Genomic DNA, 144,179 nt, shown 5'->3' on the forward strand with positions numbered 1-144,179 from the left:
TATTCAATGGAAAAAAAAAGATGTTCAAATGAAATTAACAAGAGTTTTCAACTACCAGATTAGCGAAGATTTAATTTTGTGTTAAACTAAAACTCAAAAACACTGCTGATGGGAATGTAAATCAGTATAACCATTTAGCAGACATCTGACTATGTGGATTACAATTTAACATATGCATACCTTTTGACTCAATGGTTTCTAGACCTTATCCAAAAGAAATACTTTCACAGGTTTGCAAACATATATGCACAAGACACTCATTGTAGCATTGCCTTCATTAGCAAAAAAGCAGAGAAAAAAGATACAACTCTCAGTCCTATGGGATCTGGGGGTGAAAAAAGAGAGAGACAAGCCAAGCGTGCGTCATTAAAGGAGTGGCTACATCCACCAGTCAGTGAGTAAAAGTTCTTATCAAGGACACGAATGGCCCGTATTTTGCCAAAACCACCAGTTGGTTTTCTGTCCTCATCTTATTCACAGTCTCAGCAGCCAAGTCAGATATTTGACCACTTCTTCACCTTGGAAACCTTCCTCCTGGGGCTTGGGGAACACTGCAGGTTCTGGTGCAATCTCTTCGTTTGCTCTTCCTCCCTCCAGACCCAGGTCTCTGTAATGAATTTTTTATTTTTTTATTTTTTTGAGACAGAGTTTCACTCTTGTCGCCCAGGCTAGAGTGCAATGGTGTGATCTTGGCTCACTGCAACCTCCACCTCCCAGGTTCAAGTAGCTGGGATTACAAGTAGCTGGGATTATAGGTGCCCACCACCACGCCCGACTAATTTTTGTATTTTTAGTAGAATCAGGGTTTCACCATGTTGGTTAGGCTGGTCTCAAACTCCTGACCTCAGGTGATCTGCCCACCTCTGCCTCTCAAAGTGCTGGGATTACAGGCATGAACCACTGCATCCAGCCTGTCCTGGACTGTCTCCTCTCCTCTGCCTGGTGATGTCACCCAGTCCATGGTTTTAAAATTTCATTCATATGCAGTGCTCTCAAACCTGTATATCCTGGAGCTCCAGGTACGCATGTTCCACTGTCTCCTTGATTTCTCTACTCAGAAATCTCACAGGCATCTCAAACTGAATGTGGCTAAAAGAGAAGTATTGATTTCCCCAACTTTATGTTTTCCAAATCAGTAGACAGTGTCATTGGCTTCCCAGTCCCTGGGGCCCAGAGCCCAGATATCATTCTTGTTTCTCTCTTCCCCCAACATCTTACAACAGTTAGTCAGTGAGACACTGGGCAGATGCTACTCGTTGTATACTATTATCCCTTCTATCATTTTTTCTTTAAAAAACTCCAGTATTGTTTGGGGTGAGCAATGTACCCAGATAAAGACATTCATTTTTCCCAATCTCCCTTACAGCTAGATCTTGGCCAGTGAAATATAAGTGGAAATTACCAAGGCTTCCAGGAACTCATTTCAGCAGCTTTTTAACAAAGCCTAAAACACACAGGTGATGCTGGAGGTAAGCAGCCACATTGTGACCATGAGGCAACAGACATGAAGTAGTTTATGTTTACGTTTAAATCTTTCAACTATCTGGTATTCACATACATACACACACACACACACACACACACACACAGTGGGGTGCCATTTTTAAGCCACAACTTAAAGTTTACTCGATCAATTATTATTTGTCCAGGAGACCAATATTAGCTGTCTTCACATTACTGCATTCTAGGTCTAGCTTCTGGCTCCTTCTAATGTTTTTTTTTTTTTTTTTTTTTTGGTGACAGAGTCTCGTTCTGTTGCCTAGGCTGGAGGGCAGTGGGGTGATCTCGGCTCACTGCAGTCTCCACCTCCCTGGTTGTGCCACCATATCCGGCTAATTATTTTTGTATTTTTAGTAGAACAGGGTTTCATTGTGTTGGCCAGGCTGGTCTTGAACTCCTGACCTCAGGTGATCTGCTGGCCTTGACTTCCCAAAGTGCCGGGAAAATTAGCAGCAAACAGATTTATAGATGTCCCCAAAGCTCAGCAAGCTGTGAGATCCTCTCCTGTTCCTGTAACCTGCCTAAATTGCTGGTCTGGCAAAGAATGATTTTTTTTTTTTTTTTTTTTTTGAGACGGAGTCTTGTTCTGTTGCCCAGGCTGGAGTACAGTGGTGCCGTCTTGGATCTCGGCTCGTTGCAACCTCCATCTCCTGGGTTCAGGCGATTCTTATGCCTCAGCCTCTCAAGTAGCTAGGACTACAGGTGTGCACCATCATGCCCAGAAAATTTTTGTATTTTAGTAGAGATGGGGTTTCACCATGTTGGCCAGGCTGGTCTTGAACTCCTGACCTCTCATGTGATCCACCTGCCTTGGCCTCCCAAAGTGTTGGGATAACAGGCGTGAGCCACCACGCCTGCCAAGAATGACTTTTAAAAGAAAAATCTTTTTTTTTTTTTTTTGAGATGGATTCTTGCTCTGTCACACAGGCTGGGGTGCAGTGGCACAATCTCGGCTCACTGCAACCTCTGTCTCCCAGGTTCAAGCGATTCTCATGTCTCAGCCTCCCGAGTAGCTGGGAATGCAGGCACCTGCCACCTCGCCTGGCTAATTTTTGTATTTTTAGTAGAGACAGGGTTTCACCATGTTGGCCAGGCTGGTCTGGAACTCCTGACCTCAGGTGATCCACCCGCCTTGGCCTCCCAAAGTGCTGGGATTACAGGTACGAGCCACAGTGCCCGGCTGAAAATTCGTAATTCTGAGTTGCCCCAACCCTCCAACAGTTGATACCACCTCTGATCCCCAGGCTAGAAAACGGGGGGCCAGCAGCAGATGCGTGCAGAAGCCTCAGCTGCAGCTGGCCGGGAAACACAGACACACACCCCCAGGCCGGGGCGTCTGCCTTCGGAAAATATTGCAGATGGGGCTGCTTGAAAAGACACTTCTCCCTTTGAGCATTAGCACTGCGGAGAGGGGAGTCTCAGTCAATCCATTACGAGAGAACCAAAGAAGAACCCTTTCAAATAGGCATTTTATTGGCTTTTTTTTTTTTTCTTCCTTGAGACAGTCTCACTCTGTTGCCCAGGCTGGAGTGCAATGGTGTGATTTCGGCTCACTGTAACCTCTGCCTTCCAGGTTCAAGCAATTCTCCCACCTGTCTCCAGAGTAACTGGGATTACAGGCGCCCCCCCACCACGCCTGGCTGATTTTTGTATTTTTAGTGGAGACCGGGTTTCACCATGTTGGCCAGGCTGGTCTTGAACTCCTGACCTCAAGTGTTCCGCCTGCCTCAGCCTCCCAAAGTGCTGGGATTGCAGGCATGAGTCACCGCGCCTGGCTGCATTTTATTGACTTTTAACACATGCCGGACACTGCCTTTTGTTTTTTTCTGTATTCCCACTGTTATTTCCTCTCTTTACCCCACCTTTTGTCTCCAAAGGTACAGTTTTTCTAAATGGACTAAATAAATAAATAAGTCCGTGAAAAGCCGAATCCATAGCAGAATATGGGGGACTTGGCAGGGTGGTGGGGGCGGAAAATGTACTTGCAGGGCTTTGATAGAGTCATCTCTCTTTGGAGGTGTGCTTTTGAATTTGGGAAAGTCTGGATTTGTCAGGCGGGAGAAATAACATTCAGAGGCCCCAGCGCTCTGCAGGATGCTTTGGTGCAGGCACAAGTCTCAACAGGACAGCCTAGAAGGTGTGAGTGATACGCGGAGAGGCTGCAGGGAGAACCCAGGGTTATACATCACGCTCAATTACTGAGGCTGGCCGGGCCCTTAAACCACCTGGCTGATTCTCAGCAACCTCCCTCCCTTGAACTAGGGCTCTGGCTTCCGTCTGACTGCAGACTTTTCCAGAAGGGGCTCTCCAGGGATAAGATAAGCAGTGCAGATTATGACCCCAGACAGTACTGGCGTGACTTCTTCAATAGATGTTAGCGCCCTTGTGTTTAAGACACAAAGAATTCCCTAGTCTGTAGCAAGCGTTTAAAATTTTAAAAGACACAAAGACAGTAACCCTGTTTACTACAGCTAAATGGCATGCAGGCATGGTGATCTCCCAAAGACTATGGAGTCAGAGAAGGGGACATCCCATAAAACAGAATCGCATCCTGAGGCTGTGCTTGGCCTGGCAGGTCCCCCAGAGACTCTGGCTGGACACTGGTAACAGTAGCCCCTGGCCCAGGCTTCCTCCTCTGCAAAGGAGGGATTGGCTGGAGCTGAAGGCCCTGGCAACACTCAACATTCTATGACTCCAAACACATTCTCTTTCATCTTCTGGTGGCAAGAAAGCAGCAAGGGCTGGCCGGGCATGGTAGCTCATGCCTGTAATCCCGGCACTTTGGGAGGCCAAGGCAGGCAGATCACGAGGTCAGGAGTTTGAGACCAGCCTGACCAACATGACAAAACCCCTACTAAAAATAAAAAAATTAGCCGGGCATGGTGTCGCATGCCTGTAATACCAGCTACTCAGGAGGCTGAGGCGGGAGAATCGCTTGAACACCGGAGGCGGAGGTTACAGTGAGCCAAGATCACGCCGCGGCACTCCAGCCTGGGTGACTCTGTCTCAAAAAAAAAAAAAAAAAAAAAAGCAGCAGCAAGGGCTGCGTGTGAGAGCAGCGGCAGCCTCGCAGCCCTTTCTGACACCCTACGACTCTCCCCTTGGGTGGGAGATTGTCAAGCATGAACCACTGGGTCCAGGCAGACACATGCACAGGCTGATCTTTGCAATAACCAAGCCTGCCTCTGTGGCTGGGCCTTCCTGTGTCCCCAAATCACCAGGTCTGGACGGAAATCTCAGGTATCTCTCCTCATTGCTTTATTCACATATAACCCTCATCTTTGGACACTTTGAAAGGGAGCTCCCCTAAGTCAACCATTCCCCCCACTGGTAATACTGAGTCTCCCGTGGGGCCACGCAACCATGGCCAAGTGCCAGGGATGCCAGGGATGGGTGGGTGTGTGCTGGCTTCGTGGGTGCTGGAGGGGATGCGAGGTTAGATGGTAGGCAGATGGTGCATGGACGTTGGTTGGAATGGTGGCTGGGTGGGTGGATGCGTAGGTGTTAGGTGGATTGTGGGGGTGGTAGTGAATGGTGGGGGGGAGTTGGGGAGATGAGTAACTACAAGAAAGAAAGCAGGAGCTGTAAAAACCCATTCTCACAACAGCTTAAGGGAGAAACACCATTGACAATGATTCCAACCCATCCTCTGGTTGAAGTACAATTTGAGAGCCAAACATTCCTCATTGGTTTAATATTTTCCAGCTTGCAAGTTTGCTCTTCGCAGAATGTGGATCTTCAGACAAGTTTTATCAGTTCCCAGCTGTCATCTGTATAGCCACACAACAGTGCCTTTCTTACCATTATGAATAGCTCATTCCTTCAACAGCTATTGATTTGTCATCTAACTTTTGTCAGGCACTGGGCAACATGCTGGTTCCAATCCGTTTCAAACAAAAAACAAATACAGTCTAGAGTAAGCAGACAGAAAGCAGGTAAGCAATGAATTGATCATCTTGAACTCTGATCCATGCAATGAAAAAAATAGGCAAGGAGTGGTGAGAGGGTGACAGGGTAGGTCTCCCCTAGACAGGTATGTTGGCAGAGGCAGCCTGAGAAGGAGACACTGGAGGTGAAACCCGCAGGCCAGGAAAGAGCCAGCAGGGAGAAAAGCAAGAGAACAGCCATCCGGGCTCCGGGGCAGCCTGTGCAAAGGCCGCACACGGGGAAGAGCTGAGACGCTCAAGGACACACTAGGGCCAGTGTGGCTGAGAGCAATGGCCAGGCTGACCTCCCCTCCTGGTGTGCTGAAGACAGTCCCAGTGGATGTCTGTTGTCCTCGTTTATCTTTCAAAAACATCCCGTGTGCACGCTGTATCTCATGATCTCCCTTGGTCATGAGAGGGAAGAAGTGAAGTGGGTGGGGAGTCGGGGAGCCACCGTGAGGACTGTGTGAGGAATTCAGGTTTATTCTAAGCCCTCTGAGAAGCGACAGGATGGGGCTGCTGTAACGTTCCTACTGAACTGGCTACACTGAATGAAAGCAGTGGGGAAGCCCAAGGCCAGGGCTTCCCACCCACTCATACATCCAAACAGAGTGACTAAGCAAACCAGACAGGGCACTGTGCAATGGGGAGTTAAATACAAATGAGAAGGAGAGAGGCCGGACGCGGGGGCTCATGCCTGTAATCCCAGCACTCTGAGAGGCAGAGGCGGGCGGATCAAGACATCGGGAGATCGAGACCATCCTGGCTAACACAGTGAACCCCCATCCCTACTAAAAATACAAAAAATTAGCCGGGTGTGGTGGCAGGTTCCTGTAGTCCCAGCTACTCGGGAGGCTGAGGCAGGAGAATCACTTGAACCCAGGAGGCGGAGGTTGCATTGAGCTGAGATCACACCACTGCACTCCAGCCTGGGTGACTGAGTGAGACTGTCTCAAAAAATAATAATAAAAATAAAAAACAAGAGAAGATGTACAGATGGCCAGTGAAGATGCTGAGCACCCCACTCACGAGGGAAATGCAAGACAAGACACAGTGAGCTCCTACTCCATGCCTACTAGGATAGCGATAATTTTTTTTTTTTAAGGAAGGCTGGGCACAGTGGCTTACATCTGTAATCCCAGCACTTGGGAGGCTGAGGCAGGTGGATCACTTCAGGTCAGGAGTTTGAGATCAGCCTGGCCAACACGGCAAAATCCCAATTCTACTAAATATACAAAAATTAGCCGGGCGTGGTGGCACGTGCCTATAATCCCAGCTACTCAGGAGGATGAAGCAGGAGAATCACTTGAACCTGGGAGGCGGAGGATGCAATGAGCCAAGATCGCACCACTGCATTCCAGGCTGGGTGACAGAGCAAGACTCCAACTCAAACTATAAATGAATGAATGAATGAATGGAAAATAGCAGGTTTTGACGAGGATGTGGAGAAATTGGCGGCCTCTTACATTGTTGGTGGGAATGAAAGTGGTGTAGCTGTGGAGGGAAGTGATTTGGCAGTTCTTCAAAAACCTAAACAGAATTACAATATGTATTAGTTTCTTAGGACCGCCATAACAAAGCACCACAAACTTAGTGGCTTAGACAAAGAAATATGTTGTCTCCCAGTTCTGCAGGTGGGAAGTCCAAAATCAAGGTCTTGGCAGGCACAATGGATCATGCCTGTAATCCCATCACTTTGGGAGGCCGAGGCAGGTGGATTATTTGAGGTCAGGAGTTGGAGACCAGCCTGGGCCAACATAGTGAAACTCTGTCTCTTCTAAAATTACAAAAAACTACCCAGGTGTGCTAGCAGGTGCCTGTAATCCCAGCTACTCAGAAGACTGAGGCAGGAGAATCGCTTGAACCTGGGAGGTGGAGGTTGCAGTGAGCCGAGATCACGCCACTGCACTCCAGCCTGGGCAACAGAGCCAGACTCTGTCTTGAGAAACAAAACAAAACAAAACTTAAATCAAGGTGTTGGCCGAGTTGGCTCCTTCCACAAGGGAAGGATCTGTTCCAGGCTATCCCAGCTTTTGGTGTCCCTAGCTTGTTGGTGCCACTTTCTCTCTGTGTGTCCACAACGTCCTCCCTCCATACACGTCTACGTGTGTCCAAATCTCCCTGGTTTAGAAGGACACCAGTCAGACTGCTTTAGGGTGTGCCATTTTCAGTTGATTACATCTGTAAAGACCCTCCTTATTTCCAAATAACATTACATGCTGAGGTACTGGTGGTTAGGACTTCAACATATCTTTCTGGGAGTACATAATTCAACCCTTTACATCATTTGATCCAGTAACATAACGAAACCCCGTCTCTACAAAACATACAAAAATTAGCCGGGTGTAGTGGCACATGCCTGTAGTCCCAGCTATTTTTGGGGCTGACGTGGGAGGATTGCTTGAGCCCGGGCTGTCGAGGCTGCAGTGAGCTGAGATCGCGCCACTGCACTCCAGCCTGGGTGACAGAGTGAGACTGTCTCAAAAAAAAAAAAAAAAAAAAAAAAAAAGTACACACCCAGAGAAACCGACTCCCCCGCAGGCTTGTGTTACATATTGTGGGCATCTCGACGCAGGCTCCATTTCCCGTTCTCTCATTTAGCCCAGTGTAAAAATCCCACGTTACCTTGGAAAATGAAACTCCGGCTGCACAATTCCCTGCCTCTGAGCAGGGAAGCCCGAGGGTCAGCCTGAAGGCGGAGGCGAAGGCTCCTGAGCCTGTGACTTAGGAGTGCCCAGAGGTGGTTTCTGGTCCCATCCAGCTGCGCTCGCTCGGGTAGTCACTCCGCAGGGTCATGAGCTTCACGCAGCCTCCGGGCGGCCAGATTGTGTTTCTTCCACCTGCTTCATCAGCCAGGAAACAGGAGCCCCTGACTAATCTGAAGCCCTGGCCTCAGAAGAAAAAAACGCTAATAACTGAGAGGCCACAGCTGAGACCAGACAGACCCCGTGCAGCCTCTCGGGCCAGGCTGCTCTGTGAAGCTGTTGTTTCCTCTGCTGCCGAAGCGATATCTTCCACCCAGGGCAGTGCGGTGATCTGGCGACTTAGAGGTTTGGAGGTCCCCCTCTTCCTGAGAGTTAACTGTTCTGAAAAAGAAAGCTGAAAACAAGAGCGGTATGATCTTAAATCCTGGGGGAGAGGACGCAGGCTGCCCAGAGGGGCCGAGGGCACACCTAGAGCTGGGGTTTTGTTTGTTGGAACCAAGGTCTCGCTCTATTGCCCAGGTTTCAGCACAGTGGTGCCATCTTGGCTCACTGCAGCCTCGACCTCCCTGGGCTCACATGATCCTCCCACCTCAGCCTCCTGAGAAGCTAGGATTACAGGCACACGCCACCACCCCCAGCTAATTTTTTGTAATTTGTAGAGACAGGGTTTTGCCATGTTGTCCAGGCTGGTCTTGAACTCCTGGGCTCAAGCAGTCTGCCTGCCTTGGCCTCCCAAAGTGCTGGGATTACAGGCGTGAGCCACCGTGCCTGACCACAGAGCTGAGTTTTGATTCCATATGTGGAGAAGCTGCCTGCCTGGGGCTGAGTGGGAAAAGTGTCTAGGGCTGAGCTCACAAAGTGATGAGCTCCCCATTGCCAGAGGGCTTCCAGCTGAGGCTGAGTGAGACGAAGCACGATGGAGTGAACGCTATCCCTGTGTTGGAAGGAGGGTGGATTATGTGGATACTGTCCTTTGTGGAAAACAGCCCAGCCCTGGGCTCCACTTTCTTGAAAGCGAATTTGGCGTGTGCTCCTTGGACAGACCAACACAAGCACCTACCCTTCCCGGGTCTCAGTCCCTTCTTCACCCAGAAGGGAAGTTCAGGAAAATTGGGCAGACATAGGCAATGCCACTGGGTTGGCTGCTTCTGGCTGTAAAATTCCAATCTCTAAGACCTCCCCAATAACAGAGTCCTAAAATTTCACATCATCAGCAAAGTCATGATTGCCAAAACACCCCTCCAGTGCACCTATTGTTCCACCCCGCAAGCCAGCATCTGGCCCAGGCCCGTCCCCGCTGCCTGGACTATTGTAGTAACTGCCTGGCTAGGATTCTGTCCACAGTTCATTGCCCGCCCAGCATCCAGACAGCTCTGTGTAAACTGCAGATGGGGAGTCCCCTGTGTACTGTGAATATACTCAGACTCCCCTCTGTCCTCGGCACACATCCTCTGCCTGCTGCTGCACAAAGCCCCAGCCACACGCGTGTCTGTCTGTCTGTTCCTCAAATAGGCCAGGCCTTCCCATTTCAGGGCCTGCTGGCTATTTCCTGTGCCTGAAATGCCCACCACCACTTCTCTTTGTATTTCAAGCCTCTACTGGCTCAGATGTCATCCCTCAAGTCAGCCTTACATAAACGTGCTTTTAAAAATAGGTACGGCCGGGCACGGTGGCTCACACCTGTAACCCGAACACTTTGGAAGGCCAAGGTGGGCAGATCACCTGAAGTCAGGAGTTTAAGACCAGCCTGGCCAACAGGTGATCTCTACTAAAAATACAAAAATTAGCTGGGTGTGGTGGCACGTGCCTGTAATCCCAGGTATTTGGGGGGCTGAGGTATGAGAATCGCTTGAACCCAGGAGGCGGAGGTTGCAGTGAGCTGAGATTCTGCCATTGCACTCCAGCCTGGGCAACAGAGCAAGACTCCATCTCAAAACATTAAAAAATAAAAATAGGTCCACTCTCCTGTGATCCCCTACCCCTATTGTCCATTGTAGCCTTCTGGGACCACCTGCTGCATGGGGTGGGGACCACAGTCAAGCCCAGAAATCCTTTTCTCTTTCACTGAAGCCTCCACCTCAAAATCCCTCATCTTCCCTTTTACACTAGGGCTCTCTCACGAGCTGTCTCCATGGTCGGAGTGACCCAGTCCGACCTGTCATGGTAGAGCTGAGCTCAGAAAAGCTAAGCCAGATGCCTGCCACCTTCACTGGACCACCAGGGGGCAAGTCTTTTCATTCTTTTTTCTTTTTCTTTTTGAGATGATATCTTTCTGTGTTGCCCAGGCTGATCTCGAACACCTGGGCCCAAGCAATCCTCCCACCTCACCCCATCAAAGTGCATCTTTTTCACTCTTTTACTAGTGAAAGGAAAATCCGTCCTCGAGGAGGGATGGAGTGAGTTTGGTCCAGCTTCACTTGAGCTCTTGGAGCTTCTCCTACACCCAGGGAAACCCAGGTTCTGGCTCATTACATGCCCACATTCCCCAGGTAAAGATAGGATTCCAGTCAGGTATCAGAGTGGGTGGGAGCACAGGCTTTGGAGCCAGCTAGCTCCCAGCCAGTTACTAACTGCAAGTTTCAGACTATGAGCAAGTTTCTTATGCTCTCTGTGCCTCGGTTTCCTCATACCTCCAAGAACTGTGTGAGGATCTGGGAGCTAACACTGGTGCCATGAGGCTAACTTCAGCAGCCCCTCTGGCTGCCCACATACCATCGCCTCCTCTCCTCCAGCCAGCACCAGCCAAGGCAAAGGAACCTTCAGAAGGGCCATGCCTAGCCAGCTGAGGACAGTTCCAAGGACATGTTGCATTTCTGCAATTATGGTGGTTTCTTCCTGGCTTGGGTTTACCCGCCACGTGTTGTGAAACTGCTGTTCATCTTCCAGCCAGCCCTCCTCACAGGCCCATCTCATGGTATAGTGTAGATCCTGTCCCTCCAAATTTTGTGTCCACCCGAAACCTAAGAACGTGACCTAATTTGGAAATCACGTCTTTGCAAATATAATTAGTGTATTCATCCATTTTCATACTGCTATGAAGAAATACCTAAGACTGGGTAATTTATAAAGAAAAAGAGGTTTAATGAACTCACAGTTCCACATGGCTGGGGAGGCCTCATAATCATGGCAGAAGGCAAAGGAGAAGCAAAGTCATGTCTTACATTGCAGCGGGTAAGAGGTCATGTGCAGGGGAACTGCCCTTTATAAAACCATCAGATCTCATGAGATGTATTCACTATCATGAGAACAGTGGGGAAAAACCTGCCCCCATGATTCAATTACCTCCCACCAGGCCCCTCCCATGAATTATCTTGAGGCCGGGTGCGGTGGCTCACGCCTGTAATCCCAGCAATTTGGGAGGCCAGGCAGGCGGATCACCTGAGGTCAGAAGTTTGAGACCAGCCTGGCCAAGATGGTGTAACCCCATCTCTACCAAAAATATAAAAAATTAGCCAGGTGTGGTGGCGAACGCCTATAATCCCAGCTACTCGGGAGGCTGAGGCAGGAGAAACACTTGAACCCAGGAGGCGGAGGTTGCAGTGAGCCGAGATCGTGCCCTGCACTCCAGGCTGGGCGACAGAGTGAGGCTCCATCTCAAAATAAAATAGAAAAGAATCTTGAGATATCATCCTGAATTAGGGTGGACTCTAAAGCCAATGGCAGGTGTCCTTAGAAGAGAAGGGAAGGGCCGGGCGCGGTGGCTCAAGCCTGTAATCCCAGCACTTTGGGAGGCCGAGGTGGGCGGATCACGAGGTCAGGAGATCGAGACCATCCTGGCTAACACGGTGAAACCCCGTCTCTATTAAGAAATACAAAAAACTAGCCGGGCGAGGTGGCGGGCGCCTGTAGTCCCAGCTACTCGGGAGGCTGAGGCCGGAGAATGGCGTGAACCCGGGAGGCGGAGCTTGCAGTGAGCTGAGATCCGGCCACTGCAGTCCAGCCTGGGTGACAGAGCGAGACTCCGTCTCAAAAAAAAAAAAAAAAAAAGAAGAGAAGGGAAGGAAGAAGACGGGAACACAGGAGAAGGCCATGTGAAGACGGAGGCAGAGGTTGGAGTGATGTGGCTGCAAGCCAGGGAAGACCAGAAGCCGGCAGGAGCTGGCGGAGGCAAGGGAGGATTCTCCCCTGCAGCCTTTGGGAGGTGTGGGGCCCTGCCGACCCCCCGACTTAGGACTTCTGGCCTCCAGAACGGACAGAATACATTTCTGTTGTTTCAAGCCACTCTTGACGAAGTATTATGGTGGCCCCAGAAATGAATACACAGGAACTCCAGTATTCTGTTTCACACTGGCTTGGTGGATAGAATCTTCTTCTGTTTTTTGTTTGTTTTTGAGACACAGTCTCACTCTGTTGCCCAGGCTGGATTGCAGTGGCACGATCTCGGCTCACTGCAACCTCTGCCTCCCGGGTTCAAGTGATTCTCCTGCCTCAGCCTCCCAAGTAGCTGGGATTACAGGCGGGCGTCACCACGCCTGGCTAACTTTTTTGTATTTTTAGTAGAGATGGGGTTTCACCAGGCTGGTCTCGAACTCCTGACCTCGAATGACCCACCCACCCGCCTCGGCCTCCCAAAGTGCTGGGATTATAGGCATGAGCCACCATGCCCAGCCTTGCTCTGTTTTTTAAATGCTTCTTTCTCACATTGGCTGTTTTAAATGCCTTTTTGCAAACATGTGCGTGAAAGCCTCACTCAGGACTGTCAGCTGTAAAAGCCTTGCCACACATAGGAGCCTCGTCTGCCTCACATCACCGGACGTTTCTGCAGCTGCCTCTAGTTCACGGCTCCCACCCTGCCTGAGTCAGCTCCCCTGGAGGCTGCTCTGGTCTGGGCTTCTCTGGTGGGTGTCAAAGCCAGCCGTGGAGGGCGAGAGGATGGTGTTATGACTGCAGCTTGAGAATGTGCATCTCACTCATCCCTCAGGATGGTCCAAGGCCACCAGCCTGCCATGGGTAGCTGCTCCTTTGTTGGTGAACAGTACGAATCCCACCGTCCCCCAAAGGGAACTTTCTGCCCAACATCTGCTTCTCAATAGCAAGAAACCCAGCGGTAAAGGATTTTTGGTTTTTTTTAGAAATGGAGTCTTGCTGTGTTGCCCAAGTTTGAGTACAGTGGCATGACCATAGCTCACTGCAGCCTTGAACTCCTGGGCTCAGCCTCCTGAGTAGCTGGGACTACAGGCTCTAGCCACTGCCTCCATGTAGGGCTTTTGAGATGTTAATTTGATAGCTTTCAACAGGGCAAGGGTCCACTAGGAAGAGCAATATGAGCTGGGGCCCAAAAGCATTGGTTTGGACCGAAACCCCTGTAGCACATGTGCCCATGAGGCGGTCAGTGGCGACGGTGATGGGGTCCAGAGAGGAGCAACCCTGGCTGACGGGTTCTGAGACTCACCACAGGGGACACCAACACCAGACACTCCACACAGGGTCTCTCATTTAATCTGCACTGCAAGACCCTGAGCCCAGGGCTCTCTGTCATGTCACTTTACAGATGAAAAAAGCAAGGCTCAGAGAGGGTTAGCAACACAGCCTTGGGCACACAGCAATTGGCAGAGCCAGGATCCAAGCACGGGCACACTGGCTGGGAGTCTGCAGCCTTTAAACCATGTGATGGCCGAGAACCTGTGTCGTGCTGGGTTCAGCTACGTATTAACTCACAAATGCTTTGGGTTGTTCCTGCTCACAGGGAAGGAACCAGCTTAACCCTGTTTGAGTAGTTCCTGAATTGTCATGAGAGGTTCTGAGAGTATGGTATTTTATTGCTATCCTCAGAGTATTCTCATTTTGTCGATGAGAAAATTCGGAGGGAGAGAGGGTATTGTAATAAATATCTGGGAGCCATGGATTAAGGATCCAGACCCACGGCTGTTTGGAGTCTAGACTGTTGGTCAGCCCACCAGGCCACACACATTCTCAATTCCCAATTCCTAGTGCTGGCCTGGGTGCGGGCTGATTTTGTGTGTCAACTTGGAGGGTGTTTTGGAGAAATTAACACTTAGATTCATGAACTCTGAGGAATCGGATTGCCCTTTATCATGTGGGTGGGCCTCACTCAGTCTGTTGAAGGCCTGACTAGAACAAAAGTTGACCTTCCCTGAGCAAGAGGGGACTCTCCAGCAGACGGCCTTGGCCCTCCTCTGCATTGCTGGCTCTCGGGGGTCTCCAGGCTGCCAGTCCACACTGTTGATTTGGACTTGCCAGCCCCAACAATCACATGGGCCCGTTCCTTATAGTGAATCTCTCTACACACATCCTGCAGAACCGTGACTGACAGTGGCTGAGTATCCCTCCAGAAGTCTACATTTCTCCTGTGAGAAAAATGGAACTCTCAACTTAAGAGGAAGCTACACGGGGCGCGGTGGCTCACGCCTGTAATCCCAGCACTTTGGGAGGCCGAGGTGGGCGGATCATGAGGTCAGGAGTTCTAGACTAGCCTGGCCAATGTGGTGAAACCCTGTCTCTACTAAAAACACAAAAATTAGCCAGGAGTGGTGACATGCGTCTGTAGTCCCAGCTGCTCGGGAGGCTGAGGCAGGAGAATCGCTTGAACCTGGTAGGTGGAGGTTACAGTGAGCTACGATCGAGCTACTGCACTCCAGCCTGGGCAACAGAGTGAGACTCTGTCTCAAAAAAAAAGAGGAAGCTACCTGTCTCAGGTAATCCCTTCAAACACCGTCAGGCATATGTTGCATCCCCATTTTACAGAGAGGAAAATGGAGGCCGAGGTCGGTGAAGTGCAAAGACCCACAGCAATGTATTGCTTAAGACAGAATTAAGCCCCTCTTCTAGCTCGAAAGTGCATGGCTTTCCACTCTCACCTCCCACACCCCCTTTCGCAGCATCCCACACACTCCAGCAGCCCACCTTGGGGGAGAAGCCAACAGTCACTTGGCTCGCTGGCCTAAGGTCCCCTGCCACCATCAAGGACAACTCCCTTGTCAGCCTTCCACCCACCCGCTTGGTTTAAGGTCTAACGCTAATATTAGGTGCTGCCTGGCCTCTAAAACTGGAAGGGCCTTGAACGACTTAACTGCAAGCTCCCCTCCCCACTCTCCTCCCACGGATAAGGTCCCCACAGCCAGGCCTTATCATGGCCCCAGACACATCTCCTGTTTATCCCCGAGCAGCCGGCTTCACTCCCTGACCAGCCCAGGAGTTAGTCACATGAGCCATCGCATCTCCTGTGGGAACCAGGGGAACCCCGTCCTCTTGTTACTGCAAAGCCCGCTGCCCACCACCCCTGCTGTTCACCCTGCCCTCGAGTGCTGCCCCGTGTGGCCCTGCCTGGCCTGCAGTGCTCCTCCTCCCAAGCTGTGAGTGACGCAACTAGCACACAGCTGTGCACCTCAGGTGTCCTGTGTTGGGTGCTAGGTTTGACCATCCTGAAACCCCAGTGTGGGAATCCCTCCCTCACCAACAGGGTGGAAAGGAGGCGATCAAAATGCACCTCTGGTGCAGGGGCCGTGGAGAGAGGGCCGCTGCTAGAGGGCGGGCAGGCCACCTGGCCAGCCAGGCAACGTGGCAGAGCAGTGGCCCAGCGACATCAAGGATTAGGAGACAGGCCATGTCTAAGGCGGCCTTGAATGTCGAGGATTCTGTAGAAATCAAAAGGACAAACACTCAAATGCCTCTGGTGTCAACGACAACCCGCAGACACGTCAGTCCTGGAGGAATGGTCGGGCTCTGGATGGGACAGTCACGGGTACAGCTGCCTGTCTGATGAGGGGCCACCAGGGAACTCACAGCAGTTTCCAACAGCAGAGCCCCACGGAGCAGGGACAAGAGACCTGGGCCCGGGAAGGAGACCCGGACAGGGCTCTTCGGGGCAAGCAGGAGAGAAGGATTAACAATACCGCCCCCTAGTGGCGTCCGCAAGTGCCCGGCCTGTTAGGAACCCGAGTTCTTTGCTTTGGGGGTGGCTGCAGTCACAAGGCATTTACTCCTTCCTGTAACTGTCACGTGAAAGCAGAATGACGCCAGCGTGGGGGGTGACTTTTCGCCAACACTCAGCCCCTTGGGTTGTGGAATATGGATGCTCGTCGTGAAATGGCTGAGCTCAAAGTATTCCATTCCCCTTCAAATTTTCCAGACTTCGCAATTCCCCCGTGGGGGGTTCCCTACGCTGAGGGCCTGGAGTCTCCTGAGCTTTGGAAATTGCATGTGCCCGGCTCACCTGCAGAGGCTGACTCGGGATCTGCACAAAGGCCAGGCTTGAGGTGATGTTCTTTTGTTTTGCTTTTGAGCTTAGCCAGCTCCACAGACTCGGGGCGGGGGGCGGGGGCCGGAAGAGAGCAGGAGGAAGTCGCGGGAAGAGAAGAGCTGGAGCAGGAGGGGCTGACGCCAGCCCTCACTTCATCCCAAACTCGCATTTCTCCACAGACCCGCCAAGGGCTCCGACCAGGAACAGAGAAACTAGTGATTTCAAAGAAATAACCTGTGATGACACTTGAAATGGCTTTTATAGATAATATTCTATGACAGAAGGAGACATCAGGTTGTTCTGGGTATTAAGAAAACAGGGGCTGGCTGGGCGCAGTGGCTCACGCCTGTAATCCCAGCACTTTGGGAGGCCAAGGCGGGTGGATCACAAGGTCAGGAGTTCAAGACCAGTTTGGCCAACATGGTGAAACCCCGTCTCTACTAAAAATACAAAAATTAGCTGGGCGCGGTGGCAGGCAACTGTAATCCCAGCTACTTGGGAGGCTGAGGCAGAAGAATCGCCTGAACTCGGAGGGCGGAGGTTGCAGTAAGCCGAGATCAAGCCACTGCACTCCAGCCTGGGTGACAGAGCAAGACTAAAAAAAAAAAAAAAAAAAGAAAAGAAAAATCCCAGCACTTGGGAGGCTGAGGTAGGTGATCACTTGAAGCCAGGAGTTCAAAACCAGGCTGGGTAACATAGTGAGACCCCAGGAGTGAGATCTACAAAAGAAAAAATTTTAAAATGAGCATGGTGGCACATGGCTATAGTCCCAGATACTCGGGAGGCTGAGGCAGGAGGATTGTTTGACCCTGGAGGCTGCAGTGAGCCGAGATGGTACCACTGCACGTCAGCCTGGGCAACAGTGAACCCCTATCTCAAAAAAAAAAAAAGAAAAAAAGAAAAAAAGAAAAAAGGACCAGTCTATTACCCAGTCCATATAATCATTGCTACAAATTTGTTAGACTCTTTTAAAGGGGCAACACCTGTTGCTTCACGCCATCTCTCAGAGCTGAAACTTGAGGGAAAACAGCCCTCTACAGGGGGCCCACATCAGTGGAAATATTTTCCTCTCCATGCTGACCTTGTCTGCACTAAGGCAGGACATAAGGTACAGGGCCAGTGAAAGAAAGCGCCCTCCACAACCACCACCTCTCGCAACTGAGAGGTTAAAACCACCACAGAATTTGCTAAAAGCAGAACATGGAAGGTAACAGCTAGATGACACGTAGCTCTGCCTTCGATCTGGGACAAAAGACCAGAGACGGAGGGCCACCCAACCGCATCCCCAGAGGCTGCACACAAGCAGGCATGGGGTCGACTCCCGAGGCGAGGATAACAGGGAGGCCGGGTGATGGACAGGGCAACTCCAGCCAATCTGGGGATTCATGCCAAGTGGGGAAGCAATAGGGGACCCCAAAACACCCAGGCTGCCCAGAGAACACACCGGTTACCCTAGATGACAAGGATATCCTGCTCCTAGAAAAATCTATAACACCCCATCCAATCACTTTGCCTTCTCTCTTGTATTGCCTCTTGACCTTCTCAATTTGGCCCTCCTCACTCCAGGCTGCAACCCAGTCTCCAACCCAGCTCTCCCAGGGCACCTCACCGTTCTGTTTTCCCTGTATTTACTTATGTTGGTCTCCCCGAGCCAGGATGTAGGCCCCATGACGGTGGTGGCTTTTGTCTGGTTTGTTCCTGAGGTGTGTACCAAAGGATATTTGATAGACATTTCTCGAATGAATGAATGAATGAACGAACGAACAAAGGCATGGCCGTGCACATACTGCTTTCACCATCCTCTCCCACCCGTGTCTGCTCAACAATGCTCCACTCCGGGTCTGGCCACCAGGGGTGGAAGCTGGCATCTAAGGCCACTCTGTTCCCAAGACCGGACAGGGACACGGATCACTTAAAGGAGGTAGGGCGGAGAGATGGGGCCTTCAGGCCTAGGAGGCACAACTGCTGAGTGGATTCAGTGGGGACAGTGACCCCCAGTGGCCACTGAGAATTTGTGCATGAAAACAAGTGTCTATTACTTCCGCATGCCAGGGAAGGGAAGTGCGATCTGGCTCAACCAGTTTCTCGTTTCTGCTTGGGTGACTCCTCTACATTTTCTCTTACCCCTCTCCCGGACCAAAGCAAGCAAATCCAAGGTTTTCTTTTTTTTTTTTTTTTTTTTTTTTTTTTTTTTTTTTTTTTTTTTGAGACGGAGTCTCGCGCTGTGTCACCCAGGCTGGAGTGCAGTGGCGCGATCTCGGCTCACTGCAAGCTCCGCCTCCCAGGTTCACACCATTCTCCTGCCTCAGCCTCCGAGTAGCTGGGACTACAGGCGCCCGCCACCACGCCCGGCTAGTTTTTTGTATTTTTAGTAGAGACAGGGTTTCACCATGTTAGCCAGGATGGTCTCGATCTCCTGACCTCGTGATCCACCCGCCTCGGCCTCCCAAAGTGCTGGGATTACAGGCTTGAGCCACCGCGCCCGGCAAATCCAAGGTTTTCTAGCTGTAGAGATTTTTCTGGTGAAGAAACAGGCACAGACTCATGAAGTAATTTGTTCAAGGTCTGTCTGTCCTACACATACACTCAAGGTTGAACTGTAGCCAAATAACCAGGGAAGCTGCAGGAGTCCTGGGAGACCCCAGGCCAGGGAAGAAGGGGCTGGAGCAGCTCATCCTCCACCTCCTCCCTCTCCCTACTTGATGTTTCCAGAGCCAAGGACTCAGACCTATGTTGTTTAAGTGAACGCTGACAACTATTTAGGTAACGAGGGCCAAGGGCATCGTTACACAGATGTGCTTTCAGCAAAGACGACGGAAGTGGATGTAAGGGAGGAAACTGGAGTAAACGAGGACCCCAGGAGACTTTCTCCCCTGCCCCATGGCACATCCTCCTGCCTCTCCCTGCTGGAGGACCCTGGCCCTGCGGGCACCTGCCAAGGATGGCTGGGCCCGTTATCCACGATAACCCGAGGCCACCGTACGTGCCTCTGCATGAAATGGAGGCTTCACCCTCTGCTGCCCACACTGCGCCTCCAGCTTTCTTCCTTCAAACGCCCGACCTATCGTCACAATCCCAGATTCCAGGGAACACAGGTCAAATTCTCCCAAGCAGTCTCCCCAAGCCTGAGCCTGATTTTCTTCTAGGCACCCCCAGCAGCAGGAACTAATATTCAACAGTAGTGTTACTGGAGACATCTGGAAACACTGCTCAAAACAGAAACAAAGACCCCTCCGAGTACAGATCCAGAACGGTGGGAAGCATCTTCAACACAGCACCCACTGTCAGGCGGAACCTTGCCCAGCCTTCAGGCTGGGCTCCCTTTGCAAAGGCTTTCCCAGTGCACTGCCCAGATGGTGGCAGGCAGTTTTACACTATGACACTGAGGTGACTTCACTTGGTCTTTTATTGCCAATTTTGATTTATATTTAAGGATGATGGCTGAGAACAGGCGGGCCATCATTCCAATAAATGCGCACTTCAGGCTGAAGGCGCACCCTGCCCCCAACCCGAACCCCCACTATCAATGCATAAGAAACAGATTTGTAAAACCTAATATTGTTCTTTTTTTTTTCAGACAGAGTCTCAAAAAAGGCTGGAGTGCACTGGTGCCATCTCAGCTCACTGCAACCTGTGCCTCCCGGGTTCAAGCGATTCTCGTGCCTCAGTCTCCCCAGTAGCTGGGATTACAAGTGCATGCCACCGCGTCTGGCTAAGTTTTGTATTTTTAGTAGAGACGGGGTTCCACCATGTTGGCCAGGCTGGTCTCGAACTCCTGACCTCAAGTGATCCGTGCACCTTGGCCTCCCAAAGTGCAAGGATTACAGGCGTGAGCCACCGCGCCCAGCAAAACCTAACACTGTTCCTCCCCAGGTGTGGCCAGGAAGCGGGCTGCTCACTAAGGACAGGGGACCCATGGTCGCTCATCTGTCGGCACAAGATCAACAACTGCACATCCCACCTCACAGCAGCTGCATGACACTGAAAGCCGTCTCTTTTCAGAAGAGCTGACGGCACCTCCTACATACTCTCCTTCAGTCCAGCGGCCCCAGTAAAGGAGGATGTCAATCAGTGACTGGGCAGAGAAAATCAAGAAAATGCTTTCAGCAGGGCACGGTGGCTCACGCCTGTAATCCCAGCACTTTGGGAGGCCGGGGCGGGCGGATCACGAGGTCAGGTGTGGGAGACCAGCCTGACTTAACATGATGAAACCCCGTCTCTACTAAAAATACAAAATTTAGCCGGGCGTGGTGGCGTGCGCCTGTAATCCCAGCTACTCGAGAGGCTGAGGCAGGAGAATCACTTGAACCCGGGAGGTGGAGGTTGCAGTGAGCCAAGATGGCACCACTGCACTCCAGTCTGGGTATCTCAAAAAAATAAAATAAAATGCTTTCAGTGGAAATGCATTTAACCAGAACAGACCGTATCCAGAAAAAGTTTTTTCCCTTAGATTTCTCAACCTTGGCTGTGCATCAGAATTACTCCCGGAGCTTTAAGAAATCCTAATGTTCAGACCATGCCCCAGACCGATCAGGCCAGATCCTCCGGAGCGGGAACCCAGGCACTGGTATGTTAACTCTTGGGTGATTTCAATATGCAGCTACAGTTGAGAACCACCCGTCAAAACAGATACCATTTGACCAGGCGTGGTGTCTCACGCCTGTAATCCCAACACTTTGGGAGGCTGGGGAGGGAGGATTACTTGAGCCCCAGGAGTTTGAGACCAGCCTGGGCAACATGACAAGAGCCCCATCCCTAGAAAAACGGTTTGAAAAATTAGCCATGTGCAGTTGTGTGCACCTGTGGTCTCAGGAGGCTGAGGCAGGAGAATCTCTTAAGCCCAGGAGATCAAGGCCACAGTGAGCCATGTTCAGGCCACTGCATGCCAGCCTGGGCGACAGAGCAAGACGGCATCTCCAAAAACAAACAGACAGATATCATTTGACATTTTAATACCTTTTCATCTTGAATGTGAGCCACACCTGCATTACAAGTATACATGTGTTCCCCTTTCCATTCTCTACAGTGTAAATCATCTCTAGGTTACCACCTTCCATCTAAAACGGAGGCAGACTCTCTGGTTTACTAGGCTGTGGATTAAGCAATAAAGTGATGCTTCTTTCCAACTAATTTCTTTGTTGCTGGTGACCTACGTTAAAAAGGTGCCTCCTCGCCAGGCGCTGTGGCTCATGCCTGTAATCCCAGCACTTTGGGAGGCCAAGGCGGGCGGATCACCTGAGGTCAGGAGTTCGAGACCAGCCTGACCAATATGATGAAACCCCGTCTCTACTAAAAATACAAAGGTTAGCCAGGTGTGGTGGCAGGCACCTGTAGTCTCAGCTACTCGGGAGGCTGAGACAGAAGAATTGCTTAAACCCGGGAGGCAGAGGTTGCAGTGAGCCAAGATCGCACCACTGCACTCCAGCCTGGGCAACAAGAGCAAAACTCTGTCTCAAAAAAAAAAAACCAAAAGTTCCTCCTCAAGTCCTCAGCGCAATTTCCATCAGATTGAACTGCAGGTACTGAACTCTCTGGCCAGCTTCAGACTGTGAAGATGGCCCTGAGGTTAGTGCCTTCCTATGTCACAGCGACAGCATCGCACATTAGGAAATTCAACTGTGACAACGTCTCTCAAGGGGAGGCAGCAGCACTAGCTTCTAAACGAGGCCTCAACCCTCTCATCCACGCAGCCAGGGGTCTCCTGAGCTAAGACAAGGCTCCAATGTATGTGACTGCCACCTTCGGTCGACAGCATCACTTTGTACATTGAGCCCACAACTCTCATGCTTACTTCTAATAAAGAGAACACATGATCATCCCGGCCTAGAGAAAGCAAAGGCAGACGTAAATTGCTAAGTAAAGATACTTTGTTTGGTCCGGGTACAGTGGCTCATACCTGTAATCCCAGCACTTTGTGAGGCTAAGGTGAGAGGATCGCTTGAGCCCAGGAGTTCGAGACCAGCCTGGTCAACATGACAAAACCCTGTCTCCCCTAAAAATATAATAACTAGGCCAGGTGCAGTAGCTCACACTTGTAATCCCAGCACTTTGGGAGACCAAGGCAGGCAGATCACCGGAGGTCAGGAGTTAAGATACCAGCCTGGCCAACATGGCAAAACCGCATCTCTACTAAAAATACAAAAATTAGCTGGATATGGTGGCAGACGCCTGTAATCCTAGCTACTTGAGAGGCAGAGGCAGGAGAATCGTTTGAACCCAGGAGGCGGAGGTTATAGTGAGCCGAGATCATGCCACTGCATTCCAGCCTGGAAGACAGAGCGAGACTCCATCTCAAAAAATAAAAAAAAAAGAAAAGAAAAAAATATACATATATAATATATGTGTGTGTGTGTACATATATATATATGATATATATATAACATGCGTGTGTGTGTGTGTGAAATTAGCACGGCATGGTGGCACATGCCTGTGGTCCCAGCTACTCGGGAAACTGAGGTGGAAGGATCGCTTGAGCCCAGGAGGTCGAGGCTACAGTGAGCCGAGATAGCACCACTGCAGTCCAGCATGGGCAACAGAGCAAGATTCTGTCTCAAAAAACAAAAAAGATACTTTTTTTGCTTTGAAAAACCAATCTAAAACAGTAACCTATTTAGATACCAAATTGTATATGAAATAAAATCTCAACTCTCTCTTTAGAATAAATAGATCCACAAAAATGCTAAGGAAATATACTACAACATTAACGAGGGTTACTTCTGGTGGGAAGATGATGGGTGATTCCCATCTTTTTCACTTCACTTAGTTACTAATAGAATAAGCACCGTTACCTTTAAAATCAGAAAACAAACACAACTACCTTCCAAAGTTTAATCAATAAACTCCTTAGAAGTGAAATCTAACAATCACTTCAAATACTCTAAAATTCAACAGAGTAAAATCTCAAATTACTTTCTCCTCTTCCTAATTCTTATTTAAAAGGAGTCCCTCCATGAAGTGTGTGCACTTTCACGAGGATGCCAGGGAGGACTCACCAATTTTCACACGGGATAACGGTGAACCGCTCCAGTTTCAGAAACTCATCAAAAAGAGGATTTACAACGTTAAGATGTTCATGTCCCCAAGTTAAAAATGGATACTGAATACAACGGCATCCATATTTCTGGAGAAAAATCAGTACACGTGTCACTTCTGTTACAGAAATCCATTTACAGTGTCTGTCCCACTCCACGGAAGCCCTGGTCTCAGGCACCTCCAGCTTCACCGTCTCCCTGCACACACCGGGGGCCTGGTAAGTGTCAGGCAGAAGCCGAGGTCCCATCAAGGGTCCAGACTCTCCGTGCCTCCTTTGTTTTCATCGAGTCTGGGCCGCTTTAGCTCTGGGGGACTGCCCTGAGCGTCTCCAGGCGTCTCTGCAACATTAACAAACATAAGGTTGGCAAGTAAATGAAGAATTCTGGAAGTCAAGGGCTGACATTTACAGAATACAGAGCCAAGACATGGAACTGAGCTGCCTGGCAAGATCCTATACTGATATAAGAGAAGGGTCTATAGAGTGGTTCTCAACCAGGGCCGATTTTGCCCCTCAAGGGACAGTGGGCAATGCCTAGTGGCATTTTAGAATGTCATGGGCAAGCCGGGCACAGTGGCTCACGCCTGTAATCCCAGCACTTTGGGAGGCTGAGGCGGGTGGATCATTTGAGGTCAGGAGTTGAAGACCAGCCTGGCCAATATGGTGAAACCCTGTCTCTACTAAAAATACAAAAATTACCCGGGTGTGGTGGTGCATGCCTGTAGTCTCAGCTACTCGGGAGGCCAAGGCAGGAGAATTGCTTGAACCCAGGAGGTGGAGGTTGCAGTGAGCCGAAATCGTGTCACTGCATTCCAGCCTGGGCGACAGAGCGAGACTCCATCTCAAAAAAAAAAAAAAAAAAAGAATGTCATGGGCAAGAAGTAGCACCCAGGGATGCTGCTAAATATCCTGTAATACACAGGACAGTCCCCCACAACTAAGAATTACCTGGCCCAAAAGGTCAATAGCCATCAGGTGGAGACACTTGAGCTAAACGATCTCCTACTGAACCCACTCCATGGCTCACCAGGATGCTCTCACTGGCCAGGTGCCTCCCTGCTGAGGGGTCAACACGCAGCCAGTGGGTTTAAACAATGGTTCCAATAAGGTGCATCCTTGCTGTCTCAGAACTGACTTAAAATTAGATGGCATTAATTTCCAAAAGAACAAAAGAAAAGATATTGCACCTTTAATTATATTAAACCAGTAACAATATTACGTACCTGACTGAATTTCTTCTGTAGAAGGGGTGGAAATCACACTGGTTGGTACAGAATTTGGTGGAATGTCTGTCTTTAAGGGTGTTAAGTTTATTCTCCTTCATTTAAAAAAAAAAAAAAAGTAGAGGGGTGCATGGTTCATTAGTATCACAGGAATTATTTATGTATCATACCAACCTTCAAAACTACCAAAGGAAATACTTAGATTTTCAGCTGAACATATGGTTCAAGGCATTAAATAGTAAGATGTGACCACTTGTTTAACAACTGAGGGTTACATTCATGTATTAAGTTAAACCATCACATTTATAATAGTCAACTTAAACCATAACCAGTCATCTAAAAGTTTCAAAACCTGTGTTCTGTTCATTATCCATGGTTTTGTGAACACTCTGCTGGCTGCTGTAAAAGGCAGTCAGATATGGCTTCTACACATGGAAAGTGCCAAAACACAGATAATACTTTTTACAAATCCAGAGTGTTGGGCTGGGCGAGGTGGCTCATGCTTGTAATCCCAGCAGTTTGGGAGGCCGAGGCGGGCAGATCACTTGAGCTCAGGAGTTTTTGACTAGCCTGACCAACATGGCGAAACCCCATCTCTACTAAAAATACAAAAAGTCAGCCAGGCATGGTGGCACATACCTGTAATCCCAGCTACCTGAGAGGCTGAGGTAGGACAATCACTTGAACCCAGAAGGCGGAGGTTGCAGTGAGCAGAGAGCGTGCCATGGCACTCCAGCCTGGGCAACAGAGCGAGACCCTGTCTCACATGAATAAATAAATAAATAAAAACCCAGAGTCTTAATTTTCAACAACTATTCTTGTTTGTAGAAGATTACACCTTCAAGAAGCTTGGTAAATAATTCAGAAGAAATCAAGAGGGGGAAAATAATTTAATACCAAAAATAGTTCAAGGAATACCTTCCGTCACATAAAAACAAATAGAAAAATTGTAAAATACCTTGCTAATCTGCAGAAAGAAATGAGAGATTTTAAGAGGGCAGTAAAACCAGCAACCCACACACATATTATGAACTTGCCAAAGAAGACCTGTGGCCACAGGAGAGGCTGAGAGCACAGGGCGCTCTGTCCAGCTCGCCGTCCCCAGCCCTCCTCCTGACTCAGTTTATGGGCAGGCTGGGAGGCAGAGGGCCTGGTGGAGAAGGAACTACACAGGATCAGAGGAGTAACTGGGTGTCAGCTGCAGGGAAGGATGGAAACGAGAGGCTGTGCTGCCTGACGGCGAAGGATGTGCTAAGCGGCTCTGTATCCAGTAGGAGTGGCAGACACAGGCGTGCGTGCCAGACACAGACGTAAGCAGGGAAGAAATGACTCTGCACCTCCCTGGGGATTATTTATGAGATCAGGACCCCCATTTCTCACGGACCAGGCTGCTGGAGACATCAAACGGAGTCTCAGGAAGACACTCCTGGAATTGCCTACATCCTGGGCAGGACAGCATAAATAAAACACAGGCTCTGCTTCCTGTCCTTGGGGGCTCATAACCAGCAGGGAAACTGAAGCATCAAAGCACCTGCTACAGAATCTGATGTGTGGTGACAAGGGAAAGGCTGAAGGGCCACAGAGCCTGCAAACAGAGAGGCTACATTCACATGGGTCTTTCAGAAGACTCCCGGCGTCACCAAGAGGAAGAGAGGTACAGGGTTTCCCCAGAGAAGGGAAGGACAGAAGCCTCAAAGGGCAGAGTGTGCTCTGGGAAGATGACATTCAGGACTGGGCTAGAGATGAAGGCCACGGACTCAGGAGAGAGAGTGGCCACAGTCCTGGATGACAGGCTGCAGCCAAATCACAAGCCTGGGCTTTATCTGACAGGCAGGAACTGAAGGAACAAACAGGCCTATATGCAAGAAATGACACTCTCGGATTTGAAGTTAAGAATCTCTCTGGCAACCTACTGGCATGAAGTATTCGCCACCTGGAATTTCACCTGCGGCAGGGTGGGAGCGTTCTGTTTGCATTTCACGTTTCATTTTGCAATGACAACTTGTTCCAACAAGGTCTTACCGGGGCGTTGTCTTGCTCCAGGCTTGCAGTGTGTTCAGAGTGACCCTCCGGGATGGGTGGCCTTTTGTGTTTTGACTACTGGGCTGCAGGGTCTTCTCCTCTGAAGGCCCCGGCAAGGGGCTTTTGACAGCAGGAGTGATGGAGGGAGGGTCTCTGATGGCTGTTGGGGCTGGGGCCTGTTTGGCTTGAGGAGGGGTTGTGCCGGGGCTGCTGGGGTCTTGGCTTCTGCTGGCAGGGGCTCCCTCTACCGGTCTGGGTCCTGGCGAAGACCCTCGATGTGTCTGACTCTTGGTTTTCTTTGCTGTATCAGGAGTTCTCATGCTCAAAACTGGCTTCTCTTTCAAAGGAATTCCAAGTTCATCTTTCTCAAATGTCACAAACGAGCAGTAACCGTCCGTGGAAGAAATGGCCAAGAAGGCGCCATCACTGGACCTTCATCCCCAAAATAGGGAAAAGTTACAGACCTTACCAACACTCTCACATCTAGTTAGAAGAGGGAAGTTCAAGCAAAATCACAAGCTTGTCTGAAGGCAAAAACCAGGGAAAAGATACGACTGGAAAAGAGTGTGTGATAGCAACTCACTCATGCAGTTTCATCACGATTTGCTAAGTCACTGCAACCTATCTGTGCTACTAGCAACTTGCACTTGAATAGGCCGGGCACAGTGGCTCACACCTGTAATCCCAGCACTTTGGGAGGCCAAGGCAGGTGGATCATTTGAGGTCAGGAGTTCAAGACCAGCCTGGCCAACCTGGTGAAACCCTGTCTCTACTACAAATACAAAAAAATTAGCCAGGCATGGTGGCAGGCGCCTATAATCTCACCTACTCGGGAGGCTGAGGCAGAAGAATCGCTTGAACCCAGGAAGCAGAGGTGAGCTGAGACTGTGCCACTGCACTCCAGCCTGGGTGACAGACTGAGACTCCATTTCAAAAAAAAAAACTCACACTGAGCCAAGCAAGCCGCGGAGGCTGAATTGGGGACCCAAAGGTGGTGGAAGGGCAGCGGTGAGTGACATTCTCTAGACAGGCCCAGCTCGGGGCACTTCCCTGTCCCGGGCAGCAGGGACATGCAGGGGAGGGCTTCTTCCCAGAGGGCCTCAGGAATCCCCAGATGGCCAGGGAGTCTACAGGGCCTCCGCTCAGTTATCAGAGTCCAGTTAACCCCACAAGGCAATCTGAATGCCATCAAAACCCACCAGTGTGAAAATAAGAAGCAAGTATTATGGCAAACTAGAAATGGCTTTTCCTTTTAATGTTGATTCCTTTAAAAAATAAAATTGGGCCAGGTGCAGTAGCTCATGCCTGTAATCCCAGCACTTTGGGAGGCTGAGGCAGGAGGATCGCTTGAGCCCAGGAGCTTGAGACCAGCCTGGCCGACATGGCGAAACCCCATCTCTACTAAACCACAAGAATTAGCCAGGCGTAGTAGTGCACACCTGTAATCCCAGCTACTTGGGAAGCTGAGGCATGAAAATCACTTGAACCTGGGAGGTGGAGGTTGCAGTGAAACGAGATCACACCACTGCACTCCAGCCTGGGCGACAAGAGTGATACTTGGTCTCAAAAAAGTAAATAAGAAACAAAATTGGTGAATATGTCCCCCAAAGCCATCTTTAGTAACGAAATGCTCCCTAACCCCAGGGTCTCTTCCAGGGTACGGCCATGGGCTCCTTCACTCACTCTCCCTCATTAGCAGCCACTCACCATGAAATGTCACTGAGCGTGTGGTAATGTATATTAGACACGTAACCGAAAGGGAAGGACTGCTGGGTGTCATACAGAAGCACGGAGTCCTCCGAGGCCACAGCAAACACGAGGCGGTAGGGCAGAGTCATCAGCTCTACACCTGGGGGTCGGGGACAGAGACAAAGTAAAACCACAGAAACAAGGCTTCTGACGGGGCGCAATGGCTCACGCCTAGAATCCCAGCACTTTGGGAGGCCGAGCTGGGTGGATCACTTGAGCTCAGGAGTTTGAGACCAGCCTAAGCAACATGGCAAAACCCCGTCTCTATCAAAAATACAAAAATTAGCCAGGCATGCGGGTGTGTGCCTGTAGTCCCAACTACTCAGGAGGCTGAGACAGGAGAATCGCTTGAACCCAGGAGACGGAGGTTGCAGTGAGCTGAGATTGTGCCACTGCACTCCAGCCTTGGCGGCAGAGGAAGACTCTATCTCAAAGAAAAAAAAGAGAATATTTATAGGAATAAAATACATCCAGCATCCACTAAGGTCAAATTCAGTGTCTGGTATCTAATCAAAAAGTACCAGGCAAACAAAGAAACAGGGAGATATGACCCACAAGGAGGAGAAAAAAAATCAAAACCAACCTGTATACAAGGACATTAAAAGAGCTATTATAACTGTATTCTATAGGCTTAAGAAGCAAGAGGAAACTGAGGTGGGTAGATCACCTGAGGTCAGGAGTTCGAAACCAGCCTGGCCAACATGGCAAAACCTTATCTCTACCAAAAATAAAAACATTAGCTGGGTGTGGTGGCACACACCTGTAATCCCAGCTACTCGGGAGGCTGAGGTGGGAGATTCACTTGAACCTGGGAGGTGGAGGCTGCAGTGAGCCGAGATTATACCACTGCACTCCAGCCTGGGCAACAGAGAGAGACTCCTTCTCAAAAAAAAAAAAAAAAAAAAAAAAGAAAGCAGCAAGAGGAAAGATGGAGCGTGGAGAGGCACAAATATATAAGGAAAACCCAAAGTGAACCTCTAGAGATGAGAACCACAACAACAAAAAACACACCAGATGGGACCAAGGGCAGAGCATGCAGCAGAAAGGGTTAGCAAACTCAAAACACAGCTATACAGACTTCCAAAATCAAACACTGGAAGAAGAAAAAAACAAAAAAAGTAAGCAGTATCAAAGGCCAGGAACGAATTTCAAAGGACCTAATATAATACATGTGCAATGGGGAGTATTTGAATAAGAGAAGGGGATGACAGAAATAATATTTGAAGGAAAAATGGCTGAAACTTCCCAAATGTAATAAAAACTATAAACTGATAGGTCTATGAAGTTCAGTGAACCCCAAGCACAAGAAAACATAAAGAAAATGGCTGGGCGTGGTGGCTCACACCTATAATCCCAGTACTTTGGGAGACTGAGGTGGGTGGATCACCTGAGGTCAGGAGTTCGAAACCAGCCTGGCCAACATGGCAAAATCCCGTCTCTACTAAAAATACAAAAATTAGCTGGGTGTGGTGGCGTGTGCGTATAATCCCAGCTACTCTGGAGGACAGGTTGGGAGGCAGAGGTTGCAATGAGCTGAGATTGCACCACTGCACTCCAGCCTGGGCAACAGAGCAAGATTCCATCTCAAAAAAAAAAAAGAAAAGAAAAGAAAAGTGATAATGAGAGACATAGACAAACAAAAGGAGTATGGCTATTCCTTTTAAAGTGCCTTAAGTAAGAAAATAAATCCTGAAAAAAGAAAAAAAAAAAAAAAAACTGACATGTATTTTGATAACCTCAGTCTTTGCTCCAGCTTTTAAGAATAACTAAACCGGCCGGGCGCGGTGGCTCAAGCCTATAATCCCAGCACTTTGGGAGGCCGAGACGGGCGGATCACGAGGTCAGCAGATCGAGACCATCCTGGCTAACCCGGTGAAACCCCGTCTCTACTAAAAAAAAAATACAAAAAAAAAAAAAACTAGCCGGGTGAGGTGGCGGGCGCCTGTAGTCCCAGCTACTCGGGAGGCTGAGGCAGGAGAATGGCGTAAACCCGGGAGGCGGAGCTTGCAGTGAACTGAGATCCGGCCACTGCACTCCAGCCTGGGCAACAGAGCGAGACTCCGTCTCAAAAAAAAAAAAAAAAAAAGAATAACTAAACCAGGCCAGGCATGGGGGCTCACACCTGTAATCCCAGCACTTTGGGAGGCCGAGGCAGGTGGATCACTTGAGTCCAGGAGCTCAAGACCAGCCTTGGTAACATGCTGAAACTCTGTCGCTACCAAAAATACAAAAATTAACCAGTCTCATAACCTGGTCTCAAAATAAATAAATAAATAGATTTAAATGTAAAAATAAAATATTTTAAAAATAACTGAACTGAACCAAACCCGCATACCCACCTTTTCCTGTAAGACAGAATCCGAATCTCCACCCCACTCTGGTGACCCATTTCGGAGAGAAAACATAATGCACCCTGAGGCACTGAGGATACCTGTTTCCACCACTGGCCTCAGTTCAAAGTAGACCGGACAGCAGCGAACAGCAAGAGTGGCTTTTCCAGGACACGGAAGATGAGCGATGGGCCTAATGGATTAATTGCAGTGTTAGGAAAAGGCACTGTGACTCAGCGAAAGCAAAAATAAAAGGTAAACATTTCGGCAGGGCACGGTGGCTCACGCCTATAATCCCAGCACTTTGGGAGGAGGAGGCAGGCAGATCACCTGAGGTCAGGAGTTCGAGACCAGCCTGACCAACATGACAAAACCCCATCTCTACTAAAAAAAAAAATACAGGCCGGGTGCAGTGACTCATGCTTGTATTCCCAGCACTTTGGGAGGCTGAGGCAAGCGAATCACTTGAGGTCAGGAGTTTGAAGCCAGCCTGGCCAACATGGTGAAACTTCATCTCTACTAAAAACAGAAAAATTAGCTGGGGGTGGTGGCGGGCACCTGTAATCCCAGCTACTCGGGAGGCTGAGGCAGGAGAACCACTTGAACCCGGGAGGCAGAGGTTGCAGCAAGCAGAGATCGCACCATTGCACTCCAGCATGTGCAACAAGAGCAAAACTCTGTCTAAAATAAAGGTAAATATTTCAAACATTTCCTTGACTGCATACCTTTTAAGATTCTTCCTGGAGAAAACATAAGTGGTATTCATTACATTTTCACCAGATTCCACACATCCAGCTGGGGAGCAGGGAAGGGAGGGAGAGGAAAGAAAAGTCACTGTTTCAGCAAACTGTTCTGTTCTGTTCACCAACGGAAACTCAAGAGCCTTCAGTTCCGGTTTGCAAAATAGCTCCCCCTGAAGTTATATTCTCTAGACAATGTTGTGACTGAGCACAAAAACAAATATTCCAGCACTGTCTGGTCTCGGCCTTTACTCCAGTTCTACCTACTTGTCATCTCCACCTACCTGTGGGCAGTCCCTGGGGACCCGGTTCTGATCTTGGGCCGGGAGAACATAGTGAGCCTTTGCCACAGGGCACCTTTGAGCCTCCAGGCAATTCCTCGATTGACGCACCGTGACTAGATTCAGCTGCCCAGGCTCCTTTCTCCCTAAGACCCTCATCTCTATTCCCTAGATTCCAGCCTTGGATGCTATCCAAAGGCTGAGACTAGCCTTTCCCCAACTTCCCTATCCAGCCATGAGGCTGCCAGGAGACCTTGCCCTCTGCTGAAACCTCCAGCCTCCTTCAGAACCTGACTTTGCTCTGGGGAACAGTCTCCATCTGAGAGCTCTTCTCCACTCACCCCGTGCTGTACTTAAAACAGTTCAGCCCTGTCAGAGTGACCATCATACACTGCTGCTCTTACACTAACATCTCCCTGTTTTATGTTATTTCTTGATACATATACACACACATAACTTTACATATGACCGTTTCATATCTACCAGGGAGGGCAGTAGACAGTATCAATAGTCTTTTTTTTTTTTTTTTAATTAATACATTCTACATAGCTGCCCTCTTTTCTTTTGAGACAGAGTCTTGCTCTGTCACCCAGGCTGGAGTGCAGTGGCGTGATCTTGGCTCACTGCAACCTCCACCTCCAGGGTTCAAGCAATTCTCCTGCCTCAGCCTCCTGACTAGCTGGGATTACAGGCGCCTGCCACGATGTCCGGCTAATTTTTGTATTTTTAGTAGAGATGGGGTTTCACCATGTTGGCCAGAGGGATCTCAAACTCCTGACCTCAAGTGATCTGCCCTTCTCGGCCTCCCAAAGTTCTGGGATTACAGGCATGAGCCACTGCACCCAGGCCCCTCTTTTCATCCCACTCCATTCTTCCATCCCCAAGAAATCCATTTTAACATTCAACAAACCATTATGTCATCTGTATATTTCCCCCATGCTCACAAAATCATTACAATCAGTTATAACTCAATCACATATATACCTCTATGATTTTTTTTTTTTAGACAGAGTCTAGCTCTGTCGCCCAGGCTAGAGTGCAGTGGCACGATCTCGGCTCACTGCAAGCTCCGCCTCCCAGGTTCACGCCATTCTTCTGCCTCAGCCTCCCGAGTAGCTGGGACTACAGGCGCCTGCCACCACTCCTGGCGAATCTTTTTGTATTTTTAGTAGAGATGGGATTTCACCGTGTTTGCCAGGATGGTCTCGATCTCCTGAACTCATGATCCGCCCACCTTGGCCTCCCAAAGTGCTGGGATTACAAGCGTGAGCCACCGCGCCTGGCGGAGGATTTTTTTTTATTTAGTCCATTTGTTTTACAAAGCAGGGTATTATTGACACTTCTGCTTATTTTGCTAGTTTCAATCCACTACTCATGAAAATTAACTTGCATAGCACTGATGCATTATTTTTTTGTAGCTGCATAATATCTACTGCAAGATTCATTCACCCAGCCTCTGTTAATGAGTATTTATTTGCTTTTGGTTTTTTACCACTATAAACAATGCTTGCAATAAGCATACTTGAACATACACTTTTTTTTTTTTTTTTGGAGACAGAGTCTCACTCTGTTGCCCAGGCTGGAGTGCATTGGCGTGATCTTGGCTCACTGCAACCTCTGCCTCCTGGGTTGGAGCAATTCTCCTGCCTCAGCCTCCTGAGTAGCTGGGACTACAGGTGTGCATCACCACGCCTGGCTAATTTTTGTATTTTTAGTAGAGACAGGGTTTTGCCATGTTGGCCAGGCTGGTCTTGAACTCCAGACCTCAGGTGATCCACCCACCTTGGCCTCCCAGAGTGCTGGGATCACAGGCTTAAGCCACCACGCCCCGCCAGTTTCCAGCCTTAATTGGGTCTTCTCCATTCATAGAATGTCCTTCTATATTTCCTTACAAGAGTTTTCTATTTTTACCTTTTGTGTTTAAGTACTGAATTCACCTGGAATTTATTTTTTATATCTAGGGAAGGGGTCCGATTTTATCTTCTTCCACATATCTGGCTACCCCAGCACTACTCATTCAATAACAGAGTCCTTCCTTTGCAAGATCCATCTCTTGTACAACATGGTGATTATGGTTCATAGCAATGTACTATATTCCTGAAAAATGCTAAGAGAGTAGATATAAAGTGTTCAAACCACAGAAATCCTAATTATGTGAGATCATGCTATGCTAATTAGCTAGATTTAGTCATTCCACAACATATATATACTTCAAAACATGTCATACACAACTACATACAATTTCATCTGTCAATTAAAAAAAAAGAGAGGAGGCTGGGTGTGGTGGCTCATGCCTGTAATCCCAGCACTTTGGGAGGCTGAGGCAGGTGGATCGCCTGAGGTCAGGAGTTCGAGACCACCCTGGCCAACACGGTGAAACCTTGTCTCTACTGAAAATACAAAAATTAGCTGGGCATGGTGGCAGGCGCCTGTAATCCCAGCTACTCGGGAGGCTGAGGCAGAAGAATCGCTTGAACCCGGGAGATGCAGGTTGCAGTGAGCCAAGATCACGCCAATGCACTCAAGCCTGGGCGACAGGGGTGAAACTCTGTCTCAAAAAAAAGAGGAATAGGTCTTTGTCCAATCTCAACACTTCCCAGCCTTCTTAATGACAAATTCTTGTCGTATTTGCCTTCAGTGTCTAATTCTCTTGAGAATTATTTAAGTAACATACAATTAATTACAAACAAATAACAGATTTGTTTTCCACTGGAACAGTACCTGAGATCATATATTAAATTGCCTTATATCCTGAGATCTTCTGGACTCTGTGTTCTGGTCCACTAATCTATTTGTTTGGTCCTCTAGCAACACCATACTGATTGGATAAAAGTAGTGTTATAGTATCTTCTGACATGTGGCGAGGCAAATGCCCTCCCAACCAAGTATCACTGGGTTTTTTTCATACTTCCTTGGCTATTCTTCAGCATTTATTCTACTAAACAAAGCTGAAATTTCATCCAATTAAAAAAAAAAAAAACTTTAATGCAATTCTAATTGGAAACGAAATTGGTATGTTAATTGTTAGAACATGATATATCTTTCCATTTGTTCACAACTTGTTTTATAACCTTCAATAAGACCTTCTAGGCTTCTCCATAAAGGTCCTGCCCCTTCCTTATTAAATTTACTTCTGCCAGGGTGTGGTGGCTCACACCTGTAATCCCAGCTCTTTGGGAGGCTGAGATGGGAAGGCTGCTTGAGCCCAGGAGTTTAAGACCAGCCTGGGCAACACAGCAAGACCCTGTCTCTACAAAAAAATAAGAAAATTAGCCGGGCATGGTGCTACATGCCCATGGTCCCAGCTACTAGGGAGGCTGAGATGGGAGGATTCCCTGAACTCAGGAGATCAGGGCTGCAGTGATGCAGTGGGCCATGATCACACCACCATACTCCAGCCTGGGTGACAGAGTGAGACCCTGTCTCAAAATAAATAAATAAATAAATACATTTACTCCATGTGTTTTGCAGGCTTTGCACTACAATGAATAAAATATTTCTCCTCCTTCCATTTCTAAGTACTCACTGCCAATATAGACGAAAGATCACAGATTTTTATATATTTTACACTATCCAGCCATCTTATCAAATTCTTTTAAAAATTCTAATAGTATTTTTAAAATCTCTTGGATTTTCTAGAAACACAATCGTATTGCAGATTTTTATCTCTTCCGATCTTTGTAATTTCATTTTCCTGTTTTTCCCACACTAACACCACAAAGAATAATAATGTTGATAACAGACATCCACCCTGCTTGATTTTAATTGAAAATATTTTTAGAATGGCCACTAAGTAAAGGATTTGAAACTGGGGCCGGGCATGGTGGCTCACATACCTGTAACCTGTAATCCCAGCACTTTGGGAGGCCAAGGTGGGCAAATCACCTGAGATAAGGAGTTTGGGACCAGTCTGGCCAACATGGCGAAACCCCGTCTCTACTAAAAACACAAAAATCATCTAGTCATGGTGGCAGGCGCCTGTAATCTCAGCTACTCAGGAGGCTGAGGCAGGAGAATCGCTTGAACCCAGGAGGTGGAGGCTACAGTGAGCCAAGATGGTGCCACTGCACTCCAGCTGGGGTGACCAAGCGAGATTCCTTTAAAAAAAAAAAAAAAGGCCAGGCGTGGTGGCTCACGCCTGTAATCCCAGCACTTTGGGAGGCTGAGGCAGGTGGATCATAAGGTCAGCAGTTTGAGACCAGCCTAAGCAACATGGTAAAACCCTGTCTCTACTAAAAACACAAAAAAATTAGTGGGGAGTGGTAGCGCACGCCTGTAATCCCAGCTACTCAGGAGGCTGAAGTAGGAGAATCGCTTGAACCCAGGAGGCGGAGGTTGCAGTGGTGAGCGGAGATCGCACCACTGCACTCCAGCCTGGGCAACAGAGCGAGATTCTGTCTCAAAAAGAAAAATGATTTATTACTGGGTTTAGTGAATAACTTCTAATAAATGTTTAGTAACTAACTTTAGTAAATATAACCTAAACAATTACTTATTCTTGGGCCTGAGACTTCTTGAGCCACAGTGTCGTTCCCACATGTTCTGCAGTGTTCTTTAAAGCCCTACCCACACAGCTGCATGTGTGATTCACACCCTTCTCAGGCACTCCCTGGCTCAGCTGAGATGGGACTCAGTGGCAAAGCTGGCCGGTGCCCTCCCGTTTGGCCCAACCCTGGGCTCTGTTGTCATCTTTGTGCACAGGATGGTCCTGGAGCCATGGCAATGAGCAGACATTCTCCTCTGAGAACACTGTGGCCACAACACTGCCTAGCCTTACTTGCTGGGCTGAGCTCCTTTCCTTCCTAGGGACAATAAACCTATCTTGTCCTTGCTACTTGGCTGACCTTTTGATTTTGACCACTGCTGCTTTACAGGTTTGTCCATGTGTCTAATGCTGTCACAAATGCGCTTCTTTATTGTGGAGAATAAAAACAATAAAGGAGCTTTATTTTTGGCTTTAGCACTATGACTTCCATATACGTGTTAATGAATGGAAAAGCATTCATTGAAAGGTTTACATAGTAAAGTTTATTTTATTTTATTTTATTTTTTTGAGATAAGTCATCACTCTGTTTCCCAGGATGGAGTACAGTGGTGCGACCGCGGCTCATTGCACTGTCCGCCTCCCGGGTTCAAGCGATTCTCCTGCCTCAGTCTCCCAAGTAGCTGGGATTACAGGTATGAGCCACCAAACCCAGTTAATTTTTGTATTTTTAGTAGAGAGGGGGTTTCACCAAGTTGGCCAGGCTGGTCATGAACTCTTGACCTCAAGTGATCCACCCACCTCAGCCTCCCAAAGTGCTGGGATTAGTGGTGTGAACCACTATGCCCGGCCAACAGTTAAATTTATCTAAGAGAAAATGCCTATCATTTTAATCTCATAACTCTCAAACTTTTCTGCACGTTAGAATCACTTGGAAATCTTCTTAAAATTCCAAAAGCCACGCCACCCAGACCAATTACACTATAATCTCTGGCGGTGGGACATAGGAGCCAGCGTTTGTTTTTTTAAGCTCTTCTGGAGGTTCCAATGGGCAGGTAAGTCGGGGACCCTCATTCTAACCAGCATTCACTGAACTGATAAGCAGCAGCGTAAAACAGGAGCTGACATCCCCGCTCGGCCCTCATTCCCTTAAGTCCAAAACTACGAAACACACCTGGCGTGAGGAGCAAAGATCCATCGGGAGTGAAACTCAGTCTACGGAAGAAAGACTTCATGCTGTCGTCGTGGAACATCCGGTAGCTTCTTGCCTGTCACACACAACATTTATTTTTATTATTTTTTTTTAATTATTTTGTTTGTTTCTTTCTTTTCTACACACAAAGTTTAAACATTTTTCCAAATCTTTACACTCACAATAAAGGCTTCCCAACTGCTGTATGTGCCTATGGTTTTCTTTACATAGTGTCATTTATTGTTGACATAATCATAAATGAAACTGAAACATTATAAATCAGATAATTGTACAATACCGCAAGGGTAAACGTTCATGAAAACTGACCACACGTTTTTGTTAGGTAAAGCTATATGTATATATGTGTGTTTTATGTGTTCTAAAATTATTTTTAAAAACTCTTAAGAACACAAACCACAGGGTCAACAGTGGCATGTCTGGGGCTTGAGACTGGGAGATACTGGGAAGATGACCAGGAGACCTCTGCTTTCTATCTGTGCGGATTCATTTAGAATTTCCAACTGAACGCACTCTTTAGAGACAGTCTCATTCTGTCACCCAGGCTCAAATGCAGTGGCGCAATCATAGGTCAATGCAACCTAGAACTTCTGGGCTCAAAGCAATCCTCCCTTCTCAGCCTCCTGAGTAGCTAGGACTATAGGCACATGTCACCACATCCAGCTATTAATAAATGCACCCTTTAAAAAAAGAAAATTGTGGATTATTAAACTGGTAACCATTAATCTTTTAAAACAACATTTCTTGAACACCTGTGTGGGACAGTTTTTACTACTATTTATTGACATTTTATAAACATCAAGCATTTGCCAGACATGGTGGCTCACACCTATAATCCCAGCACTTTGGGAGGCCAAGGCAGGCGGATCACTTGAGTCCAGGAGTTCGAGACCAGCCTGGCCTACATAGCAAAACCCCATCTCTACTAAAATACAAAAATTACCCAAGTGTGGTGGCGCACACCTGTAATCCCAGCTACTCGGGAGGCTGAAGCAGGAGAACCGCTTGAACCCAGGAATTGAAGGTTGCAGTGAGCCAAGATCGTGTCACTGCAGTCCAGCCTGGGTGACAGAGCCAGACACTGTCTCAACAAACAAGCATTTAATTCTTAAGACTACAAGGAAGCAGGCATTACTATTCATATATATTGAATTTATATATTCAAATATATGTAATATATATTTATTTATATGTAATATAAAATATGTAAATATATGTAATATATAAATACAAAAATATAAAAAATCATATAAAATATATAAAATATATAATATATATTATATAATATACAGAAATATATATTTTATATATATATATTTTTTGAGACAGAGCTTCACTCTTGTTGCCCAGGCTGGAGTGCAATGGCGTAATCTCGGCTCACTGCAAACTCCACCTCCCAGGTTCAGGTGATTCTCCTGTCTTAGCCTCCAGAGTAGCTGGGACTACAGGCATGCGCCACTATGCCCAGCTAATTTCTGTATTTTTAGTAGAGACAGGGTTTCACCATGTCAGCCAGGCTAGTCTCGAACTCCTGACCTCAGGTGATCTGCCCATCTCTGCCTCCCAAAGTGCTGAGATTACAGGCGTGAGCCACCACACCTGGCCAGCATTACTATTCTTACTTCACAGGTGTGACCTCTCAGTGCCTGTCAGCACCCAGCCCACACTGCCTTACCCTGGTTCCTTGGGTGCATTTGCACCTTGTCCCCGTGTGGAGCCAATAACCAGCTTGCTCGCCTGCACCTCGCTGCCTGCCTCAGTAGCCTTGATTCCTTTAGAAATAGGGTCTTATTTTCATTTGCCAATTCTTTCAAAGTCAAAATCCTTCCTATTCCTAAATACCAGTGTTTTGGCTGGGTCTCTGCTGTCTGCTAGCAAAGCTCTCTACCTACCTGCCAAGAGAGTAAACTGCCTGCTGCCAGACAGATCCAACGCTCGACCTGCCTGTCTTCTGTTGCCTCATGTAGGGATCTTCCCAGACCAGTAGTGACCAGCCCTTGCTACACCTGAGAATCACGGAGGCCCTGCTTAGCTCCAGCCAAGTGAATCACGCCACTGAGGCTGGGGCCATGGCATCCATATTTTTATTTTTATTTTATTTTTATTTATTTATTTATTTAGAGACTGAGTTTCGCTCTTGTCACCCAGGCTGGAGTGCAATGGCGCGATCTCAGCTCACTGCAACCTCTACCTCCCAGGTTCAAGCAATTATCCTGCCTCAGCCTCCTGGGTAGCTGGGATTACAGGCATGTGCCCGGCTAATTTTATATTTTTTGTAGAGATGGGGTTTCACCATGTTGGCCAGGTTGGTCCCAAACTCCTGACCTCAGGTGATCTGCCCGCCTCAGCCTCCCAAAGTGCTAGGATTATAGGCGTGAGCCATCATGCCCAGCCTTATTTCATTTTATTTTTGAAATAGAGTCTCGCTCTGTCACCCAGGCCAGAGTGCAGTGGCATGATCTCGGCTCACTGCTGAGACCTCCACCTCCCAGGTTCAAGTGATTCTCATGCCTCGGCCTCCCTAGTAGCTGGGATTACAGGCCTGCACTACCATACCTGGCTAATTTTTGTAATTCATTGAGATGGGGTTTGGCCATGTTGGCCAGGTTGGTCTCAAACTCCTAACCTCAAGTGATCCACCCGCCTCAGTCTCCCAAAGTGCTGGGATTCCAGTCATGAGCCACCGCACCCGGCCAGCAACCATATTTGTAATTCTTCCCAAGTGATTCCACGGTGCAGCCAGGGTGAAAAACCACTGTCCTATCCTCCATCAGTGGCTCTCCCCTGGGCTCCAGATGTCTCCATTTCCATACAGACTAGCCCACCACAGTAACTGAGCCTTGACTGTCCAAAAGGAAACCTTATTGTAGTTCAGGAATCGGCTCCTTGAGGCCAGTGATTTGGCCGCAAGGGTATGGGAGGAGCTCACGACTTCCTAAGTCTCAGTTAAAGCGCTGCTGAAAAAGAATAGCAAAGTATTTTATACCTCTCCTTCAGCACCTATTCCAGACAGCATCTTCGAAACATTAAAAGCCACACGCTTCTTCTGCATACTGTACACTCGCAGCACCCTGAAGAAAGAACATGTCTGATTTACCACTTCTAGTAAATGAATTATGCTTCACACAGAAACAACTTATTACCAACAGCCTATCACCACCTCAGCAACTTTCAGTCTGCAAAAGCCTTTACCCATGATATTCACAACTGGGTAATGAAGAAGGAAGCAAGCATTAACAACCTAAAGGATACTATAGGCTGGGCGCAGCGGCTCACGCCTGTAATCCCTTCACTTTGGGAGGCAGAGGCGGGTGGATCACTTGAGGTCAGGAGTTTGAGACCAGCCTGGCCAATATGGTGAAACCCCATCTCTACCAAAAATACAGAAAAGTAGCCAGGTGTGGTGGTGGGCGCCTGTAATCCCTGCTACTCGGGAGGCTGAGGCAGGAGAATCACTTGAACCCGGGAGGCAGAGGTTGCAGTGAGCCGAGATCATGCCACTGCACTCCAGCCTGAGCAGCAGAGCCAGACTCTGTCTCAAAAAAAAAAAAAAAAAAAAATTTTGGTAAGTCACATTACTCCCACTAGCTAATCAGATTGTTTTACTGATGACTGTCTGAATAAAACACACTTATCAGAAAATAAATGGTATTTAGAATACAACAGGAAATTCTATGAAAAATAAACACTAACTCCTCCCTACCACTTTTATTCCAAGGCCATCTTATATTCAATTTGTTTTAATTAAAAGTAGTTAGATAAATATTCAAAAGGACTATTAAGTAATATAGGAGGCACTCCTCATTTTTAAAATATTTATTCCAACAATACAATTAAATGCAATTATGCCAGTAAACACAGCAACAAGACTTCTTTTCAGAAAGGACAAAAATAGTTTATTTTTATATCGATTTAAATGGAGTCATTAAAATCACTGGGCTTGGCGAGGTGGCTCACGCCTGTAATCCCAGCACTTTGGGAGGCCGAAGCGGGCAGGTCACCTGAGGTCAGGAGTTTCAGACCAACATGGTCAATATGGTGAAACTCTGTCTCTACTAAAAATACAAAAATTAGCCAGGCATGGTGGCACATGCTTGTAATCCAGCTACTCAGGAGGCTGAGGCAGGAGAATCGCTTGAATCTCAGAGGTGGAGGTTACAGTGAGCTGAGATCGCATTCCTGCACTCCAGCCTGAGGGACAGAGTGATACTCTGTCTCAAAAAACAATTAAAAAATAAAAATAAAAGTAAAAATCGCTGTAGCACACCTGTAATCTTAGCACTTTGGGTGGCCAAGGCAGACAGATGGCTTGAGCTCAACAGTTCAGGAACAGCCTCAGCAACATGGCAAAATCCCATCTTTACAAAAAATACAAAAAGTAGCCGGGTGTGGTGGTGCACAACTGTAGTCCCAGTTACTTGGGGGGCTGAAGTACGAGGATTGCTTGAGCCCAGGAGGTCAAGGCTGCAATGAGCTGTGATTGCGCCACTGCACTCCAGCCTGGGTGACACAGTGAGCCTCTCTCTCAAAAAAAAAAATAGTAATAATAATAAAGATTTACTAAGTTCAGGGCCAGGTGTGATAGCTCATGCCTGTAATCCCAGCACATTGGCAAAGGCGGGCAGATCATTTGAGGTTAGGAGTTTGAGAACAGCCTGACCAACATGGTAAAACCCTGTCTCTACTAAAAATACAAAAATTAACTGGGCATGGTGGCATGTGCCTGTAATCCCAGCTACTAGGGAAGCTGAGACAGGAGAATCGCTTGAAACCAGGAGGCAGAGGTTGCAGTGAGCTGAGATTATGAGACTGTGCCACAACACCTGCCTGGGTGACAGAGTGAGACTCTGTCTAAAAAAAAAAAAAAAAAAAAAAAGATTTACTAAGTACAAACTTCGTGGAAGGCACTTGTCCTAATTAATTTCCAATTTCTGATTATGTTGTAAGAATGAGTATGAAAACAGGAACAAAAGAATCAAAGCTAGACTATGATAAATCTTGGTTAAGTGGCAATAAATACCTCTCTTCAGAAAATTACAAGTAAATACAAAGAAATTCCAAGTAAATGCTAAAGCTAAATTTACCTGTCACAGCTCAGAGTAGCCACATATTGACCCAAAGGGTCCCAGGTTACTCCTTGGACATAACTTTTATGTTCATTAAAAATTGATATCTTTTGTCCTACAAAAAAACACACACACCGAAACAGCATTATCAAAACCTATTTGAGCCCAAATAGTATAAACTATGACTTAAATATTATTCCCTTTACCATGCATCACTCAGCAGGCAGTAAGTGAGAGACTCCGTACTGAACCCCGTGTCAGGCTCTGGGGCCACAAAGATGACTTCATGCAGTCCCCACCCTCAGGGAGCTCACAGATCAGACAGACCCATCAACAGGCAAGCATCACACACGTGGACCCGGGGAGGGGAGCTGACAGCACAGGGCAGAGGGTCTGAGAAGATCTAAGTCCAGTTCCCCAGGTCAGGCAGGATGAAGAGGAGATGAAGGGTGGAAGAAGGTATCGTCAGGGAATCCCCGGGTTAAGACACCTTAGTGAAGAGAATATGGAGCAGTGAGAGGCAGCTGAGAACTGCTAATGGGCACACAGGAGGGCCAAGAACAGAAGATAAGGAGGAAACGAGAAGTGTTACAGAGACCTTGTGTGTAAGGAAAAGGCTGTGGGTATTCGAGCCGAGGAGTCACCTGCATTTTAAAGGTGAAACAGGTTTAGAAGATGACAAAGAGGGTTGCTAGTTAGGAGGTGACAGAGTAGACCAAGAGAGAGATGAGGAGGGCCCTCCTCATCACAGAGCAGACAATGTGAACAGGGATGAACAAGGGACTTTGGGGAAAATATTTAGCACACAGAGATTGCCTGCATAAAAAGACAAGGGAGTTACAAAAAGACAAGGGAGTTATGAAGCCTTGGCGATTCCTTTTTGTTTTTGTTTTTTTTTTGAAACAGGGTCTGGTTCTGTTGCTCAGGCTGGAGTGCAGTGGCGCTATCAGAGTTCACTGCAGCCTCAACTTCCCAGGCTCAAGAGACTCAGCAGCCCTAGTAGCTGGGACTACAGGCATGTACTACCACATCCAGCTCATTTTTGCATTTTTTTTTTTTGGTAGAGAGAGGTTTTTGCCATGTTGCCCATGCTGGTCTTAACTCCTAGGCTTCAGCAGTCCTCCCAAAGTGCTGGGATTATAGGCGTGAGCCACTGTGCCTGACAAGTCGTTCTTTTTTTTTGAGGTTTTTGTTGAGGTTCAGTAACAACCCATCACACTTATGGTAAAACCTAAAATCCTGGCTCACGCTTGTAATCCCAGCACTTTGGGAGGCTGACACAGGCAGATCACTTGAAGTTAGGAGTTCGAGACCAGCCTGGAAAACATGGGGAAACCCCATTTCTACCAAAAATATAAAAATTAGCTGGGGTGGCGGGGGGGTGGGGGGGGGGCGCCTGTAATCCCAGCTACTTTGAGGGCTGAGGCAGGAGAATTGTTGAACCTAGGAGGCAGAGGTTGCAGTGAGCCGAGATCGCACCACTGCACTCCAGCCTGGGCGACTGAGGGAGACTCCATCTCAAAAAAAAAAAAAAAAAAACATGAAACAAGACAGAATGGAGGATGGAGGATGGCTTGGCTGGACAGCACGGAACTAAAAAGAGCAACAATTTTTATAGACTGAATGAGAACTGGGCTGACACAGTGCTGCAGGGGCAGCCAATAACAACTGCCCTACCCAGGTACTTGAGTTGTAGAATTGGCAGGAAGAGGTTTGGGAGAAAACGAAGTTTGAGTAAAGGATGGCGGGAGATAAAAATGGTTAGGAGTTAGCCACTACTTGCTTTTGGCATTTCACAGCTATTTTTACACCACTATAACTTTTCACATGTCCACTGTCTCCCCAGCTGGAGAACAGAATGTCCCTGGCTTTCCTTGATCTTCTAAAATGGAAACCTGATCCCATCTACTCCATCAACTAGCATGCAATGCCCTATAAATTATAAGTGACTTGTTAATCTTTCCGAGATCCTAACCTCCATAAAGGCAGGGCTCGGGCCTGTCATCTTATCTGCTGGCCACACCATGTGGGATTTGCCTGGCCTCAGTATCAGTAACTTGCAGCACTACTACTAAGCCTCTGACCTTCTGACAATCCATGGCATATGGGACTAAACCCTATCCTGTTGAGCCAACCACCTACTCTAGTTCACTAAAACAATTTTTTGTGTTGCTTTTAAAGTTAAAGCAAGTAGGCCGGGTGTGGTGGCTCATGCCTGTAATCCCAGCACTTTGGGAGGCCGAGGCGGGTGGATCACCTGAGGTCAGGAGATCGAGACCAGACTGGCCAATGGTGAAACCCTGTCTCTATTAATGATATAAAAATTAGCCGGGCCTGGGGACAGACACCTATAGTCCCAGCTACCCGGGATGCTGAGGCAGAATTGCTTGAACCCAGGAGGTGGAGGTTTCAGTGAGCCAAGATTGTGCCACTGCACTCCAACCTGGACAAGAGCGGAACTCTGTTTCCAAAAAAATAAAAATAAAAAACAAAGTTAAGGCAAGTTAGGCCCAGGGCGGTGGGTCATGCCTGTAATCCCAGCACTTTGGGAGGCCGACGTGGACAGATCACCTGAGGTTAGGAGTTTGAGACCAGCCTGGCCAACATGATAAAACCCTGTCTCTACTAAAAATACAAAAATTAGCTGAGTGTGGTGGTACGCGCCTGTAGTCCCAGGTACTTGGGAGACTGAGGCAGGAGGATCGCTTGAACCTAGTAAGTGGAGGTTGCAGTGAACCGAGATCATACCACTGCACTCCAGCCTGGGTGGCAAAGCGAGACCCTGTCTCAAAAAAAAAAAAAAAAAAAAAAAGTTAAAGCAAGTTAGGCTTTTAGGCTTTTATAGACGCTTAGAATATTTCTTCCTGCTAATAACAAAAACATATAATTTACCTTTATTGACATCCCATATGATGGCTGTGTTATCCACAGAGGCAGAAGCCATTAAATTCCCGTCAGTTGCCCAGCAAATATCATACACATCTTCTAAGTGGCCCCTAGAATCCAAAAACAAAGAGGAAAAAAGCAATTACTCCCCAGGTATAGCAGCTTACAACTGTAATCCCAGCACTTTGGGAGGCCGAGGTAGGCAGACTGCCTGTGGTCAGGAGTTCAGGGAAAGCCTGGCTAACATGGTAAAACCCCATCTCTACTCCAAATACAAAAATCAGCCAGGTGCGGTGGCTCACGCCTGTAATCCCAGCACTTTGGGAGGCCGAGGCAGACAGATCACGAGGTCAGGAGATCGAGACCATCCTGGCCAACATGGTGAAACCCCATCTCTATTAAAATACAAAAAATTAGCTGGGTGCAGTGGTGCACACCTGTAGACACAGCTACTCGGGAGGCTGAGGCAGGGGAATCACTTGAACCTCGGAGGTGGAGATTGCAGTGAGCTGAGATTGTGCCACTACACTCCAGCCTGGCGACAGAGTGAGACTCTGTCTCAAAAAAAAAAAGAAAAAGCCAAAAAAAAAGCCAGGCATGGTGGCGCACACCTGTAGTAGTCCCTGCTACTTGGGGGCTAAGGCAGGAGAATCCCCTGAAACCAGGAGGTGGAGATTGCAGTGAGCTGAGATCATGCCACTGTACTCCAGCCCACACAACAGAGTGAGACTCCATCTAAAAAACAAAACAAAACAAAAAACAATTATTAACTCAAAAAAGGACAAGTTATCAAAAATATAAGGGCAAGCTCCAGAACTATGCATAAAATGAGGTTCCAAAATTTCCACTGGCACTATATTAGCTATAAAAAACTACTTTCAAGGATCACTGTATCTCGCCTGGCGTGGTGGCTCATGCCTGTAATCCCAGCACTTTGGGAGGCTGAGGTGGGTGGATCACCTGAGGTCAGGAGTTTGAGACCAGCCCGAGCAACAAGAGCGAAACTCCATCTTAAAAAAAAAAAAAAAGGATAGCTGTATCTTTAAAATTGAATCCTTTTTACTGAGAAAAATTCATAGGAGAAACTAAGAAAATCCATTTTAATTATGCTTTCATCCTTTAAAACTATTGTCTTAGGACTGTTTCACATAAATAAAACTTCTAAATTAGACCAGCCTGGGCAACATAGTGAGACCCCGTCTCTACAAAATATGTAAAAATTAGCAGGGTGTGGTGGCATGTGCCTGTAGTCCCAGCTATTTGGGAGGTGAGAAGATCACTTGAGCCCGGGAAGTCAAGGCTGCAGGGTACTGTGATCACAGTACAGCACTCCAGCCTGAGTGACAATGAGACCCTATCTCAAAAGAAACACACCCAAAAAAAGTCAAAATGTATATTCCATTTAATGCGCTCGGAGTAAAGAGAGGTCACTGCCAGGGTCCCTCCCAAGTTACCGCAGAGTCTTCACAACTGTCCAGTTCTCCTTGTTTAGCTGGGCCTCGTCCTCATCCTGAAAAGCGATCTGCTCCGGCTCCTTGTTATCATTCACCTTCCACAACAGGATGACGGCATCTGCGGGGCGATTCAATTACAGTGATCCACGCCTCACCCACACTCCTTCACGTCAGGATTTTTATTTATGTATGTATTTATTTTTGAGACGGAGTCTCGCTCTGTCGCCCAGGCTGGAGTGCAGTGGCGCGATCTTGGCTCACTGCAACCTCCGCCTCCCGGGACCATCCTGGATAACTGTCTCTACTAAAAATACAAAAAAATGAGCCGCACATCAGGATTTTTAGGGCATTAAAACAACATTTATGTTGTTCAGTGGACACCATGGCCACGATGATTTACTTCCAAGCATTTCAACAGGGAAAGTAGGTTTGCCTTCTCAGCTAAAACTCCAAAATCAAATTCATAATAGATCAGAGCTATACAAAATCACCTTAAACAGAAGGGTCCTAGGCCAGCAAAATGCCACTGCAAAATGACACTGGCTACATTAACAAAACTGAAGGCATAATCTATAAATAGCCGAACAGAAAAACAAAACAGCAAAGAACCCCTAGTGCAGGGGTTGGCAAATGTTCCTGCTGAGAAACCTTCAGCAAGTCACTGAGCATCTTAATGTCTCAGTTTCCTCACCTGTAAATGGGGACAATAGGCAGGGTGGGGTGGCTCACGCCTGTAATGCCAGCACTTTGGGAGGCTGAGACGGAAGGGTTGTTTTAGCCCAGGAGCTCAAGACCAGCCTGGGCAAGACAGCAAGACCTTGTCTCTACTAAAAACCAAAAACATTAGCCAGGTGTGGCGGCACACACCTGTGGTCCCACTACACAGGAGGCTGAGGTGGGAGGATCACTTGAGTCCAGGAGGTAGAGGCTGCAGTGAGTCCTGATCTTGCCACTGTGCTCTAGCCTGAGTGACAGAGCAAGACCCTGTCTCAAAAATGGGGAAAACAATATATCTACCTCACAGGCTGTTGTGAGGATTAAATTGGTCAATGTGTATAACACACTTACAACACAACGGCTGGCAAACAGTAAGCCCCATGGAAGTGTCAGCTATTAATATCATTATAGACATATCAGGTACTTTAGCCTGAGGTCACCCATTGTCTGAGTCCGATGACTCTCCACATTCTGACTCCACGATTACCACGTAACCTTCTGACCATCCCTTGGCTTCCTTTAGAAATGTGCACAGCAGGAGAGTGAATGAATGAGGTTGTGAGGACATGCGCATTCCCATTCCTTTTTTTTTTTTTTTGAGATGGAGTTTCACACTTGTTGCCCAGGCTGGAGTGCAATGGCACAATCTCAGCTCACCGCCACCTTCGCCTCCCAGGTTCAAGCGATTCTCCTGTCTCAGCCTCCTGAATAGCTGGGACTACAGGCATGCACCACCACACCCAGCTAATTTTGTATTTTTAGTGGAGACGAGGTTCCTCCATGTTAGTCAGGCTGGTCTCGAACTTCTGACCTCAGGTGATCTGCCCACCTCAGCCTCCCAAAGTGCTGGGATTATAGGCATGAGCCACCGCACCCAGCCTGCATTCCCATGCTAAGTTAACCGGAATCCTGGTTGCACACATTAGTCTGGGAGCTTGGTTAAGATGCCATTGGCCCTGATGGATGAACACTCTCTGTGTGCTGACGACAGCAGGTTTCTGGGCCTCCAAGGCCAAGGGACTTTGGAAAATGGGGGCTTGCCATGTGCAACCTCAGGGCAAACAGCAGGCAGCCACCCCTAGGTGACGCTCCTGCTCCCCACCTTTCCCTCTACAAATCAGCATGCGTGCATGCGTGCACACACACATACATACACACACACACACACACCCCCGTCATGCGCTCTGGGCATCATGGCACTGAACTCAACCAGGTCTCTTTTCCTCCTTCTGCAAAAATAAAACTTTAGATTTCTGTTTTATTTTGTAATAGTTTCTAGATTGTTTCAAAGTATGGTAAAAAGGAAGTTTACTTTTTGTTTTTTTTTGAGACAGAGTCTCATTCTGTTGCCCAGGCTGGAGTGCAATGATCCTATCTTGGCTCAGTGCAACCTCCACCTCCCAGGTTCCAGCGATTCTCTGCCTCAGCCTCCCGGGTAGCTAGGATTATAGGAGTGCACCACCATGCCCAGCTAATTTTTGTATTTTTAGTACAGACAAGGTCTCACTATATTGGCCAGGCTGGTCTCCAACTCCTGACCCCAGTGATCCACCTGCCTCGGTCTCCCAAAGTGCTGGGATTATAACAAGTGTGAGCGACCACATCCAGCCTGGTTTACTTTTTCCATATAGTTTTATCCCATTTAAGCACAGGCAGAAAACAAGAATCCATCTATTCCCACCAAATAAGTAAGCACAAATCACAAGGCCATTCATTAACGACACTCCCGGTATGCTCCCTCCCCAGCACCCTCCAGCAGCCCGGCACTGCAGACACCAGGACTCCAAAGCAGCATCAGGCACAGCAGGGAATGGGAGAAAACGCATGGATGTCAGACCAGAGGAGTTGCCAAGCTGGGTACCGATGTGGGATCTTACCCCGACGGGCACTGCTGGAGCATTTCAGAGGCTACTATGGGTATTACAACAAGTATGTCACTGTGGGGAAGGGGAGCATTGCGGGGCTTTCCACAGTGCTGGCAGCTTATGTGCTTTTCAGCTACTAGTTTTCTTACAGGGAGATCAAACACGAGCAGCTACTCAGAGCCCATTGAAGAGGGGCCAGTGGGAGGGCATGCTGCGCTTCTGAGCCTGGCACCCCTCCATGAGGAACTTGGCCATTGCTGAATTCTTTCATATCCCACTTTAGAATTCATGCCCAAATAGCCCAGGCACGGTGGCTCACGCCTGTAATCCTAGCACTTTGGGAGGCCGAGGCAGGCAGATTGCCTGAGCTCAGGAGTTTAAGACCAGCCTGGCCGACATGGCAAAACCCCATCTCTACTAAAAATACAAAAATTAGCCCGGGGTGGTGGCAGGCGCCTGTAATCCCAGCTACTTGGGAGGCTGAGGCAGGAGAATCGCTTGAACCCGGGAGGCGGAGGTTTCAGTAAGCCAAGATCGTGGCACTGCACTCTATCCTGGGTGACAGAGTGAGGCTCTCTCAAAAAAAAAAAAAAAAAAAAAAAAAAAAAAACCCAAATAAAAGATGACTGGTTTAAAAAAAAAAAAACTCCCAAAGCCAATTAATTAATAATGCAGTCCTAAAGCCAATTAATTAATTATACAGAGACACTGAACTGACTCTGATCACCACATTTATTAAACTAACAATCAAACAAAACCAGAACAGCCACCTTGCTTGGGATGTGATGGAAAGGTAAGTGCCTCTCCATCTTGTCTCGGAACAGCCCAGTGGGAGCTAGCAGGAAAGCAGCTGTTTTCTTTTTTTTTTTTTTTTTGAGACGGAGTCTCGCTCTGTCGCCCGGGCTGGAGTGCAGTGGCCGGATCTCAGCTCACTGCAAGCTCCGCCTCCCGGGTTCACGCCATTCTCCTGCCTCAGCCTCCCGAGTAGCTGGGACTACAGGCGCCCGCCACCTCGCCCGGCTAGTTTTTTTTGTATTTTTTAGTAGAGATGGGGTTTCACCGTGTTAGCCAGGATGGTCTTGATCTCCTGACCTCGTGATCCACCCATCTCGGCCTCCCAAAGTGCTGGGATTACAGGCTTGAGCCACCGCGCCCGGCCAGCAGCTGTTTTCAAACAGGTGTTCCCGGTGTCATCTTGCTGTCCTCCCTCTCCGATTCTACCGCACTCCCTAGAACATTATTTTACTGAACTACCTAAATGACAGATTGAGAAGGTCGGCCATATCTGAAATAAAAAGCATATCCAGGCCAGGCCCGGTGGCTCATGCCTGTAATCCCAGCAATTTGGGAGGCCGAGGCAGGTGGATCACCTGAGGTCAGGAGTTCGAGATCAGCCTGGCCAACATGATGAAACCCCATCTCTACTAAAAATACAAAAAAAAAAAAAAAAAAAATTAGCCGGGCGTGGTGGCAGGTGCCTATAATCCCAGCTACTCGGGAGGCTGAGGCAGGAGAATCGCCCGAACCCGGGAGGCGGAGGTTGCAGTGAGTCGAGATTGCACCACTGCACTCCAGCCTGGGGAATAAGAGCAACACTCTATCCCACCCCTCCTAAAAAAGCATATTCAGCTCAAATCTCACTATCTGACACGAGACACACAGGTATCTATCTGGTTCCTAAAGAATCTCTGAAGAACAGCAATACTCACCATCTCCTCCCGATGCTAAAATTTCCCCAGTTGGAGAAAAACGCACGACATTGACGGCTTTGGTATGACGAGCAAGATTGGACAAAAATTCCACGATGGCTTTTCCATCTGGTCCCTTTTCTACCTTCCAGATCTGTCGATACCAAAACATTCATTTGAAAAACATAGAATGGGCACATATTATACTGTTTGTATTAAAACAATACTATGGGCTGGGTGCAGTGGCTCACAACTGTAATCCTAGCAGTTTAGGAGGCCAAGGTGGGTAAATCACTTGAGGCCAGGAGTTCAAGACCAGCCTGGAAACATAGTGAGACCTGGTCTCTACAGAAAATTTTAAAAATTAGCCAAGTGTGATGACACATGCCTGTAGTTCCAGTTACCCGGGAGGCTGAGGTGGGAGGATCACTTGAGCCCTGGAGGTCAGGGCTGCAGTGAGCCGAGATCAGGCCACTGCATTCCAGCCTGGGCGACACAGTAAGACCCTGTCTCAAAAAAAAAAAAACAAAAAACTATGCTTATTTTCAGAAAGAAATCCCTATCTAAAACATAAATGTCTACTGTTCCCCTCCGCCTTCTTTCTAGAGCAATTTGTTACCCAATAGGAACCAGGATCAGAATCCCAAAACAATGAACGTCCAGTTACAATAATCTAGGGAAAATGAATCAAATAAGAAAGCAGAGCCGGGCATGGTGGCTCAGGTCTGTAATCCCAGCACTTTGGGAGGCCAAGGTGGGTGGATTACCTGAGGTCAGGAGTTCGAGCCCAGCCTGGCCAACATGGTGAAACCCCATCTCTATACAAAAATCAGCCGGGTGTGGTGATGAGTGGCTGTAGTCCCAGTTACTTGGGAGGCTGAGGCAGGAGAATAGCTTGAACCTGGGAGGCAGAGGTTGCAGTAAGTCGAGATTGCACCACTGCACTCCCACCTGGGCAACAGAGCGAGACTCCATCTCAAAAAAAAAAAAAAAAAAAGCAGCTCTCTTTTGCTTTCATTGTTCACCGCAGGCCCTGGAAATTTAGCATTCTGGGCTAGATGACAGAGTAGTTTGAATTTGTTGACATATGTTCCATTCATTCATTCATTTACTTAAGAGAAGGGTCTGGCTGTGTCACCCAGGCTAGAGTGCAGTGGAGTGATGGTTGCTCGCTTCAAACTCCAAGGCTCAAGCGATCCTCTCACCTCAACCTCCCAAGTAGCTGGGCCTACAGCTGCACACCGCCACGTCCTGCTACTTTTTCATTTCTGGCTATGTTGCCCAGGCTGGTCTCGAACTCCTGGACTTAAGTGATCCTCTTACCTCAGCCTCCCAAAGCACTGGGATTGCAGGCGTGAGCCACCGCGCCCAGCCGACACTGGTTTTAAATAAAAGAATGAAAACTATTGCTTCAAGCAGTGTTCCCAGATGGCTATCTCTGCCCCAGTTTACCCTGACAGCGGTGTCCACGCCCGCAGACGCTAGTCTGTGGATCCTCCCGGCCGCCCCATGCTGGAAGTCCAGGCTGTACACGGGCTCCTTGTTGTGCCAGGCTATTTCACAAGTGATGACTTTCATCCTCCTGAGTCTTGAAGGGGCAAAACGCTTCTCGGGCACCGTTCTACTTCAAGACGGAGGAAAGCTGCAAAATGCTGGTGATGGATTAAACAACAGTGTTAGCAGCAGCGAAGGGTTACTGAGCGCTGAATAGGGCAGAAGCCATTTAAAATGCACACTGCATTGGGAAAGGATGTTAACGTTGCCATCTGACAAGAACACCTTGCTAGCTCCACCTAAAATGCTTCGCTGGGTCCTGACATCCACAAGTTTATGATACGCCACTATGTCCAGAAAAGCAAAACCAAACATCCAGGTAGAGGCTACCTAGGGGCCCCGGCCATCTGCACGGCCTGTCCCCGCTTAGTAGGGTCTAGGGGCGCGCCCTGAGAGCCCAGGTAGGGGCCTGCCCCGGGAGGGGCCTCCCGGAAGAGGGGGGCAAACGGGGTAGGGGACCGGGGCGGCGGGGCGAGAGCAGAACCCCGCCTTTCCCAGGGAACGGGCGCTGGGCCCGGGAAGCTGGGACGGAGGCCGCCGGGAGGAGGCCGCGCGGGGCCGGGGGTGGACGGGGCCCCGCCGCCCGAACGCGCGCCTCCGGAGCTATCCCGGGCCCCAGGGGCCCGCCCTAGGCGAGGGCCTCTGGCCCCAGATCGACCTGACCAAAAGAGCCGCGGAGCCGCCCGGGCCAGCCCCGGGAAGCCGTACCTGCAGGGACCCGGACGGTCAGAGGCGCCGTCACCTCCCGCGCAGCGCGCGCCGCTTCCCGCGCGCCGCAGGCCCCGCCCCCCGCATGGGTGGGACCTCATGGACGCCCCGCCCATCAAGCGCCCCTCAGGTCCCGCCCGACGTGGGCGGCACCCCAGGGAAGCCCCGCCCCCTCCTAGGCGCCGAGGCGAGTCCCGGTCTGGACTTGGGGTCGGAATCCGGGCCGGAATTTATTCCCGCCAGACCCACGACTGCAGGAAGAATGGATTCACTATTATTTATTATTATTATCCATTATTTATTCCCTGTTGATTCGTTCTTTTAGCAAACGTTTACAGAGCCTGGGCTGTGTGTTAGACCGACCCTATGCTGGCGCTGTGCACTTGGGAGGGCGAATACGACCGGTTCTCTTGCCCCTTCTGCAAACAAAAACTGAGATCTCTGGGTTTCTATATTGGCTTCTAGAACATTTTGGAGAGTTCAAAGTTATGAAATTCTTCACCACCTAGCGCAAGGTTGCTTACATTTTATTATTATAGTAGACGCAGTTATAAACCCTTTCTAAGAACAGACTCACTTTTTTTTTTTTTTTTTTTTTTGAGACGGAGTCTCGCTCTGTCACCCAGGCTGGAGTGCAGTGGCCGGATCTCAGCTCACTGCAAGCTCCGCTTCCCGGGTTCACGCCATTCTCCTGCCTCAGCCTCCCGAGTAGCTGGGACTACAGGCGCCTGCCACCTCGCCCGGCTGTTTTTTTTTTGTATTTTTAGTAGAGACGGGGTTTCACTGTGTTAGCCAGGATGGTCTCGATCTCCTGACCTCGTGATCCGCCCGTCTCGGCCTCCCAAAGTGCTGGGATTACAGGCTTGAGCCACCGCGCCCGGCCAGAACAGACTCACATTTTAAAGTGAGGCGGTAAATTGATCGGTAGGCACAGATACCGCAGGCCTTTTGAAATGGGACGTTTCCAGATGAGACCTAATTTATCTGTGGGCTTCGCAGAAGGCCAGGAAACAAGTACCTGTGGATGCGCTGCTTTTACTGGATAAAAGAAACAAACAGGTTTATCTGAGGAACCAACTGCTCTAGGATTTTTGGAAAAAAAGAACAGACATGGATTCTTATATAAATACTGGCTGATGCTTTTAGCCAGCTTTATGAAAGGTACAGATATTGCCTAAAAATCAGTGTCTCATGTTGATAAGAATGGCTGTATGCTCCTTGAAGCCTGATTTCTACAGGAAGCTAGAATAACATAATCCGAATATGCCATTTTTAGATTTTTTCTCTCCAGAATTTACAGAGTTTGGACTGGGAATGACTATATACTTTAGATAATTTGGCTGTTATGAAAGTACAGACTCCTGGCCCTACCAGCCCCATGATTCCGAACATCCAGCAGAGGCCCCTGCTCCAGGAGCTTGCATTTTTATTCAGTCTGTTTTGGAAAGCTCGGGATTCTTCGTGTCTCTCCAACATCAAATTTCTCCAAATTTCTCATAAATGCTGTTTATTCACAAATGAATAATCTGCCCACCTCTTGAAGTGTCACGACGCTGAACGTGGATTTAAAAGATAAAAACACATGCTTTAAGTACTAAAAGTACATGAAGGAGTTGACTTTCTTGGTGAACATTTTAGAGATCCAACTTCAGTGCCAACTTGATAAGCCAACACGGGCAGGGGATGCGGCTCCAGAGAGAGGCCCTGGGCTATCTCAAATATTTTCTCAAAAAAAAAAAAAAAGAAAGAAAGAAAGAAGTTATTTGCTCAAAACCTCAAAGTTTGCACCACAAATGTTGGACTAAAGAATTCCTGCCGGGCGCGGTGGCTCACGCCTGTAATCCCAGCACTTTAGGCCAAGGCAGGTGGATCACGAGGTCAGAAGATCAAGACCATCCTGGCTAACACGGTGAAACCCTGTCTCTACTGAAAATACAAAAAATTAGCCGGGCGTGGTGGCGGGCACCTGTAGTCCCAGCTACTGGGGAGGCTGAGGCAGAATGGTGTGAACCTGGGAGGCAGAGCTTGCAGTGAGCTGAGATGGTGCCCCTGCGCTCCAGCCTGGGCAACAGAGCTAGACTCCATCTCAAAAAAAAAAAAAAAAAGAAAAAGAAAAAGAAAGGAATTCCTCTAACGCAATTCTAACTAGATTCCTCAACAACCACTGGCCTTCAGCTTGGGTCCCAAGCATCCATTTTGGGCAGAACTGCCTCAATTTAAGGGGACCAATGTTATTTGGTTCCTGAGAACTTTTTAATAATGAAAATTGATATAAAAGCACTAACTCTTAACTCAGCTTCGAAAAAAACTTCTCAACACACTTTAATTTCCATTTGTAAGTGTGAACATTCTAAAATCAAAATCTGAGCCAGGCATGGTGGCTCATGTCTGTAATCCCAACACTTTGGGAGGCCAAAGCAGGCAGACTGCTTGAGGCTAGGAGTTCCAGACCAACCTGGCCAACATGGCAAAACCCCTTCTCTACTAAAAATACAAAAACTATCCAGAGTGGTGGTGTGTGCCTGTAATTCCAGCTACTCGGGAGGCTGAGGCAAGAGAATCGCTGGAAGCCGGGAGGCGGAGGTTGCAGTGAGCTGAGATCGCACCACTGCTCTCCAGCCTGGGCGACAGAGTGAGACTCTATCTCAAAAAAAAAAAAAAAAAAATTTTTGATAACAGAAATAAAAAGTTCAGTAAAGGGTTGGAAAAAAATGTTGAGGAAATATCAGAATAAGAAAAATAGGGAGAAGCCAAGCGTGGTGGCTCATGCCTGTAATTCCAGCACTCTGGGAGGCTGAAGTGGGTGGATCACTTGACGTCAGGAATTCGAGACCAGCTTGACCAACATAGTGAAACCCCATCTCTACTAAAAATGCAAAAAATAGGTCGGGCGCGGTGGCAGGCGCCTGTAATCCCAGCTACTTAGGAGGCTGAGGCCAGAGAATCGTTTGAACCTGGGAGGCGGAGATTGCAGTGAGCCGAGATTGCGCCATTGCACTCCAGCCTGGGTGACAAGAGCAGAACTCCATCTCAAAATAATAATAATAATAATAATAATAATAGCCAGGCATGGTGGCGGCGCCTGTAATCCCAGCTACTTGGGAGGCTGAGGCACTAGAATCACTTGAACCCAGGAGGCGGAGGTTGCAGGGAGCCAAGATCATGCCACTGCGCTCCAGTCTGGGTGATAGAAAGAGACTCAGTCTCAAAAAAGTAAAAAAGAAAAATAGGAGAAATGACAGAAATCAGTACAGGAGAATGGCAACAACAGGACCTCTGGCACACTACTGGTAGAAGTATAAACTGATGTAAATACTTTAGAAAACTGTTCAGCAGTGTCTAATAAAGTTAATGATATGCCTACCCCATGACTCAGCAATTCCACTCCTTGGCATATGTATCAGGAAGACAAAAGCAAACTCATACAAGAATCATTATTCATAATAGCCCCAAACTGGAAAGACACCAAATGTCCACCCACAGGAGAAAAGGTAATCAGACTGTGCCATATTCATACCACAGCATTCTACTCAGTAATCCAAAAGAAATACTGACTGTGATAGTTAATTTTATGTGTCAGTTTGCCCAGGCTAAGACATAGCCGAGAGGTGGTCAACATTATTTCTGACTATGAGGGTGTTTCTGGAAGACTTTAGCATTTGAATCAGTAGACTGAGTACAGAAGATCTGCCCTCACCAACCTGGGCAGTATCTGGAGCATCATCTAACCTGTTGAGTCTGAAAAGAACAAAAAGTGGAGGAAGGGCGAATTCTGTCTCTTCTCGAGTTGGGGACATCCATCTTCCACCGTCAGATGTCAGAGCTCCTAGTTCTCAGGCCTTTCGGCTCCAGGACGTACGCCATTGGTGTCCCTGGTTCTCAGGGCTTAGGAGTGGGACTGTTATACCACTGGCTTCCTCGGGTCTCCATCTTGCAGACAGTAGATCATGGGACCTCTCAGCCTCCATAACCACTTAAGCCACTCCTCCTGATCAATCTCTTGCATCTATCATATTGGCTCTGTTTTTCTGGAGAACTCTACACTGACTGACACAGGCAGCAACATGGATGAAGAAACATTGTGATGCACACAAGGAGTTATTTCAAGTGATTGGCAAACACAGAAATTTTATACTACCCCAAAGAAAATTTACCTCCAGTCATACTATGGCTAGAAAATACTGGTATTGTTACATATATGCATACATATGTATTTATGTATACATTGGGAAGAGCAAATAATTATGTGGTTAGGAACCAAGATTTTCAGCAAAAGAGACTATAGTCTCTTTTAGTTCAGTCCACTAAAAAGGCCTAGAAATGCCCAAACTAGGCCAGGCACAGTGGCTTATGCCTGTAATACCAACACTTTGGGAGGCTGAAGCACCCAGGAGTTCAAGACCAGCGTGAGCAATGTAGCAAGACCCTGTATCTAGAAAAAAAAAAACAAATCAGCCAGGCATGGTGGGACACACCTATAGTCCCAGGTACTTGGGAGGCTGAGGAAGGTGGAGCACTTGAGCCCAGGAGTTTGAGGCTGTAGTGAGCTATGATTATGCCATTGTACTCCAGCCTGGACAACAGAGCAAGACCTTGTCTTAAAAAAAAAAAAAAAAAAAAAAAAGCAAAAAAGAATAAAAAAAAGAAAAAGAAAAAGAAATGGCCTAACTAAAAACAATGACTATATCTGTGCCTAGATTATGGTCTTCAAATAGCATTTCCCACAAAACGAAGCAGAGCTCTTGGAGAAATAGCTGTCACCAAGTCTAGACAAGGAAATTTATTAGATGTATTGAAATACCTTACATCTGAAATACCCTGGAGTATACAGAGTACAGAAAAACAAAAACAAAAAAAAAACAAAACCATAAATTAGGGCTCATTCCTGTAATCCCCGCACTTTGAGAGATTAAGAGGTGGGGGAAGTGCATCGCTTGAGCCCAGGAGTTTGAGACCAGCCTGGGCAACAAGGCAACAATCTGTCTCTACAAAAAAATACAACAATTAGCTGGGCATAGTGGCGTCTGCCTGTGGTCCTGGCTACTCAGGAGGCTGAGGTGGGAGGATCACCTGAGCCTGGGAGGTTACGACTGTAGTGAGCCGTGATCGCGCCACTGCTACTCCAGCCTGGATGACAAAGCAAGAGCCTGTCTCAAAAATATGTATTTTTTAAGGCCGGAAGCAGTGGTTCACACTTGTAATCCCAACACTTTGGGAGGCCACAGTGAGCAGATCCCTTGAGCCCAGAATTTCTTGAGACCAGCCTGGGGGAAAGAAAAACCCCAAAACAAAACAACTAAGCAAGGTGGGTTGGACAAGCTTGCTGGTACCTCAATTGCCTCCATGAATATCACATTTTGAGACAGATTCCCACCAAAGGAGTCACAAAACAAGGGACAATTGCCTAGAAAAAAAAAAAAATTATATACTCAAATTACCTTGAGTCTTGGTTCAGATCACAGCACAAACCAAGGGCCTCACTTCCAAAAGGAACCCCATGGGAGATTAGGAAGACTTGACTCTTTTGTGAATATAAAACACCATTACATTTTATTATGAAGATAAAGCCAGCTGGGCATGGTGGCTCACACCTGTAATCCCAGCATTTTGGGAGGCCAAGGCAGGCAGATTGCTTCAGGCTAGAAGTTGCAGCAGCCTGGGCAACATGGCAAACCGTCTCTACAAAATATTCAAAAATTAGCTGGGTGCAGTGGCATGCGCCTGTAGTTCCTGCTACTCATAAGGGCTGAGGTGGGAGGATCACTTGAGCCTGAGAGGTCGAGGCTGCAGTGAACTGTGATCATGCCACTGCACTCCAGCCTGGGCAACAGAGTGATACTTTGTCTCCAAGAAAAAAAAAAAAACCCACAAAAAAACACAAAACTACAGCCAAATTCTAGATATTCACATATCAAGCACATACATAACCTAAATATTGTTAGCCAGGTTGGGGTAAAAATCCTTTATATTCAAATTTAAATTTATTCTGTCTTGTTACCAAGATATTGAGTCCTGATGACTCTCTAAGAAATTGTGGCTCTAAAAGGTTTCTTAACTCTTAACCAGACTTTCTTCCTACAGGCTAGTATATGAAAATTAACTCTGTGATCAAGAAACAATTCTAAAAAGCAACACATTTATTTTCTCCTCTACACCAATCAGGTATTAATAGCATTCACTTTGTGAGCTGTGACCAACATTCAACAGACAAATATGCAAAGATAGGATTCTATTTAGATTTTCAAGCCACTTCAGTGAGTCCCTGTTTATGAGACACTGCACAAAATAGGACTTAACCAGTCAGGTGCAGTGGCTCAAATGCCTGTAATCACACTTTGGGAGGCCCAGAAGGGTGGATTGCTTGAGTCCAGGAGCTTGAGACCAGTCTGGGCAACATGGTGAAACTGTTTCTACAAAAAAACAGAAAAATTAGGTGGGCATGGTGGTGCATGCCTATAATGCCAGCTACTCGGGAGGCTGAGGCAGGAGAAGCATTTGGGCCTCGAAGGTTGAGGATGCAGTTAGCCATGATCACACCACTGCACTCTAGCCTGGGCAACAAAATGAAACCCTGTCTCAAAAATATAAGACAACCAACTGTGAATTTTCTGAAATAGGAAGAAATGGGTAGTGTCTGGGTAGTTTTGGGGTGATGTGTGGCCAAATTAAGGCAAGCTTTCAGCTTCTTTACAGCAAGAAGAACCCAGTAGAAAAGAATAGGCAAAGAATATGTATAGAACACAGAAAATTAAAATGACCAATATAATGACTGAGACAAATGTCAGCTGTCATATTTTCACATATCAAATTAAGTTTGAGAGATTTTGAGGAAAAGTCGTATTTATTACTCGTCTTAAGTATAAATTCCTGCAACCTTTTTTGGATGGCAATATTTATTTAAATGTACATGGCATACATTCTTTGACCTATTATATTCAGTTAACAATTTACACTCTGGATGTAATCGGAAGATCATGTGTGGTATGTATTAATTTTCACAGTATATTCTTTTTTGAGATGGAGTCTCGCTGTCGCCAGTCTGGAGTGCAGTGGTGCGATCTCGGCTCACTGCAACCTCTGCCTCCTGGGTTTAAGTGATTCTCCTGCCTCAGCCTCCCAAGTAGCTGAGATTACAGGAGCCCGCCACCACGCCCGGCTAATTTTTGTATTTTTAGTAGAGACGGGGTTTCACCATGTTGGTCAGGATGGTCTCGATCTCCTGACTTCGTGATCCACTCACCTCGGCCTCCCAAAGTGTTGGGATTACAGGTGTGAGCCACCATGCCCGGCCAGTATATTCTTCCTAATGAAAAGTAACCATTAGGAGCATATTCCTGTGACGAAATGTTACTTAAGCTTTTTGAAAGAATGGTATGGAAATGTTATCAATTATATGGTATAATCCCATTGTGTAAATTTCGATACAAATATATGCAGTTTAATGTAAATAAAATACATACACATGAATGTGTGCATGTATGCACACAAAAGCCAATAGTGGTTACCTTTAGAGGCCGTGGAGAAAGTCTTTTCACTGTTCATTTACATCTCTAACAGGGGCACTGCTCTGCTTCCCCTCCCTCTCCCTGCTTGCCCCAGTGAAAAAGTGGATATGTTGATCCCGTTTGTTTCATGAACCACTCAAGTTCAACATTTATAAATACTCAACAGAAGACACAGATCAACGGTGCTCGGTTCTGATGGTACACTGGAATTAACCCGGGAGGCCCTGAAAAAGTTATCTGGGTCTAACCCCAAGGACACTGACTTAATTAACGTGAAGTGCAGCCTGACTTTGGGAGTTTAAAACACTCCCCAAGTGATTCTACTATGCAGCCAGAGGTGAGAGCTTAAATTTCTCAATGACGTATGACCCAATCTTAAGAGGTCTATGTGACAGCAAGAATCAAGTGTCTGAGATCACGGGCAGCATCATCAACTGGACCTGCCACATGAAGAATTTGAGGCCCAAAGGAAGCACACAGGGACATGCCATGCCCTCCTGCTCTGTGTGCTCACTCAGCCTTCACTGATCTTGCCACCCTAGGTCCTGTTTGAAGACCGTGGACTGTTTTGGCTTACTTCCTCATACCTTTTGTGTTTTAAAGTAATAAACGTTAGTTGAAGCAATACTGTCCCGCACACACAACAAAAGAGAAAGGCACATACATCATGAAAGCCCACATTGTTCCATTAAACAACAGTTGTTCTGTCTGAAACTGTTAGCCACATTTTTGAAGTCTCATATCTTGGCAATACTTCAATATCTTCATAAAGAGCAAAAAATATCTAAGTGCTTCCAAAGAATCAATTTAGCAAGCAAGTTTCTCTTACTAATCCCATGATTAATTTTCCCATCAAGCCAGATAGCCACAGGAAATATTTTTGCAAGAATACATACAGAAGCTGGCCCAAAGGAAGGGAAAAATAGCAAATTCCAAAAAGAACCACTGCATGAATTAGATATTCACAAAACTTACACATGATTTACATAGCTGCTACTATTTAGGCAACGTTTCTCTAGAGTAAATGACTTACACAATGAAAAGTCTTTTTTTTTTTTTTTTTTTTAAGACGGAGTTTCGCTTTTGTTGCCCAGGCTGGAGTGCAATGGTGCAATCTTGGCTCACCGCAACCTCCACCTCCCAGGTTCAAGTGATTCTCCTGCCTCAGCCTCCTGAGTAGCTGGGAGTACAAGCATGTGCCACCATGCCTGGCTAATTTTTGTATTTTTAGCAGAGACGGGATTTCTCCATGTTAGTCCGGCTGGTCTCGAACTCCTGACCTCAGGTGATCTGCCCGCCTCAGCCTCCCAAAGTCATGGGATTACAGGCGTGAGTCACCGTGCCGGGCTGAGAAAAGGCTTTTGAAAACAGAATACACATCCTCTGAGGAAAGAGCAGCTCAGCCTCCGTCTTAATAGAAACAGTCTTCAAAAAATAACCTGCAATTAAAGTAGTTAAAATGAGCTCCAGTTGAGGGTCTAATGAATACATTTTTAGTTTTAAAATAATTTAAGGTTAATATTAATTCTTTAAAAGTAGTATCTGAACAGTTAGCCATCATATATTTTTATTTTATTACAAGATATTTTAAAATTTGGGAAATTACAATTGTGACAGAAAACCAGCTTCATACCAAAAATACACTTTCAATTACTTTATCAGGCAAATAAAAACAATCTTCATTTATTTGCTCTTTCCAGAATTACTATACAGTAAAAATTCAGTATTGTATATGACAGACATGTATTAAGCATACATACAAAATGAACGGATTGAATGTTCAAAAACAAAGGTAAAATAAATAGCAATGATAAAACTTTGGAAAAAATAATGCACATTTTAGTTGTGGAAAATATGGTTCTTATATATACATAGTTTATACTTAATAGAAAGCCATCTCTTTAAAATTGCACAAAACATGGGACCAATAAAGCATAGTATTTTATGGCATGTAATACTATAATCCTAAGGAAATTTGTTCCTTGACTCCAGGATATAAAACACTTAGGTTTGTAATATAATAAAAGGTATGTAGTATTGTTCGAGAAAGACTCTCTTCCTCAACTCACATTAACCTGTAGTAATCCTACAAAAGGCTGTACAGGAAATTTCACAAAAAGAAATATTAAAAAATTATCATGCCCACTTCATGCTGACTAAACAGCCAAAAATGGGCTTCAAAGTAAACTTGGTGGCCATTTAATATTTCAATACCTTTTTTCTGTTAAAGACTGTTTCTTTGTTCCATAAAAACACTTTGTGTTTAACCGTGATTGGCAATCTCAGCACAAGAAAATCCTGGCAAAATGGAGTTGGTTTTTGCTTACCTTATTTTCATGAATAAAATATTTCAGGATAGGAATTTATACAAAAGAAACATTAATGCTCAATTCACTTATAACCAGAGTTGTATCAGGAGTGTTACTACATTATTTAAAAATCCTATTTAATAAACTCCTTTATAAGAAAATCAAAGGTAACATTTCCATTTGTATTATGGCATAGCCCTCGACTTAGAGAAAAATACACTTTGGGGAACCAGAAAAAATTGCACAAAGCTTAGGGGCAACCTGAAAAGCTCTTGGTGAAAAACACTTCAGTACTCTAGGGCAATAAAAAAATATGTGCAGGCTTAATTACAAATATTTACATTCCAAACAGAGTCATGACTTAGCTTCAGCTGCTCAATGCCAACAATTCACAGGTATTTCAAAACATCTGATAATGTGTCCACAATATCTGTGACCACATTTGAATGCATAGAATACAGTAAAGATTATGGTTTGCAGTCTGTTGCCTATCATATCTATAAAACAAACATACTTATATTTTAAAAGCTGTACAACCAAAAGAATGAGCAAATGTCTTATCTTACATAATATATACTTTAAGTACTACTGATTTCACTCATTTGTTCAACAACTTGTCCTAAAATCTCATCAACTACATCAACATCGTAATTCACTTGCTGAAGATCAAGATCAGGCACAATCATAGCCAGCAGTTGTCCTACGTTAACTCGAAGAGATCGGAGTTTGAGGCTGCAAATATAAATATGTAACTTATTAGATGAGCATTACAAGTTAATATTCATGTAGACCTTAAAAAGTAAAATACCAAAATCAAATCTCTGTAGAATAATATACAATTAAACAAAAAGAAAAGCAAAACCTCCCCTAGAGAACTCAATTTACTTTTATCAGTCAGGTGCACTTGCTCATGCCTGTATTCCCAGCACTTTGTGAAGCCAAGGAGGGAGATCGCTGGAGCCCAGGAGTTTGAGGCCAGCCTGGCCAACATGGTGAAACCCTGACTCTACTAAAAACACAAAATATTAGCCGGGCTTGGCAGTGGCACCTATAGTCCCAGCTTCTCAAGAGGGTAAGGTGGGGGATCACCTGAGCCCAGGAGGTCAAGGCTGCAGTGAGCTGCGATGGCACCACTGCTCTCCAGGGTTCATGCAATTATCCCACCTCAGCCTCCCGAGTAGCGGGAAGCACAGGCCCACACCACCATGCCCGGCTAATTTTTTTAAATTATTATTTGTAGTAATAGGGTTTCACTATATTGCCCAGGCTGGTCTCAAACTCTTGGGCTCAATCAAGCATTCTGCCCACCTCAGAGTGCTGGGATTACAGGCATGAACCACCATGCTAAGCCGCAATTATCTAAAACATGTTCTATAAGATATTCATAGTTGTATAAGAGGTAATAAAAGGTTCTGTGGTCAAACAAGCTTGCAAAACGTTGTGTTAAACAATGTGAAAGAAGTTTTTTTTAGGCTGAGCACAGTGGCTCACGTCTGTAATCCCAGCACTTTGGGAGGCTGAGGCAGGCAGATCACCTGAGGTCAGGAGTTCAAGACCAGCCTGATCAAAATAGTGAAACCCCGTCTCCCACTAAAAATACAAAATGTAGCTGGGCGTGGTGGTGCACACCTGTAGTCCCAGCTACTGGTGAGGCTGAGGCAGGAGAATTTGCTTGAACCTGGGAGGCATAGGTTGCAGTAAGCCGAGATTATGCAACTGCATTCCAGCCTGGGCGACAGATCAGGACTCTGTCTCCAAAAAAATAATAATAATAATAATTGCAGGACTGCTCTGATCCTATTACATTAAGTTACCATGCATTTACAGAGAACAATGGTTTTCTGAAAACAGTCGGAAGCCCTAGATTAAGATAATTATGCCTTCCAAGTTTATGAATATCAGCATTCTAGACTTTTATTAAAATGCCCAAAACTATTTAAGCAATAAACACCTAAACTGTAAGGCAGCTTTTGTTTCAAATATTATGGCAAACACATAAAATGAGTGTTACAGTTGTTCTTGTTCCCCATCCCATTACAATATAGTAAGTCCATATTTAATTTAGATACTGATTTTTCTCAAGTGGAAATCTATGAAGGGATCAAGATGTTCTTCCTTAGGCTGACAATGCAGAAAATGCGATTTTGAGCATGTCCGTTTTGTGAGCTTTTGCGGTAAGAGTCCACTAGACCTTTGAAAATACTTTAATCGTTCCCATGCCAGCTTTTCTTTTTTTTTTTTGAGATGGAGTTTTGCTCTTGTTGCCAAGGCCAGAGTGTGGTGGCGCGATCTTGGCTCACTGCAACCTCCTTCTCCCAGGTTCAAGTGATTCTCCTGCCTCAGCCTCCCAAGTAGCTGGGATTACAGGTGCGCACCACCATGCCAAGCTAATTTTTTTAGTAGAGACGGGGTTTCACCATGTTGGTCAGGCTGGTCTCGAACTCCTGACCTCAAGCGACCCACCCACCTTGGCCTCCCAAAGTGCTGGGATTACAGGCATGAGGCACCATGCCTGGTTTTGAGACGGAGTCTTGCTCTGTCACCCAGGCTGGAGTGCAGTGGTGCAATCTTGGCTCACTGCAACCTCCACCTCCTGGGTTCAAGCGATTCTCCTGCCTGAGCCTCCCAAGTAGCTGGGACTACAGGCACCTGCCACGACGCCCAGCTAATTTTTGTACTTTTAGTAGAGACAGAGTTTCACCATGTTGGCCAGGCTGGTCTTGAACTCCTGACCTCAGGTAATCCGCCCAACTCAGCCTCCCAAAGTGCTGAGTTTATAGGTGTGAGCCACCACACCTGGCCTACTTGTTTTAATAGGACTTCTTCCTAATATCATCTGTACTATGGCAATTTTTAGTAATTCTGTGATTTCCTAAAAGATTACAGAGAGCATATCGTGAAATAAGGACAGCAAGCCATAAAGAAATGGTACCAAGTACGACAATAAAAGAAAAACAGGTTGAAGGAGTGAATTTCAGTAACAGTCTCGTGTCTTCTACTCATGGCCAAATTCCCCCTATTCTTCAATATTGTGCCCATTTTTATTTTCCTTCAGAAAACATTCTAAAACCACTCTGACCAATCAAATGCTTTATTCCTTCTAAATTCCTATTCCACTTAAATAGAACCTAAACGGTCAGAAACTGGAAAGGAAAGATAATGAAGTGTCACTTCTTTTGTATCTATCATATAACACCAGGGTCACAGCACACAATCAATAATTTCTTCTGACAGAACAGTATCTATCTGATGGGTGCTAGCAGATAACAATAAATAGTATCCTAACCATAATTGCAGCCCCACAAAAACGCCTCATTTAATATTACCTTTCCCCATCCATATAATTTACAGACTCCTCAATGTTACTTGATGTTGAAACATCTGTTGCTGTCTGTTGATTTGTAGATTTTAACTGTTCAACTTCAGTTTTGAGTTCTTCACACTGTGAACGGATTTGTGATTTTTCCATTTCCAGCAATTCAACCTAACAAAAAATATAAATGAACTTTATAACTGCAAAACTTAAAAATGCTAATGACAAAGTGAAATTTCAAGCTAAGAAATATAAAGAACCTGCTTGATAACATTATCAACTATCAAAAAACAAATACACAAAGAAAAACCAGTAGTTTTCTATAAACAAAGCTTCATTCGTTTACAGCTTCACTTCTCCATCTTTTTACATGGAGAGAATACAACATATTACCACTTGATTTAAAAAAAAGTGATAGCTAGAAAATGAAAAACCAGCCAGCACGGCGGCTCACACCTGTAATCCCAGCACTTTGGGAGGCTGAGGTGGGCAGATCACCTGAGGTCAGGAGTTTAAGACCAGCCTGACCAACAAGGAGAAACTCCATCTCTACAAAAAATACAAAATTAGCCAGGTGTGGTGGCAGGCACCTGTAATCCCAGCTACTCGGGAGGCTGAGACAGGAAAATTGCTTGAACCCAGGAGGTAGAGGTTGCAGTGAGCTGAGATCACGCCACTGCACTTCAGCCTGGGCAACAAGAGCAAAGCTCCGCCTCAAAAAAAACCAAAAAACAAAAAACAGAAAAACCAAGATACTAATGCCTAAATTATGTTAATGTCACAGTGGCTTTTATTTCTTGCATACTCATCAACTTATAATTAAGTTACAATAGCGAGTTTATGCTTTTTATAAACAGATGGTCCCTGACTTACAACGGTTTGACTTTATGATTTTCCAACTTTATGATGGTATGAAAGTTACATGCATTCTATAGAAACCGCACTTTGTATACCAATACAACCATTCTGTTTCTCGTTTTCAGACAGATTCAATACATTATATGAAATACTCAGTATGTTGTGATAAATCAGACTTTGTGTTAGATGATTTTGCCCAAATGTAGGCTAATACAAGTGTTCTGAGCACTTTAAAGGTAGGTTAGACTAGGCTAAGATTTTGGGAGGTTGGCTGTAATGAAATGAATTTTGGAGTTAATGCTATTTCCAACCTATGATGGGTTTTCCAGGACTGACACCATAAGTTGAGGAGCATCTGCATTTTGTCATTCAGCTCCTGAGCCAAGGCATCAAGATTAGTGTTTGCATGAGCAGCACTAGTCCCAAGGAAGAGACAGCACAGCACCACATCATGGTTCCCAAACTCTTTAGCAGGAAAATCCTTTCTTTTCTTTTTTTGAGGCAGAGTTTCGTTCTTGTTGCCCAGGCTGGAGTGCAATGGCACGATTTCGGCTCACCGCAACCTCCGCCTCCTGGGTTCCAGCGATTCTCCTGCCTCAGCCTCTTGAGTAGCTGGGATTACAGGCATGCGCCACCATATCCGGCTAATTTTGTATTTTTAGTACAGACAGGGTTTCTCCATGTTGGTCAGGCTGGTCTCGAACTCCTGACCTCAGGTGATCTGCCCGCCTCAGCCTCCTAAAGTGCTGGGATTACAGGTGTGAGCCAGTGCGCCTGGCCGGAAAATCCTTTCAAAAGCCTCACACACGGCCGGGCGTGGTAGTTCACGCCTGTAATCCCAGCACTTTGGGAGGCCAAGGTGGGCAGATCACGAAGTCAGATAGAGACCATCCCGGTTAACACAGTGAAACCCCGTCTCTACTAAAAAATACAAAACAAAATTAGCTGGGCATGGTGGTGGGCGCCTATAGTCCCGGCTACTTGGGAGGCTGAGGCAAGAGAATGGCATGAACCCGGGAGGCGGAGCTTGCAGTGAGCCGAGATTATGCCACTGCATTCCAGCTTGGGCGACAGAGCAAGATTCTGTCTCAAAAAAAAAAAAAGCCTCACACACAAAAATGTATAAAATAGATTAAAAGGAGCTACCTGAATTTGAAGTGGGGGCATACGAAGAGGCTACTGATATTTATCATTTGTCTACCGGTATTTATCGTTTTTCTCCTCCTTTCTTCAGTAAAAGAACCCACACATAAAGACTGCATTTCCCAGGCACCCTTTAGCCAGATGACTCAGCACTGATAGTCAGAACATAAGGAATTCAGGCCAGACACAGGGGCTCACGCCTGTAATCCCAACACTTTGGGAGGCCAACGTGGGTGGATCACTTGACGTCAGGAGTTCAAGATTAGCCTGGCCAGCATGGTGAAACCCTGTCTCTACTAAAAACACAAAAATTAGCCAGGCGTGGTTGCATGTGCTGTAATCTCAGCTACTGGGGACGCTGAGGCAGGAGAATTGCCTGAACTCAGGAGGTGGAGGCTGCAGTGACTCGAGATCGGGCCACTGCACTCCAGCCTGGGCAACAGAGTGAAACCTTGTCTCAAAAAAAAAAATATATATATATACACACACACACACACACATATATATCAATCAAGATTTTAAAAGGGATAAGTCAATTTCTCTCAGGAATCTTGAAAGACATAATCTAGAAAAATGAATGACTCCATAACTAAAATATTAACTATACTTAAAAGTAGAATTGATGCCCAAAAAAGAAAGAACATAATTAACTGTATTAATGAGGTATTAAGTTAATATTGGTATTCTGAACAGGGTATTTACCATACCTGGCTACCCCCATTATTTTTCAGGAATGCACATCTCAAGACATTGAAAGAACCAAAAATGCCCCTAACACATTTCCATATGCCTCCAGGAAGCCCTCTCCTCAGGTGAGAACCAGTAGAATAACAGACACTCAATAAAAACATAATTATTTTTAAGTGAAAGTATTCCAATCTAACAATTGGTAGTTGTTTTTTTTTTTTTCTTTTTTTCATTTTGGAGACAGAGTCTCGCTCTGTTGCCCAGGCTGGAGTGTGGTGGTGCAATCCTGGCTCACGGCAGCCTCTGCCTCCCAGGTTCAAGTGATTCTCCTGCCTTGGCTTCCCAAGCAGTTGGGACTATAGGCGCCTGCCACCACGCCCGGCTAATTTTTGTATTTTAGTAGAGATAGGGTTTCACCACGTTGTCTAGGCTGGTCTCGAACTCCTGATATCAAGTGACCCACCCGCCTTGGCCTCCCCAAGTGGTGGGATTACAGGCATGAGCCACCGCTCCCAGCCAACTGGCAGCTTCTTAAGGTTTAAATGGCCCTGGACTCCACGACTACATGTTGGATGATATAACTCACCTCATTTTTATACTGGTCCCTCTCAATACTGCATTTGTCCAGTTGTCTAAACACATCATCAAGCTGCACGGCCATCTCATCCATTTCACTTTTACTCTCATTATTGGAACACTGGCTGCATTCAGCCTTTACATGTTGCAAAGCACTACATTGTTTTTTCAGCCTTTCTATTTCTTCCAAAGCTTGCTGATACTGAGATACCATATGGTCTGGACTTTCAGATTTGCCATTAATACTTTCAAGTAAAAATACAGCATCGGTTTCAGTGGACTGATGGCAAGTTTCTTTCTTAACATACTTGTCATTCATTTCTAATATCCTCTGTTGTAACACTTTGACTTGATCAGTAAACATATGACACTGTCTTTTATAAGTCTCTTTCTCCTCGGTGACAAGGAGTAGCTGGTTTCTCAGTTCTTGTAATTGGCAGCCTGCATCATCTGCAGATTTATCAGTGGTTTCCTGGGTTTCATGTATCTTTGCTTCAGCTTCTACACAGGAGGGCTGAATCACTGCATCATTTCTTACGTCTATCTCGTCTTCAACAGTTTCTTCTTTTTTAACAACTAAACTCGGTACTTCAGTCTGGGTAGCTGCAGTATTTCCCTGGTCGCATCGGGATGATGAGGTGCTGGTTGAACTAGTCTGGCCACAAGGTTCACTGTCACCCACAAGCTCGACCTGAACACCACCTTGCTCAACGTGACTCTGTTCTGATTTCATATCAATATCATGATCTACTGCAGGTTTGGGGGTACTGTTTTCTTCTAAGATGATGACATCTTCGTCATCGTCATCACCTTTATAAACTGAATTTTCAAACTGACTACTCAATTTCCGATTCTTTGCATTCAAAATTGAGGAACGAGTAGAAAGTCTCCGTTTCAGGCTGAAAAAAAATTTTATATATAAAATATAAGATTATAAAATACGGACAAAATAGATGACCTTGAAGTAATCATTCTAATAAATGCAGTATTATAACAATTTTTTTGTTTGTTTTTTGAGATGGAGTTTCACTCTGTCGCCCAGGCTAGAGTGCAATGGCATAGTCTCGGCTCACTGCAACCTCTGACTCCCAGGTTCAAGTGACTCTCCTGCCTCAGTCTCCTAAGGAGCTGGGATTACAGGCACCCGCCACCACGTCCAGCTAATTTTTATATTTTTAGTAGAGACGGGGTTTCCCCATGTTGGCCAGGCTGATCTCAAGTCAAGCAATCAGTCCACCTCAGCCTCCCAAAGTGCTGGGATTAGACGCATGAGCCACTGCGCCCAGCTTGTAAGTTTTGAAATACTAAGAAATACCCAGGCTCATTTTTTAAAGTGACACATTGTATAGTAGCAACCACTGATTTAATGAAGTAGAGATTATTTTCTCTTTTTACAGATGAAGACAATGGACTATTGAGATCTTTTTGAAGTACCAGATCTATTTACTGCCAAACATCTCTGCATTTGACGACCTCCAGGCATTTCAATGTATACATTTTCAGAACAGAATGCTACCCACCCCACAGCCCCTTCTTTGTATTCTTCAGCTCAGGGAATGGCATCACCATTTTCATTTGCCCATAATAATTTTTATCAGTAATCAGTGATCCAAGGTTAAGCCATAAAACAAACCAGTATTTATCCTTCCATATGAAACAATTTTATCTGAATTAAAAATTGTCCCAGTTTCTTCATTTGCATCATTTCCTGTTCATTCATGTTAATATGTGCACAGTTCACATTTATTTGATTGCCTTTTTCCACACTTGGAAGAATATTTGTACTGGTTTGCTATTTGGGCCTTGTGTTAGACCTCCTACATCTCAGGAAGGATTTCCTCCTTTTTAGACTGTCTCACAAGGAGCACAGCCTGCAACAGCATCTTTTTTTTTTTTTTTTTTTTTTTTTTTTTTTTGAGACGGAGTCTCACTGTGTCTCCCAGGCTGGAGTGCAGTGGCGCGATCTCGGCTCACTGCAAGCTCCGCCCCCCGGGTTCACGCCATTCTCCCGCCTCAGCCTCCCAAGTAGCTGGGACTACAGGCGCCCGCTACCGCGCCCGGCTAGTTTTTTGTATTTTTAGTAGAGACGGGGTTTCACCATGTTAGCCAGGATAGTCTCGATCTCCTGACCTTGTGATCCACCCGCCTCGGCCTCCCAAAGTGCTGGGATTACAGGCTTGAGCCACCGCGCCCGGCCGAAACAGCATCTTAATAAAGGGTACACAGAACATAACAAATGCCAAGTTTTGCATGATGAAAACATCTTTATTTCCCTCTCAAGTCTATTGCTAGCTTAACTGTTATACAGGCTTCCAAGTTGAAAAATTATTTTCTCAGAAATTTAAAAGCATCATTCCATTTTCATCTGCCATTCAAGTGTTTCTGCCTAATTCCTCATCTCTTGCCCGTATATAATCTGTTTCTTTCTGAAAAAATCTTTTATTCCCTGTGTTAAAAAAATGTCATGATCCTATGTCTCTGAGTGGCTCTCTTTCTAGACATTATGCTCTGTAGCTAGTGGAAATGCAGTTTTTCTGGTATGATTTCCCATTCTGGAAGGCAGCTATGTTTACTATACCATACCACCACCACCAGTGCCTACTTCCCATTCTGAAACTCCCTTATTCAGATGGTGGCTTTCTAGTACAGATACTGTATCTTTTCTTCTTTCTCTGTCTTCCAACTGTTAAGCTTTTCGTTCTAAATGATTTATTTATTCAAGTCCACACCACTTTCTGCCAATACATTTCACAATGTTTTCTTCTGTTCCCTTTGTTTCCGTTTGCTGTCCCATGTGAGAGATAACACATGTGGCTATCCATGGCTATCTGTGTATACCTAAGAGTGAAACTGACTAGCAGCAGTGAGGGCTGAGCTTGTGATTCAAAGGGTGCTCAAACTGCCATCATCATTTAGGGTTTCTCTCTTGGAGCACAGTGAGGAGGGGGGGTGGATTTCTCACCATTCAGTATCCAAACTTTCCCTTACTTATACTGTTTTAAAACAATGGCTCATCTACATCTTCAGCAGTAAAAAACGCTCCGTAAAGTAAATCCCCTATCTTCTGACAGAGGCAGAAAAAGAGCAATCGCCAGACTTCGCAGGTTGGGAAGAAGTCTCGACTTTAAATTTCCAACCAAGCCTCTGGTTCTCGCCCCTATCTATCTTCCACCTTCAGCAGTCCCCAGTGCTTCCAAGTTAGGAGACTTTCTAGAGACCTGTGGAGTAAACTGGTTTCTACCATCCTCCAGTAGCCTTAGGTTTCAGCTTCCGTTGGTTTGCTGTATCAACTACTTTTTGCTTACTCTGCCCTGTTTAATTTGGAGTTACTCTATTATTTTTCTTACCAAGCTAATTCCTATTTGTATTTCCTAAGACTTAGTTTAGATACACCCTTTCCACAAACTTTGGTTTCTAAATTTGAGAATAAATATGGCTTTCAAAACTGTTTAATAGGCCGGGCACAGTGGCTCACGCCTGTAATCCCAGCACTTTGGGAGGCCAAGGCGGGCAGACTGCCTGAGCTCAGGAGTTTGAGACCAGCCTGGGCAATACAGTGAAACCCCATCTCTACTAAAATACAAAAAATTAGCAGGGCGTGGCGGTGTACATTTGTAGTCCCAGCTACTCGGGAGGCTGAGGCAGGGGAATTGCTTGAACCCAAGAGGCAGAGATTGCAGTAAACTGAGATTATGCCACTGCACTCCAGGCTGGGCAACAGAGCAAGACTCTGCTTCAAAAAAAAAAAAAAATTGTTTAATCAAAATTTCCCTCTTTACTCTTGTCTTCCATTTTGATGACAGCCAACTTTTAAAAAATTCTCTTTGCAGCCATAAAAAAGAATGAAATAATGTCCTTTGCCACAACATGGATGCAGCTGGAGGCCTTTATCCTAAGCGAATTAATGCAGGCACAGAAAACCAAATACTGCATGTTCTCACTTGCAAGTGGGTGCTAAGTGCTAGGTACACATGGACATAAAGATGGGAACCACAAACACTGGGAACTACTAGAGTTGGGAGAGAGGAAGGGAAGTGGGCAGGGCTGAAAAACTACACATTGGGTACTATGCTCAATAGCGGGGTGATGGTATCATTCATACCCCAAACCTCAGGATCACGTCATACACCCATGTAACAAACCTGCATGTGCCCTGAATCTAAAAGTTAAAATCATTAAAAATACTTTTAATCTCTTATCTGTAAACTATAAAACCATCCTTACAAAGAAAAGCCAAAAATATTAAGGAGACCTGTAAAATATGAGTTCTTAATAAAGTAGCAATCCAGCTCCAAAATGAGTGTCCAATACACAGGTTATAAAGAGCAAACTGGCCAGGTGCTGTGGTTCACGCCTGTAATCCTAGCACTTTGGGAGGCCAAGGCGGGCGGATCACCTGAGGTCAGGAGTTCGAGACTATCCTGGCTAACATGGTGAGACCCCGTCTCTACTAAAAATACAAAAAATTAGCTGGGCATGGTGGCGTGTGCCTGTAATGCCAGCTACTCGGGAGGCTGAGGCAGGAGAATCGCTTGAACCAGGAGTCAGAGGTTGCAGTGAGTTGAGATGGATGGCACCACTGCACTCCAGCTTAGGCAACAAAAGCGAAACTCTGACTCAAAAAAATAAATAAAGAGCAAACTACTCTAGAATATGCCCTTTTTGATTTATATATGCATAAAGGCAGTTAGTTATTTATAATCTTCCTTGGGGTCAAAAATTCCTTTGAGAATTTGATAAAAGCTACGAAACATCTCAAAAAAATCTGCACCCATTATCTTAGAGAAGCTTGTTTCAATGTTCCTCTTTGAATAACAAACATCAGTATAGTCAGTCTGATCCACTAGTTTGTAGACATCATGTTCATTCTTCTTCACTTTTCTTCATTCTATTAACTTGGAAGAGGCCATCTACAAGACTACTGTTTTCAGAACTTCAGGAACCAACCCAAGTACCACCTCATCACAAAGCCTTCGCTGATCAATCCAGTCAAGATGGCTGACTATTCAATTCATGTATCACTTCCTTTTTGTCCTTTCCTTCTCCTTCCACTCCTCCAATAAATTAAGTCCCTACAGTGTGCCACAAGTGTTGCAAAGGACTTCCGGGTCACTATAGTGTCGTACTGTTAATTGCTTCACTTTTTTTCTTTTTTTTTTTTTGAGACAGAGTCTCGCTCTGTCACCCAGGCTGGAGTGCACTGGCGTGATCTTGGCTCACTACAATCTCCGCCTCCCAGGTTTAAGCGATTCTCCTGCCTCAGCCTCTCAAGTAACTAGAATTACAGGCATGTACCATCATGCCCATCTAATTTTTGTATTTTTAGCAGAGACGGGGTTTCACCATGTTGGCCAGGCTGGTCTCGAACTCCTGACCTCAAATGATCCACCTGCCTCGGCCTCCCAAAGTGCTGGGATTACAGGCGTGAACCACTGCGCCTGGCCTGCTTCACTTTTTTTTTTAAGTCCTGATCATCTTAAAAGCAGGAATTGTCATACTATATAGAAGTTCAAAGAGGTGACAATGTGATCAAACTCTACAATCAATACAATTAATGCTTTTTTTTTTTTGAGGCAGAGTTTCCCTCTTGTTGCCCAGGCTGGAGTGCAGCCTCAGCCTCAGCCTCAGCCTCAGCCTCTGGAGTAGCTGGGATTACAGGAGCCCGCCACCATGCCTGGTTAATTTTTTTGTATTTTTAGTAGAGACAGGGTTTCACCATGTTGGCCAGGCTGGTCAATTAATACTTTTTAACTCATTTAACAGGTGACAGAAGTAGGGTTTAGCTTAAGTTTAGACAATAAAAACAAGACAATTTGTCCTTAAGATTTTCACATTCATGGAACCTACAATTCACAATGTAACCTACAATGATCCTGAATTGCATCACTGTCATATAAGTGTCAGGTAAAGGTTCTGTTTAATATTCCCCAAATGGAAAACCAATCTTAGCCACTGACCTGTTGCTCTCAGGTTCAGACTGGGGTGAAACTTGATGATTATTTAGAAGTCTTGTCGCATAAGAATTTGTTCCTTCTGAAAGATGTCTTCTTGGAACACTTTCCTTAGGAGAAGAAAAGCTTGGAGTTGAAAGAGCAGTTGGCCGAAACAACAGTTCAGCATTAATCTGTTGGAGAGAAAAATCATCATCTCAAAGGAACTATTTCTAGTGTGACATGCCCAAAACACAAGATATAATCTTCCTTTTCCCCTTTATCCCAGAAGACAGAAAAACAATTCTAAACATGTAAATTCCTTGTGCTATTAACAGGACTCAACAAGTCAACCCATGAACTAAATCCAGCCTGCAAGTAGGCTAAGAATGGCTTTGTATTTTTAAAAGATGTGAAGAAACAAAGCAACAAAACAAAGAAGATGCAACAGAGACTTTATGTGGCCCACAAAGCCAAAAAGATTTACCATGTGGTGACCTCTTTGCTGCTGGACTTATCAAGACCCAAACTTCTCAAGCAAGAAGCACAACCGCCTACTTGTATTCAGATGGCCCGATTTACAATGGCATCAACTTTATGATGGTGCAAAAGCAATACCCATTCAGCAGAAACTGTACTTTGAGTACTCAAGCAATCATTTTGGTTTTGTTTTTCACTTTCAGTATTCAATAAAGTTCATGAGATACTCAACACTTTATGATAAAACAGACTGTTAGATGACGGTCCAATGTAGGCTAATATAAGAGTTCTGAGCACAATTAAGGTAAGCTAGGCGAAGCTATGATGTTCAATAGGTTAAGTGTATTAAATACATTTTTGATAACAATATTTTCTGTGTTTTTGGGGTGTATTTTTTGATTTTTTGAGGCAGAGTCTCAGTCTGTTCCCCAGGATGGAGTGCAGTGGTGCAATCTTGGCCCACTGAAACCTCCACCTCCCGGGTTTAAGCAATTCTTATGCTTCAGCCTCCTGAGCAGCTGGGATTACAAGCGCCTGCCACCATGCTCAGTTATTTTTTATATTTTTAGTAGAGACAGGGTATTGCCATACTGCCCAGGCTGGTCTCTAACTTCTGGCCTCAAGTGATCCGCCCACCTCGCCCTCCAGAAGTGCTGGGAACACAGGCATGAGCCACCACGGCTGGCCAAAAACATTTTCAACTTATAAGAAGCTTATAACGATATAACTCTACGGTAAGCCTAGGAGCATCTACACTCAACCAAAGCTCTTTAACACAGTAAGTATTAAGACAGAAGAGAGAAGCCAGGCACAGTAGTTGACACTGGGAAAAACACTATGGTTTTTGTCCAGGTTAGGACTAGAATATGGCTTCCTGGGTATTCCTGGGACGTTTTCCTTAACTGCTTATCTAACAGTACAATTTTTAAACGTTTGTTTCCCTTTCCTCAGAAGATACCCAACTAAACAATAAAACTAACGGTTTGAATGATGTTGGATTAGAAAGAGTTGGAAAGGTGGGCAAGGAGAAGTACAAGAGAAGAGAAGAAAATGAACTAAATAAACCAAATCCCTTTGATATGTATTAAACTTTAACATTCACTACTGATTAAACTAAGCATCACACAGTATAAGACACAGCTACAAAATGGAAAGTTTGGACAAGTGTGGTGGCTCACACCTGTAATCCCAGCACTCTGGGAGGCTGAGATGGGAGGATAACTTGAGGCCAGGAGTTCAAGACCAGGCTGGTCAACATAGTGAGACTCCATCTCTATTTTATGTATTTTATTTTTTGAGATGGAGTCTCGCTCTGTGGCCCAGGCTAGAATGCAATTGCACCAATCTCTCTCACTGCAACCTCCGCCTCCCAGGTTCAAGCAATTCTCCTGTGTCAGCCTCCCAAGTAGCTGGAACTACAGGCATGTGCCACCACATCCAGCTAATTTTTGAATTTTTAGTAGAGACAGGGTTTCACCATGTTGGCCAGGCTGGTCTTGAATCCTGACCTCAGGTGATCCACCCGCCTCAGCCTCCCAAAATGCTGGGATTACAGGTGTCAGCCACGACACCCAGTCCCAATCACTATTAAAAAAAAAAAAAAAAAAAAGAAGGCTTAATTACCCGAGGGATCATTTCCGGTTGTCTGATCCTGAATTTTTCCTTGTTGCTTTAAAATAAAGATGAAAAACATGTTGTTATTTCTTAATCCCATTTCCCAACGATATACCTGCCATTTATGCAGTTACTAAGGTACTCTGAACTCTGCATCTATTTCAATATAATCAGCAGTAAGCCCTTTGGGAAATATTTTCTACCTTTTATCTCGGTAGCACCCTAATTTCAGCCTGAATTTTTCCATCCTCACGGGTATAAACTGCAGATCTTTGGTGTTTTTTCCTCCACTAAGACCAGATAACTCAGTCCAGAATCACAGACTTTTGAACTAGAACATCACATAGGTTATTTTTATTTTTTTTTTTTTTTGAGAGGGAGTCTTCCCCAGGCTGGTGTGCAGTGGTGCAATCTCAGCTCACTGCAACCTCTGCCTCCCAGGTTCAAGCGATTCTCCTGCCTCAGCCTCCCAAGTAGCTGGGATTACAGGCACCTACCACCACACTCAGGTAATTTTTGTATTTTTAGTAGAGACAGGGTTTCACCATGTTGGCCAGGCTGGTGTTGAACTACTGATCCACCCACCTCGGCCTCCTAAAGTGCTGGGATTACAGATGTGAGCCACCACGCCTGGCTTTTTTTTTTTTTTTTTTTTTGCGACAGAGTCTCGTTCTGTCGCCCAGGCTGGAGTGCAGTGGTATGCTCAGCTCACTGCAACCTCTGCCTCCTGGGTTCAAGCGATTCTCCTGCCTCAGCCTCCTGAGTAGCTGGGATTACAGCACATGCCACCACACCCAGCTAATTTTTGTATTTTTACTAGAGACGGGTGTCGCCATGTTGGCTAGACTGGTCTCAAACTCCTGACCTCAAGTGATCCACCCACCTCAGTCTCCCAAAGTGTTGGGATTACAGGTGTGAGCCACTGCACCGGGCCCACATGGGTTTCTATACTTCTAATACTATTGCTGGATTTCATTAAAGAATAGTACACTACAAATCAAAGCCATCTGAAAGGCTTAGTAACTTGGCCTTCTGTGTGTGGTAGATTAGCATGAAGTCTCCACTGGCTGACTATCCTTATTCAGCATCTGTCCCGCCTCCATTTTCTTTCTTTCTTTTTTTTTTAAGATGGAGTCTCACTCTTGTTGCCCAAACTGGAGTGCAGTGGCGTGATCTTGGCTCACTGCAACCTCTGCCCCCCAGGGTTCAAACGATTCTCCTGCCTCAGCCTCCCAAGTAGCTAGGATTACAGGCACCCGCCACCACATTCGGCTTGTATTTTTGGTAGAGACGGGGTTTTGGCAGAGATTTGTATTTTTGGTAGAGACGGGGTTTCACCATGTTGGCGAGGCTGGTCTCAAACTCCTGACCTCAGGTGATCCACCCGCCTCAACCTCCCAAAGTACCACATTCATTTTCCATTATTCCCATTCACATACTGTAGCTAAACTGAGCAAATGTTTGTTCCCTGTACATTCTCATCGTTCCCATCCTTCAAGGCCTATTACAAAAACGACCTCCTTCGTGAAGTTTCCTGATCTATTTCTGCTCTCCCACCCATCAGACAGAACCACTCTCCCTATGAGCTTCCTTACAGGACTGGACCAGAGCTTCTATGGCACTCACCAACACCTAACTGGTAAAATTCACATCTCACCTCTTCTGTTAAACCTTCTCTATAAGCTTGAATGGGGCAGTATTCACTAATGATTCCTCTGTGTACAGCTCAAAACAGCAGACTGCTCTTACACAAAACATCTGGCACACATGGCAGCAATAAGCATGAAAGAAACACCAGGTATTCAGAGCCTAAGTTTTTGTTTTTAAAGCCCTTGATATTACACACTCCACATTATAAACTTTTTCAGTTACACGAGCTTTACCTTGGAGAAGCATCAACTAATGTTGCCAAGGCATCAATGTTCATGATCTGGGCATTATTACCCACCATACACCACTACAACACTCACGTCTTTTTGTAGGTTTTTTCATAAGTGGGATGTACCAAATCCTCATCTTCAGGTTCTTCTGGAACCTCACAATTTCTATTCAGAAAAATCACACAGGAATAACATGTCACCAGTGCCTATCCATACATTGTGAACAATACTTTCCATCTTTCCAAAAAGGGTACTACCAACTCTATGGTACCTGAACTGTGGGTCAGGGTTATTGGAGCAATACCATTTTTCAGGAAGTTGATCCATGCCATCAGGTAATTTCCGCCACTTTAAACAGGCATCACACTGAACCCATGTCTGATCAGGACGCTTCCTGTCCCAAAACAAGAACAAAATATTAACACAGAAATATGGACTTTAAATACTGCATTCCATGTCATTTCTACCACAAGATGCCGTTATTGAATTCCTTTCCTAAAAATTATGACATTAACTCTTTCAAAATTACGCTGGGTGCAATGGCTCATTCCTATAATCCCAGGAGTTAGAGACCAGCCTGGACAACATGGTAAAACCCTGTCTCTACAAAAAACACAAAAATTAACTGGGCGTGGTAATGTGCACCTACTACTCAAGAGGCTGAGGTTGGCGGACTGCTTGAGCCCAGGAGGCAGAGTTTGCAATCACACTACTGTGCTCTAGCCTAGGCTACAGGGTGATCAAAAAAAAAAAAAAAGCAAGGCACGGTGGCTCATGCCTGTAATTTGTATTTTGGGAGGCCAAAGCAGGAGGGTTGCTTGGGCCCAAGAGTTTCGGACCAGCCTGGGCAACACAGTGAGACCCTGTCTCTACAAGATTTTTTTTAGAAATAAATTTTAAAAACAACTATTTTGAGTCAGGTGTGGTGGCATACACCTTAGTCTCAGATACTCAGGAGGCTGAGGTTGGAGGACTGCTTGAGCACAGGAGTATGAGGCCAGCCTGGGCAACATAGTAAGACCCTATCTCTCAAAAAATAAAACACAACCATTCTGGTTACCTTCAAAAGATTAAAAGTCACAAGCCAATTTGAACAATGTGACTTAAATGTCTTAATAGCATTAAATTTTTTCCATAGTAACTTAATATTCCAAATGCCTTGCCCTGAACTTTGTTGTTTAGTGTCTACAATGTCTGTATACATTATACTGTATTTATTAGCATAATAAATCACTGAAGTCCAGAAAACAGAATTCTGTGGTTATAATTTAAGTAACTTTCAATCAGACACTTTTGACCTCTATATTTCTAAATAACTAAAATTAGTATACTTCTAGTTTACAAAATGCTTTCATATTTTTCTCATTTGAAAGTCACAGCTGGGCGCGGTGGCTCACGCCTGTAATCCCAACACCTTGGGAGGCCAAGGCGGGTGGACCATAAGGTCAGAAGATCGAGACTATCCTAGCTAACACGGTGAAACTCTGTCTCTCCTAAAAATACAAAAAATTAGCCAGGCGTGGTGGCGGGTGCCTGTAGTCCCAGCTACTCGGAGAGACTGAGGCAGGAGAATGGCATGAACCCAGGAGGTGGAGCTTGCAGTGAGCTAGATCGCGCCACTGCACTCCAGCCTGGGCACAAGAGAGAGATTCCGTCTCAGGAAAAAAAAAAAAAAAAAAATTAAAATAATTCCTGTAAAGAACTTGTATATATTCTTCTTCTTTTTTTTTTTTTTTTGCTTCTACTTTATTATTATTATTATTTTTTTTTTTTAAGAGATAGGTCTTACCACATTGCCCAGGCTGGTCTCCAATTCCTGGGTTCAAGCAATCATTCTGCCTTAGGATTACAGGCATGACCCACTGGATCCAGCCTATGTAGACTTATTTTACATATGAAAACTTCACCTTAATGTCAATAGCTTTTTAAATCTAGTTTTATTTCATTTTATTTATTTATTTTTTTTGAGACAGAGTTTCACTCTTTTTGCCCAGGCTGGAGTGCAATGGTGCAATCTCGGCTCATTGCAAGCTCTGCCTCCCGGGTTCAAGCTATTCTCCTGCCTCAGCCTCCCAAGTAGCTGGGACTAGTGGTGTGCGCCACCATGCCCGGCTAATTTTTGTATTTTTAGTAGAGGCGGGGTTTTACCATGTTGGTCAGGATGGTCTCAAACTCCAGACCTCAAGTGATCCGCCCACCTCAGCCTCCCAAAGTGCTGGGATTACAGGTGTGAGCCACTGCACCTGGCCTGCTTTTTAAAATCTAGCTTTGAAAAAAGTATTTAGATATTTATAAAAAACTTCAAAACAGGCTGAGTGCAGTGGCTCACACCTGTAATCCCAGCACTTTGGGAGGCTGAGGCGGGCGGATCACCTGAGGTCAGGTGTTCTAGACTAGCCTGGACAACATGGTGAAACCCCATCTCTACTAAAAATACAAAAATTAGCCGGGCGTGGTGTTGCACGCCTGTAGTCCTAGCTCCTCAGGAAGCTGAAGCAGAATTGCTTGAACCCAGGAGGTGCAGGCTGCAGTGAGCTGAGATTACACCACTGCACTTCAGCCTGGGTGACAGAGTGAGGCTCCATTTCAAAAAACAAAAAACAAAAAACCAAAAAAAAAAATCCAACCAACCAACCAACCAACCCAACCCAAAACTTCAAAACAATCCAGAGATTTATAAAGCATAACTTTACACTTTATAAACTCCTTGTCTCAGGAGATTACCACTGTTAATTTTTAAAATACTGGCAAAATTTTTCTATGCTTATAAAGTATGCATGTGTATACTGACACATTAAAAAAATACAAGCTGGGTACGGCGGCTCATGCCTATAATCCCAGTACTTTGGGTGTGAGGCACCTGAACCCAGGACATTGACCAGCTTGGGCAACATAGTGAGACCCCATCTGTATAAAATTTTTTAAATATAAAAAAATTGAAAAGTATAATGGGAAGCCTATAAACTGAGCTGCATCTTTTCTTGTTTTTCATTATATATCTTGGTTATCTTTGTAATAATGTATAAATTATGAGTAATATACATAATGTATAAATTATGTATAACAATGTATAAAGAATACACAGATAAAGAACACATATTGTTCATTCATTCATTTATAGGACTATTATCACATGAAGTGTTACTAAGTGCCTGTCAGGCATATTATTTAATTCACATAATTCAAGGAGGCAAATGCTCTTAATGTTCCCATTTTATACACAAGAAAATGGAGGCTTACAAGAGGCCAAGTAATATGTTGAATGTCACATGGCTACTTAAGTGGAATGAGAATATGAATTCAAGATGGGTTTCAGTCCCCTCATTCTAATGATACACTACACCAGTGTTTTTCAAACTATTATATAATCCATTCATAGCATCTTAAAATGAAATAACATTAACATGCATCACATATGGGTAAACATTGTTTTATGAATGTTTTGTGTACATGTATACATGTTTACATTCTATTCACTGATTTTGCAGTGTGCTAATTCATGTTGCAGAATTTATTCCTTACTATGAGTTACAGTCCTAAGTTTGTGAAACATTGTAGAATCCCTTTACTCTCTCATACCACATCTTGATATCTAAGTGAGTTGACTGATATTTTTTAAAAATGTACTTACTGTATATCTTCAACTGGCAAATTTAGAGGATATTCTGTATTTTTCTTCACTTTCATTTCATTCCAGTAATCATTCAGCTTTTCACCTAGTGCTGTTATTGTAAGTCTTAAAAAGTAAATCATAAAATCAATTTAAGAAAAATATTCCTTTCAAACATAAATCATAAATAATCTAGTAATGAGTAAAAAAACTCCAAAATATATAGTTAATAAAGAACATTCAAGGTACAGGTGACCCTTGAACAACACAGGTTTGAACTGCACTTATATAAAATTTTCTTTCAATAAATCAGAAAATTTTTTAGAAAGTTATAACAATTTGCACGAACTGCATTGCCCAGAAATATCCAAAAACTTAAGAATAAGTTAGATATGTCATGAATGCATAAAACATGCAAATACTAGTCTATTTTATAATTTACTACCATAAAATATACACAAAGCTATTTAAAAAGTTCAAATTTATCAAGACTTAAGCATATACAGACTGTAGGTGGTTTCATCTGCAGTCAGAAATGTAAACAAAGATGCAGTCTTAAAATTATAACTGCATAAGATTAATTATAGTACATACAGTACTATTATAATAATTTCATAGCCACCTCCTGTTGCCATTTTGGTGAGCTCAAGTGTTTTATTTGCTTCAAGTGCCTTATGACATGCTTATCTCCATGTAAGCATCTCCAAGAAATTTTGTATTGCAGTAAAAATCATTTAGTGCAATCCTGTAAACCTTGAATAACACCACAGGACCCACACAAACTGCCACTAGTGATGCTAGCTGTTTTCCAAGAAGCAAAGTCATAATACAAGAAAAAGTCTAAATTGCTTGATATGTAGGTTGAGCCTCCTGAATAGCTGGGGCTACAGGCACTTGCCACCTCACCTAATTTTTTTATTTTTTATTTTTTTGTAGAGACAGGGTCTTACTTTTTTGCCCAGGCTGCTCTCGAATTCCTGGCCTCAAGCTATTCTTTTGTCTCAGCCTCCCAAAGTGCTGGGATTACAGGGATGAGCCACCATGCCCAGCCTGTTTGAACAGGTGTTTAATGCAGACAAAAGTACTCTATTCTGGGAAAAAATGCCACAAAGAACACTTATTAGCAAAAAAGAGGAGCATAAACCAGGATTTAAGTCCAAGAAGGGACAGGCTAACCCTACTGCTTTGTGCAAATGTAGTCAGGTTTATGATCAGGACTGCCGTTATCTATAAAGATGCTAACCCTCAAGCCTTGAAGAGAAAAGACAAACACCAGCTGCCAGTCTTTTGGTTGCACAAACAGAAGGCCTACATGAGAAACCCTTTTTCTGACTGCTTCCATTGATGCTTTGTTCCCGAAGTCAGGAATTAACTTGCCAGTAAAGGACTGCCTTTTACAGTTCTTTTGATATTGGACAAGGTACCCTGGCCACCCATAACCCCATGAGTTCAACACCAAAGGCATCCAAGTGGTCTACTTGTCCCAAAACACATCTCTAATTCTGCCTCTAGATCATAAGAGGGAGTAAGGGGGGGTCATAAGACCTTTAAGGCTCACTACACACAGCAAGTCTATGGAAAAGGTTGTTAACGCTGTGAAAGACAACTCCGACAGAGAAAACATCATGAAAGTCTAGAGTAACGACACCACTGAAGATGCCATTATTAGTACAGAAAAAGCTGTGAAAGAAATCAAGCTCAAAACAAATTCCTGCTGTCCACATGTTGTGCATGACTTCACAGCATTTACAAGAGAGCCAACTGAGGAAATCATCAGAGAGACTGTGGATATACAGGAAAAAAAAGGCAGAGGGCAAAAAGTTTCAAGATACGGATATTGCAGGAATTCAAGAGTGAACAGACACCACACCTGAGGAAATCAACTGAAGCCGACTTGATGGAGATGAGTGTTTCTGAACCAGTGTTAGACAGTGAGGAAGAAGACAGAAGAAGCAGTGCCCAGACAACAAATTGACATTAGACAATCCAGCAGTTGGGTTCCAATTATTCAAGACTGCTTTTGACTTCTTTTACAATATGGACACTTCTATGATACAGGCACTGAAACTGAAGCAGACAGTGGAAGAAGGATTGGTACTGTACAGAGATATTTTTAGGAAAATAAAAATGCACTGGGCATGGTGGCTCATGCCTGTAATCCCAGCACTTTGGGAGGCCGAGGCAGGCAGATCTCAAGGTCAGGAGTTCAAGACCAGCCTGGCCAATATGGGGGAACCCCATCTCTACTAAAAATACAAAAATTAGCCGGGTGTGGTGGCACGGGCCTGTAGTCCTAGCTACTCAGGAGGCTGAGGCAGAAGAATTGCTTGAACTCAGGAGGTGGAGGTTGCAGCAAGCCAAGATCTGGACAACAGAGCAAGGCTCCGTCTCAAAAAAAAAAAAAAAAAAAGAAAGAAAATAAAACTGTTAAAAAGTCAGACAGAAATTACAATGTGTAAAAATTAAACTGAGTGTGCCTGCCTCGCCTTCCACCTCTTCCCATGCCATGGCAAAACCAATCCCCCTTCTTCCTCAGCCTACTCAACATGAAGACTACGAGGATGAAGACATATGAACCACTTCCACTTAATAAACAGTAAATACATTTTCTCTTCCTTATGATTTTCTTTGTTTTTGGTTTTCTTTTCTTTTTTCTTTGGAGACAGGGTCTCGCTCTGTCACCCAGTCCAGGGCGCAATGACGGTATTTAGGCTCACTGCCGCCTCCACCTTCCAAGTTCAAGCGATTCTCCCAAGGACCTGGGATTACAGGTGCCCACCCCCATGCCTGGATAATTTTTGTATTTTCAGTAGAGATGGGACCGGGAGTGGTGGCTCATACCTGTAATTCCAGCACTTTGGGAGGCCAAGGTGACCGGATCACCTAAGGTCATGAGTTAGAGACCACCCTGGCCAACATGGCAAAACTCTATCTTTACTAAAAAAAAAATATATATATATATATATACACACACACACAAAATTTAGCCGGGCTTGGGGGCAAGCGCCTATAATCTCAGCTACTTGGGAGGCTGAGATAGGGAGAACTGCTTGAACCCGGGAGGCGGAGGTTGCATTGAGCCGAGATTGTGCCACTGCACTCCAGACTGGATGACAGAGTGAGACTCCATCTCAGAAAAAAATAAATAAAATAGTAGAGATGGGGTTTCACCATGTTAGCCAGTCTGGTCTCGAACTCCTGATCTCAAGTGATCTACCCGCCTCAGCCTCCCAAAGTGCTGGGATTGTGGTTCCCTGGTGGTCTAGTGGCTAGGATTCAGTGCTTTCCAAAGTGCTAGGATTACAGGTGTGAGCCACCGCACTGGCCTGAGCCACAGCACCTGGTCATGGTTTTCTTAATAACGTTTTTTTTCATTAGCTTATTTTAAGAATACAGTATATATTTAACATATGAAATACATGTTAATAGATCGTTTTCCTTTTTTTTTTTAGAGACAAGGTCTTGCTCTGTCACCCTGGCTGGAAAGCAGTGGCACTATCACAGCTCACTGCAGCTTCAAACTCCTAGGCTCCCATGATCATTCTGCCTCGAGCATCCTGAGTAGCTGGGACTATAGATGGGTGCCACCATCCCCAGCTCAATCAACTATTTATGCTATCAGTAAGGCTTCCATTCAACAGCAGGTTCTTAAGGTTCTGGGGAGTTATGTGTAGATCTTTGACTGAGGGGTAGTCAGTCCCCCTAACCACTGTGATGTTCAAGGGTCAATGGTACTTAACGTTGTCAGCTACGGGTACGAGTTGAACATCCCAAATCCAAAAATCCAAATTGCTCCAAATCTGAAACTTTTTGAGTACCAACCTGATACTCAAAGGAAATGCTCATCAAAGCACCTTGGATTTCACATTTTCAGATCTGCGATGCTCAACCAGTAGTTATAATGCAAACATTCCAAAATACAAAAAATCCAAACCAAAACACTTCCGGTCTCAAAGATTTCAGATAAGGATACTCAACCTGTAACAGAGCTTTATGTCTTCCTTTTCAACACCCCCTTTTTTTCCTGGCCTTATTACATTAGTTATTTCCTCAAGAGCATTAGTGAATAGCTGATATCCTTAACTCTTTGCCACCCTTCCAGGGAAAGCTATCAATTGTTCCCCATTAGTAATGTTGCTTGCTGTGTGTGTATAAATACTCTGTTGTTATGCCCTTTGATTCACAGTTTTTGTAAGTGTTCCTTTTAAAAATAATCGCAAGTGCTTTTTCTCTACGTAGATGACTGTAAGAGCTTTCTCTTATTTAACATCAATATGATGACTATACTCATTTCTTACATTAAAACCACCCATGTTGTCTTAGAACACAGCCCACTTGGTTTTAATGGTATTATTCTTTTAGCGTGTACTGGATGGTATTTACCAATATTTTAACTAAGACTTTTAATTCTATGATAAGAGATTGACATAAATTTCCTTTCCTGTACTCTTGAGCTAATTATCAAGGTTATGTGGCTTAATAAAACCTTTGACTATTGTGAACAGTGCTGCAATAAACATGAGTGCAGGTATCTCTTCGAATATACTGATTTTCTTTCTTTGGGGATATTTATCCAGCCATGTGATTACTCAATCATATGGTAAGTCTATTATTAGTTTTCTTGAGGAACCTCCATCCTATTCTCCAAAGCAACTATATTAATTTACTTTCCCACTAATAGTGTATAAGGGTTCCCCTTTCTCCACATCCTTGTCAGCATCCATTAATGAATAAATGAATAAAGAAACTATGGTACATACACACAATGGAATATTATTCAACCACAAAAATGCTTCATTTGTAATGACATGGATGTAAATGGATATACCTGAAGGACATTCCGTTAAGTGAAGTCAGTCAGGTATAGAAAGCCAAATATCTCATGTTCTCATTCATATATGAGAGCTAAAAAATACTGACCTCAGGACATAGAGAGTAGAATGAGGGTTACCAGAGGCTGGGACAGGTAGTGAGGAGAGGGAAATAAAGAAGGGTTGGCTAATGAGTATAAAAACACAGTTAATAGAAGGAATAAGATCCAGTATTTGGTAGCACAATAGGACAACTGGGACAGGCGCGGTGGCTCACACCTGTAATCCCAGCATTTTGGGAGACCAAGGCAGGAGGATGATGAGGTCAAGAAATCGAGACCACTCTGATCAACATGGTAAACCCGGTCTCTACTAAAAATACAGGAAATTAGCTGGGCATGGTGGTGCGTGCCTATAGTCTCAGCTACTCGGGAGGATGAGGAAGGAGAATCACTTGAATCCAAGAGGCGGAGGTTGCAATGAGCTGAGAGGCCACTGCACTCCAGCCTGGTGACAGAGTGAGACTCAGTCTCCAAAAAAAAAAAAAAAAAAAAGACAACTGTAGTTAACAATAACATCTTATACATATATTTCAAAGTAACTAGAAGAGTAAAATTGGAATGTTCCTAACACAAAACATGGCAACTGCCTGAAGTGATGGATATCCCAGTAACCCTGAGTTGATCATTACATGTTGTAAGCTTGTACCAAAATATCACATGTATTCCATACAAATGAACTATTATGTATTGTTTTAAATAGTTTTTTTTTTTTTTTTAATAAAAGGACTGATGCCACTTCTTCCTTAAATGTTTGAATTTAATATGTGGGACGTTTTCTAAAAACTGATTCAACTTCAAAGGAATGTCTCCACGTCATCTAAAATGGAGAAAATGTATTTGTGCTATTTGCTTAATGTTTCATGTCTGCAGGCTCTGTAGTAATTTCTTCTTTTTCATTCCTAATATTGATGATTTGTATCTTCTACTCTTTTTCCTTAATCAGTCTTGCCAAATGCTTATAGACTTTATTAGTCCTACCAAAGAACAACTTTTTGGATTTTTTTTTTTTTTTTAGGCAGGGTGTGCAGATTTTTTTTTTCACCCAGGCAGGAATGCAGTGACACAATCACAGCTCACTGCAGCCTCAATCTCCCAAGCTCAAGTGATCCTCCCACCTCATTTTTTTATTTTCTGTAGAGATAAGCTCTCACTATGTTGCCCAGGCTGGTCTCAAACTCCTCAGCTCAAGCGATCCTCCTGCGCTGGCCTACTAAAGTGCTGGGATTACAGATGTGAGTCACTGTACCTGGCCTTTCTTTTCCTAAGATGGGATTGATCTCTGTCATCCGCGCTGGAGTACAGTGGCGCCATCTCGGCTCACTGCACACTCCACCTCCCCAGGCTCAAACAATCCTCCCACCTCAGCCTCCTGAGTAGCTGGGACCATAGGCACATGCCACCACACCTGGCTAATTTTTTGGTAGAGACAGGGTTTTGCCATGTTGCTTATGCTGGTCTCAAACTTCTGAGCTCAAGCAATTTGCCCACCTTTGGACCCCCTTGGTGCTAGGATTACAGGCATGAGCCACCACACCCGGCTGACTTTTTTGATTGAGTCAGTTACCAATGTATTATCTCTACGCTCCAAATCTAGCCCAAGTTCTGGTACTTTGTTACTATTTTGCTAGGGCCCAGTGACCTCCCAGAGGAGCTTCAGGTGTGCCCACCAGGCCATGCTCTGCCCACCAGCAGTCTTCTGCTAGCTCCAACAACATAAGGCACCCTCTACAGACCAGCTCCAGCCTATCCACACACCCTATGTCAACCAGAGACCATGTCAATAGGCCAGCATTGGCCAGGCCCTCTATTTACCTATTTAAATTATTGACTTCTTTTTAAAGTTTATTTTCAAAACACCTGCATAACTTCTCTTAAATGTTTTGCCACCTTGTGGATTTTTTATTTTAATTACAAAATTATAATTACATTATCAAACTTTAAGAAAATGGGTAGGTAAGGGACTTACATAGAAAACTAATATAACCATCTTCCATTCTAGGAATTGTAACCTACACCATCACAAGTAGCATATGCATATTCAAACCTTTCTTTACTAATAAGGTATTTCTGAGATTCGCAGAAAATAGAGTAGTTCCTGCTTTCTTGGTAATCCATTTCCTAGGAACCTCAGTCAATAATTTAAATAGGTAACATACCTGTACTCATTAGTATAGTCGAAATCTTGTTTATTATGAGTTGGCTTAAGGAAATTACACTCTATAATTCCAACCACTCCAACACCCATGTTGTTTGCCTGAAAAAATAAAATGAAATCAGCATTTTAAGCATAAGACATGATGTTCAAAGTAATTACCCTTAAAGAATTATAATTTGAATATTTTCCTGTATTTTATCTTGCATGATTCTCATCTCATTTATGCATTTTTATTTTTATTTCTATTTTTATTTTTTGAGACAGAGTCTCATTCGGCCACACAGGCTGGAGTGCAGTGGCATGATCTTGGGTCACTGAAAAAGCCAAGAGGCCTCCCAAGCTCGGGTGACTCTCGTTGCCTCAGCCTCCCGAGTAGCTGGAAGTACAGGCACGCACCACCAAACCCAGCTAATTTTTCTGTTTTTCGTAGAGACAGGGTTTCACCATGGCTAGTCTCAAACTCTTGACCTCAAGCAATCCACCAGCCTTGGCCTCCCAAAGTGCTGGCATTACAGGAATGAGCCACCGTGCCCAGCCAATTCTCATCAAATTTAGACTGGAAAAAACACTGGTAGGTGATTTATTTTCCTGGGAGTTAATTTCTAAATACACTAGAGCCTTCCTCAAAAACCCTTTGATTGTTGACAAGTATCCATTTAAACAAGTATTATCATCCCCAATTTTATACAAGAGAAAAAGGACTACCTGCCGGGAGTGATGGTTCACGCCTGTAATCCCAGCACTTTGGGAGGCCGAGGTGGGCGGATCACCTGAGGTCAGGAGATCGAGAACAACCTGGCCAACATGGTGAAATCCCATCTCTACTAAAAATACAAAAAATTAGCCAGGCATGGTGGCAGGCACCTGTAATCCCAGCTACTGAGGAGGCTGAGGCAGGAGAATCGCTTCAACCCGGGAGATGGAGGTTGCAGTGAGCCGAGATCGTGCCACTGCACTCCAGCCTGGACAACAAGAGCAAAACTCCATCTCTCAAAAAGAAAAAAAAGAAAAGAGAACTACTTTTACTAGGGTACAATTTCTTAGAGAACAGAAACCACAAATAATTCATCTTGATCTTGTAGTGACTAGCTAAGACTCTGAAAGGCAATATTCCATAAGTTTGTGAGATAAAAGTTCAAAGTAAGGTATCCAGTTGCTAACGATGAAATAAAAACTTAGGTTGGTTAAATTAGTTATTTTTTAAAATCTGCTAGCTAAAATGTTGAACTCAAAGTATACGAGTCATCTTCTGATTACCTACATGTGACTAACCAGTATATTTTGTTCATGATTGTCGCTATACTTCTTAGCCTATGAAGAAAAAAGTAAAATAATGTGTAACTCATGAAATGAACATTTTTATAAACACAACTATAAGCCAAACCATACAACTAATCCTAATTCTGCTCTATTAAAAACCATCAGGTTCACCATTTCAGACTATTTGTAAACTACAGTAATAACAAGATCCTTCTATCTGTGGTTCTTATCCATCTTCCTTCCAGCCTTATGCTGTCTCTCTCATTCCTCTGTTCTCCCCTTAAAATATGGTCCAGCCACAGCAAATTACTCCCTTTATGATGTCATACTCTCAGATGCCTCTTTCTCTGCCTTTGCACATGTTGTCTCTCCCTGGAAAGCCCTTCCAGACTTTGTAGCACAGTGAAGTCAACTAAGACTCATCTCAATCAACACTTTCTCTAAGAAGTCTTTTCTGATGCTTCCAAGGATGTTCCACAGTCCCCTCACAAAACTGAGCCTTGAGGGCATGCTCTGTATTTTATCAACTTTTTATGCTGAGCACCCAGCACAGCAAATCACGATGGGTATCTGATACTTATTTAATGCTTACTGAATCCACAGAACGCAAATACCAGGCCCAGTCCATCATCTGGTAAAGACAAACATTGTAATTTAGCTGCAACAGCCTATTTTTACAAGGTCAAGCTTAACTAGGAAATACACACAGTGCAAATTTAACTCGGTTGGGAAAATGGGCTATGTATCTTGGTTAAGTCAGATTCATAAGTGATAAAAGAAAAAAATTTACATTCTGTGGTAGATATAATGTTCATTTACTTCTGCAAATATGCTATATTTGGGCTCATGCCTATAAAGTAGGTGAAGCAGAGTCAGAACCCCTGTTAAGTGATATTCAAGGTGAATCCACATTGTTATACCGTGTAGAGCTCACATCATTCTACAAAAAACTCAGAATAAAGTAAGATAAAGAATTATCACCAAAATCTTAAAAATATACACTGGATCCATATCCAAACGCAGTTAAATGATGCGTTTCTGTCTGAGATCCAGGCTGTTATGTCTTAGACAAGTTGCTTCATCTATTTATTATTAGCCCCAATTTCTTTTCTTTTTATTTTTTTTTATTTAAGAGACAGGGTCTCACTCTGCTGCCCAGGCTGAAGTACAGGGGCAAAATCATAGCTCAGTTCAGCCTCAAACGCCAGGGCTCAAGCACTCTCCCACCTCAGCCTCCCAAATAACCGAGACTACAAGGACGTACAACCACACATGGCTAATTTGTTTTTGTTGTTTTGTAGAGACAGTGTTTTTGTGTGTGTTTGTTTGTGATAGGGTCTCACCCTGTTGCCTAGACTGAAAAGCAGAGGCACAATTTTGGCTCACTACAGCCTCAACTTCTTGGGCTCAAGCAATCCTCCCACCTCAGCCTCCTGAGTAGCTGGGACCCACCAGGTCCAGCTAATTTTTGTATTTTTTTGTACAGACAGGGTTTTGCCCCATTGCCCAGGCTGGTCTTGAACTCCTGGGCTCAAGCAATCCCCTTGCCTTGATCTCTCAAATGTGCTAGGATTACAGGTGTGAGGCACCATACTCAGCTGAGATAAAGACTTGGTATGTTGCCCAAGCTGGTCTTGAAGTACTGACCTCAAGCAATCCTCCTACCTCAGCCACACGAAGTGCTAGGATTACAGGAAAGAGTCACTGTGTCTGGTCCTCAACTTTCTTATGCATCAAATAGGGATAAAAGAAATATTCTGTCCCCACCTCAGGGCTGTTCAGTATCAAATACGAAATTAATGTAATAGGCCAGGCACAAGGGCTCAGGCCTGTAATCTGAGCACACTGAAAGGCCAAGGTGGGTGGATCACTTGAGGTCAGGAGTTTGAGGCCAGCCTGGTCAGCAATCTGTCTCTACTAAAAATACAAAATTTGGCCAGGAGTGGTGGCACACGCTGGTAGTCCCAGCTACTTGGGAGGCTGAGGCCCGAGAATAGCTTGAACCAGGGAGGCAGAGGTTGGAGTGAGCTGACATCACACCACTGCACTCCAGCCTGGGTGACAGAGTAAGACTCCATCTCAAAAAACAAATAAATAAATAAACAAAAGAAATTAAGGTGCTGGCATGAACCTGTAGTCACAGCTACTCAGGAGGCTAAGGTGCAAGGATCACTTGAACCTGAGAGTCGGAGGTTGCAGTGAGCCAAAATTGTGCCACTGCACTCCAGCCAGGCACAGAGTCTCTCAAAAAATAAAAATAAAGCCGGGCGTGGGGGCTCACGCCTATAATCTCAGCACTTTAGGAGGCCGAGAGGGGTGGATCACCTGAAGTCAGGAGTTTGGGACACGCCTGGCCAACATGGTGAAATCCCATCTCTACTAAAAACACAAAACAACTGGCTGAGTGCGGTGGCTCACACTTGTAATCCCAGAACTTTGGTAGGCCAAGATGGGCGGATCACCAGGTCAGGAGATCAAGACCATGTTGGCTGACATAGTGAAACCCCGTCTCTACTAAAAATACAAAAATTAGCCAGGCGTGGAGGTACCTGCCTGTAGTCCCAGCTACTTGGAAGGCTGAGGCAGGAGAATTCCTTGAACCTGGAAGACGGAGGCTGCAGTGAGTCAAGATCTCACCACTGCACTCCAGCCTGGGCGACAGAGCGAGACTCTGTCTAAATGAAAAAACAAAACAAAACAAAACAAAAAACAGGCATGGTGGCATGTGCCTGTAGTCCCAGCTACTTGGGAGGCTGAGGCAGCAGAATCGCTTTAACCCAGAAGGTGAACGTGGTAGTGAGTTGAGCCAAGATTGCGCCACTGCACTGAAGCCTGGGCAAGAGTGAGACCCTGTCTCAAAAAAAAAAAAAAAAAAAAGAAAAGAAAGTTCAAATACCATACTAATGTTATTTTTTACAAATTTACATTAAAAAGTCATAGGCAAAAAGGTACAATAAAATTATTTAACATTTGACCCAAGAGTGTATATTATCCTAACTTTTGTGGAAAATAAACATTTTCTTTTCAAATAAAAAATAAAGCTTACCCTTAACTGACATCCAACTTTTTCATAAGCTTTGATGAGCCTATTTCTGTGATACATCATTATCCCATAATGATCTTTATTTCTGCAGTTGAATCCAAAGGTAATTCTCACTGTTTTAGACTTAAGATATTAAGGTAAATTTTGAACACAATACCTCACTCAGTTCAAATCATCCTTTCTATTTCATTATTTAATAAGTCCAAAAGCACAAAAGGAGGGCAAAGCTAGAGCAGACTAGAATCCCTATCAGCATATAAGGCGAAAGGGGCAAAAGAGAATACACCTGACTAACATATCTCTATAAGGAATCATAAAAAGAAAAAGGATACTAAAAATTTGGGTCGATAAACATCACGTTCGATGTAGGCAAGACTCTTCGAAACCAGCTGCGTCTTCACTTTCTGTCCACGTAGGATGATCTGCATTCTTGGCTTTAGATATAATATACTGCAATAAGCCTGTAAAATAACATAACAAGAAGTTAGTATCTACAGATTTGCTCACCATTACTTAGACACGGATTTACACAGAAGCTCTCCTATTAACTGGATAAAAGACCAATTGACTCTTCAATAAAATAGGCTATAAGGCTGTATGTTATTCTGATTTGGTTGTTTTTTATTAAAAATAAGCTCAATATACCGCAGCCAGTAAAAATGACTTGCAGAATACAATCAACTGATCTACATAGACACTGATATAGTTAATATTACTGAGTGAAAAAGATTACAAAACAGCACATATGGTATGACATTTTAATTTTTAAAAATGTATATATGTACAAAAAAGTACATTTTCTGATTTTTCTGTCAAGTACGGAGGTGGAGGCTGCAGTGAGCCGAGATCACACCACTGCACTCCAGTGTGGGCGACAGAGAGAGACTCACACCTCAAAAAAAAAAAAAAAGATTCAACACGAAACTAAAACTTAAACATTTCTCTTACTTTTCCTGACCCTTGATTTCAAAAGAAGTGGTGCTTTGTGTCATTTAAAAAACATTGTATTTTGTAGTGTACTAAAACCATACCATCTTCTCTGGCTGCCTCTGAACTTGTTTTGTACTTGAGTAAGACTTTTTCAACACTAGGAACACATTAGGATACATCAAGGAATAGTAAATATCTGCTATTTACTATTACTATTACTAATACTGTAATTGCTAAGACCTTAGCAAAAATTACATGGAAAATCTGTAAATATCAAATATATCCACAACTTGGGATTAGAGAATTATATTAACACAAGAAATAAAGCAAAAAGTGGCCAGGCTAGCTGGCTCAAGCCTGTAATCCCAGAACTTTGGGAGGCCGAGGCAGGTGGATAACGAGGTCAGGAGTTCAAGACAAGCCTGGCTAACATAGTGAAACCCCATCTCTACTAAAAATACAAAAATTGGCCAGGCAGGGTGGCGCATGCTTGTAGTCCTGGCTACACAGGGAGCTGTGCCAGAAGAAGCGCTTGAACCCAGGAGCTGGACGCCATGGTGAGCCAAGATGACGCCATTGCACTCCAGCCTGGGCAACAGAGTGAGACTCTGTCTCAAAAAAAAAAAAAAAAAAGAAATCAAGCATAAAGTTAGTATCACGTCTTATCAAAACGACTAAAAAACTTTAGGGTGCAGTGGTTCATGCCTGTAATCCCAACACTTAGTGAGGCCGAGGCAGGCAGATCACCTGAGGTCGGGAGTTCGAGACCAGCCTGGCCAACATGGTGAAACCTTGTCTCAACTAAAAATACAAAATTAGCTAGGCATGGTGGCACATGCTTGTAATCCCAGCTACTAGGGAGGCTGAGGCAGGAGAATCGCTTGAACTCGGGAGGCAGAGGTTGTGGTAAGCCAAGATAATGCCATTGTACTTCAGCCCGGGCAACAAGAACAAAACTCTGTCTCAAACAAACAAAAAACCTTGATATTAATTTATCGACATTGTTATATCAAGATATTAATTTCTTCAATCTTTTTTTTTTTTTTTTTTTTTAGATGGAGTTTCGTTCTTGTTGCCCAGGCTGGAATGCAATGGTGCGGTCTTGGCTCATCACAACCTCTGCCTCCTAGGTTCAAGGCATTCTCCTGCCTCAGCCTCCCGAGCAGCTGGGATTACAGGCTCCTGCCACCATGCCCAGCTAATTTTTCTATTTTTAGTAGAGACAGGGTTTCACCATGTTGGCCAGGCTGGTCTCCAACTCCTGACCTCAGGTGATCCACCCGTTTCTGCCTCCCAAAGTGCTGGGATCATAGGTGTGAGCCACTGTGCTGAGCCAATTTCTTCAATCTTACACAGACACTCATTTTGACCAGGCGCGGTAGCTCATACCTGTAATCCCAGCACTTTGGGAGGCTGAAGCAGATGGATCGCTTGAGACCAGGAGTTTGAGACCAGCCTGGACAACATGGTGAAACACTGTCTCTACCAAAAATAAAAAAAAATAGCCGGGTGTGGTGGCACACACTTGTAGTCCCAGCTACTCGGGAGGCTGAGGTGGAAGGATTGCTTGGGGCCAGGAGGCAGAGGCTACCATCAGCCAAGATCGCACTGCTGCCCTCCAGCCTGGCTGAGAGTGACACCCAAAGACCTAATCTCCAAAAAGAAAAACAACAAAAGCCTCATTTCTAAAGGGAAAATCCTAGAGGCATTTATCACAAAATTATATTAATGTGCCTTATCTATCTATAGTCTATAATTTATTGCTTTAGGAGGACAATTAAGGTACGTATTCTAGAACATGTTAAATTTTTTTGTGTGAGTGACGGAGTCTCACTCTGTCACCCAGGCTGGAGTCCAGTGGCGCAATCTCGGCTCACTGCAACCTCCGCCCCCTCTTGCCCCACCTCCAGGTTCAAGTGATTCTCCTGCCGAGTAGCTGGGATTACAAGTGTCTGCCACCGCGCCCGACTAATTTTTGTATTTTTAGTAGAGACGGGGTTTCAGAATCTTGGCCAGGCTGGTCTTGAACTCCTGACCTTGTGATCCACCCATCTTGGCCTCCCAAAGTGGTGGGATTACAGGTGTGAACCACCACACACAGGCAAATACATCAAATTTAGTAAGACTTTGAATTTGTTGTCTGTTGAATTAATTAGTCTGGCCACCATACACTGATTAATATAATAATAATATACTGATTCTAATATGATAATAATGTCAGCATATAGTAAAAACTACAAGCATTGTTAGGCCTGACGACTTTACAATTTAAAAAGGGTTTCTAAGCAAATAAATCAACCAGTGTGCTAATGAAAAGTTTAACTAAGCTGGTTCATGTCTGAGATACTTTCATTCAGAGAGCACTGGCAGCCTTTATATCACAAGTAGGTAACATGAGCTCTCCTAATACTACCATGATTCAATGATTTTCTCATTTCTACAAAGAGAGTTGAATACATACCCTCAGGGAATAGTCACTCTCAGGGGCAATCTGGTCCATCCTTTCCTGCTTCTTATACCCCTTCTTCCCTGTTATCTCATCTAAATCCTCAGGAATTCTGATATCATATTTATCCTTTTCAAAATCGAACTCCGTTGCATTTTTGTAACTGCAAAAAAAATTTTTTAGAAAGAACCAAAAATTAACTTCACAGCAAGATAAGAAAGCAAACACTGTAAGCCATTAAAAAGGTTAAGCAAATAAATAAACCTACACATGGTGCATGTCAGTGGGGGACTGGGGGTGCAAAGGCAAGAGAAAAAAAAAGAAAACGGATCCTGGAAGATGTGGAAAAACTGTATCACTCGTACATTGCTAGTAGGAAAACACTCGGTAAAACAGTCTGGCATTTCTTAGAAAATAAAACTCAAGTACTATATGATACAGCAATTACATGCCGGATATTTATTTCAGAAAAATGAAGACTATATTCCCACAAAACCATGTACACAAATGTTTATAGCTTTATTTGTAATATCCCAAAACTATAAACACAGATGTCTCGAATAGGTAAACACACTGGGTTCCACACATACAATGAAATACTACTCAACAAGAAAAAGGTGCAAACTGGCTGGGTGCGGTGGCTCACACCTGTAATCCCAAGCACTTTGGGAGGCTGAGGCGCGTGGATCACCTGAGGTCAGAAGTTCAAGACCAGCCTGGCCAATATGGCAAAACCCTATCTCTACTAAAAATACAAAAATCAGCTGGGCATGATGGCAGGTGCCTATAATCCCAGCTACTCAAGAGGCTGAGGCAGCACAATCACTTGAACCCAGTGGGCGGAGGTTGCAGTGAGCCGAGATGGTGCTACTTCACTCCACCCTGGGGGAAGAGCAAAACTCCACCTCAAAAAAAAGAAAGAAAAGAAAGAAAAGAAAAAGGTCTATACATACAAGAACCTGGAAAACATCAAAAAGTTATGCTAAGTGAAAAAAGTCAATCCCAAAAGGTTTCCATGTTGTTTATGTAATATTCTTAAAATGGCAAAATTATAGAAATAGAGAACAGATTAGAGGTTGCCAGGGATTAAGGAGGGAGTGGGGTTATGAGGGAAGTGGGTATGGCTATAAAAGGGCAACATGAGGGATTCCTGTGATGACTAAAGTGTCCTGCATTCTGACTGTATCAATGTCAAAATCCTGTCGATATCAATAGCACTACTGTACTACAGTTTTGTTAGATGTTACCACCAGGGGAAACTGGATAAAGTGTACATGAGATCTCTGTATTACTTCTTACAACTACACGTGAATCTACAATTATCTCAGAAAGTATAACTGAAAAAATCCTCCAGGAGAAGGAGGGGTAGGGAAGTGAAAGCATGAAAAATGAATTCAGGTATCAGAATAGCACCAGTTTTTTCAGTTCTTTAGTCTTATCACTACCCTGTGCTTTATTCCTGTGATTCAGTATGTCTTAGATCTTTCAATATTAGACATTAGTCTTAAATTTTAAAATTTATTTGTGAAGGATTTTATCCTCACAAAGATAAAGGATTATAAATTTTAGCAACGCAAAAATTTCACCTATATTACTTTTCTCATCAGGTGTTACATCACTTTTAGCTTTAAGTAATGGACATAATGAAGAAAGATTTATCCTCCTAAATTTGTCTTCTCATTGCTTCTTTTCTCTTTTCTTTTTTTGAGAAGACGGGGTGGAATAAATGAGACATAATGGAGTGCTAACGGAGACTGAATGGCAGGGATAGAAAATTTTATTTTTTTTGGCTGGGTGCAGTGGCTCATGCCTGTGATCCCAGCATTTTGGGAGGCCGAGGCAGGTGGATCACCTGAGGTCAGGAGTTCTAGATCAGCCTGGCCAACATGGAGAAACCCCGTCTCAACTAAAAATACAAAAATTAGCCGGACGTGGTGGCAGGCGCCTGTAATCCCAGCTGCTTGGGGGCGCTGAGGCAGGAAAATCGCTTAAACCTGGGAGGCAGACATTGCAGTGAGCTGAGATCGTGCCATCACACTCCAGCCTGGGGGACAAGGGCGAGACTTCATCTCAAAAAAAATAAATAAAAAAAGAAAGAAAAGAAATTTTTTTTTAACAATATGAAAATATCCTGGGCAAAGACAAATCAGTAACTACACCAAAAAATGAGTACCTTTCCATGTATTTCTACTATGTGTAACAAGAGATGAATGTAGGGACACCACCCTACACAAGCACGTTACTCCCAAACGGTCAACATCTATGTCCACATTTACCTTCTGAGATTCCAAATGATGATCCTTGTCCCCTTCTTGCCCATAATAGCATCAAGTTCTGCCAGTAACTTCTGTTCCGTAGAAAACAAAGAATGTTCCAGAATTGCAGCAAGGCTGGCTTTTGATTCTGCTAAATTAATCATCTGTCGTATATCGTAAGTTAAAGACTCAGATTGCCAACATATTTTTCATAATTACAATATGAAAACCAACTCTGTAAACTTAAATAACAGAAAAACTATTTATACATAGTTTTCCAAGGTTTTTTTTTTTGAGATAGGGTCTCACTATTGCTCAGGCTAGAGTGCAGTAACATGATCAGGGCTAACTGCAGCCTAGCTGGGACCACAGGCACCCACCACCATGACCGAGTAATTTTTAAATTTTTGGTAGAGACAGGGTCTCCCTATGTTGCTTGAGCTGGTCTCGAAATTCTGGACTCAAGCAATCCTTCTGCGTTGGCCTCCCAAAGTGATGGAATTTCACGCATCAGCCACCGAGCTCAGCCTATTTTCTTTTTTTTTTTTTTTTTGAGACGGAGTCTCGCTGTGTCGCCCAGGCTGGAGTGCAGGGGTCGGATCTCAGCTCACTGCAAGCTCCGCCTCCCGGGTTCACGCCATTCTCCTGCCTCAGCCTCCCGAGTAGCTGGGACTACAGGCGCCCGCCACCTCGCCCGGCTAGTTTTTTTGTATTTTTTAGTAGAGACAGGGTTTCACCATGTCAGCCAGGATGGTCTCGATCTCCTGACCTTGTGGATCCGCCCGTCTCGGCCTCCCAAAGTGCTGGGATTACAGGCTTGAGCCACCGCGCCCGGCCTCTCAGCCTATTTTCTAAGTTTTACCATGGCAGTTTGATTTCAAACAAACATCAAGAAGAATAAAAAATGAGCAGGTTATTATTCCTAACTTAATACTTTCCAATATTTCAATGTGTTCATACAAAAGGCATTTTCCTAAAGTTATCCTGCCTTTCGTGGTCACTAGTCAAATTTTCAAGCCAGACCATAAAGTCTTACTAGTCTACAATAACTCTGAACTAAACAGAAGAGGTATAGGAAGTTTAACATAAAATGTTGAGTATTTCCATAGTAGGAGTCCAACAGAGAAGAGAAAGGAACAAACCCTTAGCCTCAGGTGTATGGTAAATGCAGAGGACAGAGGTAAGAAATGGAATAGGTGTTATTCAAAGGAAATAATTTGGAAGAAGGTAAAAATAGGCAATGTTTCCGAATTATTTCTTCAGTTTCTCCACAGCTTTTGCACAACCAAAAGGATATGGTGCTTGTTGAATGCCACTATTGGAACAACAACATGCTCCGCTTTTATGACTTCCAAGTAGGTCTGAGACAAAAGGCCCACACTCATGCTTTCTCCATTTTTGGTAAAAACAATTGCATCTTTACCCAGACGCATAGAACCTGACTTGAAGCCATTCCCATATAATCCAACTGGCACATGACCATTCATGGTGACTTTGTCACTGAAGCCAAAGCTAAGAAGAAAAGAAAGATTTAAAAAAATAAATACCTATCATCAAAAATAAATAAATAAATACCTACAATTTTTTTTTTTAATTCATTAATTGTAATACCAAGTAAAAAGCCTGGGTTCAAATGCTGGCCTCACCCTTCCTAGCTGTATAATCTTGGGCAGATTACTTTTTTGTTGTTGTTGTTGATTTTTTATGTATTGGGCAGATTACTTTTAATGTATCTTGATGTGTTTTCCCAGCTCTGAAATGAAGGAAACCAAATCTACGTCACAGGGGAGAGAAAGGATCACAAGTACTAACATGGAAACTCATTGCTGGCACACCCTGACTAAATAGCTGAGTATAACCCATGCTCCTGGGACTGTGAGATTTCACCCCATGAATCTCTTCCTCTAAAAGTTACTCCCAACAAAGTGGTAAGTTTTATTACAAATACTGGTTAAACCTAATTTACACTAAAGTTATCAGTAATTGATATAAATATACTACAACTCTAAAGGAATGGTGGACTTTTAGGGAGTTGGAGGTAGGGTGGAGTAGGTGATGAGAATGGTGAGGACTGACTAATCAACTACCAGGAGTAGAAAATCATGGGAAGACTCTTAGAGAACAGCTCACACTGTACAAACAGCATTTCATTTCAAAAAACAAAAACCAAGAATAGTCAGTATGGCTCGGGAAACCCTTTATGCAAAAGCAACAATTTTAAGAAGTGTGGCACATTTTTACGTACCTTAGCATTTTATGTAATTTATCAGAAGTCATACCATTCCCATTGTCAGTGAATGTCAAGCATATATGGTCATTTATTACTGTTTTGTCAATCCATATTTGTTTAGCGTTCACATCAGGATCGTAAGCATTATCTGGGAAACACAAGTTTGAAGAAATTCTGATTTTCCACTTTAAAAAAGAGCAATTAGTTCAGAACAATCCTATAAGAAGCAATAGAAGACTATGTTTTAAGACAACTTTAAAAGCTGCAATTTTTAGCAACTTCTAAGATTTAAGAACTTGAAAATAAACTGCATCCTGGTATATATTAATTGACTATTACAGAATTAACACCTTCCATGTTAAAGAGACAGCAAAGACTGGTACCCAGCACACCAAAGAAGTACAAAGAAGAAAAATCACTACACTGCAGAGATGATTAAAAGAGGGACTAAGGCTGTGTGCGGTGGCTTACGCCTATAATCCGAGCACTTTGGGAGGCTGAGGCTGGCAGATCACCTGAAGTTAGTTAGAGACCAGCCTGGCCAACATGGTGAAACCCCACCTCTACTAAAAATACAAAAATCCGCCAGGCATGGTGGCGCATGCCTGCAGTCCCAGCTAATCCAGAGGCTGAGACAGGAGAATTGCTCGAGCCTGGGAGGCAGAGGTTGCAGTGAGCAGAGATCATGCCACTGCACTCTAGCCCGGGCAACACAGCAAGACTCTGTCTCAAATATATATTTTAAAAAAAAAAAAAGGATGACCATGGTGGCTCACGCCTGTAACCCCAGCACTCTGGGAGGCTGAGGTGGGCGGATCACCTGAGGTCAGGAATTTGAGACCAGCCTGGCCGACAGGGTGAAATCCCATCTGTATTTAAAAAAAAAAAAAAAAAAATTAGCCAGGCATGGTAGCTGGCGTCTGTAATCCCAGCTACTCGGGACGCTGAGGCAGGAGAATTTTTTGAACCCAGGAGGCGAGGTTGCAGTGAGCTAAGATAGCGCCATTGCACTCCAGCCTGGGCGACAACAGTGAAATTCCGTCTCAAAAAAGGAAAAAGAAAAAAAAGAGAGAAAAAAAAAAGAGGGACTAACCTGGCTATCATAGGGGAAAGAGATCTGATTGTCAATGGAAGGTACACAATAATCGATGAATAAATGAGAAGGTAGCAACATTTTCTGCTAAGCTACATATAAGGATGGCAGATTCACTTTCTACTATTTCTTTAAATTGTGGCACTTCTCAGTTTCACCAAGTTAAATCAAGTTTCTGGCAGCTTTTACATTATTTCTGTATACCTCTCCATTTAACATCCTTGTTTAACATACTCATTTCTCTCAGAATAGGTGTACAAAGAAATATATTAAAAAATAAAAACTAGGGCTGGGCGCAGTGGCTCATGCCTGTAATCCCAGCACTTTGGGAGGAGGAGGTAGGTGGATCACCTGAGGTCAGGAGTTTGAGACTAGTCTGACCAAAAGGGTGAAACCCTCTCTCTACTAAAAATACAAAAATTAGCCGGGAGTGATGGTGGGCGCCTGTAGTCCCAGTTACTCGGGAGGCTGAGGGACAAGTGCTTGAACCCAGGAGGTAGAGGAGGTTCCGTGGGCCGAGACTGAGCCACTGCACTCCAGCCTGGGTGACACAGCAAGACTCTGTCTCAAAAACAAACAAAAAAAAAGTTTCTTCTTTTTATTTTTTCTTCCATCTAAGATAGAACTCTTCCTTGATAAAAATTCTAAAATATATCTAAGAATTCCTAAGAATACAATTTCCCTTTATTATCTGTTTCTTAAACATATGCCTAAATTTTTCAACTAGGCATATGTTTGTGTGCATGACTTTTTCTTTTCCTTTTTGTTGGAGACAGGGTCTTATGTAGCCCAGGCTGGAGCAAGACTTACTCCACTGCAGCCTTGACTTCCTTGGCTCAAGTGATCCTCCTACCTCAGATTCCCGAGGAAGTAGGACTACATGCATGCACTACCACCCTGGCGAATCTCTGTATTTTTTGTAGAGATGGGGTCCCCACTATGTTTCTCAGGGTGGTCCCCAACTCCTGGGCTCATGTGATCCTCCTGCCTTAGCCTCCCAAAGTGTTGGGATTACAGGTGTGAACAACTGTGAGCCCAGCCTATGCATGAATTTTTCCCAAGAAAAAAATCATGACCCATAAATGCAAATCTGACTGCAACCTTGCCGCTTTCTCATGTTCATTGAAATGCTGTTAAAATACAATCCTAAACCTTAAACTTCCCATTTATTGAAAGAGGCAAGAATGTATCACAAATCTAACACAATACTAATCCTCCTACTGATACCAGAAAAACGAATCCATGCTGTATGTTACACATACTTTTGTGCTACTAATAAACATAATTCTGCCAGACACTGTGGTGCACACTTGTAATCCCAGATACTCCTGAGGCTGAGGTGGGAGGATCGCCTGAGCCCAGGAGTTTTACACCAGCCTGGACAACATGGTGAGATCTCATCTCAAAATAAACTCCTTATAATTCTGTTTACTTTTATAACAAAAATAAAAATATTTTCAATATAAACACTTGAGGAACTTAGCAAAGTAAATCCTAAAAACTATGAAATCCTTGGGTAGTATTAAAGAGAAAGCTGAACAGTGACTAACCTGACATCCATGTGAATAGCTGTTATGCTATGTAATTTTTATCATTAATGTTATCATTCAAGGTATTTGCTTTTGTTTTTTTTCTTGCTCTGTCGCCTGCCCAGGTTGGAATGCAATAGCACAATCACGGCTCATTGCAGCCTCAACTTCCCGGGCTCATGTGATCCTCCCACCTCAGCCTCCTGAGTAGCTGGGACCACAGGCATGCACCATCATACCCAGCTGAGTTTTAAATATTTTTGTAATGACTGGATCTCACTATGTTGCCCAGATTGGTCTTGAACTCCTAGCCTCAAGTGCCTGGCCAACACACTTTTTTTTTTTTTAAAGGACACTTGTACTTAAGTTTTCAATAAAAGGTTTTTAAAATTACAATTGTAGGCCATGAGCGGTGGCTCATGCCTACAATCCCAGCACTTTGGGAGGCTGATGTGGGTGGATCACGGTCAGGAAATCGAGACCATCCTGGTTAACACAGTGAAACTCCATCTCTACTAAAAAAATACAAAAAAATTAGCCAGGCATGGTGGCAGGCGCCTGCAGTCCCAGTTACTCAGGAGGCTGAGGCAGGAGAATGGAGTGAACCCGGGAGGCGGAGCTTGCAGTGAGCCAAGATCGCGGCACTGCACTCCAGCCTGGGCGACACAGCGAGACTCCGTCTCAAAAAAAAAAACAAAAAAAACTACAATTGTAAGCAACAAATGGTATATAAAATGTCATACTACATACCTATTAATTCAGCAACTGCACTGAATGGCCAGGTGTGACTAGTAGAATTTGTATGTAAAAACTTCGGGCAAAGCTGAAACAAACAAAAGGTTCATGTAAATTAATTCAGGTCTTACTTTTGAAAATAAAAACCAGTATTTTTATCCCCATGTTAAACAACATTGAGACCAAACAAAAGGGACTTAGCTGCTTGTTCCAGGATACATCTGGAAGATACAATCTAGAATATTCGATTCTTGGGAGATAACATTGGGAACCAACTAAACAGCTTACTCACCAAGACTTGGTACAAAACACTGCCCTCTTTAAGTCTACAATGTCATAATTGTCCAATCCCAAATAGGGACCTACCTTGCCAAGACCTACCTTAAAATGATCCAGCCAAGGCCCTAAAATCCTATAAACACCATTTCCTAATTTCTCTATTTTGAGACACAACTAAGACTTTGTCAAGGAGGCATTTTCTCCTACGTGTATCAGGCCTAATAAACTTAACTTGGCTTGATCAATAAGCTTTTCTGGCACTGACTTGATTATTTACTCCAAGTTCATTATAGCTGAACTTGTAGCAGTGGAGTAGTATACAACTACAAACTCTTCAAAGAATTCAGAGTTCCAATTGTTGGCCGGGCACGGTGGCTCACACCTGTAATCCCAGCACTTTGGGAGGCTGAGGTGGGCGGATCACGAGGTCAGGAAATCGAGATCATCCTGGCTAACGTGGTGAAACCTGTCTCTACTAAAAATACAAAAAAAAATTAGCTGGGCTTGGTGGCAGGCGCCTATAATCCCAGTTACTCAGGAGGCTGAGGCAGGAGAATGGCGTGAACCCAAGAGGCGGAGCTTGCAGTGAGCTGAGATCGCACCACTGCACTCCAGCCTGGGTGACAGAGCGAGACTCCATCTCAAAAAAAAAAAAAAAAGGGTTCCAATTGTTAAACTAAACTTGGCCCAAGAATGCCTCCATACTCCAGTCAGTATATAAGGAATTACAACCTAACAGTATGAAAACTAACTGAATGCCTAACAGGAGAATTTGTACTCCAGTAACAAACATCTGAGTCTCAGTCAATTACAGAAGCCCATCTTCAGACAATCACAGGTCACCAGGTGATTTAAATAAGGCAAAATGCCAAGCTGCAACCAATTAAACTATTTCTGTACTTTACTTTTGTTTTGTCCATAAATATTGCCTGATCACGTTGCAGGTCAGAGTGCTTAGAACCTGTTCTGGTTCTGAAGCCTGTCCTATTTTTTTCTGAGACAGAATTGTGCTCTGTCACTCAGGCTGTAGTGCAGTGGCACAATCTCGGCGGACTGCAACCTCCGCCTCCTGGGTTCAAGTGATTCTCTTGCCTCAGACTCCCGAGTAGCTGGAATTACAGATGTGCACAACCACACATGGCTAATTCTTTGTATTTTTAGTAGAGACGGGGTTTCGCCATGTTGACCAGGCTGGTCTCGAACTCCTGGCCTCAAGTGATTCACCCACTTTGGTTTCCCAAAGTGCTGGGATTACAGGTGTAAGCCACCGCACCCAGCCTTAGTTTTTTAGAGACAGAGTCAGTCTCTGCTGCCCAGGCTGCAGTGCAGTAGTGTAATCATAGCTCACTGCAGCCTTGAACTTCTGAGTTCAAGTGATTCTCCTCCCTCAGCCTCCCGAGTAGCTGGGACCACAGGCATGCACCTCTATGCCTGGCTAACTTTACACTATTTTATAGAGACAGGAGTCTCACTACGTTGCCCGGGCTGGTCTCCAACTCCTGGCCTCAAGTGATCCTCCCACATCAGCCTCCCAAAGTACTGGGATTGCAGTAGTGGGCCACTATGCCCAATACTGAATCATTCTTAGCTCAATAAAACTTTAACTTGTGTAAGGTTTTTCGTTTGAACACAATGCAACAAATTTGCATTGAGTCTTAATTCCCAAAGCTTTATGTCAGATTTTACTCACAATTCATTATGGAAGAATATGCCAGTCAACCTCATGCTATTGGGAATTCTCTAAATTCCTGAATAGTGCTATGTACAAGTGCATAAAAATACACATGTAGTTCTTTTTTTTTTTTTTTTTTTTTCTGAGACAGATTCTCACTGTCGCCCAGGCTGGAGTGCAGTGTTGTGATCTAGGCTCACTGCAAGCTCCGTCTCCCAGATTTATTTACACCATTATCCTGCCTCAGCCTCCTGAGCTGAGGACTACAGGCCCCCGCCACCACGCTCAGCTAATTCTTGTATTTTCAGTAGAGACAGGGTTTCACCGTGTTAGCCAGGATGATCTCGATCTCCTGACCACGTGATCCACCCGCCTCGGCCTCCCAAAGTGCCAGGATTACAGGCGTGAGCCACTGTACCTGGCCAAAAACACACAAGTAGTTTTAAAAGGCAGAGCCTTAAAAATTTCAGTATCCAGAGAATTTTCATGCAATTTTTTTGTTCATTCTGAACAGATTCTCTCCTAATTAGGGGAAAAAAGGTGGAAAGCACTTTGCAGTGTGAAGAGCCCTAAAAAGATGATTAGACTGTAGATCAAGCCAACTACATCTGTAGTTTCCAGGTGCTGCCACAAGGTGTCAGAAAGGTCTACTTTTCCTCTGTCCACACTTGCTTCTGGACAATTCCCAAACCTTATTTACCATTAAGTTGAAGCACACAAGTGAGAAACAGTATCCTGAAGAAGACTGTTCAAACTAGTATACATGCAATTCAGACTTTCTCTGGCAGACATCATATAATACAGCATACATCCATGAAATATGGAGTATAGGTAACTCAGACTTTCTAAAGCACACATCACAAACAGTTCTTAATGAAACTAAATTTCCAGCTCTTCATCTTGCACAAGAAGTCTTTTCTCAAAACTGAGGCATCAGGAAAACCTTCCTGTCCCACCTCCTCCCCTGTACAAATATCATTCTACCATTGATAAAAGAATGATACACTCCTCCCCCAATCTACATCTTAACCATGGGGCATGGCCCTGGGGTGTAAAACCTCTGGCTACTGTCGACGAAAAAGAGTCAAACTTTGTAAAATATTTGAAGACATTTATTCTGACCCAAATATGAGTGACCATGGCCCATGGCACAGCCCTCAGGTGGTCCTGAGAACATGTGCCCAAGGTGGTCGGGGTACAGCCTGGTTTTACATATTTTAGGGTGGTATGGGATATCAATGAAACACGTTTAAGATGTATATTGGTTTGGTTCAGAAAGGCAAGACAAGTCAAAGTGGGGACTTCCAGGCTCTAGGTAAATTTAAACATTTTCTGGTTGATGATTGGTTGAGTTTGTCTAAGGACCTGGGATCAACAGACAGGAAATGTTTGGGTTAAGACAAAGGATTGTGGAGACCAAAGTTTCACTATGCAGAAGAAGCTCTTAGCTAGCAGGCTTAAGCCAGAAGAGGCTGTAAAATGTTTTCTTATGAGACTGAAAAGGGTGCCTGACTCTTAGTTGATTATCTCCCGGATCTGGAAACAAAAAAAAAAAACGGAATGGCCAGGTGCGGTGGCTCAGGACGGGTCTGGCGGCTCACACCTGTAATCCTAGCACTTTGGGAGGCCGAAGCTGGTGGATCACATGAGGTCAGCAGTTCAACACCAGCCTAACCAACACGATGAAACTCCACCTTTACTAAAAATACAAAATTAGCCGGGCCTGGTGGCTCATGCCTGTAATCTCACCTACTTGGGAGACTAAGGCAGGAGAATTGCTTGAACCCAGAAGGAGGAGGTTACAGTGAGCTGAGATTGGGTCACTGCACTCCAGCATGGGCAACAAGAGCGAAACTACATCTCAAAAACAACAACAAAAAAAAGAAAGAAAAAGAAAAAAAAAGGGAAAAGGGGATTCTCTACACAACGTACATTTTTTTCCACAAGAGACAAACTTTGTAGGGCAACTTCAAGATATGACAAAGAAATCGATTTCTTTCCTTGTTATGTGATGTTACACCAGAGAGTAATGAAGCAGGTCTGATCCCAACTTTCTGTCATGGCCTGAACTAGTCTTTCAGATTAAATGTTTTGAGTGCTCTGGCTGAGAAGGAAGTCCACTCAGATGGCTGGAAGAGCCTTAGAATTTTATTTTTGGTTTATACTACCAAACAAGAAGAAAATTATTAGTCAACTACCATAAACCCTTAGAGCTTCCTGTAATTCATAAATTGGGTGTTCATGTGATTCCTTCTTTATGTTTGATAATGTGCTATAATGCTCACAAAACTCAAAAAAACACTGATTCATTGTAAACCAAGCCTGTCTAGCCCTCAGCCCGCAGGATGCACGTGGCTCAGGACAGCTTTGAATGCAGCCCAACACAAACTTGTAAAGTTTCTTTTTTTTTTTTTGAGATGGAGTCTCACGCTCTGTTGCCCAGGCTGGAGTGCAATGGCACGATCTCGGCTCACTGCAACCTCTGCCTCCCGGGTTCAAGCGATTCTCCTGCCACAGCTTCCCAAGTAGCTGGGATTACAGACACCTGCCACCACGCCCAGCTAATTTTTTTGTATTTTTGGTAGAGACGGGATTTCACCATGCTGGCCGGGCTGGCCTCAAACTCCCAACCTCAGGCGTTCCGCCCACCTCAACCTCCCAAAGTGCTGGGATTACAGGCATGAGCCACTGTGCCCGGCCTGTAAACTTTCTTAAAACATTATGAAGTTTCTTTCGTGATTTTTTTTTTTTTTTTGGTAGCTCATCAGCTATCATTACAATTTTTTTTTTAACCTCATCAGCTATTGTTAGTGTATTTTATGTGTGTGGCCCAAGACAATTATTCTTCCAATGTGGCCCAGGGAGGCTAAAAGTTACAATGTAAAGGATATTACAGGCTGGGCCCAGTGGTTCATGCCTGTAATCCCAGCACTTTGGGAGGTTGAGGCAAGTGGATCACCTGAGGTCAGGAGTATGAGACCAGCCTTGTCAACATGGTGAAACCCTATCTCTATTAAAAATACCAAAAATTGGCCAGGTGCGGTGGCTCATGCCTGTAATCCCAACACTTTGGGAGACCGAGGTGAGTAGATCACCTAAAGTCAGGAGTTCGAGACCAGCCTGGCCAACATGGCGAAACTTCATCTCTACTAAAAATACAAAAAATAGCCAGGTGTGATGGTGTGCACCTTTGTCCCAGCTACTGGGGAGGGTGAGGTGGAAGAATCACTTGAATCCAGTAGGTGGAGGCTGCAGTGAACTGAGATCGCATCACTGCACTCCAGCCTGGGCGACAGAGGTGGGGGACTCCATCTCCAAAAACAAAAGAAGTCAGCTAATTAGCATAAACTCAGATGTGCTTAAAAAAAAAGGGCGGGGGCTTATTACTATAAATAACAAAAGATGTTCTTCTCATGGTTATCAGGAAATACCAAAGATTTCAAGAGCTCCAGTGCCAAGAACCAGGACAAAAACAAATATACTTTTTGATCATATCAACTTTATATAAATGTGAAATTAAAAATAGAGGAAGGCAGCTGGGTGTAGTGGCTCACACCTATAATCCCAGGACTTTGGGAGGCCGAGGCGGGTGGATCACTTGACATCAGGTGTTCAAGACCAGCCTGGCCAACATGGTGAAACCCCGCCTCTACTAAATATACAAAAATTAGCTAGGCACAGTGGCACACACCTGTAATCCTAGCTACTTGGGAGGCTGAGGCACAAGAATCGCTTAAACCTGGGAAGCAGAGGTAGGAGTGAGCTGAGATCGTGTCACTACACTCCAGCCTGGGCGACAGAGTGAGACTCATCTCCACAACAACAAAAAAATTTAAATTTATAACGTTGTCTTCTGACATACAATAAAATATTAACCTTAAGCAAAGAAGGAAATCCTAAGGCACACTACAACATGGATGAACCGTGAAGACATTAATGAAATAAGGCAGTCGGCCGGGTGCGGTGGCTCAAGCCTGTAATCCCAGCACTTTGGGAGGCCGAGACGGGCGGATCACGAGGTCAGGAGATCGAGACCATCCTGGCTAACACGGTGAAACCCCGTCTCTACTAAAAAAAAAAAAAATACAAAAATTAGCCGGGCACGGTGGCGGGCGCCTGTAGTCCCAGCTACACGGGAGGCTGAGGCAGGAGAATGGCGTGAACCCGGGAGGCGGAGCTTGCAGTGAGCTGAGATCTGGCCACTGCACTCCAGCCTGGGCGACAGAGCGAGACTCTGTCTCAAAAAAAAAAAAAAAGAAAGAAGGCAGTCACAAGTCAAATACTGTATAATTCCACTGATATGAGTACAGCCGTCTGCCTTTATCCTCTGACTCAGAGAATGCATTCTAAGACCCTCAGTGGATTCCTAAAACTGCAGATGGTACCAAACCATATATACGATTTGTCCCTGTACATACTTATGATAGAGTTCAATTTATAAATAAGGCACAGTAAGAATTTAACATTGTATTATTTATTTATATAGAGATGGAGTCTTGCTCTGTTGTCCAGGCTGGAGTCCAGTGGCGTGGCTCACTGCAACCTTCGTCTTCAGGTTCAAGCAATTTTCCTGCCTCAGTCTCCTGAGTAGCTGGGACCACAGGTGTGTGCCACCATGCCCAGCTAATTTTTTCGGATTTTTGGTAAAGTTGGGGTTTCACCATTTGTCCAGGCTGGTCTCAAACTCCTGATCTCAAGTGATGTGCCCGCCTCAGTCTCCCAAAGCTGGGATTACAGGCATGAGCCACCGAGCCTGGCCAAATTAACAATAATTTATTCTGTTTTATTTTTTTGAGAAGAAGTTTCGCTCTCGTCACCCAGGCTAGAATGCAATGGCAAGATCTCAGCTCACTGCAACTTCCACCTCTCGGGTTCAAGCGATTCTCCCGCCTCAGCCTCCCGAGTAGCCGGGATTACAGGCACCCGCCACCACGCCCAGGTAATTTTTGTATTTTCAGTAGAGACAGGGCTTTACCACATTGGCCAGGCTGGTCTCAAACTCCTGACCTCAAGTGATCCCCCTGCCTTGGTCTCCCAAAGTGCTGAGGTGTGCGTCACTGCGCCCAGCCAAATTAACAACAATTTCATAATAAAATAAAATGACACAACGACAGCGAATCTGATAACTCACAGCTACTAAGTGACTAATAGGTTGGCAGCACATATCCACAGTGCAGATATAATGGACAAAGGGATGATTCACATGCCAGGCACTACTCAGATGGGGGCACAGTTTAGAATTTATGAACTGTTTCTACAATTTTCCATTTAATACTTTCGGACCATGGTTGACTTTGGGTAACTGAAACTGAAGAAAGCAAAACTGCAGATAAGTGGGGACTACTGTAGTCAAATTCCTAGACAGAAAGTAGAATGGTGTTTGTCAGGTGCTGGAGAAGTGACTATTTAATGGGTACAGGGTTTTAGTTTCACAACAAGAAGAGCTCTGGAGAGACTGATCATTACACAACAACGTGAATGTACTTAGTAGTACTGAACTGAAACTTTAAAATGGTTAGCATGATGAATTGTATGCTACATGTGTTTTATTACAATAATAAACAAATAAACAGCAAGTTAGCAAACTGAACAATGTGATATGCCTTTCTTCCTTTCATGCCAATTTCCAAGAGCTAGCAGCCAGGATTATGCCATGGCAGGAGACTACATACAGTAGAATTCCTCCTTGGGAAGCTGATTTCTAAAAGTTCTATTTGGTTCCTTAACAATTGTGCCTGGCCTTTCTGGATAGCATCTTGTTTTTTTTTTGTTCTCATTTTTTAAAATTACTTTTTAAGATTTTCAGTTTTTAAAAATATACTTATCTTATTGTCCAACAGTTCCCATTTTTTACAGTCTACAGACACCAACTTTGTAAAGCACCCCCAACAAAATGACTCCTTCCTATGTGATCACCCAACAGTGAAACCCACCAAACTAGCTCTATTCACATATGAAAATCTTGCAGTCAGTTTTTAGTGTCTCACTTAAAAATGTGAGAAGGCTGCCAGGTGCGGTGGCTCACGCCTGTAATCCCAGCACTTTGGGAGGCCGAGGCGGGTGGATCACTTGAGGTCAGGAATTCAAGACTAGCCGGGCCAACACGGTAAAACCCCGTCTCTATTAAAAATACAAAAAATAAGAGAATCAAATACCTAGGAATCCAACTTACAAGGGATGTAAAGGACCTCTTCAAGGAGAACTACAAACCACTGCTCAGTGAAATTAAAGAGGACACAAACAAATGGAAGAACATACCATGCTCATGGATAGGAAGAATCAATATCGTGAAAATGGCCATACTGCCCAAGGTAATTTATAGATTCAATGCCATCCCCATCAAGCTACCAATGAGTTTCTTCACAGAATTGGAAAAAACTGCTTTAAAGTTCATATGGAACCAAAAAAGAGCCCGCATCTCCAAGACAATCCTAAGTCAAAAGAACAAAGCTGGAGGCATCACGCTACCTGACTTCAAACTATACTACAAGGCTACAGTAACCAAAACAGCATGGTACTGGTACCAAAACAGAGATATAGACCAATGGAACAGAACAGAGTCCTCAGAAATAATACCACACATCTACAGCCATCTGATCTTTGACAAACCTGACAAAAACAAGAAATGGGGAAAGGATTCCCTATTTAATAAATGGTGCTGGGAAAATTGGCTAGCCATAAGTAGAAAGCTGAAACTGGATCCTTTCCTTACTCCTTATACGAAAATTAATTCAAGATGGATTAGAGACTTAAATGTTAGACCTAATACCATAAAAATCCTAGAGGAAAACCTAGGTAGTACCATTCAGGACATAGGCATGGGCAAAGACTTCATGTCTAAAACACCAAAAGCAACGGCAGCAAAAGCCAAAATTGACAAATGGGATCTCATTAAACTAAAGAGCTTCTGCACAGCAAAAGAAACTACCATCAGAGTGAACAGGCAACCTACAGAATGGGAGAAAATTTTTGCAATCTACTCATCTGACAAAGGGCTAATATCCAGAACCTACAAAGAACTCAATCAAATTTACAAGAAAAAAACAAACAACCCCATCAAAAAGTGGGCAAAGGATATGAACAGACATTTCTCAAAAGAAGACATTCATACAGCCAACAGACATATGAAAAAATGCTCATCATCACTGGCCATCAGAGAAATGCAAATCAAAACCACAATGAGATACCATCTCACACCAGTTAGAATGGCGATCATTAAAAAGTCAGGAAACAACAGGTGCTGGAGAGGATGTGGAGAAATAGGAACACTTTTACACTGTTGGTGGGATTGTAAACTAGTTCAACCATTATGGAAAACAGTATGGCGATTCCTCAAGGATATAGAACTAGATGTACCATATGACCCAGCCATCCCATTACTGGGGATATACCCAAAGGATTATAAATTATGCTGCTATAAAGACACATGCACATGTATGTTTATTGCAGCACTATTCACAATAGCAAAGACTTGGAATCAACCCAAATGTCCATCAGTGACAGATTGGATTAAGAAAATGTGGCACATATACACCATGGAATACTATGCAGCCATAAAAAAGGATGAGTTTGCGTCCTTTGTAGGGACATGGATGCAGCTGGAAACCATCATTCTTAGCAAACTATCACAAGAACAGAAAACCAAACACCGCATGTTCTCACTCATAGGTGGGAACTGAACAATGAGATCACTTGGACTCAGGAAGGGGAACATCACACACTGGGGCCTATCATGGGGAGGGGGGAGGGGGGAGGGATTGCATTGGGAGTTATACCTGATGTAAATGACGAGTTGATGGGTGCAGCAGACCAACATGGCACAAGTATACATATGTAACAAACCTGCACGTTATGCACATGTACCCTACAACTTAAAGTATAACAATAATAAATAAATTAAAAAATAAAAATAAAAATAAAAATAAAAATAAAAATACAAAAAATTAGCCAGGCATGGTGGCACATGTCTGTAATCCCAGCTACCTGGGAGGCTGAGGCAAGAGAACTGCTTGAACATGGGAGGTGGAGGCTGCAGTGAGCTGAGATCGTGCCACCACACTCCAGCCTGGGCAACAAGAGTGAAACTCTGTCTTAAAAAAAAAAAAAAAGTGAGAAGGCTGTTTCCAGACATTTGAGAGTGTTTAAAATTAGAAACCAAAAACAATACACAGTAAAAGAAACATGAAGAAAATAGAGATAATGCAGTGAGCAAAAGAAAACTTCAAAAATACTACGGTTAGGCCAGGCACGGTGGCTCATGCCTATAATCCCAGCACTTTGGGAGGCCGAGGCAGGTGGATCACGAGATCAGGAGATCGAGACCATCCTGGCTAACACGGTGAAATCCCCGTCTCTACTAAAAATACAAAAAATTAGCTGGGCGTGGTGGCAGGCGCCTGTGGTCCCAGCTACTCGGGAGGCTGAGGCAGGAGAATGGCGTGAACCTAGGAGGCGGAGCTTGCAGTGAGACGAGATTGTGTCACTGCACTCCAGCCTGGGGGACAGATGGAGACTCATCTCAGAAAAAAAAATAATAATGATAATACAGTTAATGTATCTAGCAATAAGAATGAACATTTTGTCCAGGGAGAATTCAAAAAGACATTAAAAAACTAAGACATTATTTGTAACAATTAAAAGCGTTGTGGCTGGGAGTAGGCTCAGGCTTGTCATCCCAGCACTTTGGGAGGTTGGGGTGGGCAGATCACCTGAGGTTGGGAGTTCAAGACCAGCCTGACCAACATTGGAGAAACGCCGTCTCTACTAAAAACACAAAATCAGCCGGACATGGTGGTATATGCCTGCAATCCCAGCTACTTGGGAGGCTGAGGCGGGAGAATCGCTTGGACCCGGTAGGCAGAGGTTGGGTAGGCAGAGGTTGCGGTGAGCCTTGCACTTCAGTCTGGACAACAAGAAAGAAACTCCATCTCAAAAACAAACAAACAACAAACAAGAAAAACATTACAATAGCACGGGAGGAGATAAGTGGAGGAAATCCCGCAAGAGGAAAAACAATGAGAAGACAGTAAACAAAAAAGAGGAAGAAAATTGGTGGGAAGAAAATTGTCAAAATAAATAAGAACATTTTCCAGATGTTAAGGACTTGAGCTTCCAGGCTAAGTGCCCAATAAAATGCACAGCCTCTATTAAACAATCAAGCACATTTTTAAAATTCGGAAAGAATTTCCAATCCAGAATGCAAATCTAGCCAAATTATAATTCAAGAAAGAGCAAGGGTAGCATGAATGTATTTTCCAGAAATGACAAAATTTTTTTCTTCCCATGAACCCTTTTTTCAGGAAGCTACACCTGTTTCTGGAAATGGTTTTATTGTTAGTGGTGGATATTGTCCACCACTAACAGTAACAAAAATAGCAAACACTATTGTGCACGTACAGCCCTTTTATTTATCTATTTGCTCATGTAATTTTTAAAACAACAGTTTGAAGTGGGTAAGATTATTATTGCCATCATTCAGATTGGAAACTCTGGCACAAAGAGGTTAAACGACTTGGCCAAGGACACACATCTGGTTATGAGTCAGGAATTGAACCGGAGAGAGTAGGCTTCAGAATGTCAGTCACTAAGCTACATATCAGACAGAAGGATATGTGAGATGGAGACACATGAAAAGAGGAAGGAAATTTCCAGACAGATGTTAAAGGGAAGTCCCCAAATTACGACTGAGCCGATGACTCCCAACTGACTTCCAAATGACAAAACACTGGGTGTGTCTGAATCCATCTGGAAAAGAGCTCCCAGTTCTCTGGATGTCTGGATGATCAGTACAGAGAAAAACTAAACAAACAAAATATAAATCAATTAACTTCAGGGAAAACGAAAGGTTTGTATAAGAAAGAAAATGCAATCATACTATACACTGGTTAGCTCATTTGCAAGAGTAATAACAAACCATATAGTAATTCAACCAAAAAAAGTGATAAAAGCATTGAAGTATGGGAGGTGGTGACGAGTGTGCATCAGCTAAATCCACAGTAGGATTTCTGAAAAAAATCAACAACAAAAACCAAAGTATATGCATCTCACTTCACTAGAATTACAGGCGTAAAAAGCAAAAAATTTAAAAACTTTTTGTCACTCTGCATTTCATCCTGGTATCTCTGACCTCCTAAATGACTGTTTAAAACGTGTATACATTGGGCCGGGCACAATTTGAGACCAGCCTGGCCAACATGGTGAAACCCTATATATACTAAAAATACCAAAATTAGCGGGTGTGGTGGCCCACGTGTGTAAACGCAGCTACTCAGGAGGCTGAGGCAGGAGAAGTGCTTGAATCCAGGAAGTGGAGGTTGCAGTGAACCGAGATCGAGATCGTGTCACTGCACTGCAGCCTGGAGACAGAGTGAAACTCTAGCCCACCACCCCCCCAAAAAAGTGTATACACTAAGGGTTCACCCTTTGTGCCTTTAAAATGTAGGACTTTTGACAAATGCATAAGCTCATTAACTTGTATCTCTATTAATGCACGCATTTGAGAACTATAAGTAAATAATGTTTATGGCTATATTCCAATAAAATTTTATGGGAACTGAAATTTGTATTTCGCATTATTTTTTACCTCACTAAACATTCTTCTTTCCTCAACCGTTTACAAATGTATAAATCACTCTTAGCCTTCAGGCCATATAAAAACAGGTGCTGGGCTGGATTTGGCCCATGAGCTGTAGTTTGCCAACTCCTGACCTAAAGCAAAAGCAAAGAGGCTGCAGATGGGAGATTTCTGTCAGTAAGGTTCCCAACAGCCCATATTACCCACAAAACAAAGACCCAGCACATGGACAGCAGCAACATCCAGAGGGCCCGCTAACAATGCTGGTGTCTAAACGCTGTTTGACCATTATCTCTGCTTCCTTTCTCCCCTCAATCTTGAAGAGCCAGAGTCTACAAGAGTCCCGGGGCCGGGAAGGGAGAAGAGAATCAAAGGACAGAAACAGGAAATCAACTCACTGCATTTCTCCCCTACAGGTTTCTGGGACTGAACAAGACTCAACCTCGAGAGGGGAAGGAGAGAGAAGCCGGGAAAGAAGAGAGGGGGAAAAGGGAGAGAGAGAGAATAGAGATTTTGAATTAGATAAGGCCAGACTTTACAATACCTTAAGCTAATGGGAAAGCGTTAGTCAACCCAGATTCACACAAGTGGGAAATAATTAATGTTTACAGCCAATGGTTAAAAAAAAAAAAAGAATAAAATTGTCCTCTATTTTCAAATTACCAAAGCCCAGCTGGCTCAATAAGCCAGTTACATAACGAAAGGATGGACCTTTATCTAGAATACGTAAAGAACTCTTACAAATCAATAAAGATCCTCCCAAAAGAAAAATAGAAAATGGGCAAAGGATATGAATAGGCAATTCAAAAAAAAACCAAAACAAAAAACCACAAAGACATGCGAAGAGCTCAACCACACAAAATAGTCAAGGAAATGCAAGTAAAAGCAGATATCATTTCACAAAGATCGGACTAGAAAAAATTTAAAGTCCGTCAAAACCAGGCGTTAGAATCTGCCTAAACGAATGAAAGAAGTCGCAGAGTAATGCACCAATTATTCTCTACGTGTTCGTACCCCAGCAGTCACTATCCATTCGAATGTTAAAATTAGTGGCACTAGGGCAGTCATTCTTCGGCAAGAGTCAACAACCTCCAGAAAAGAGGAAGGTTTCAGCATAACAACAATTGCGCTCACAAGGAAGTAAAGTTTTTTAGGATAATCAGGTGGGGAAGCCACGCCCACATTTCCTGGACGTGAGATTTCAAGTTATCTTGTGTGACCGCTCCCTACGATTTAAGATACATGAAATGTTCGCAGGGTTTCCAAGAACTCGAAACGCCCCAAAACAGTCGCAACGTGGGATAGAGGAGAGCTCGAGCTCGGCGATCTAGGGTCTGGGCCCCAGGGCTTCCACTGCCAAGGAAGCTGCGGGCACTGACAGGTATCAGGCACACTCATCCCGACTCCACCCGCCCGCGGGCAGGCCCGGAGCCCAGTTCCCGCCCCCGGGAGGTCGAGGCCGCCGGCGTTTCTGGACGCGGAACCCGCTCCTTTCCCACCACGGCGCCCAGCGGACAGAAAAGTCAGGGGCGCCGCGGTCCCGGGAGCAGTCCGGTCTCCCGCCGAGGCCTCGCCCGCGGACGACAGCTGCGGGTAGACTAGAAGGGAGCTGGGAGGAGGGCCGCGACCCTGGCCCTCCCCGAAGCAAAACAGAAACACAATGCAGAGGCGACGGAACGCAGCCCGTCCCGCGCCGCCCCAGCCCAACCCGCAGCCGAGCCGCTCCGCCGACGGGAGCGAGATGGCCGCCCCCTCCCCTGACCCCGCCGCAGCCCCCGCCGCCTCGCCGGCCCCACAGGCCGCCACCGCCCACTGCTGGCCCACCCTCGCTTGCCCGCCTGCCCGCCCTCCTGGGATACGGCCCGCTCCACCCCTCGCGGCTGCTCACCGCGCTGAGGCGTATCCCGCGGGGTGGCTGCGCCGCCATCTTGAGCTAGCTACAAAGCCAGGACCGGCCTCCGCCGCAACCCGACTGGGCGGCGGCGGAACGACTGTGGAGCCCTTGGGTCCCGCCCACTTCCGGGGAGGGGCTCGCGTCTGGCCCCTCCCACCCACTTCCGCCTCCAGGCAATGCCGAATTGGGAGCTTCGGGAAGGAAGGTGAATTGGCTGGCTGGTTAAAGCAGGGTACACTGGGAGCTGAGCTTCGAGCGCGGGGCCCTGCGGGCCTAGGGCGCATGCGCGAGGCGCGGCGGGCACGTACCTGTCTCCACGCCCAGCTGGACCTCGAGACTCGGGGATCTAGCTTCTGAAGCCTGGCGCAAGGTGCGGTACACCCGAGACAGGTGAACTCCAGTCACTTGACCTGGTAGGATGTGAATTTTTGCGCTGAAAAAAGCCATTGCATATCCTCTAGTGTTCATGTGAAACCTTAACGAAATAAAGACAGACATTAATGGAGACTCTTTGGATTTGCCCTGAAAATTATCAGCCTAACTCATGATTTTTTTTTTTTTTTTTTTTTTTTTGAGACTGAGTCTGGCTCTGTCGCCCAGGCTGGAGTGCGGTGGCCGGATCTCAGCTCACTGCAAGCTCCGCCTCCCGGGTTCACGCCATTCTCCTGCCTCAGCCTCCCGAGTAGCTGGGACTACAGGCGCCCGCCACTTCGCCCGGCTAGTTTTTTGTATTTTTTAGTAGAGACGGGGTTTCACCGTGTTAGCCAGGATGGTCTCGATCTCCTGACCTCGTGATCCGCCCGTCTCGGCCTCCCAAAGTGCTGGGATTACAGGCTTGAGCCACCGCGCCCGGCCTCTAACTCATGATTTAAAAAAAAAAAAAAAAAAAAGAGTTCTAGGGCCGGGCGCGGTGGTTCACGCCTGTAATCCCAGCACTTTGGGAGGGCAAGGCGGGCGGATCACCTGAGGTCAGAAGTTGGAGACCAGCCTGACCAACATGAAGAAACCCCATCTCTATTAAAAATATAAAATTAGCCGGGCGTGGTGGCGCATGCCTGTGATCCCAGCTACTCGGGAGGCAGAGGCAGGAGAATGTTTGAACCCAGGAGGCGGAGGTTACAATGAGCCGAGATTGCACCATTGCACTCCAGCCTGGGCAACAAGAGTGAAACTCCGTCTCAAAATAAATAAATAAGAGTCCTAAAGGCATAAGGCCAGTCGCAGTGGCTCACGCCTATAATCCCAACACATTGGGAGGTCAAGGCTGGCGGTTCACTTGATAGGGTTCAAAACCAGCCTGGCCAACATGGTGAAACCCCATCTCTACTAAAAATACAAAAATTAGCTGGGCATGGTGGTGGGCGCCCGTAATCCCAGCTACTAGGGAGGCTGAGGCAGGAGAATTGTGTGAACCCAGGACAGAGAGGTTGCAGTGAGCCCAGGTCACGCCACTGTACTCCAGCCTGGGCGACAGAGCGAGACTGTCTCAAAAAAATTATTTATTTTTAAAAAGAGAAATTGGGCCGGGCGCGGTGGCTCAAGCCTGTAATCCCAGCACTTTGGGAGGCCGAGACGGGCGGATCACGAGGTCAGGAGATCGAGACCATCCTGGCTAACACGGAGAAACCCCGTCTCTACTAAAAAATACAAAAAACTAGCCGGGCGAGGTGGCGGGCGCCTGTAGTCCCAGCTACTCGGGAGGCTGAGGCAGGAGAATGGCATAAACCCGGGAGGCGGAGCTTGCAGTGAGCTGAGATCCGGCCACTGTACTCCAGCCTGGGCGACAGAGCGAGACTCCGTCTCAAAAAAAAAAAAAAAAAAAAAGAGAAATTGGCTGGGTGCAGTGGCTCATGCCTGTAATCTCAGCACTTTGAGAGGCTAAATTGCGAGGATCTCTTGAACCCAGGAGTTCAAGACGAGCCTGGGCAACACGAGGAGACCTCATCTTTACAAAAATAAAAAAAAAAATTGAATTAGCTGGCAGGGTGTGGTGGCTCACACATGTAATCCCAGCACTTTGGGAGGCTAAGGTGGGCAGATCACTTGAGGTCGGGAGTTTGAGACCAGCCTGACCAACATAGAGAAACCCTGTCTCTACTAAAAATACAAAATTAGCCAGGCATGGTGGCACATGCGTATAGTCCCAGCTACTGGGGAGGCTGAGGCAGGAGAATCTCTTGAACCCAGGAGGCGGAGGTTGCGGTGAGCTGAGATCACGCCACTGCACTCCAGCCTGGGCAACAAGAGCGGAACTCCATCTCAAAAAAAAAATTAATTAATTAACTGTGCTTGGTGGTGTACGCTTATGGTCCCAGTTACTTGGGAGGCTGAGGTCAGGACGACTACTTGACCCGGGGAGGCTGAGGCTGTAATGAGCCATGATCTCACCACTGAGATCATGTGAGCAGTGATCAGTCTGAGCAGCAAAGTGAGACTCTGTCTCAAAAAGCAAACAGAAACAAAAGAGAAAGGAATTTTTTTTCTTTCTAGAGACCTGTTGCTCACGCTGTAGTATAGTGGCACAATCATAGCTCGCTGCAACCTTGAACTCTTGGGTTCAAGCAATCCTCCCGCCTTAGTCTCCCAAGTAGTTGAGACGACAGGTGTGTACCACCACACTTGGCTGATTTTTAAAATATTTTCTATAGAGAAAGGGGTCTTGCTGTGTTGCCCATGCTGGCCTTAAACTCCTGTGTTCAAGCGATCCACCTTCTTTGGCCTCCCAAAGTGCTGGAATTACAACCGTGAGCCACCGTGCCTGACCAAGGAAGTAAGTAACCAGGATAGAGAGGAATTTACAAAGAATTCAGAGGGACAGCATTCCAGGGAGACACCACTCTGCAATTCCAGAGAAACAGCAGCAGAGGACTAGAGATTTGGAAAGGGCTGCTCATGTTTGAGGAACTGAAATGGGACAAGTGTAATTAGAGCCTGGCATTGGAGGCAGAGTGCAGTAGGATAGTGATGAATTGATGACATAACCTATTGTACAACAGACTGGTCTGCACAGCCTGTTGTACAATAGAATATGTCTTCAAATTTTCCTAAGGTTGAGAGGATTCTGGAAAGATACTATGGGGGCATGGTTTTTGAGCCACCCCAAAAATACCACTACATAAATCCCTCCATAAACACACATAGAGGGCTGGGCGTCATGTCTCAAGCCTGTAACCTCAGCACTTTGGGAGGCTGAGATGGGCAGATCACTCAAGCCCAAGAGACCAGCCTGGGCAACAACGCGAGACCCCATCTCTACAAAAAAATATATAAAAATGTTCCTGGCATGGTTGTGCACCCCTGTAGTCCTAGCTCCTCAGGAGGCTGAGGTGGGAGGATCCCTTGAGCCTAGGAGGTTGAGGCTGCAGTGAACTGAGAACACATCATTGCACTCCAGGCAGGATGACAGAGGGAGACCCCTGTCTCAAACAAACAAACAAACAATAGCAACAACAAAACACATGGAACAATTAGAATAGCAAAACCAAATTTCATGGATGGTGTCTAAAAAACATGGTGAGGCCGGGCGCGGTGGCTCAAGCCTGTAATCCCAGCACTTTGGGAGGCCGAGACGGGCGGATCACGAGGTCAGGAGATCGAGACCATCCTGGCTAACACGGTGAAACCCCGTCTCTACTAAAAAATACAAAAAAACTAGCCGGGCGAGGTGGCGGGCGCCTGTAGTCCCAGCTACTCGGGAGGCTGAGGCAGGAGAATGGCGTGAACCCGGGAGGCGGAGCTTGCAGTGAGCTGAGATCTGGCCACTGCACTCCAGCCTGGGTGACAGAGCAAGACTCCGTCTCAAAAAAAAAAAAAAAAAAAAAAAAAAAAAAACATGGTGAAACGCTATCTCTACTAAAAATGCAAAAAACAATTAGCCAGGCGAGGAGGCAGGCATCTGTAATCCCAACTACTTGGGAGGCTGAGGCAGGAGAATCACTTGAACCTGGTAGGCAGAGGTTGCAGTGAGCCGAGAGCCACTGCACTCCAGCCTGGGCAACAGAGTGAGACTCTATCTCAAAAATAAAAAAAATTAAAACACAGTTAAAAGGTATCCTCATCAACCCCAAGACAGGAGCAAGTGGAACAACATGCATGAGTGTGTCCATTTAAGAACAAAAGAGGGGGGAGTGGCAAGATGGCTGAATAGGAACAGCTCTGGTCTGCAGCTTGTCTCCCAGTGAGACCAACGCAGAAGGCAGGTGATTGCTGCATTTCCAACTGAGGTACCCGGCTCATCTCATTGGGACTGCTTGGACAGTGGGTGCAGCCCACAGAGAGCGATCAGAAGCAGGGTGGGGCGTCACCTCACTCAGGAAGCGCAAGAAGCTGGGGAACTCCCTCCCCTACCCAAGGGAAGCTGGGAGGAACTGTGCCCTGAGGAATGGTGCACTCCGGCCCAGATACTATGCTTTTCCCACAGTCTTCGCAACCTGCAGACCAGGAGATTCCTCTGGGTGCCTACACCACCAGGACCCTGGGTTTGAAGCACAAAATTGGGTGTCCATTTGAGCAGACACTGAGCTAGCTGCGGAGTGTTTTTTCATACCCTATTGGCGCCTGGGATGCCAGCGAGACAGAACCGTTCACTCCCCTGGAAAGGGGGCTGAAGCCAGGGAGCCAGGTGGTCTAGCTCAACAGATCCCACCCCCACAGAGCACAGCAAGCTAAGATCCACTGGCTTGAAATTCTCGCTGCCAGCACAGCAATCTGAAGTTGCCTTGGGATGCTTAAGTTTAGTGAGGGGCGAAGCGTCCACCATTACGAGGCTTGAGTAGGCGGCTTTCCCCTCACAGTGTAAGCAAAGCTGCAGGGAAGTTCGAACTCGAGGAAGCCCACTGCAGCTCAGCAAAGCCTCCATAGCCAGACTGGCTCTCTAGATTCCTCCTCTCTCGGCAGGGTATCTCTGAAAGAAAGGCAGCAACCCCAGTCAGGGGCTTATAGATAAAACTCCCATCTCCTTGGGACAGAGCACCTGGGGGAAGGGGCGGCTATGGGCACAGCTTCAACAGAATTAAACGTCCCTGCCTGCCAGCTCTGAAGAAAGCAGCAGATCTCCCAGCATGGTGCTTGAGCTCTGCTAAGGGACAGACTGCCTCCTCAAGTGGGTCCCTGACCCTTCTGCCACCTAACTAGGAGACACCTCCCAGCAGGGGTTGACAGACACCTCATACAGGAGAGCTCCCCCTGGCATCTAGTGGGTGCCCCTCTGGGACGAAGCTTCCAGAGGAAGGAACAGGCATCAATCTTTGCTGTTCTGCAGCCTCTGCTGGTGATACCCAGGCAAACAGGGTTTGGAGTGGACCTCCAGCAAACTCCAGCAGACCTGCAGCAGAGGGGCCTATTAGAAGGAAAACTGACAAACAGAAAGGAATAGCATGAACATAAACAAAAAGGACATCCACACAGAAACCCCATCTGAAGGTCACCAACATCAAAGACCAAAGGTAGATAAATCCAAGAAGATGAGGAGAAACCAGCACAAAAAAAGGCTGAAAATTCCAAAAACCAGAACGCCTCTTCTTCTCCAAAGGATCACAACTCCTTGCCAGCAAGGGAATAAAACTGGACAGAGAATGACTTTGACAAATTCACAGAAATAGGCTTCAGAAAGTGGGTAATGACAAATTCCTCTGAGCTAAAGGAGCATGTTCTAACCCAATGCAAGGAAGCTAAGAACCTTGAAAAATGGTTACATGAATTGCCAACTAGAAAAACCAGTTTAGAGAAGACCATACATGACCTGATGGAGCTGAAAAACACAGCACAAGAACTTCGTGAAGCATACACAAGTGTCACAAGCCAAATCAATCAAGCGGAAGAAAGGATATCAAAGATTGAAGATCGACTTAATGAAATAAAGCGTGAAGACAAGATTAGAGAAAAAAGAATGAAAAGGAACGAACAAAGCCTCTAAGAAATATAGGACTATGTGAAAAGACCAAACCTATGTTTGATTGGTGTACATGAAAATGACGGGGAGAATGGAATCAAGTTGGAAAACACTCTTCAGGATATTATCCAGGAGGACTTCCTCAACCTAGCAAGGCAGGCCAACAGTCAAATTCAGGAAATGCAGAGATACTTAAAGATACTCCTCAAGAAGAGCAACCCCAAGACACATAATCATTAGTTTCACCAAGGTTGAAATGAAGGAAAAAATGTTAAGGGCAGCCAGAGAGAAAGGTCGGGTTACCCACAAAGGGAAGCCCATCGGACTAACAGTGAATCTCTCTGCAGAAACTCTATAAGCCAGAAGAGAGTGGGGGCCAATATTTAACACTCTTAAAGAAAAGAATGTTCAACCCAGAATTTCATATCCAGCCAAACTAAGCTTCATAAGCAAAGGAAAAGTAAAATCCTTTACAGACAAGCAAATGCTGAGATTTTGTCACCACTAGGCCTGCCTTACAAGAGCTCCCAAAAGAAGCACTAAATATGGAAAGGAAAAACCAGTACCAGTCACTGAAAAACATACCAAATTGTAAAGACCATCGCCACTATGAAGAAACTGCATCAACTAATGGGCAAAATAACCAGCTAGCACCATAATGACATGATCAAATTCACACATAATAATATTAACCTTAAATTTAAACAGGCTAAATGCCCCAATTAAAAGACACAGAATGGCAAATTGGAAAAAGAGTCAGGACCCACTGGTGTGCTGTATTCAGAAGACACATCTCATGCAAAGACACACATAGGCTCAAAATAAAGGGATGGAGGAATATTTACCAAGCAAATGAAAAGCAAAATAAAAGCAGGGGTTGCAATCCTAGTCTCTGATAAAACAGACTTTAAACCAACAAAGATCAAAAAAGACAAAGAAGGGCATTACATAATGATAAAGGGAGCAATGCAGCAAGAAGAGCTAATTATCCTAAACATATATGCACCCAATACAGGAGCACCCAGATTCATAAAACAAGTTCTTAGAGACCTACAAAGAGACTTAGACTCCCACACATTAATAGTGGGAGACTTTAACATCCCACTGTCAATATTAGACAGATCAATGAGACAGAAAATTAACAAGGATATTCAGGACTTGAACTCATCTCTGGACCAAGCGGACCTAATAGACAGCTACAGAACTCTGCACCGAAATCAACAGAATGTACATTCTTCTCAGCACCACATCACACTTATTTTAAAATTGACCACGTAATAGGAAGTAAAACACTCCTCAGCAAATGTAAAAGAATGGAAATCATAACAAACAGTCTCTCAGACCACAGTGCAATCTAATTAGAACTCAGGATTAAGAAACTCACTCAAAACCACACAATTACATGGAAACTGAACAACCTGCTCCTGAGTGATTACTGGGTAAATAACGAAATTAAGGCAGAAATAAGTAAGTTCTTAGAAACCAATGAGAACAAAGACACAATGTACCAGAATCTGGACACAGCTAAAGCAGTGTTTAGAGGGAAATGTATAGCATTAAAAGCCCACAGGAGAAAGTGGGAAAGATCTAAAATCGACACCCTAACATCACAATTAAAAGAACTAGAGAAGCAGGAGCAAACAAATTCAAAAGCTAGCAGAAGACAAGAAATAACTAAGATCAGAGCAGAACTGAAGGAAACAGAGACATGAAAAACCCTTCAAAAAATCAATGAATCCAGGAGTTGATTTTTTGAAAAGATTAACAAAATAGACCACTAGCCAGACTAATAAAAAAGAAAAAAGAGAAGCAGCAAATAGATATGGGCGGAGGACTACCCAGGTGCCGAGGCAAGAGACTGAAGGCACAAACTGTTTCAGTATAATAAAGAAAATAGTTAGAATAAGAATAGTCATAATATAAATTAGATACAGAGATGATCATGGACAATATCAATCATTAGTATAGACATTATTAATCATTAGCCTTTAATATTACTCTTTGTTTTATTACTAATATAACCAAGGAATAACCGGCAGATATAGGGTCAGGTGCTGAAGGGACATTGTGAGAAGTGACCAAGAAGGCAAGAGGTGAGCCCTCTGTCACGCCCGCATAAGAGCCACTCGAGGGCTCCTTGGTCAAGCTCCTTGGAGGAATCAGGGAACACTCTGCTCCACCAGCTTCTTGTGGGAGGCTGGATATTATCCAGGCCTGCCTGCAGTCATCTGGAGGCTTAAACCCCTCTCTGTGGTGCTGTGCTTCAGTGGTCACGCTCCTTGTCCATTTTCATGTTCCTCCCGTACTCCTGGTTCCTCTTTAAAGTTCTTAGAAAATAGCGGTAGATGTAATCCCAGCACTTTGGGAGGCCGAGGCAGGTGGATCACGAGGTCAGGAGATCGAGACCATCCGGGCTAACATGGTGAAACCCCGTCTCTACTAAAAATACAAAAAAAACTAGCCGGGCGTGGTGGCGGGTGCCTGTAGTCCCAGCTACTCGGAGGCTGAGGCAGGAGAATGGCGTGAACCTGGGAGGCGGAGCTTGCAGTGAGCCGAGATCGCGCCACTGCACTCCAGCCTGGGTGACACAGCGCGAGACTCCGTCTCAAAAAAAAAAAAAAAAGAAAGAAAATAGCGGTAGAAAAAATATAGGGAAAGTCTTAAAGTCTTTGATCCTTCTGATAAGTGCATAAAAGAAAACACTGACATATGCTGCCTTCCCTCTCTGCTTCGGCTACCTAAAAGGGAAGGGCCCCCTGTCCTATGATCACGTGACTTGCTTGAGCTTCTCAATCACTTGGACGACTCACCCTCCTTACCCTGCCCCCTTGTCTTGTATACAGTAAATATCAGCATGCCCAGCCATTCGGGGTCACTACCGGTCTCCGCGCCTTGGTGGTAGTGGTCCCCCAGGCTCAGCTGTCTTCTCTTTATCTCTTTGTTTTGTGTCTTTATTTCTTATAATCTCTTGTCTCCGCACACGGGGAGAACAGCCACTAAGTCCTGTAGGGCTGGACCCTACAAATAGACACAATAAAAAATGATAAAGGGGATATCACCATTGATCCCACAGAAACACAAACTACCATGAGAGAATACTATAAACACCTCTATGCAAATAAACTAGAAAATCTAGAAGAAATGGATAAATTCCTGGACATATACTCCCTTCCAAGACTAAACCAGGAAGAAGCTGAATCCCTGAATAGACCAATAACAAGTTCTGAAATTGAGGCAGTAATTTATAGCCTACCAACCAAAAAAAGCCCAGTACCAGACAGAGTCAAAGCTGAACTCTACCACAGGTACAAAGAGGAGCTGGTACTGTTCCTTCTGAAACTATTCCAAACAATAGAAAAAGAAGGACTCCTCCCTAACTCATTTTGTGAGGCCAGCATCATCCTGATACCAAACCCTGGAAGAGACACAACAAAAAAAGAAAACTTCAGGCCAATATCTCTAATGAACATCGATGCAAAAATCCTCAATAAACTATTGGCAAACTGAATCCAGCAGCACTTCAAAAAGCTTATCCACCACAATCAAGTCGGCTTCATCCCTGGGATGCAAGACTGGTTCAACATATGCAAATCAAGAAACATAATCCATTACATAAACAGAACCAATGACAAAAACCACATGATTATCTCAATAGATGCAGAAAAGGCCTTCAATAAAATTCAACACCCCTTCATGCTAAAAACTCTCAATAAACTAGGTATTGATGGAACGTATCTCAAAATAATAACAGCTATTTATGACAAACCCACAGCCAATATCATACTAAATGGGCAAAAGCTGGAAGCATTCCCTTTGAAAACTGGCACAAGACAAGGATGCCCTCTCTCACCACTCCTATTCAACACAGTATTGGAAGTTCTAACCAGGGCAATCGCGCAAGAGAAGAAATAAAGCATATTCAAATAGGAAGAGAGGAAGTCAAATTGTCTCTGTTTGCAGATGACATGATTGTATATTTAGAAAACCCCATAGTCTCAGCCCAAAATCTCCTTAAGCTGATAAGCAACTTCAGCAAAGTCTCAGGGTATAAAATCAATGTGCAAAAATCACAAATATTCCTATACACTAATAATAGACAAACAGAGAGCCAAATCATGAGTGAAATCCCATTCACAATTGCTACAAAGATAATAAAATACCTAGGAATACAGTTTACTAGGGATATGAAGGACCTTTTCAGGGAGAACTACAAACCACTGCTCAAGGAAATAAGAGAGGACACAAACACATGGAAAAACATTCCATGCTCATGGGTAGGAAGAATCAATATCGTGAAAATGGCCATACTGCCCAAAGTAATTTATAGATTCAATGCTATCCCCATCAAGGTACCATTGACTTTCTTCACAGAATTAGAAAAAACTAATTTAAATTTCATACGGAATCAAAAAAGAGCCCATATAGCCAAGACAATCCTAAGCAAAAAGAACAAAGCTGGAGGTGTTATGCTACCTGGCTTCAAACTATATTACAGGGTTACCGTAACCAAAACAGTATGGTACTGGTACCAAAACAGATGGATAGACCAATGGAACAGAACAAAGGCCTCAGAAATAACGCCACACATCTACAACCATCTGAACTTTGATAAACCTGACAAAAACAAGCAGTGGGGAAAGGATTCCCTATTTAATAAATGGTACTGGGATAACTGGCTAGCCATATGCAGAAAACTGAAACTGGATCCCTTCCTTATGCCTTATATAAAAATTAACTCAAGATGGATTAAAGACTTAAATGCAACACCTAAAACCATAAAAACCCTAGAAGAAAATCTAGGCAATACCATTCAGGACATAGGCATGGGCAAAGAATTCATGACTAAAACACCAAAAGCAATGGCAACAAAAGCCAAAATTGACAAATGTAATTAAACTAAACAGCTTCTGCACAGCAAAAGAAGCTATCATCAGAGTGAACAGGCAACCTAGAGAATGGGAGAAAATTTTTGCAATCTATCCATCTGACAAAATGCTAATATCCAGAATCTACAAAGAACTTAAACAAATTTAAAAGAAAAAAAACCCCATTGAAAAGTGGGTGAAGGATATGAACAGACACTTCTCAAGAGAAGACATTTATGCGGCCAACAAACATATGAAAAAAAGCTCTTCATCACTGGTTATTGGAGAAATTCAAATCAAAACCACAATGAGATACCATATCATTAAAGAATGGCAAGCATTAAAAAGTCTGGAAACAAGAGATGCTAGAGAGGATGTGGAAAATAGGGAATGCTTTTACACTGTTGGTGGGAGTATAAATTAGTTCAACCATTGTGGAAGACAGTGTGGCGATTCCTCAAGGATCTAGAACCAGAAATACCATTTGATCCAGCAATCCCATTACTGGGTATTCTATATCCAAAGGAGTATACATCATTCTACTATAAAGACACATGCACACATATGTTTATTGCAGTGCTGTTCACAATGGTAAAGACTTGGAACCAACCCAAATACCCATCAATGATAGACTGGATAAAGACAATATGGCACATACACATCATGGAATACTATGCAGCCATAAAAAAGGATGAGTTCATGTCCTTTGTAGGGACATGGATGAAGCTAGAAACCATCATTCTCAGCAAACTAACACAGGAACAGAAAACCAAACATCGCATGTTCTCACTCGTAAGTGGGAGTTGAACAATGAGAACACATGGACACAGGGAGGGGAACATCACACACCAGGGCCTATCGGGGGGTAGGGGGATAGGGGAGGAATAGCATTAGGAGAAATACCTAATGTAGATGACAGGTTGTTGGGTGCAGCAAACCACCATGGCACATGTATACCTATGTAACGAACCTGCATGTTCTGCACATGTATCCCAGAACCTAAAGTATATTTAAAAAAAAAAAAAAAAAAAAAAAAAAACCAAGAACAACAGCAAGATGGCACCTATATCAATGAATGAGAACCACCAGACTGTAGCTAGGACTCAGGGAGCAGGAGCAGTCTGGCCCACTTGGATTCTGAAAAATAAACCAACCAGCGTGCCTTTCCAGGACAAAGCCCTACATGGGGTGAAAGTACTGGGAAGACAACCAACTGAGCAGCAGGGAATCAATAGGGTCAAAGGCAAAAAGACATCTATAAATGTCAGGAAAACTAATTTCATATAAAAATGAGGTGTGGGCTAGGCGAGGTGGCTCATGCTTGTAATCCCAGCAGTTTGGGAGGCTGAGGCAGGTGGATCATGAGGTCAGGAGATCAAGACCAGCCTGGCCAACATGGTGAAACCCTATCTCTACTAAAAATACAAAAATTAGCCAGGCGTGGTGGTAGACACCTGTAATCCCAGTTACTCAGGAGGCTGAGGCAGGAGAATCACTTGAACCCGGGAGGCGGAGGTTGCAGTGAGCCAAAGGGTGCCACTGCACTCCAACCTGGGCAACAGAGCGAGATTCTGACTCAAAAAAATAAATAAGTAAAAAATAAAAATGAGGTTTGATTTCTTTGTTCTTTCTCCACTTCCACCACTCTACGTGACTACTCTTTAAAGAAAATGAACATATAGTATGGCCAGGTGCCATAATACATGGCTGTAATCCCAGCACTTTGGGAGGCTGAGGTGGGAGGATTGCTTGAGTCTGGGAGTTCCAGATCCTCCTGGGTAACAAAGTAAGACCCTCCTCTTTGCAAAAAATTAAAAGAAGAAAAAAAAAAAAAAAGGTCTGGCACAGTGGCTCACGCCTGTAATCCCAGCACTTTGGGAGGCCAAGGCAGGTGGATCACTTGAGGTCAGGAGTTTGAAACCAGCCTGGCCAACATGGTGAGGCTCGGTCTGTAATAAAAATATATATATATTTTCTTAAATTGGGTCAGATGCGGTGGCTCACGTCTGTAATCCCAGCACTTTGGGAGGCCAAGGCGGGCAGACCACCTGAGGTTGGGAGTTTGAGACCAGCTTGACCAACATGGAGAAACCCTGTCTCCACTAAAAATACAAAATTAGCCAGGCGTGCTGACGCATGCTTGTAATCCCAGCTACTCAAGAGGCTGAGGCAGGAGAATTGCTTGAGCCTGGGAGGTAGAGGCTGCAGTGAGCCGAGATCTTGCCACTGTACTCCAGTCTTGGTGATAGAGTGAGACTCTGTCCCCCAAATAAACAAAAAAAAGAAACAACATATTAAAAGGACACAGTAGGCCAGGTGTGGTGGCTCACACCTGTAATCCCAGCACTTTGCAAGGCCGAGGCCAATGTATCACCTGAGGTCAGGAGTTCAAGACCAGCCTGGTGAACATGGTGTGTCTACTAAAAGTACAAAAATTAACTGGGTGTGGTGGAACACGTCTGTAATCCCAGCTCCTCGGGAGGCTGAGGCATGAGAATCACTTGAATCCAGAGGCAGAGGTTGCATTGAGCTGAGATCATGCCACTGCACTCCAGCCTGGGTGACAGAGCAAGACTGTCTCAAAAAAAAAAAAAAAAACAGCCAGACACGGTGGCTCACACCTGAAATCCCAGAACTTTGGGAAGCCTAGGCCGGCAGATCACAAGGTCAGGAGTTCAAGACTAGCCTGCCCAACATGGTGAAACCCCATCTCTACTAAAAATACAAAAAATTAGCCAGGTGTGGTGGCAGGCGCCTGTTATCCCAGCTACTAGGGAGGCTGAGGCAGGAGAATCACTTGAACCTGGGAGGCGGAGATTGCAGTGAGCCGAGGTGGCGCCATTGTACTCCAGCGTAGGCAACAGAGGGAGACTCTGTCTTAAAAAAAAAAAAAAAAAGGCACAGTTGACTGAGTGCAATGGCTCACACCCATAATCCCACGATTTTGGAAGGTCAAGGCTGTTGAATTGCTTGAGCCTAGGAGTTTGAGACCAGCCTGTGCAACAACACAGTAAAACTCCATCTCTATTAAAAAAAAAAAAAAAAGGCCAGGCGTAGGGGCTCACGCCTGTAATCCCAGAACTTTGGGAGGCCGAGGCGGGTGAATCACGGCGTCAGGAGATCGAAACCATACTGGTCAACATGGTGAAATCCCTGTCTCTACTAAAATACAAAAAATTAGCCAGGCATTGTGGCATGTGCCTGTAGTCCCACCTACTCAGGAGGCTGAGGCAGGGGAGTCACTGAACCCGGGAGGCAGAGGTTGCAGTGAGCCAGATCATGCCACTGCACTCCAGCCTGGCGACAGAGCAAGACTCCATCTCGGAAAAAAAAAAAAAAAAAGACAGTAAATGTCTGAAGAAACTAACCCAGAACCACCAATACCAAGGCTTACTCTAGTAAAATTATTGGACTTTAATTTCTTACAAATCCAGGCAAAATAACCAAGTTATTTGTAAAGGAAAAAAACATCAAACTATCATCAAACTTTGCCAGCAGTGCTTTAGGCCAAAAGAAAACTCAATAGTGTATGTTTTTTAATATACTGAAGGAAAGAACATATGCACCAAGAATTTTATAATTAGCCAAAGTGAGATTCAAGATAAAGGCCACAAACTGTCATCAATATTCAATAACTCAAGAAATATTGTTCCTATGATTCTTTTTTAGGAATCTTCCAAAGAACAAACACTAGACAAATAAAATGTCTGGAAGTATATTAACATAAAGACGATGATGAATTTTAAATATATATATATGTTTACTTGTAGGAAGAAATCAAAATCAGGGATGTAAAAGATGTAAGGGCCGGGCGCGGTGGCTCACACCCATAATCCCAGCACTTTGGGAGGCCGAGGTGGGCGGATCACTTGAGACCAGGAGTTCAAGACCAGCCTGGGCAACGTGATGTATTTTTTCTCTACAAAAAAAAAATACAAAAATTAGCCGGGCGTGGTGGCACATGCCTGTAGTCCCATCTACTCAGGAGGCTGAGGCAGGAGAATCGCTTGAACCTGGGAGGCAGAGGTTGCAGTGAGCCGAGATCACGCCACTGCACTCCAGCCTGGGTGAAAGAGCAAGGCTCCGTCTCAAAAAAAAAAAAAAAAAAAAAAAAAAAGACATACTGTATAAACATAATATAGAGAGTCAAGTAAATACCCAGCCAGCAGTTTTGACTGTGAACTGGAGGCATCAAGGCTTATGGGGGCTTCTTGACCATAGGAGCTGCTCAGCCACACACCTGTGCTGCTCATATCAGACAAATTCAAATTTACTTGTAAGTCTAACGAACAAAAAGTCAGACCGGGCGCGGTGGCTCACGCCTGTAATCCCAGCACTTTGGGAGGCCGAAGCAGACAGATCACGAGGTCAGGAGATCGAGACCATGGTGAAACCCCGTCTCTACTAAAAATACAAAAAATTAGCTGGGCGTGGTGGCGGCGCCTGTAGTCCCAGCTACTCGGGAGGCTGAGGCAGGAGAATGGCGGGAACCCGGGAGGCGGAGCTTGCAGTGAGCCGAGATCGCGCCACTGCACTCCAGCCTGGAGGACAGAGCGAGACTCCGTCTCAAAAGAAAAAAAAAAAGACCAAAAAGTCAAATCTGAATTTGCTGTGAATCAGAAATATCACTATGAATTCATGAGAGTTTTTCTGGGGGTGGGGTTGTTTTTGTTTTTTGTTTTGAGACAGAGTCTTCGCTCTCACCAACGCGGGAGTGCAGCGGCGCGCTCACGGCTCACTGCTGCCTCAACGTCCTACGCTTAAGTGATCCTCTCAAGTCTCAGCCTCCCAAGTAGCTGGGACTACAGGGCGCTACCACATCCGGCTAATTTTTGTATTTTTTTTAGTTTTTATTTTTGTAGAGATGGGATTTTGCCATGTCGCCTAGGCTGGTCTCAAACTTCCAGGCTCAAAGCGACCCACTGCCCTCAAGCTCCTCAAGTGCTGGGATTACAGGCATGAGCCACCGGGTCCCCTCCAGCACTTTAAGAGGCTGAGGCAGGTGGATTGCTTGAGGCTAGGAGATTGAGACCAGCCTGGGCAACGTAGCAAGACCTTGTCTCAACAAAAATAAAAAAAAATTAGCTGGGTGTGGTTGTGTGCACCTGTGGTCCCAGCTACTTGGGAGGCTGAGGTGGGAAGACTGATTGAGCCCAGGAGGGCAACACTGCAGTGAGCCCTGATTGTGCGAGTACACTCCAGCCTGGGTAAAAAAGGGAGACTGTCTCGAGAAAAAAAAAAAAAAGTCTGTTTTCTAGCTGTTAGTTCTTCCCTGAAAAGGCCTAGAAACAATGACCAACCTAGCAGCAATGAGCACATATAGAATTAGGATTGTAGGCGGGGCGTGGTGGCTCACACCTGTAATCCCAGCACTTTGGGAGATCCTAGCGGGGGGATCTCCTGAGGTCAGGAGTTCGAGACCACACTGGCCAACATGGCGAAACACTGTCCCTCCTAAAAATACAAAAAATTAGTTGGGCATGGTGGTGGGTGCCTGTAATCCCAGCTACTTGGGAGGCTGAGCCAGGAGAATTGCTTGAACCTGGGAGGTGGAGGTTGCAGTGAGCTGAGATTGCACCACTGCACTCCAGCCTGGGCAACAGAGCGAGACTCTGTCTCAAAAAATAACTAACTAAATAAAAAGAATTAGGATTGTAATCTCAAAATACCATTTTCCTACTGTTTATTTGTTTGTTTTTCCCAGGAAGAAAAAAAGAACAAGACATCTAAGATGACTGATTCCAAGTCTGCTAAGAGAATCCTGGAAACTCTTGTCACAACAGATCGCAAAGACACTATTAAAGACCATCACACTGTGTCAAACAGATTGAGAGCCAATTTGAACAGACAGTTTTGTTAGGTTTCTCAAATGACCACATTTCAACAAATTTAGTTTAATGATAGAATTGGCTATTTTTGTGAGTCATGAATGGGGAGCATCTCATCTAAAAACACAGGTGCTCTGTTGGGCAGAACAGTTGGGTTTGGAAGGTAACTTGAGCAAGAACAAGAAAACAGCAAATACAAAAAGCAGATTGGTTAATATCTGGTTACTTCAGGTTACCTTCCTTGTAAGGGAAAACAGTGGACTTCCTTATTACGCTGGCTGACACTGGCCCATTTGCGTCAAATTAACAACTTAGTTTTGTTTGGTGACGTGCAACTTTGGCATGAGTGACTCCATTTTGTTTTAGTCTGTTGGGTCTATTGCCAGTGTTGTGTCCAAATAAATGTCTCCCCATATATTTTATTTATTTACTTATTTATTTTTATTTATTTGTTTATTTTTTTGAGATGGAGTCTTGTTCTGCTGCTCAGGCTGGAGTGCAGTGGCGCAATCTTGGTCCACTGCAACCTCCACCACCTGGGTTCAAAGGATTCTCCTACCTCAGCCTCCTGAGTAGCTGGGACTACAGATGCGTACCACCACACCCGGCTAATTTTTGTAGTTTTAGTAGAGATGGGGTTTTGCCATGTTAGCCATGCTGGTCTTGAAATCCTGACCTCAGGTGATCTTCCCACCTCAGTCTCCGAAGTGCTGTCATTACAGGCACGAGCCACCTCGCCCACCCCATAGATTTTATTTAATAGGCAGAATAGCCAAAGATAGCCACATCCTGATCTCTGGAACCTGTGAATGTAAACATATATGGCAAAAGGGAATTGTAACTGCCCAACGGGTTTATTTTGCCAACTGCCTGGATAGAGCCGATTTATCAAGACAGAGGGACTGCAATAGAAAAAGGGTTTAGGCCGGGCGCGGTGGCTCAAGCCTGTAATCCCAGCACTTTGGGAGGCCGAGACGGGCGGATCACGAGGTCAGGAGATCGAGACCATGCTGGCTAACACGGTGAAACCCCGTCTCTACTAAAAAATACAAAAAACTAGCCGGGCGAGGTGGCGGGCGCCTGTAGTCCCAGCTACTCGGGAGGCTGAGGCAGGAGAATGGCGTAAACCCGGGAGGCGGAGCTTGCAGTGAGCTGAGGTCCGGCCACTGCACTCCAGCCTGGGTGATAGAGCGAGACTCCATCTCAAAACAAAAAAAAAAAAAAAAAAAAAAAAAAAAAGAAAAAGGGTTTAATTCACACAGAGCCGGCTGAATGGAGTTTTATTATTACTCAAATCAGTCTCCCCAAAAGTTGTGAGGACTAAGCTCTGAATTTTTTTTTTTTCTTTTTCTTTTTTTTGAGAGGGAGTCTCGCTCTGTTTCCCAGGCTGGAGTGCAGCTCACTGCAAACTCTGCCTCCCAGGTTCAAGTGATTCTCCTGCCTCAGCTTCCTGAGCAGCTGGGATTACAGGCACACTCCACCACGCCCAGCTGATTTTTGTATCTTTAGTAGAGATTCGGTTTTGCCATGTTGGCCAGGCTGGTCTTGGAACTCCTGACCTCAGGTGATCTGCCGGCGTTGGCCTCCCAAAGTGTTGGGATGACAGGCGTGAGCCACCGCACCTAGTTTAAACTCTAATGTTTTTCTTATCTTGATGATTCCTATCTAAGGGATCTGGGGATTCATGCCCTACAAACCATAAATTCTCATCAGACGGGTTTTATTTAACCCTATATATTGTGACTTACTTTCCAAACTAACTCTGGCATAACATTAGGTGACAAGAAAAATTTTAACCCAAAACATGTTTCTTTGTCATATTTTGCAATGGCCCTGCAAAGCCATCCTTTGTGCAGGGAAATTTGCATCTGTAAAGAATCTCTATTAACATAGCTGGATCTCTTTCTTCCCCACCCTTCCAATCTTGAAAAGATTAAGACTCTAGTACCTTTTGGCCGGGCTGTAACCCCAGCTACTGGAGATGCTGAGGCAGGAGCATCGCCTGGGAGACGGAGGTTGCAGTGAGCTGAGATCACGCCACTGTACTCCAGCCTGGGCGACAGAATGGGACTCCGTCTCAAAAAAAAAAAAAAGAAAAGAAAAGAAAAACAAAACAAAAAAGATAAATTGGCTCATTTGGTCTTGTGGTCTCCACCCAGGAGCTGACTCTGCACGAGAGGACAGCTTCGACCCCCTATATTTCATCTTCAACCTGACTAATCAGCACTCCCCACTTCCTGGCCCCCATCCACCAAATTATCCTTAAAAAACCCCAGTCTCTAGGGAGAGGTTGCAGTGAGCCAAGATCACGCCACTGCACTCCAGCCCAGATGATAGTGCGAGGCTCTGTCTCAAAAACAAAACAAAACAAAACAAAAACCCAGTCTCCAAATTTTCAACTGTCTACGAAAAGAATCAAACTGTGTAAAATATGTGAAGAGATTTATTCTGAGCCTAATGCAAGTGATCATGGCCCATGCTGGTCCTGAGAACATCCGCCCAAGGTGGTTGGGGCACATTTTAGGAAGGCATGATAAATCAATCAAATACATTTGAGAAATACATTGGTCAGCCGGGTGCGGTGGCTCACGCCTATAATCCTAGCACTTTGGGAGGCCGAGGTGGGTAGAACACCTGAGGTCAGGAGTTTGAGACCAGCCTGGCCAATATAGTAAAACCCCATCTCTACTAAAAATACAAAAATTAGCTGGGCAAACTCGGGAGGCTGAGGCTGGAGAATCTCTTGAACCCAGGAGGCAGAGGTTTCAGTGAACCAAGATCCCAACAAAAGCGAAACTCTATCTCAAAAAAAAAAAAAAAGAAATACATTGGTTTGGTCCAGAAAGTCAGGATAACTCTAAGTTGGGGGGCGGGGTGGTGGGCCGGGTTGGAGGCTATAGGTAAATTTAAACATTTTCTGGTTGACAGTTGGTTGAGTTTGTCTAAAGACCTGGGATCAACAGAAAGGAAATGTTCAGGTTAAGATAAAAGATTGTGGAGACTGGGTATGGGGGCTCACGCCTGTAATCCCAGCACTTTGGGAGGTTAAGGTGGGTGGATCATTTGAGGTCAAGAGTTCGAGACCAGCCTGGCCAACTTGGTGAAACCCCACCTCTACTATTACCAAAAAAAAAAAAAAAAAAAAAAAAAAGCCAGGCATAGTGGTGGGCACCTATAATCCCAGCTACTCAGGAGGCTGAGGCAAGAGAATCACTTGAACCCAGTAGGTGGAGATTGCAGTGAGCCGAGATCACCCTACTTGCACTCCAGCCTGGTCAACAGAGAGAGGCTCCATCTCAAAAAAAAAAAAAAGAAAAAAAAAGAAAAAAAGATTGTGGAGACCAAGGTTCTTTCGAAGTCTTTATACTGGCTGCCCTTAGAGACAAAGATGACAAATGTTTCCTATTCAGACCTTTAAAAGGTGCTAGAGTCTTGTTTTTGTTTTTGTTTTTTGAGATGGAGTCTTGCTCTGTCGCCCAGGCTGGAGTGCAGTGGCAAGATCTCAAGCTCTGCCCCTGGGTTCACGCCATTCTCCTGCCTCAGCCTCCTGAGTAGCTGGGACTACAGGCGCCCGCCACCATGCCTGGCTAATTTTTTTGTATTTTTAGTAGAGACGGGATTTCACCGTGTTAGCCAGGATGGTCTCGATCTCCTGACTTCGTGATCCGCCTGTCTCGGCCTCACAAAGTACTGGGATTATAGGCATGTGCCACAACACCCAGCTAATTTTTATTTTTTATTTTTCAGATGAAATCTCACTCTGTCACCCAGGTTGGAATGCAATGGCATGATCTCAGTTCACTGCAACCTCTGCCTCCCAGGTTCAAGCGATTCTCCTGCCTCAGCCTCCCGAGTAATTGGGACTACTAGCACAAACCACCATGCCCAGCTAATTTTTTGTAATTTTAGTACAAACGGGGTTTCACCATGTTGGCCAGGCTGGTCTCAAACTCCTGACCTCAGGTGATCTGCCTGCCTCAGCCTACCAAAATGCTGGGATTACAGGCATGAGCCAACAGAAGATTATTTGACTGCTGAAGCAGAGAGAGACAAGAAGATGCTGTGCTTCTAGCTTTCAAAATGGAGAAGGGGCCTTGACCCAAGGAATGTAGGTGATGCAGCTCTGAAAGCTAGAAAGGCAAGAGACTGCATCCTAGAGCCCTTAGGGCCTCCAGAGGGATCGAGACCCTGTGGACACCTTGGTTTCAGCCTAGTGAAACTCGTTTTGGACGTCTGGCCTCCAGGACTGGAAGAGAATACATTTCTGTAGTCTTGTTTTCTTTGTTTTGTTTTTGTTTTTGTTTTTTTGTTTTTTGAAACAGAGTCTCACTCTGTCAGAGTACAGTGGCATGAGTACAGTGTAGAGTACAGTGGCATGATCTCGGCTCACTACAACCTCCGCCTCCCGGGTCCAAGCAATTCTCCTGCCTCAGCCTCCCAAGTAGCTGGGATTACAGGCACCTGCCACTATGCCCAGCTAATTTTTTGTATTTTTAGTAGATACAGGATTTCACCATGTTGGTCAGGCTGGTCTTGAACTCCTGACCTTGTGATTCACCTGTCTCAGTCTCCCAAAGTGTTGGGATTACAGGTATGAGACACCGAGCCCGGAATTCTGTGGTCTTAAGCCACTAAATTTGCAGTAATCTGTTACAGCAGCAATAGGAATAGAAAATAGTCTATTCATGTCTAAGTAAATACATACCTATACATACAAATTCTTGCCCGTCCCACTTCCCCACTTTTTTTTAACACAATAATAACATACTGTGAAATTAATTCTACATTCCCAAGTTTTACTTATATAAGAGAAGCAGATGGCAATCAAGTAGAGGTTAAACTTACAAGAGGTTGGTATAAAATGATTTTTTTTTTTTGAGACTGAGTCTCGCTCTGTTGCCCAGGCTGGAGTGCAGTGGCAAGAACTTGGCTCACTGCAAGCTCCTGCCTCCTGGGTTCGGGCCATGCTCCTGCCTCAGCCTCCCGAGTAGCTGGGACTACAGGTGCCCGCCACGACGCCCGGCTAATTTTTTTTGTATTTTTAGTAGAGTCAGGGTTTCACCGTGTTAGCCAGGAAGGTCTCAATCTCCTGACCTCGTGATCCACCCACCTCAGCCTCCCAAAGTGCTGGGATTACAGGCGTGAGCCACTATGCCCGGCCAGGATTTTTTTAAATTATAAAAACTACTCCAGATGTGGTGGCTCATGCCTGTAATCCTGTAATCCTGCCACTTTGGGAGGCTGAGGTGGGAGGATCACTTGATTCCCGGAGTTTGAGAGCAGCCTGGGCAACATAGTGAAACCCTGTCTCTACAAAATATTTTTAAAAATCAGCTGGGTGTGGTGGTGCACGCCTGGGGTCCCAGCTACTTGGGAGGTTGAGGTGGGAGGATCGATTAAGCCAGAGAGGTTGAGGCTCCAGTGAGCCTTGATCCTGCCACTGCACTCCAGTCTGGGCAATAGGGTGAGACCCTGTCTCAAAACAAAAACAAAAACAAAAACCCAAAACAAAACAACATAAAAAAACAAACAAACAAAAAACAAACAAATCCCTATTTGCTCTCTTGGGTCCTCGCCTCCAAGATGACAAAGATAAGGACTTTGGGAGTCTGAGGCGGCAGATCACTTGAGGTCAGGAGTTTCAGACTAGGCTGGCCAAAATAGTGAAACCCAGCCTCTACTAAAGATACAAAGGAAACGAATAATGGTCCTACCAAAAGGGGCAGCGGCCACATGCAGCCAATTCGCTGCACAAACTGTGCCCCATGTGTGCCAAAAGACAAGGCTATTAAGAAGTTCCTCTGGCCGGTGCTCATGCCTGTAATCCCAGCACTTTGGCAGGTGGATCACCAGAGGTCAGGAGCTCAAGACCCGCCTGGCCAACATGGTGAAACCCCGTCTCTACTAAAAATACAAAAACTACCCGGGCGTGGTGGCGCACGCCTATAACCCTAGCTACTCAGGAGGCTGAGGCAGGAGAATTGCTTGAACCTGGGAGGCAGAGGTTGCAGTGAGCCAAGATCGCGCCACTGCTCTCCAGTCTCCAGAGTGAGGCTCCGTCTCAGAAAAAAAAAAAAAAAGAAGTTTCCTCACAGTATTTTGCAGCTTCATAATATTCCATTAAATTGATGTATCACAATTTATTTAGCCAGTCTCCTACTGGAGAACACAGAGTTTGTCTCCAAACTTATGTTACTATCAGTACTACTTTATATTTTATTTATTGATTTATTTTGAAACAGGGTCTCCCTCTGTCACCTAGGTTGGAGTACAGGGGCACGATCTCAGCTCACTGCAACTTCCGACCCCCTGGGTTCAGAGATTCTCCTGCCTCAGCCTCCTGAGTAGCTGCGATTACAAGGACATGCCACCATGTCTGGCTAATTTTTGTATTTTTAGTATATATGGGGTTTCACCATGATGGCCAGGCTGGTCTTGAACTCCTGACTGACTTGTGATCCACCTGCCTCAGCCTCCCAAGCGCTGGGATTACAGGCGTGAGCCACTGCACCTGGCCAGTACTACTTTTTTTTTTTTTTTTGACACGGAGTTTCGCTCTGTTGCCCAGGCTGGAGTGCAGTGGCTCGATCATAAGTCACCTCAGCCTTGAACTCCTGGGCTCAAGTTATCTTTCTGCCTCAGCCTCCTGAGTAGCTGGGACTACAGGTTTGTGCCGCCATGCCCAGCTGATTTTCTGATTTTTTGTACAGATGTGGTCTTGCTACATTGCCAAGGCTTGTCTCAAACTCCTGGTCTCAATCAATCTTCCTGCTTCAACCTCCTGACTAACTGGGACTACAGGTGTGTCATGGTGCCTGCCTAGCTTCATGTGTACAAATTGTAAAAAGTAAAGTAGAGGTTCCTCTTCAAAGACTTTCCTCCCCATTTAATTAGGAATAAATAGTAACTTCTCTTAGAAGCAAAATGTATTCAAAGACCTGTGCTAACATTCTCAAACATCTGCTAGCCGCGATAATCAATGTACTTTATGTTCTTCGCTCCCACAAATTAGCCTAAATATTTGCCTGGGCATGCTTATACTGGTCCAAGCAAGCATTAGGTCATAGCCTGCTCCTCTTCCTTATTTGAAGGTGTTTTTACCTTTCTCAGCATTCCACAAGTTACTTCCTCCTTTCTTTTCTTGCACTGTCATCCAGGCTGGAGTGCAGTGGCGCCAACTCAGCTCACTGCAAGCTCCGCCTCCTGGGTTCCCGCCATTCTCCTGCCTGAGCTTCCTGAGTAGCTGGGATTACAGGCGCCCGCCACCCGGCCTGGCTAATTTTTTTTGTATTTTTAGTAGAGACGGGGTTTCCCCATGTTAGCCAGGATGGTCTCAATCTCCTGACCTCGTGATCTGCCCACCTCAGCCTCCCAAAGTTCAGGGATT

The 144,179-nt window shown here is 45.0% G+C and overlaps 2 protein-coding genes and 1 pseudogene across 5 annotated transcripts; 1 reads left to right on the forward strand and 2 right to left on the reverse strand.

The window, feature by feature from the left end:
* Window positions 1-23,145: 23,145 nt before the first annotated feature.
* On the reverse strand, window positions 23,146-54,896 carry CHAF1B (chromatin assembly factor 1 subunit B). 2 transcript variants are annotated; one of them, XM_025379943.1, is made up of 15 exons: window positions 54,468-54,896; window positions 54,276-54,375; window positions 52,528-52,727; window positions 51,097-51,229; window positions 46,806-46,923; window positions 45,358-45,461; window positions 42,484-42,580; window positions 40,386-40,470; window positions 37,364-37,457; window positions 31,411-31,480; window positions 30,787-30,878; window positions 28,314-28,455; window positions 26,607-27,038; window positions 24,585-24,679; window positions 23,146-23,701 (listed from the first exon to the last, which is right to left on the reverse strand). In XM_025379943.1, exons 3-15 carry the CDS (start codon window positions 52,651-52,653, stop codon window positions 23,610-23,612), a joined length of 1,680 nt encoding a protein of 559 aa, XP_025235728.1. In that variant the 5' UTR covers window positions 52,654-52,727; window positions 54,276-54,375; window positions 54,468-54,896; the 3' UTR covers window positions 23,146-23,609. The 2 variants fall into 2 exon arrangements, with proteins under 2 accessions (XP_025235728.1, XP_025235727.1); XM_025379942.1 differs by lacking the exons at window positions 54,276-54,375; window positions 54,468-54,896 and adding an exon at window positions 53,338-53,411.
* Window positions 54,897-61,313: 6,417 nt separating this feature from the next.
* Window positions 61,314-120,715, reverse strand: MORC3 (MORC family CW-type zinc finger 3). Of its 3 annotated transcripts, XM_025379940.1 has the most exons (18): window positions 120,204-120,715; window positions 105,807-105,879; window positions 102,450-102,582; window positions 101,502-101,716; window positions 100,226-100,373; window positions 97,965-98,112; window positions 94,906-95,034; window positions 94,577-94,696; window positions 90,272-90,369; window positions 83,264-83,368; window positions 79,904-80,026; window positions 79,723-79,797; window positions 77,762-77,807; window positions 75,686-75,852; window positions 69,739-70,627; window positions 66,478-66,635; window positions 63,718-63,883; window positions 61,314-61,604 (listed from the first exon to the last, which is right to left on the reverse strand). In XM_025379940.1, exons 1-17 carry the CDS (start codon window positions 120,240-120,242, stop codon window positions 63,730-63,732), a joined length of 2,820 nt encoding a protein of 939 aa, XP_025235725.1. In that variant the 5' UTR covers window positions 120,243-120,715; the 3' UTR covers window positions 61,314-61,604; window positions 63,718-63,729. The 3 variants fall into 3 exon arrangements, with proteins under 3 accessions (XP_025235725.1, XP_025235724.1, XP_025235726.1); XM_025379939.1 differs by lacking the exon at window positions 61,314-61,604 and having other exon boundaries at window positions 62,387-63,883; XM_025379941.1 differs by lacking the exons at window positions 61,314-61,604; window positions 105,807-105,879 and having other exon boundaries at window positions 62,387-63,883; window positions 120,204-120,318.
* Window positions 120,716-142,525: 21,810 nt separating this feature from the next.
* Window positions 142,526-144,179, forward strand: part of LOC112621566 — an 8,291-nt pseudogene continuing 6,637 nt past the window's right edge.

Source organism: Theropithecus gelada, chromosome 3 (genome assembly GCF_003255815.1).
Source record: "Theropithecus gelada isolate Dixy chromosome 3, Tgel_1.0, whole genome shotgun sequence".
In the NCBI taxonomy this organism is placed as follows: domain Eukaryota; kingdom Metazoa; phylum Chordata; class Mammalia; order Primates; family Cercopithecidae; genus Theropithecus; species Theropithecus gelada.

Excerpts from the sequence above, each read along its gene's own strand:
- CHAF1B (XM_025379943.1), bottom strand. The coding sequence starts at position 52,653 with ATGAAAGTCATCACTTGTGAAATAGCCTGGCACAACAAGGAGCCCGTG. Across the intron at positions 46,924-51,096 it reads TTTAGCATCGGGAGGAGATG|ATGCCGTCATCCTGTTGTGG; the intron begins GTGAGTATTGCT and ends ATCGCCCCGCAG. Across the intron at positions 40,471-42,483 it reads GCTACTCTGAGCTGTGACAG|GGTGCTGCGAGTGTACAGTA; the intron begins GTAAATTTAGCT and ends TTCTTTCTTCAG.
- MORC3 (XM_025379940.1), bottom strand. The coding sequence starts at position 120,242 with ATGGCGGCGCAGCCACCCCGCGGGATACGCCTCAGCGCG. Across the intron at positions 98,113-100,225 it reads ATCATTTGGAATCTCAGAAG|TTACAAAAATGCAACGGAGT; the intron begins GTAAATGTGGAC and ends TTTTTTTTGCAG. Across the intron at positions 77,808-79,722 it reads GAAAAAACCTACAAAAAGAC|CAACAAGGAAAAATTCAGGA; the intron begins GTGAGTGTTGTA and ends TTTATTTTAAAG.